The following is a 126,207-nucleotide window of genomic DNA, read 5'->3' on the forward strand; positions in this document are numbered from 1 at the left end:
GGAGCTCATCCGGGAGCGGATAAAAGGGACAGCCTCCCTCCAGTCGACGGCAAGAGTCGGGTGGAAGAGGACAGAGCTCGGAGAAGAGGAGTAGAGGCGGTCAGAAGGACTGAGCAAGGCATTGTTGTGTGGCCAGGACTTTAACGGGTGATTGGTGCTGCGGCACTGGGTTGTGCACTGTAAATATAAGAAAAATAAACACGTGTGGAGAAAGAACATGTCTGCCTGTCTGTGTCCGGGCTGTACCCCACAATATGTAGACATGTATGTGTATATATATATATATATATATATATATATATATATATATATATATATATATATATATATATATATATATATATATATATGCCAGCAACACTCATGACAATGACAAAACAATTACATTGTCAATCATGTTATGTTATTATTAAAATGTTTCCTTTTCTTTTTCATTACTTCTTTAACACACTACTTCTCCACTGTGCAGTGCGGGTATTTTGCTATATATACAGTATATGTATGTGTATATGTACAGTATATGTGAATATATGTATATATGTGGATTTATGTGTGTATATGTATATACAGTATGTAGATATGTATGTATGTGTATATGTATATATGTATATGTATTGTCACACACGTGCGCATGGGAGGCAGCTAAAGGGCTTGAGTGAAGGCAGTTCGGAGGCATGCCGGGGTGTGGCAGAGTGCACTGACTCTTTTCTCCCTTGCCTGTAGACCATCCCCGGGATTTCACCTGGATCTCCTGACATCACTTCGGGACTGAGCCAATGGAAGTCGGCCACACCAGCTCCAGTCCCTCTGATGTCACCTCCGGCTACGAACCAATGGTGGAAGACCACGTGCCAGATCCATATGACCTCACTTCCTGTCTCCCCCTTTAAAACCTGCCCCTTTTCCTTTGTTTCTCAGTCTTGTTTTGGACTCGGTTGTGCACTTCAGTGCTCTGTATTTTGAGAAAACGACTTTTGCAGCCAGGATACCACAATATACGGGTGGCTGCCCCAACTCTTTATCTGTCCATGTCTCGTTCTTGTGACAGTGGCGTAGTCGGCAGGATGGAGAAGTCCCAGAAGAGAAGGGGACAGGACCTGCAATATACCCAGGTGGGAGCGTACCGGGGCCGAGTCTTCAGGCGGGGAGGGTGCCCCGTGGTTCGGCGTGACCCGGTGCGGGCTCCGCTCCCGGCACTCATAACTAGGCCATCTGGAGAGGCCAGGGAGTGTGCGGGTGGGGCTCACAGAATTGGGCTGCCCTGGAGGGGGGAGGCAAAAGGGACTCAGTATGCTCTCTTGGGGGAGAGTGCCTGCCTCCCTGCGAAACCAAAGCCCCATTTACCACCTAGGGGTGCCCCAGACTGGCAGGTGAATAAAATAAAAATGGAGGTTGGACCCTGAGCGCCAACCAACAAACAAGCCTGGTCCTTATGGGCAATGGTAGGGCATTGGCTACGCCATTTGAAAACACGCCTACCAAATAATAGAGCAGGTAGCTTGCTATCTGCTCCTGGAAGCGCTTCCCGTGGCTTCACCCAGCCGGTTTGGGGCAAGCAGTTTAAGAACATGTCTGAGCTCATAGAGCTTATGGAGACGCAGAGGGCGGCCTCACACTCTGGGGGAGCAGAACCGCCCTCATGTCAAACTCAGCCGGGTATGCTCCAAGACCTAGCCCCTCCCTGTACAATCCGGAGCTCAGATGGCGTCCAGCGGTGCCGCGCGCAAAAAACCGGGGCAAGGAGGAATGCAGGTGGAGGGCGAGGAGGGGTTGGTGTGCTCTGGCTAATCCGCTGGCGGTCCCACATACTGGCGTGGTGATCGCCAACGGACACAAGACCACAGGTTTGTTCGACCCGCAGCAACATTTCCATTGTTGCCCGCCGCTTTGTGCAACCGCAACAGTGGCTAAATTTAAGACCGGTATAACCTGTGTCCACGGAGACATCCGCTGGTACAGGTCCGCCGCTGTGTCATCAGTTACGGAGGGTCAGTTCAGAACTCACCGTAGCGTCCTACCTGATCCTCCACACCCGGTGATACTAGGGCGGACTGGTCTAAAATCAAAAGCGGTGAGACACATACCACTCCGGGGTTAATTTGGGCCTCGTTATGGACGGAGATAACCCGTCTCAAGCTGCCTCCACGCCGTGTAATCAGCCGGCAGAGAGACGGCAGTCGCCTGACTGACGTGGCAACTCCGGCCGTCGCGGGCTAACACGCCATCCACCAACGCCGGCGGAGCGGAGGAAACCACGCCCATTGAGGTCGACGCTGACCCTCTCTCCGTGTTGCGGTTCCAATTTAAAGAAACGCCGGCTTCTTTTAGAAGGGAGCAATGGAATGATGACTCCCTGAAGTTTGTAAAAAATGCAGTGGTCCTTGTCAATGGCCAGCGCACTAATCAGTCGATGCCACAGGGCCCCTACTTTGTGCTAGATAATGACCTCCTTTACCGTGTAGCAATGCATGACGGGCAGGAGACGAGGCTGCTGCTAGTGCCGCGTACCTTCCGGCAGGTCTGGTCTGAGCTAGCACCTCCTAGGTGGCCACCTGGGCACCGAAAAAACTCTGGAGCGGATTAAGCTCCGCTTCTCCTGGCCAGGAATTAATGAGGAGGTTAGTCGCTTTTGCGCTTCCTGCCCGGAGTGTCAACTGCGACAAATTCCTAGGAGGGACCGTGCTCCTCTTGTTCCTATTCCACTGATTGACGTTCCCTTCCACAGAATCGGGGTCGACCTGGTGGGACCCCTGGAGCCCTCAGCCCGAGGACACAAGTACATTTTAGTCCTCGTGGATTACGCTACACGATACCCGAAGCTGTTCCGTTGCGCCAGCTACCTCTAAAGCCATCGCGACGGAATTACTAGGGTATTCGCGTGGGGATCCCCAAAGAAGTCTTGACAGACCAGGGGACCCCTTCACCTCGGAAACGTTCAAGGAGACTGCCAGATTACTGAAAATAAAGCATTTAAAGACCTCGTGTATCATCCTCAAACCGACGGATTAGTAGAGAGGTTTAATCAAACTCTCAAGCAAATGCTGCGTAAGGTGGTCAGCGAGGATGGAAGGAACTGGGATCAGCTCCTCCCCTCGTCCTTTTGCCTATCGGAAGTCCCACAAGCCTCCACGGGTTCTCCCCTTTGAACTACTGTACGGGCGACAACCTCGGGCATATTAGATATTTTGAAAGAAGGCTGGGAAGAAGAGGCTCTTCCCTCCACAAACATACTGGAGTATATCGCGCAGTTACGATAGATTTGGAAAGATTCGCCTGTCCTTAAAAGTCACATGGAGGAGGCTCAAGCAGCACAGGCCGGTACTACAACCGGCACGCCTCTTGGGAGTTCCGCCCGGAGATCGGGTCATGGTCCTAGTGCCTACCTCCCACTCTAAATTGCTTGCCCACTGGCAGGGCCCCTACGAAGTTAAGGAGAGGAAGGGACTGGTCGACTATTTGGTGAGTCAACCCAATCGCCGGCCAAAGGAGCGGTTTATCATGTGAACCTGCTGAAACCGTGGAAGGACAGGGACCCCGATCCCTCCTCCGCCAGCCCCGCCACTCTTCGCCACACACACGACCTTAACTTCGCACGGACTTAAGTCCCAGACAGCGGCAGGAGCTGGAAACAGTTATCCGGACCGTTCGGGAGGTAGTCAGTGAGAACCCGGAAGGACCTCTCTGATTGAGCACAACATCGTGACAGAGCCCGGGTTGTTGTCCGAGAACGCCCGTATCGCCTTCCCGAGGCAAAAAGGCTGAAGTGGAGCTTGAGATCAAGCGCATGCTGGAGCTAGGTGTGATTGAGGAAAGTTATAGTCCCTGGTCCAGCCCCATTGTGCTCGTCGGTAAGCCTGGCGGAAGTTGGAGGTTCTGCAATGACTTCCGTCGGCTTAATCAAGTCTCCCAATTTGATGCTTATCCAATGCCACGCGTGGGCGACCTCCTCGAGAGGCTTGGACAGGCTCAATACCTGACCACACTTGACATGACGAAGGGTACTGGCAGGTTCCTTTAACGGACTCCGAAGGTAAAACCGCGTTTAGTACCCCTAGCGGACACTGGCAGTATCGTGTCCTTCCATTTGGGTTACACGGGCTCCAGCAACCTTTCAGCGTCTGGTGGACAAAGTGCTTCGGCCTCATAACTCATACAGTGCTGCCTACCTGGATGACGTGGTCATCTATTCCAGCACATGGAAGGAACACCTACAGCATGTCCAAGCGGTATTACGGACACTTGGTGAGGCGGGCTCGGATTAATCCCAGGAAATGCTTCTTCGGATTAAGCGAGGCCAAATATTTAGGCTACCTGGTGGGTCGGGGTACCGTAAGGCCACAGTGCTCCAAAATTGATGCCATTCTGAAATGGCCCGTCCATGAACCAAGCGGCAGGTCCAAGCCTTTCGGTTAGCGGGTACTACCGCCGGTTTGTACCCGGTTTTGGAGAGAGCGGCGCCTTGACTGATTTAACAAAGAAGAGGGCCCGAACATTGTGGTATGGACTGAAAAACAGGCTGCATTTGGTGACTTAAAGCAGGCCCTTACGGCCCACACCTGTTTTGATGGCACCTAACTTTTCTTTGCCTTTCATCCTCCAGACGGACGCTTCGGACACAGGCCTGGGCGCCGTGCTGAGCCAAAGCGTCGATGGTGTGGAGCACCCCATCATGTTCCTGAGCGGAAACTGTTGGACCGGGAGACCAGGTATGCTGCGGTGGAGAGGGAGGCTCTGGCGATTAAATGGGCGATTACTCAGCTGAGGTACTACCTGTTGGGCTGGGAATTCACCCTTGTCACGGACCATGCACCTCTACAGTGGATGGCCCTCCACAAGGAGTCGAATCCGCGGGTCACCCGGTGGTTTCTTGACCTGCAGCCGTACAAGTTTTCGCTCGTTCATCGTCGGGGCACTCTCCACGCAAACGCTGATGCTCTTTCTCGGGTTCACGACCTCTCGGTTAGGGTCGCCCGACCCGCCGGGTCTGGGCTAAGGGGGGGGGCCTTGTCACACACGTGTGCATGGGAGGCAGCTAAAGGGCTTGAGTGAAGGCAGTTCGGAGGCATGCCGGGGTGTGGCAGAGTGCACTGACTCTTTTCTCCCTTGCCTGTAGACCATCCCGGGGATTTCACCTGGATCTCCTGACATCACTTCGGGACTGAGCCAATGGAAGTCGGCCACACCAGCTCCAGTCCCTCTGATGTCACCTCCGCTCTGAGCCAATGGTGGAAGACCACGTGCCAGATCCATATGACCTCACTTCCTGTCTCCCCTTTAAAACCTGCCCCTTTCCTTTGTTTCCTCAGTCTTGTTTTGGACTCGGTTGTATGCACTTCAGTGCTGATATTTTGAGAAAACGACTTTTGCAGCCAGGATACTACATTATACGAGTGGCTGCCCCAACTCTCTATCTGTCCATGTCTCGTTCTTGTGACAGTATATATATGTGAATGTATGTGTGTGTGTGTGTATATATATATATATGTGTATATATATATATATTATATATATATATATATATATATATATATATATATATATATATATATACAGCAACACTCATAACAGTGACAAAACAATCATGTTGCGTTATTTTCAAAATGTTTCCTTTTCTTTTTCATTACTTCTTTAACACACTATTTTTCCGCTGCTAAGCGCGGGTATTTTGCTAGTTATTTTATAAGTTGTAACTTTGTTTACATTTTTTGCTTTGTGATTATACTGCAGTTTGAAATTCAATGTATTTATTGAAATATGAGGGTTAGGAAATATTATTTTTTGAGTGCTTTGTATGTGTTAATTTTGAATTGTAATTTGTTTTCATGATATTTATTCATTTTTATCATTGTTATGGCCACATTTCGATATTTGTCAGTTCACACAAGATTTAATGGCGACAGACATATACTGTATACCCACTGTGTGAATGGTTGCCTCCATGTGATCAACGTTGATATGGCACACAACATCATTGTATGCAAGCAATTTAAGCTGGCAGCACAATATCCACAATGTCTTAACTTTTGGATACAATGAAAAACATTTTGCTACATGTACACATTTTTTTGGTTAGGGAGTTCCACTTCGCTATTCTGGCTACTGAAAATTATTCTTTCAATTGGTTTCAGTTCTTTGTTAATGATTTTGTTTTTAGGTTGCAGGGTTTGTTAGCTCTCTAGTATTCAAACTTTGCTAGTATAAGCAGATTATGAATTTTTCTTTCTCCGCAAATCTTATTTTCCACCTGCTAATGTTACTTTTTTTCAAGTTTCTGATTAATGCTACTGGACATGTCAGTTTGTTCAATGCATAAAACAAAGAAAAGAAAAAACGATATTAAATCCTGACTGGACAACCATTTTCACCTACACTAAGCTTCACACTCCTTTTGTGCTCGAGGTAGCTTATTCATTAAAAAACCAGAACACCTATATAATTTTTAGAATAATTAATATTATTTACACTGAATTAGTTTTTTTGTGTTTGTGCTTAGTTAAGAGTTATGTCTATCTACGGATAATCTAAATAATAAATATGTTTTCAAGTTTTCATGGTCTCTGAGAGGTTTTCTCTAGGTACTGCATTTTCCTCCCACATCTCAAAGGTGTCTGTATTAGGAAAATTGGAGGTTCCAAATTAGTTCAACAGGAGTAATGGTGTGTTCATGGAGTGTATCTGATGGTCCTGTGATGTACTGCCCACCATCCATGGTTGGCACTAGCCTTGGTGCTGAGAAAGGCACTGCCTCATTAAAACCTGTGTTGGATAAAAGGAGTTAGAGAACATTATGTCAAGTGTGGGGTGGGTATGTGCATAACTGTACTCTGTGATGGAGTGGTGCCCCAGCTAGGTTTAGTTGTATTATTATTATTATTATTATTATTATTATTATTATTATTATTATTATTATTAGTTCCTCTATTGTGCCTGTGCTTATAGGAAAACTCTCTGAGCCATAGGTGCTTGATGAAGCATGGATAAGGCATGTTCAGAAGGAAAAAATACATTAAATGAAATAACTTTTTTACAGCAGCTAAATACCTGAATCTTAATAACTCTTGGCTTTGGGGTCTTAGAGCTTTATTGAAAAAATGTGCTTTAAATTAAAATTGTCTGCTCTAATTACTTATTATCTTAAGTTTAATTATAATTAAACACTAATTATTTTGTTAATTTACTCTTGTACAGTTCCATCAGGGAGGAGGGTAATGTGGTCATTGCTTAACATTGGTGTGCATGGCTCTAATGATGTAAGTTCAGTCAACTGTATTAATGACTGAGTATACCAAATTAAGAAGTAAATTTTACATAATGCTATGTACTACCATATTTGCATCAGTATTTGGAAACAAAAACAACACAACAGAAATTAAACAAAAGCTACAATATGTCAGAAAAAACTGCAAACTGTGCAGGCACCTAAAGCAAACAGAGATATTTGGGTCAGGGCTAATGCTCTGGGGTACAAATCAGAGCCAAGCACATAAAGCATCCAAATCCAGCAGGCAAGGCATTTAAATAAAGTAAGAACATTAACAATTTTAGTAAATAACAATGGAAGACAGACCATCTGCACTTACATAAAACACTACAATCACTCAAGTGATCATAAAATGCACCCCAGTATCTGTGCCAATGATGTGCACATGATGACTCTTCTGGGGTTCTTGTAGCTAGTTTTTTTATTAAGATTTCATTATTCTTGGCTGCTCTCTCTAGATTACCAGGTGTTCTGTCTTGATACTGGCTGTATACACTTTGTGACATGCAAAGTATTTTCTCCAAGTTAATCATGCAATAAATGTTGGTCAAAGGCCACATGGCAAGAAGAATGAATGTTTAACTTGTTTTTGCATTTACACTCTTTATCTGGTTAATCTTAATTTGTGAAGACAGTATGCTGTCTCTGACACTATACAAAAAGATGCATTATATAGTATACTGTAGTATATTATAATATTAAGTCACAAACTTTGATAAAAGAAATTTGTGCAACTATTCCTATTATTCCTTCATTATATATGGTCAAAACTATACTATCTAATAATGATAAAGATATAATCAGTATTAATTAGATGTTACCAACTTATCTCAAATAGTGAACTCTTAGATCATTTAAGGCAATGTTTGAGCCTTTTAATTTATGGAGAAATATTTTGGACAAAATTAAATAAATATACAATTAAATAAAAACACTGTGAAATATGACAATACATAAAGACAGCAGAAATGTGCACATACATACACACACATGTCATGAAATATGTTTTTTGTTGCTTATATATTTACTTAATTTTGTCTGTAATATTCCTCCAAATTCAGAATGAAATATGGCCTGAATTTAAAACTGTCACTTTCACTCATCAAAGCTGAGAGGGCGGGCTCTAGCAAGTGTTGTTTTATGACTGGCAAATCATCCATAGAGTGGATGTACATGCTTTGCCTGACATGGGAATTCTGTGGCTCATGCGCATGCTCAGAGTTGTGACTATGCAAGTCGACTATGAGCCAGAAATACTGTGCGCAGCAGCTACTTTAATTCTATGAACTCCAAAATTCATTATTAGGGGCCTGAATCTGAAGTAACTGCTATAAATATGGAATTTGATAGCCAAAAGTTCAAGTCACAGATTAAAACACAACATTAACTCGAGCCTGCCCACTCAGGTTTGATGAGTGAAAGTAACAGTTTTAACTACAAGCTTTATTTTATGTTACGTTTGGAGGAATATTATTATTGAGAGAGAGAGAGGTCAAAAAGAGAGTGCAGGCAGGATGGAATGGGTGGAGAAGAGTGTCAGGAGTAATTTGTGACAGATGGGTATCAGCAAGAGTGAAAGGGAAGGTCTACAGGACGGTAGTAAGACCTGCTATATTATACAGTATGGGTTGGAGACGGTGGCACTGACCAGAAAACAGGAGACGGAGCTGGAGGTAACAGAGTTAAAGATGTTAAGATTTGCATTGGGTGTGACAAGGATGGATAGGATTAGAAATGAGTACATTAGAGGGTCAGCTCAAGTTGGATGGTTGGGAGACAAAGTCAGAGAGGCGAGATTGTGTTGGTTTGGACATGTGCAGAGGAGAGATGCTGGGTATATTGGGAAAAGGATGTTATAAATTGAGCTGCCAGGGAAGAGGAAAAAAGTAAGGCCTATTTGAAGGTTTATGGATGTGGTGAGAGAGGACATGGAGGTGATGGGTGTAACAGAACAAGATGCAGAGGACAGAAAGATATGGAAGAAGATGATCTGATGTGGCAACCCCTAATGGGAGCAGCCGAAAGATGAAGAAGAAGTTTGGAGGAATATTATGGACAGAATTAAATAAATAATTAAGCACCAAAAGCGTATGACACATTCATTTGCTTACACATTTTATCCTTTTTTTTAATTTTATATCATATTTCAAAATAATTTCAGTTATTTGTGTATTTAATTTTGTCTAAAATAATCCTCCATAAGGGAAAGGGTATTTATGTGGATTTGATTTTGAATAGGGGTAGGCAACATTGGTCCTGGACAGCCACAGTGGCTGCAGGTTTTTGCTCCAACCTTGTTTCTTAATGAGAAGTTAATTATTACTGATGAAGCACTTATTGCTCAAGTGTCATTTTAGTGGTCTTCCTTGTTAAGTTTCTCCACCCTTAATTTTTTATTTCTGTCTTAAACAGCTGCATTCACTGTTTTTAATGTTTCCTTAATTGAAATAAGATGCAAATGACAAAGGAGCCAGTAGTTCTTCATCTAACTTGTTTCCATTTACACCTTTGTGCATTCATCATGCACTATTTGGTTTAATAAAACACTTAAGAGAACATTGTGACAGACTGAAAATGATCCATTTTGGGCTTCAAATCATTTAAATAATATCATTGGAAAGGAAAAAATCTATGATATAAGAACCAAACATTTCAGTCTAACAAGCCATAAAATTAAATAAGGTCTGAGATTGGCAAGGACTGATTTCTAAGTGAGCAATTGGGTTGAAACAAAAACCTGCCATCATTGCGGCCCTCCAGAATCGATGCCTATCCCTGATTTAGAAAAATGTATCAGTAGTATTAGTAGTAGTAGTATTGACTGAATTCTTGTTTGTTCTGTGTCTAATTTGTTTAAATGTGATTCAGAAAAATCAAAGAAATGTTAAGTAATAGTTCACAATGGTACTTGAATGCTATATTTACCCATCTTTGTATTGATTTGCAAAGACAGTTGACTGTAATAAGTATATAATGGTGCCAATATTTAATAATGCACAATGCAATATACAACAATACACCTGTGGTCAGAATTATAACATTTGTATATGCACAAAAAAGGTTTGAAATTTTAGTATGGAATCTATGCACACAAACACTGGGATTTTTAAATGAAGTTGATCAGAAAATGTGCATATATTTACGGCAACTTTGATCCATCCATATGCAACATTTCAGAGACTCTGGGAAATGACGATACCCTTGATCAAGTAGAGAAATGGAGATAAACCAGCTAAATTACAACTCACATTTAATGATTCATATCATTAAGCTGTTATTATAATGTGTGTTGACAACACAAACATATTGCACCTCAAAAGTGATAATTATGATGTGCAGACTGCATTTTATTTCCTTTTTAAGAGGGCCAATGGTACATATTTTCACTGAATAACTTCTCATTAGTTTATATTGGCTACCTTTGTCACTGCCCATTTAACTGGCAGAGAGGTCAGGATTATCTCAGCAAAGATAATCACTACATCATGCCCACTGTACTAAAAGCCACTGAGTCTCCAGGAAGGCACTACATTCAGTCTCTTTTGGTGTGGATGTACACACATAAGACACAACATGTTTTCCCAACATAAAAAGGAAATCTTCAGCAGTGTTTGATTCTCCTAACATAACTGGAACACTTTACTGCACTCACATTACAATAAGGGCATCTAGTGGGAATGATGCTACTTTGTGATCTGTAAGTATTTATAATCCATTAATGAACAAGTCATCCAAGATGTCACTGGCAAATATTGTGTCTCAGTGGCCTGGATCATGATTTATTTATTTTGTGGCAAACAAGCATTAGTAGACGTGATGGTGCTATACATGGTGGCTGGCTTGTTGGTAAGGTAACTTTTTCATATAGCCTGCACTATTCATTGTTATCAGCAATCATGTCATTACATGTACAAGTTAATAGTGACTACTGCACACCCTCAGACGCTGGTGCCTTAAGCATTTCCCAGACTTCCAGAATGCAGTGGAAAGGGTTTACAGTGCCGCACATGATTCTGTGCTCTCAATTGTGCAGCACAGCCAGACCTTTTAAATGCAGATGGTGGTGGCTGGATGTATCATAGGGGAAGATGCTCTACCAGATAATGAATGCCTGCAGTATCATGATTGCATATTAATTAGATTAATTAGCATCAAGGCATGTTCATATTCACAAATTTACAAGATGACTGTGGTTTAAAGATGTACATTCTGTGGAAATGGGCATACACCATGCATTTTTCAGATTTTTGGTATACTCATTTTTTCAAAGTTGAATCCATGCAAAATTTCATAAAAGTGACCCCAGGTATCTGAATGATACATATGAAACAACTTATCTATTAGCTAGCCAAAAGCGTTTCACAAAGTCATTTTCTATATAACACTGATGCTCTTGTCATGCCACAAGGCCCTCTAAGCTAGTCTAAGTGAGTGCTTACATAGCATTGTGACTCGTAATAGCTGCAATACTCACACTAGATCTACTTGTGTCTTTTAATTCTTTCTATCACACAAGTACATTCAGTTAGTTGCTTTGTATTTTGACCCAATGTCTGGATATTTTTAGACTCTTGTCCTCTTTTATTTCTTTTGTGTTGTTTATTGCATATGAAAGATCTTGTCATCATTATATTTTTGCACTGCAAAGTACAATGTGCTTGAGCTACACAAAATAGTAGCTGATTGAAAAACAAAATAAGTCTTTGACTAAGAGTTTTCATTAATTTGTTTTAAAGAAAAACAACATTTCATTTTAATTATCAATAAAAAGCTGAATCCCAACACAAACATTTTAAGGGAATTCTTCTTTGAAGTACTTCTAATCAGTCTCTATTCTCTGCTTCCAGTCTAGAATCCAAAAGAGTTTTGAGGAGCAGAAAGGTTTGTGCTTGTTATGTTTCCCTGACCCCTAGAGTACAGCTTTATAATTACCGTACTGTATATGCCTATGCTTTGTATCCCACCATTGGCAAACCAAGTAAACGTTTAGAGGTATCTCAAGATTAATTTCAGACATCTGAAAATAATTTTCACATATCTCAAAATAAATTCCTTTATGTTTTAAGGCATCTGTGATATGTCAAATGCATTTTAATATACCTAAAACAAATTTTACATATCTAAAAATACATTTGTGTGCATTTCAGGATATCTCAAATGTAGATGAAGATGCTCCAAAAATGCAGTGGCCTGTCTGATTTTCAACTATCCAAGACAGGCATGTGTCACTCTCCCCATAGCACTGTTTACAGGGCAGTCAGTGGTTGATCTAATTTATAAGTTAATTTGCCTAAAATCATTCGCAAATACCTAAATATAAATGTACATGTAATTTGGAATTGATCTTGTATGCGTTTTTTAAAATCTAAAATTTGTTTTAAACTATTTCAAAATAACTTCCTCTAAAATTTCCAGTTCTTCTAATAAGACTTCCTTTTTAAGATATCTAGAAAAGCATTTGATATTATGATGTGTGAGTCAATCAATCAATCAATCAATCAATCAACATTTATTTATATAGCACATATTCATACAAAAAATGTAGCTCAAAGTGCTTTACAAAATGAATAGAAAAATAGAAGACACAATAAAAAATAAACATAAGTCAACATTAATTAACATAGAATAAGAGTAAGGTCCGATGGCCAGGGTGGACAGAAAAACAAAAAACTCCAAAGGCTGGAGAAAAAAATAAAATCTGTAGGGGTTCCAGACCAAGAGACCGCCCCTCTGGGCAATCTACCTAACATAAGTCAAACAGTCCTCTTTGTATTTAGGGTTTTCATGGAAGGACCTGATGATGATGGTCACGTAGACTTCTGGCTTTCAGTCCATCAATGTTGGTGCATCATGATGCTTTGAGTAGGTGGACAAAGAAACCGGAAAAAGAAACAGAAGAGAGAGTAGGGGTCAGTATGGATTTTGGAGCCACTGTGAATAGTTATTATGAAGAATTGAACATACAAAGTATCAGTATTAAGTTAAAGTGAAGTTATAAAAAGGCCATGTTAAAGTAATGTGTTTTCAGCAGTTTTTTAAAGTGCTCTACTGTATTTGCCTGGCGAATTCCTATTGGCAGGCTATTTCAGATTTTAGGTGTATAACAGCAGAAGGCTGCCTCACCACTTCTTTTAAGTTTAGCTTTTGGAATTATAAGGAGACACTCATTTGAGGATCTGAGGTTACAATTTGGAATATAACGTGTCAGGCATTCCGATATATAAGATGGAGCGAGATTATTTAAGGCTTTATAAACCATAAGCAGTATTTTAAAGTCAATCCTGAATGACACAGGCAACCAGTGTAGTGACATCAAAACTGGAGAAATGTGTTCGGATTTTCTTTTCCCAGTTAGGATTCTAGCAGCTGCATTCTGCACTCGTTGCAAATGATTTATGTCTTTTTTGGGTAGTCCTGAGAGGAGTGCGTTACAGTAATCTAGTCTACTGAAAACAAAAGTGTGAATTAATTTCTCTGCATCTTTCAATGATATAAGAGGTCTAACTTTAGCTATGTTTCTTAAGTGAAAAAATGCTGTCCTAGTGGTCTGATGAATATGCGATTTAAAATTCAGATTACATAACGGTTACCCCTAAATTTTTTACTTCCGTCTTAACTTTAAATCCTAGTGCATCAAGTTTATTTCTGATAACCTCACTGAATCCATTATTGCCAATTACTAAAATTTCAGTTTTCTCTTTATTTAGTTTGAGAAAATTACTATTCATCCATTCAGAAATACCAGTAAGACATTGTGTTAGTGTATCGAAAGAGTCAGAGTCATCAGGTGCTATTGATAAGTACAGCTGTGTGTCATCAGCATAGCTGTGGTAGCTCATGTTGTAACCTGAGATAATCTGACCTAACGGAAGCATGTAGATTGAGAATAACAGCGGACCCAGGATAGAGCCTTGTGGAACACCATATCGGATATCATGTGTCTTTGAGATTTGATTACCACAACTCACAAAGAATTTTCTACCTGCCAGGTAGGATTCAAACCAATTTAAGACACTGCCAGAGAGGCCCACCCATTGACTAAGGCGATTTCTAAGAATATTATGATCAATGGTGTCAAATGCAGCACTCAGATCTAAGAGGATGAGAACAGATAAATGGCCTCTGTCTGCATTTACCTGCAAGTCATTTACTACTTTAACAAGTGCAGTTTCTGTACTGTGATTTGTTCTGAAGCCTGACTGAAATGTATCAAGAATAGCATGTTTATTGAGGTGGTCATTTAACTGCATAATGACTGCCTTCTCTAGAATTTTACTTAAGAAGGGCAGGTTAGAGATGGGTCTAAAATTTTCAAAGGCAGAGGGGTCAAGATTATTTTTCTTGAGCAGGGGTTTAACTACAGCAGTCTTAAGACAGTCTGGAAAGACCCCGTATCTAATGACGAATTAATTATGTCCAGAATATTGTCAATTAGCACGCCTGATATTTCTTTGAAAAGCCTGGTTGGTATTGGGTCAAGGACGCAGGTGGAGGGTTTCAGTTGAGAGATTATACTATGTAATTCAGGTAAATCTATCCTGGTGAAAGCATTTAATTTGTTTATAATGGAGTACCGGGCTTTGGAGGTTCTGCAGTGTTGGGGAGATATACTATGTTATCTCTAATATCATTAATTTTTTGATCGAAAAATACAGCAATGTTCTCACAGGTTTCACTGGAAGTATTCTGGGGGCATTCCTTTGTGTTACCTGGGTTTAACAGACGATCAATTGTAGAAAATAAGACTCTGGAATTACTAGCATTGTTATTTATAATATTAGAGAAATAGCAGCGCCTCTCAAGACGGACTGTGTTATTGTATTCTGTTATTTTAGCCTTCAATATCACATAATGGATAGTTAGTTTAGTTTTCCTCCATTTACGCTCAGCTCTACGACATGTTCTTTTTAAATCAGACACTCTTTGGGTCTTCCATGGAATAACAATACTAGAGGATTTTTTAACTGTCTTTTCAGGTGCAACTATGTCAACAGCAGTTCTTACTTTAGAATTAAAGTTTTCCACTTTACTATTTACATTATCCTCGGTATTATAGTTGGCATTATAAACGGACTGATTGCTTAGAATAGTTGTAAGCTTTAAAGCTGCTGATGAGTCAAAGAAGCGTTTTTTAACAAAATGCTTTTCATGAGCGTTTTCTATCTTTATTTCTATATTAAATAGTAGAAGGAAATGGTCTGATAGACCAATATCAATGACCTGCTTTATATCAACTTTAAGTCCTTTAGTAATCACTAAGTCTAACGTATGACCTGCTTTATGTTTAGGCTGATTAACGAGCTGCCTCAAATCAAAAGAGTCCAGGAGGTTCATGAATTCCTTTACCTTTTGGTCACACTGATTGTCGACATGAAAGTTTAAGTTGCCGACTATTAAGAGTGCGTCATAGTTTGTAACTAAAATTGCACCTGTCTTGCACCCCAAAACACAAGGCTGAGTCTCAGTACTTTAGCAAAACCAGCTTTATTCAACTTGAAACAGGAACAGCAGGGTTATTTATTGCAGCGGGATCTACCACTTTCCTATACACAGACACAGCAAATGGGCATAGTCGGTTCAGGTCAATATATATGTTATTTTGACATATTTTGAATTGTATTTCAAATATCTGAAAATGGAGAGGAAGCTACTATTAAGTATATGGCAATGGATTTGAAATGTTTTAATGTTTTTCAGCTTCTTGTCTTTTTAAAGATATCTGGAAATAAAATATGAGATATCTTGAAATACATTTTTAGCGGTCTGAAATAGAGAAGAACCATATTTAAAGATATTGTGAAATGAATTTGAGACCTAAAAAAACATATTTTAGATGTCTCAAACATGAAATCTCAAATTAATTTTATAAAGACTACATTTTGAGTTATCTTAAAATAACATCCAGAAAATTTTAAGACATCTGAAAAGCACTTAATGATATCTTAAAATAGCTTTCTGTGCATTCTGAGATATCTTAATAATAACTTCGTATGCAATTCAAGGTATTTTAAATTCATTTTAAGATATCACATGACAAAAAAATTACATTTACCGTAAAATAAGTATAATTGTAAATTCATTTGTTTTATATCTCAAATAACATTTAACATCTGTTAAAAAATTTTAAAGAGTCATTTTAATATATCACAAAATATACCTGAGGTATCTCAAAAGGAACAGGAACTTATTTTTAAGATATCTTGAAATGCATTTGACATGTCTTAATGAATATTTCAAATATGTGAAAGTGACCAGGATGTGATTTTAAGGTATCTTGAAATACATTTAAGATATTCTGAATCAGATGTATTATCAGATATCTATAAATAACTTTAAGGTATCTAAAAATGCATTTCAGAATATCTTAGAATGTAGTTTGAGAAACAGTATCTTTAAATGTTAATTTGACTTTTCAGGTAAGCCAGTGAGTCAAATCTCTTAACAAGGCTCTGGAAGAGGATAGTTTTGATATCTTTCAAAAATGAATAATTATTTATTAATTTAGATATCTCTCATAAATGAATACTCCAACTTAGTATATGACAATATCTGAATTATAATAGTGTTTCTGATATATAATGAACTGTTTCAGCAGGCTGATTATGTTTCTTTTTCTCAAAATAGTTAATCATTCTGTCAAATAATTTTAACCTGCCATATACTCCATCCATTCAAAGCAAATTTGGGTGGAGCAGAGATTATTCAGCAGTACTGGGTGGAAAGCAGGAACTGACTCTTTATAATATCTGAGGAATCTATTATACCTAAGTGGAAACACATGAGAAGAATGCACAAATTCCACCCACACTATGTCTTGGCCAGGATTTGGACCAGATACTTAGCAACTTTGAGACAGCAGGGCTAACCACTCAGTGAGCATGCTAAATAACAGCTAACTGAATTAAAAGTTAACTAGGTCAAAGCCATAATAAAATGATGGGAATGACATTCACATTTAATGTAATAACAGAGTGGCACACTGATTTGCACTGCCGCCTAAAGTTCCAGGAGAATGGGTTCAACTCTGTGTCTGATCAACATCTGTGTGGAGTTTGCATGTTCTTCCTTATCTATGCTGATTTTCTCCAGCTACTCCAGTTTTCCTCCCACATTCCACACACATGAAAGTTAGCTTACCTCAAAGCAATATACTGGCCATGTACTAGTGATGGTGTGAGTGTGCATGAGTGTGCCCTGTGATGGACTGAAATACTGCACAGGGATGGATACTATGACCCTGAAGTGGATTAAGCACATGTATGGAGGGCAAAATATTATTTCTCACTATAATAATGTTAATTTATGAACTTATTCACTTTCTAAACCACCTTATTCTAATACAGGGTTGCAAGGTACTGTATAAGAAAGTTGCACATATAGTTTGTAACATGGTGTGATAGACATAATGGATAGATTGATATCCCGACTGGGATGGAGTATGGTTTGTTAGCCTGCCAGGAAGCTACTACAGCAGGATAATGAGGATGAATGCATACCCTGGCTGGGATGGTTCCTATTCCCTTTCCCAGTCTTGAAGAAAATATAATAGATGAGAGCGGGAGACTGCCTACCAAGAACAGTTCATCCCCAAGTATGATAGGTGGCAGTGTTTCTCTGGCATGCTCTCGATTTGGACACCCATAGGGTTTCAAAGGATTTCAAGTTCAACAGGGCAGCCCTGGGTGCTTGCAAGAGAAGACTCCCCAGTTTCATGGAGGTTCAGCGCTTCCTGCATGCAGTGTTGTAGCACCAGAAGTATTCTAAGGTCCAGCATAAAAGAAGCTGCTTCACCTCACTCAGGGAACTGGAGTTGGTGGACAAAGCTTGCCTGGAGGAAGGGAGAAAAGAATGGGAGAGAGTGACTAGTGTTTGCAAGACAACCTGTAAAGGTATTATTGCAAATAAAAGGTCATTTGAACCTGGGATTGGTGTCTGTACAGTTGTGTCTGAGGTCTGGAGCTCTGAGATGCTTCCAACAGGTCACAATGGAAATTCTAATCTACAGTAAACAACTGATATAATATAAAGGGCTGTTTTAAATGCTACAGTTAAATTAAAGCATTGCAGAATGCATTCATAAACAACTGATTTAAAGTGATTTTTGAAACATGTTTCTCCCTGGTTTCAAATGAACTGGGTGATCTGACTTGTATAAAACTGCACATACAGATCACAATTATCTACAGTAGGTATAATGGTTATATTTTAGTATTGAAATGTTGTTTTTCTGTAGAGGTACTGTGTGCATATTGAAGGGTTATAAGTTACACTCTTGCCCTCGGTGATGCACACAAACACCTTATACTGCTGAAAAGGCTTACATTTTTGGTAAACCTGTAAAGAATTAGGTCTAAGTAATATCTCACCCTGTGCAGCCTATAGGAGCAGGATTTGTGAAGTCACTGCAATTTAAGTGAACATGATAGGAAGGTGCAGTTTATACTATACAGTATGTACTAAATGCTAGCCACCAGTCTTGTTCACAAAATGTTACATTTCAAGAATAAAATCACAGTTTTGATGAAAGAAATATATTCAGAGCAATATAGCTCATCATTTCCTTCTGTATTCATCAAATGTTACAAAAAGTATCATCTCAGTGAGATTTAAAGGTCTCCATAGAACTACTTTCATCCAGGCTTATTTCTTTCATTGTGTTTACAGATCTCATTGGGAAAAAATACTCAGGATTTGTTGTGAAACTTATTTTTGATCATCTTCTACCTTTACAAAAACAGTATGGGATGGGTTCTATGCGAAATGCTAAGGCTTAATTTTACCCCAAGCATCCCATCTAGATTCAGACACCCACTGTATAATAAGGCTGAATATTCTGGTAAAATCTTGTACTTACATATTTAATGTTTAAATTAAATTTTACCTATGTTTATTTGTCCTTATCTTTCTGTTGGTCTTTCTTACATGAAATTTGACATTTTCTGAATTGTATAAACGTAAAACGCGTTAATTCAGTATTAACCTATGGACTCCAATTTTTGACCTCACCCAGATAATAAAAATTTCTTCGGTCTGCAGAAACATAATCCACCGCATCTACGCACGCCGCATTGTAACCCCTAAACGTTCTGATTTAGTTCCATACCGCCGACAATGCAATAGTCCCAAAAGTATATTTTCTTTACATATACACGATTTGGGTATCGTCGTATCTTTGGCATTAGCGTAAAACCAAGGTCTCCAGCTCACATCTTGCCGACACAATTGACCCAGCCGACTGATCTCAAAAAATCTATGCGACAAGCAGTTATCATCGGTATTGTATGCAGAGTCTGCGTCATCAGTGTGCATTTAGGACTGCAGAGTTTCAAGCACATATTTAATAGAGACAAAGTTTTTCCCTTAGTGGCCACCTTGAAGCCCTGTCGTCAAACTAACGCGGATCGACTTGCCAACAAAGCACACTTTTATCTGCAATGTTGCCACTGCACCGGGAAGTCTCCGAATTCACCAGTATCACATACCAATTTCAATGGTATATTCGTGAAAATGGCATGTCATTCGCAGGAAATTTTCCAGGTCCCTAAATAATATCGCCCATTGCCTACGAACATAAAAAAGTCGTCACTCTCAGCTGTGAAGTCGTTTTAATCCATGCCTCCGAACTAACATGAAAATACATAATTAATCGGATTGATGGTATTTCACAATCTGTTTAGCGTGGAATAAAAAACAAAAAAATCCTTAACAGTTCGCAAAACAACTCCTCAACGCTCGTAACAGACGTTGAGGTGTCTTGAAATCGAGTCGCACAGAATTTGACGTCAGCAGCTGTTGCGTAGCAGCCGGTTGTCAATGTGTTGACGCTGTCTGTTTCCAGGCGATGGATGTGGCTAAGCGTCTCGCGGGTGCATAGCTGAAGGACTAGAGAAAAGGAACGAGAGCTTAAGTTTTTTTTGTTTCTTTCTGCTAAACATCAAATGTACAATTTTAGGGCTTTTTTTTGCTAACCCAACTCGTATGAAAACCTGATAGCCGACATCCAAAATGGTGAGTAAATGAAAAATCCCAACCACACAAATCCGCAGGCCAAGCAGCCCCAGAGCAAGAGTTGCAATCCGTCTCACTCGGTCGCGACGAGAAGTGTACAGTTGACCTACCCAGGACCTTTAGCACCTACTGATAAGGAAATATTTGTGAAGCAACCACAGCAAAAATAATGATTGCAGCAGTGTTGGCACTGTTCAGTACAGTACCCAATCCTGCCTCAGTGCAAATAAAGTAGTACACACTACATCTTGGTATTTCAGAAATGTGAATCCTTTTGTTGACTGTTTATTGTAAACTGTAGCAAATGGATGAGATGGTTTCCAAATACATTACAATAGCTATAAAAAATCAGTTTTATAATTAAACCCTAGATGCTAATGACATTCTCTTTACTATTGCCCTGTAGCGCCGTTTTACTCATCTAAACTTCTTGATTAAATTGCGCATGTGCATCTACTGCCGGTATAGGTTAGAGTAGCTTATTTTTTGTTATTTTTCTTAATAAATGTGTGACTAGTTAAAGAAAACGGAGGTGTGTATGTTCACTGAATAAGTAGTCATCATTCAATTATTAATCTTTTTTATTGTTACAGGATAAAAACAGGGCAAATATTAAGAATCAGCCTTGGCTATGACATCCGTTCATTGCAGGGCATTCTCATAATTAATTTCAAACTGTTGATTGCTGCAGAGACGGTTTAATCAAAGTATATGATTATATACAAGAGGTAACCTAACCTTAAAACTCAAGTTAAAGTGATGGGCTATTACTGATGTTGGAGCTACCTAGTGTTTGGGTGAGATGGTTTTTAGTTTACTACTAGGTTGGCCTTTGGAAAAACACATTGTGGATTGCTTCAGATAGCCCATAAATTGGAACCTAATAAATAATAAAATTTGCAAGTGGCACATACTATTGACAGTTTTACCTGCATCGACTTGAGCACCTTCAATACGTTTGAAAGAAAATGTGATAATTTGGGGTCACGTGTTATTGCAGTGGTTAGCTATGATGCCTTAAGTGATGCCAGCTTCTTGGTTATGTTGGAGATTTAGGTAGTTTGGCTGGAGCTGGCAAGGCTAGGAATGGAGTCTTCACCAAGGCGAGTGTTCTACTTCCTTTGGATTATATTTTTCTGGTACTTGAATTATATCTGAATACTAGAGGTATTGGGTTATTTAGTGACTCTAAATTGGCCAGGTTTAAGAGAATATGATTATGTAAGTTAGTGTTCTCTATTATGGACTAGAGTTTCAAGCAGAGTTTCAAGTGCTTAGTAAGGTTCTTGACTTGTGCCCAATTCAGCTGGAATTCCTTTGGTCCTCTTGTGACCTGTTATTATTATTCAGGTACTGGAAGAATAGATTAACTACATTTTTATGAAAGTGTTGTATCTTTTCAATATTTTGAGGGTAGAATACAAACTGTATTATTTTAATATATATAAAAAAACTAGCCACTACATGTCAAAGACAGGTAATAAGAAATATTTTTAAAATATCCTTTTTCTTACCCTATGTATACTGTTGGTGCCTTTCCTTGGTATTCACGTGTATCTGAACATGTTTTTACCGACATTCCCTTTCTCAAGCATGTTCCCGTAAAGCCTGCTTCTCAGATTCTGTCATTATTTTCAAGTTGTCTTTCTTGCCTCCTGTCCAGTTTTACACTTTTTGTCTGTGATGGCGATTCTTTCATTGTGTGCCTTTACTTCTCTTTATGTATCTCACAGTTACAGTTCTTCTTTTGTCACATCACCAAAGTCAAACTGAGCAATCAGATTGCTCTGAGGGACTGAACACAGAGACTTTAGAGTTTTATCATATAGCACAGGGGTGGCAAACTCCAGGCCTGGAGTGCCGCAGTAGCTACAGGTTTTCATTCTAACCCTTTTCTTAATCAGTGACCAGTTTCCACTGCTAATTAACGTTTCCCCCATCACTTTAATAGCCCTGTTAGAAGAGTTCAGCCCACTGAATTGATCCCTTTCTTTATTAAATAACAGCCAAGCAGAAATGAGATGTGACACAAGCTAACGGACGACCAGCTAAACTGGGGCTTCAAACTCCAACCTAATTTCACTCCAATCACTTTCTTGGTGAGAAGCCAATTCTTGCTGTTAATTAAACCCGTTATTTAATTCCATGGCTTGTTGCTGCTCCCATTCTACAATAGTGCACATTTCAAAAACTGTTGTTTTTCTGTTCTTTCTAAAAGCACCATCAAAATGACCTGAGAAATCAACCTTAGATCATCGCCTCTCTTTAATTTCAGATATTGTATAGTGGACACAGGGGAGCTGGTCATGTGGTGGCTTGTTTTGTGTCTCATTATAGTTTGGCTGCTAATTAAAGAAAAAGAAACAACTATGGGGCCTGAGTCAAGTTAATTAAAAGAAGTAATCAGCAGCAAAAACTAGTCACTAATTAAGAAGATGGTAAGAATGAAAACCTGCAACCACTGCGGCACTCTAGGCCTGGAGTTCACCACCACTGATATAGCAGATAGCAAATAAACTATGTTCTATATTTTGTGGTTAATAGTTAGTTTAATCATCTTATTAAATAATCTAGTCATTCTTTAATTTGTAATATTACTCATTGAAAGTACAGATAATATATAAGGATAAGGAATATTTTATATACAAAAATATTTAAAAACCCATTTTCTGCACTTGGATGAATGTACAGTATGTATGTTTAATTTCAGAAATGGAACGAAAAAGTACAATATTATGTGATAAACTGGGGAATAGTTATCTGTTAATAACATAATATTCTGAAACATAAACAACTCGGAATGTATTTCTCTTTGATCTTAAAATGTGAGTTTGTGCCTTGACAAATATGTTATCAAAGGAATCACTATGGTCACTACTTCTTTATTTCAACAGTTTCTGAGGCATTTTTTTGAATATTCAAATTCAAGCTTTAAACAAATATCATGCCAGTTGCATAAGAGATGATGAGGTTAATGATGTATGTGATGTTTTGAGATTTATTGGATTGAGCTAAAATATGTGTAAAAACATTAAAAAATATTTATATTTATACCTGATTTTCAACAGATAAAGCCCAAACCAGTGCCAATACAAATGTATATAGGAAATAAAATGTAAAGAAACCATCATATCTTGAATAGAGAAAAAAAATTAACTAGGTTACATTTGTTATATGCAGTATACAACAGTTATGAACTTACCTGACACATTACTGTGCCAAACACAAGGCTGAACAATTAGAATAATGATGTGTAATGCCATTAATCTTGAAGGTTGGTGTAATTTTTTTTTCTCCTTTACAGGCAGAACTAGGAGTGAATGATCACCATCAAAATGAGCTCATCAACTACATGCGATTTGCTCGCTCAAATAGAGCTTTGAGACTAAAGACAATAGATTCTTGCTTTCAGGACCTGAAAAGCAGCAGGTGAATTTCTTTGTCTTTGTTGATGTGACGTTTATCTCATTTTCACATTACCAAAGAATTATGAACTACTGTACTTATTTAATGCACTAAAACTGGATCGGATATTTTACCAATTTTAATTTAAATTCAAGGTTGTTGCAGCAGTATTTTTGAATTCCAAGATACAGTATTTTCCTTTTTGTAGAAATTTAATACATGTATGTGTATACCTCTTGCATATGTCTAAACTGGTAAAATATTCATTGATAAATGATGGACCAAAGCAAAATACAGTAAAAGATATGTTTCTTGGGATTAGAATTATTTTATTGATCTTTCAGGATTTGTTTAATCACAACATTTTTGGTAAATGTATGGAGGTCAGATAAAATATTATTGAGTTTACAATGTGTTTATGATACAGACTTGGATAGTGTTAATGGCTTCTGCCTCTCATAAGTGCCATCTTTTTCAAGGAGCTACTTATGGCTATATTTCAGCAATGTATTTGGGTGTTTCACTGGTATACTGTGACTGGTAAAGCACCTTCATCCTTTGAACATTTTGAAAATTACCTTGTTCTGATTTTTCTACTGATTAATTTGTTCACTGTAGCTGCTGCATTTCTCTTAGCTTATCTGAGCTTTGGGCTTCTGAAATGATAGTTCAGGACCTCTGCACGAACACATCTTGATTAACCCTAATCCTCAGTTATAACAAGGTATTTATTTAATGTCGGCATTACTACTTTAAAGCTTCTGGTTATAATCTTTATGAAAATGCTTTTATTTTTGCTCTTCAATGACACCTTCCATCTGAACTAATAGCTAAAGGTAACACACAGATATAAAGAAGCAAATTTTATATATATACTAGCAGAATACCCACGCTTTGCAGCGGAGAAGTAGTGTGTTAAAGAAGTTATGAAAAAGAAAAGGAAAAATTTTAAAAATAATATAACATGATTGTTAATGTAATTGTTTTGTCATTGATATGAGTGTTGTTGTCATATCTATATATCTATATATATATATATATATATATATATATATATATATATATATATATATATACTGTATATCTTATAGGGCTGGGCGATTTTGCCTAAAAAATCTTCGATTTTTAAAGAAAAATTCGAGTTTCGATTCGATTTTCGATTTTTTTTTTCCAATGCACTTAAAAAATGGCTGCAGACATCAGATATAGTGTCAAAAGTGCAACTTTATTGCTAGGATTGTCCTCAAGAGTTAAAATGCGTAGAATCCCAAAACAAAAAGTAAATGAGGCTCTGTCATTCAACAATTTCAAGCTTTAACCCAGGTTTAAGCAAAAGTGCAACAGCTTCACAGTAGCTTAAATTTTCTGTTCAAGAAATCAGATAATTACAAATGTTGTAACATATAACATTACAATTAAAAAAAATAAACTCTTCTCAGTATAGTGTGAATATAAAAAATGAAACATGCCTGTGGCAGACATATAGCCTGCTCAAAGAATGAACAAATGTAAACTTTTATCTATAACAACAAAACACGTGCTTGTTAGATCTCTGAAACATTGTGCATGCTCATTCTAAACATTTTTTGCAAGAAAGATGAGCCTGTCCACAACCTCTGGCTTAAGGCAGGCCCGGTTGCAGGTAACTATTCCCCCACCCACACTAAATACCCTCTCAGAGGGGCACTAGTGGCTGGAATAGAAAGATATTTTTAGCCAGTAAACTTAGCCTTGGAAAGTTGGGCTGATGCAGCTTCCACCATTCAAGAGGATCTGTGTCTGGCTCTATGTCTGGAATAAGGAAATACGTTGCAAGCTCAGTCTCAATTTTTGTTTTCTCAGATTGTGGGTGTGGCGTGGTGGATGGTGCACTGTTTTTAAAGAAGGCACCCAGAGTCATTTTCTTTTTTGGTGGGGTGTTCTCTTGAACAGCTGAGGGACCAGCTTCCTCTGTGGTAGAGTTGCAGAGAACAGAGATCTCAGACACCGCTCTTTTTTTGACAACTTCCAGTTTGCTTGCATCAATGTAGGTTGTACGGAACCTCGGGTCTAAAAGTGTGGCCATGTCCAAAAGTTCCTCTTTCTCCAAATCACAGTATTTACTTTCGAGGTAACGCATGATGTTAGCTTTGATTGTTTTTGTTAGCTCCAAATCTTCCTCCTCTGGCAGGAGGAGACTTGTTTTAAACAAATGCAGCACTGGTTTGATGCATGACACACTGACATATGATTCCCCTGACAGTGCATCAGTGAAGTCCTGGAGAGGTTTTACTGCTTTGTTGGTGGCTTCTAATACTTCCAAATCTTGCCACGTGGGAACAAGATGACGCATTTTCTTGTCCGCACCCAGGACACGAGTTATTGCCTTCTCTTGCTCAAGAAAGCACTCAATCATCTTTTGACGAGACCCCCAACGTGTTGGGGATTCTGAGATCAAAAGATGCTGGGGAAGTCCAAGCTCAGCCTGCACCTCTGTCATGTCTCGCCTTTTTTTCCAGCTGGAGGAGAAGGCTGATACAGCTTTTTTGCAGACCCCTATGGCCCGATCGATCCTTGGATCCTTCACACCATTCTCTGTCATAAATGTGAAAAGATATTTAGTGTATTTTTTGTCACTCCAAGCTTAAACTATATATTTGATTATGTGAGTTTTCAAAATTGTTTTGTACTTTTATCACAATTTTAATAGCTGTAACACAGTTTAATACATAATGTATAATGAATGCAGATTAAGGAAAAGTCAGGTTTATTTATGTAACCCAGTCTATGTGTGTAAACCAGTTGAAATATATACCATGTTCTGGCTATTAAATTATAAGCAAACAGTACTTTACAATGTGCAAGTATGTGCACCTATTTATTCTTACACCAACTCTTACCTATAGCGTTGTGAGTCTGTGGCCAAAACACTGCAAGCTGGGCCAGTTGTTGTCCTTAAGGGCTTTTATGATGTTGGTGCCACTATCAGTTGTTATGCAGACGAGTCGTTCCTCCGAAAGTCCCCAGGAGCTGAAAGCGTCTTTTAAGCCATGGGCAATTATGTCACCAGTGTGGTTGTCGGGTAAATACGCTGTCTGAAGGCAGATGCTGCGCAGAGTCCAACTAGTGTTGATGTAGTGAACCGTCAGACTCAGATATGGCTGCATCGTCCGGCTGGACCACAGGTCCGTTGTGGCTGAGTAAAACTGCATCTCCTCCAGCTCACTGCGGATCTTTTCCTGAGTTGTATTGTACATGTGAGGCAGCGCTACTTCGGCGAAATACTTGCGACTGGGGACAACGTACCTCGCATCTAATACTTTCAGCATGTGATTAAAGCCTCGCTTTTCGACAGAATAACTTGGCAGCATGTCTGTGGCAATATAAAACGTGATCGCCTCTGTAATCGCTTTCCATCCGCTCCGTTCTTATCATAAGGTACACAGTTTGTAAAGCTCTCTGGAAGTGTAGTTTGCTTTTAGCAGGTGTGCTAGAGGAGCCGTTTTAAGCTCACGGAGTCGGCTGCACTTCTCCCATTCTTCGGGATGTTTATTCCTCAGGTGCTGGAAAAGATTTGTTGTACTGCTGCTTCCAGTAGCAACAGCCTTGAAACATATTTTGCAGCAAGGCTTCTTCTGTGTTTCGTCTGCTGCATCAAAACCAAACCAGTTCCAAATTACGGAATTACCTGTGCCTTTCTTTGGAAGTAGTTCTCTGCTACACGCTGCCATGTTGTTTTGACTGTGTTAGGCGGGGCGGGGGCTGGCTCATATCGCGCTATGGTAACCAACAAGGACGAAACGCGGAAAAGTCCGAAAAAACTATTGTGGCAAAAAACTTGAGTTTGCAAAATAAAAATCGCTTTAAACTACAAAATCGATAAATCGATGAAATCGATTTTTTGCCCAGCCCTACTATCTATCTATCTATCTATCTATCTATATATATATATATATATATATATATCTATCTATATCTATCTGTATATATGTATATCTATATATCTATATCTATATCTATATATATATATATATATATATATATATATATATAGCAAAATACCGTGCTTGGCGAGAAGTAGTGTGTTAAAGAAGTAATGAAAAAGAAAAGGAAACATTTTGAAAATAACGTTAACATGACTGTCAATGTAATTGTTTTGTCACTGTTATGAGTGTTGCTGGCATATATATATATACCTATATATATATATATATATATATATATATATATATATATATATATATATATATACGAACACACACACATATAAACATATATATACACATTATATATATATACACAGTGAAACCTTGGTTTGCGAGCATAATTCGTTCCGGAAACGTGCTCGCAATCCAAAGCACTCGTATATCAAAGCGAATTTCCCCATAAGAAATAATGGAAACTCAGATGATTCGTTCCACAACCCAAAACTATTCATATAAAATGATTAATACAAAATATAAAGTAAAATACATAATACAAATTAACCTGCACTTTACCTTTATAAAGAATCATGGCTGGTGTGAGTTTCTAAACTCATGTGGGATTCCACCCAACGGGACAACACGCGGAAGAGCGTCCCAAAGCAATCGCAGTCTCCCAGCACTGTAGCAGTTCGCCGTATAAGCGCATCCAAAAAGATCGCAGACATGCTATAAGCGCCTGTCATCAATGGGTCATACAGGGAACATTATAAAGATCCCGGTACAATAAATAACAGCGCTGTTGCTGTTTCAAGCTGAATAAAGCTGGTGTTAAAGTACTGAGACTCAGCTTTGTGTTTTGGGGAGCAAGATGGGGATTCGCATTTCACAGCGCACACACACACAGTCACAATGCTGTAGTAAACAGATGTTGACTAAATGAGTGAGGCACACAGACTCAGACGGAGAATAGGAGAGATTGCCAGAGAGAGAGAGAGAGAGGATTGAGACGCGCTGGGCGGGCGAGCGAGATAGATAAGAAGAGAGAGAGAGAGAGACGCGCTGAGCGAGCGAGATAAGGAGAGAGAGAAGAACCATCAGCTCAGTTGTGATCACATAACGCTCACCAGACAAAGTGTATCCATACTACTCGTATTGCAAGACATCGCTCGTTTATCAAGTCAAAATTGATTAAAAATTTTTGCTCGTCTTGCAAAACACTTGTAAACCAAGTTACTCGTAAACCGAGGTTCCACTGTGTGTGTGTGTATATATACATATACATAACATACATATATATATACACATATACAAATATAGACATATATATATACATATATACACATATATATATATACACACACACACAAGAAGTTATGAAAAAGAAAAGGGAATATTTTAAAAATAACGTAACATGATTGCCAATATACAGTAATTGTTTTGTGAGTGTTATTGAGTGTTGCTGTCATCAAGGATTTGATTATCATTATTTCTTTCAATCAGGTTTGTATTTGTAGGATGTGTTGTGTTCAAGTTACATTCCGTGTTTGTCAATCGTTGTAAAGATAACAGGTTTAATTCATCGATTCGTTTCTTACTGCATCAATAAACAGTTCGTCTTCTTCTTTATCTGAGACCTGACACACTGCATGCACAGGTTTTTTTTACACTGTCTTCCTTTAGCGGGACATTGACTTTTTTGCTTTGTTTCCGCAGTAGCTGCACTTATGAATATGCTTGTATGTATCAGACGTTTCATATTTTTTTGCTGCCTTCTCAATTGTGTAATTCGGTTTTTGTTCAGCACTCTTTGGAACTGTTGCTTTTTGTCTGTGCACTGCGTCAGTTCACGTGAGCCACTCGGTGTACATGCATCGAAGTTTCCCAGCTGTGCTAGTTCCATGTCGTGCTATGTCAACGGCCGTATTTAACGTTAGCTAAGACCCGGCACTTAAAAGTTTCTCTCGCAGTTTCGCTGAGTTTGTGCCAAACACCACCCTGACCATCTCATCTTCGTCTGCATAAGCACAGTCCTTCACCCGTGAATATTTAGCGGCAGTGTTTCTATTGGATTGCGCTGACGGACGCCCTTATATGGGCAGGCACTAAATTACAAACGCCAGCGGCAGCCTGTCTATGAACTTAATTTAAACTTTAGATTTACACCGTGCTTTGTTTCGCCACTCGCTGGGCGGCACGGTGGCGCAGTGGTAGCGCTGCTGCCTCGCAGTTAGGAGACCTGGGTTCGCTTCCCGGGTCCTCCATGTGTGGAGTTTGCATGTTCTCCCCGTGTCTGCGTGGGTTTCCTCCCACAGTCCAAAGAGATGCAGATTAGGTGGATTGGCGATTCTAAATTGGCCCTAGTATGTGTTTGTGTGTGTCCTGCGGTGGGTTGGCACCCTGCCTGGTATTGGTTCCTGCCTTGTGCCCTGTGTTCGCTGGGATTGGCTCCAGCAGACGCCCATGACCCTGTGTTCGGATTCAGAGGGTTGGAAGATGGATGGATGGATGTCCATCCCACCACCAAACTGCTCATGCTGAATGATGTTACAGGCAGCATAATGTTCTCCATGGCTTCTCCAGACCCTTTCACTTCTGTCACGTGCTCAGGGTGAACCTGCTCTCATCTGTAAAAAGCACAGGGCACCAGTGGTGCATCTGCCAATTCTGGTATGTGGTGCATCTGCCAATTCTGGTATTCTATGGCGAATGCCAATCGAGCTGCATGCTGCTGGGCAGTGAGCTCAGGGCCCATTAGAGGACATGGGGCCCTTGGGTCACCCTCATGAAGTCTTTCTGGTTGTTTGGTCAGAGACATTCACACCAGTGGCCTGATGGAGGTCATTTTGTAGGGCTCTGGCAGTGCTCATCCTGTTCCTATTTGCCCAAAGGAGCAGATACTGGTCCTGCTGATGGTTTATGGACCTTCTATGGCCCTCTCCAGCTCTCCTAGAGTAACTGCTTGTCTCCTAGAATCTCCTCCATGCCCTTGAGGCTGTGCAGGGAGACACAGCAAACCTTCTGGCAATGACACGTATTGATGTGCCATCCTGGAGAAGTTGGACTACCTGTGCAACCTCTGTAGGGTCCAGGTATCGCCTCATGCTACCAGTAGTGACACTGACTGTAGCCAAATGCAAAACTAGTGAAGAAACAGTCAGAAAAGATGAGGAGGGAAAAATGTCAGTGGCCTCCACCTGTTAAACCATTCCTGTTTTGGGGGTCATCTCATTGTTTCCCCTCTAGTGCATCTGTTGTTAATTTCATTAACACCACAGCAGCTGAAACTGATTAACAACCCCCTCTGCTACTTAACCGACCAGATTAATATCCCATAAGTTTCATTGACTTTATGCTATACTCTGATTAAAAAGTGTTCCTTTAATTCTTTTGAGCAGTATATATATATATTTATATTTACTTCATAAATACTTCTTATGTCCTACTGTGATGTAGGATAAATTCTTATCCTAGTCAGACTGTTAATACAATTCCTGGAAGTAATTTCGAACCCCTCAGTAAGTACTGGTCCTGGTCTTAATAACAACAACAACATTTATTTATATAGCACATTTTCATACAAAAAGTAGCTCAAAGTGCTTTACATAATGAAAAATAGAAAAATAAAAGACACAGTAAGAAAAATAAAATAAGTCAACTTTAATTAACATAGAATAAGAGTAAGGTCCGATGGCCAGGGTGAACAGAAAAAAATAAAATCTGTAGGGTTTCCAGACCATTAGACTGCTCAGTCCCCTCTGGGAATTCTACCTAACATAAATGAAACAGTCCTCTTTGGATTTAGGGTTCTCACGGAAGGACTTGATAATGATGGTCACGTAGACTTCTGGCTTTTGATCCATCCATCATTGTTGGAGCATCATGATGCTTTGAGTAGGTGGTGGTGTGGCAGGCCGCCACCACAAAGAAACCGGAAAAAGAAACAGAAGAGAGAGTAGGGGTCAGTACGGATTTTAGAGCCACCATGAATAGTTATTATGATGAATTGAACATACAGCGTATCAGGATTAAGTTAAAGTGAAGTTATGATAAGGCCATGTTAAAGTAATGTGTTTTCAACAGTGATTTAACGTGCTCTACTGTATCAGCCTGGTGAATTCCTATTGGCAGGCTATTCCAGATTTTAGGTGCATAGCAGCAGAAGGCCGCCTCACCACTTCTTTTAAGTTTTGTTCTTGGAATTCTAAGGAGATACTCATTTGAGGATCTGAGGTTACGATTTGGAATATAAGGTGTCAGACATTCCGATATATAAGATGGGGTGAGATTATTTAAGGCTTTATAAACCATAAGCATAATTTTAAAGTCAATTCTGAAAGACACAGGTAACCAGTGTAGTGACATCAAAACTGGAGAAATGTGCTGGGATTTTCTTTTCCTAGTTAGGATACTAGCAGCTGCATTCTGCACTCGTTGCAAACGATTAATGTCTTTTTTGGGTAGTCCTGAGAAGAGTGCGTTACAGTAATCTAGTTGACTGAAAACAAAATGCATTAACTAATTTCTCAGCATCTTTCAGTAATATAAGAGGTCTAACTTTAGCTATGTTTCTTAAGTGAAAAAATGCTGTCCTAGTGATCTGATTAATATGTAATTTAAAATTCAGATTTCAGTCAACAATTACCCCTAAGCTTTTTACCTCCGTCTTGACTTTTAATCCTAATGTATCCAGTTTATTTCTAACAGCCTCATTGTATCCATTATTGCCAATCACTAAGATTTCAGTTTTCTCTTTATTTAACTTGAGAAAGTTACTATTCATCCATTCTGAGATACTAGTCAGACATTCTGTTAGTGAATCAAGAGAATCGGAGTCATCTGGTGCTATTGATAAGTACAGCTGTGTGTCATCAGCATAGCTGTGGTAGCTCACGTTGTTCCCTGAGATAATCTGACTGAATGGAAGCATGTAGATTGAGAAGAGTGGCGGACCCAGGATAGAGCATTGTGGAACACCATATAGGATAGCATGTGTCTTTGAGTTGTAATTACCACAACTCACAAAGAATTTTCTCCCTGTCAGGTAGGATTCAAACCAATTTAAGACACTGCCAGAGAGGCCCACCCATTGACTAAGGCGATTTCTAAGAATATTATGATCAATGGTGTCAAATGCAGCAGTCAGATCTAAGAGGATGAGAACAGATAAATGGCCTCTGTCTGCATTTACTCGCAAATCATTTACTACTTTAACGAGTGCCGTTTTTGTGCTGTGATTTGTTCTAAAACCCGACTGAAATTTATCAAGAATAGCATGTTTATTGAGGTGGTCATTTAACTGCATAATGACTGCCTTCTCCAGAACTTTACTTAAGAAAGGCAGGTTAGAGATGGGTCTAAAATTTTCAAGAGCCGAGGGGTCATGATTATGTTTCTTAAGTAGGGGTTTAACTACAGCAGTCTTAAGACACTCTGGGAAGACTCCCATATCTAATGACGAATTTACTATGTCAAGAAATGATAGGACATGTGGCTACACATTTCACCTTGCATCAGAAAATGGAGAAACTCCACATGTGCTAGCATGTGCCACATTCTATTTCTCAAATCTGTTATGAACCATAAATCAATATATCAAAGTTAAAATTTATTTAGTGATTCTTTTGAATTATAGATGCTCTCTGGTTATTTGAGATGTGAAGAGGAGTCCATAGCACAAATATCAGACTTTCATTGCAGAATTTTACTAAGCATCTTTGTTTAATAAATGATACTTATATTTTGCCAACAGTACAGTTTTACTTTTATTTTTCGGTTATGTTAATAGTTTTCAAAGATTTCTAGAGACAAAAATGTTCATGTGATAACTGAAGTACTCTAAACAGTCTTAACGATATTCATATAGCCTGGCAGCATTTACACAGAGAGTCAGTTTTGCACTTAGAAAATTTCTTGAAAAACATTTTGATACTGAAATTTACTAAAAATGTATAATTTCATAGTAGTAGCAATTTTTTCAAACCAATGTGTACCAAATCGTCATTTTACCTAAAATTCTATATTGAGCAGAAAACAAAATCTGCTGACAAAGCAAAACTCATTTCTAAATGTATTCCTCATATGTTGCCAAAACTGAAACACTGTAATTTTTATTGAACCCTTCATCATTCATCTACATGACTTTGTTTTGCTACTTTCCTCCCTTTACACTGTTTCTAAATTAACATATATTTTTTATTGTGGGATTTAGCTTTTAGTTTACATGTGTTTGCAAATATATCAATCCTCTGTGCAATCATAAAACAAATAGTTTATAGTACTGTTCTCATAACTGGAGGGTCATAGTGTGTTCCATGGAGGCCGGGAACATGTATAGTTGGAAATATACAGACACTGTATTTTTGAGCCTGTTTCTAGGCCTCAGAAATATGATGTAAAGACTCCAGTACTAGGGCTTCACTGAGCTGGATTTCATTGTTTCTGGTCTGGTGCATTTATACTTATTTGCCATTTTCATTGTGAATGAAAATTTGAAATAGAAAATATAAATCAAATAAAAAGAAACGAAAAATATAGAGAAAAAATATTGCACACTGAGATGTCTGAGCCAATTAGAACTTCCTACTCTGAGACTCTTGAGAAACACAAGCACAACTCCTCTGAAGCACTTCTGGGTCAGGCACAGCCTTACAAATCCCCTGTAATTGTCTGCCCAGAATTCTCTCTGGTGGCCACAGATATGCCAGCCAGACTGCTCCCCCATCTTTAACAAAAGGACCAGACCACCCTGCAGGACCCTCGATAGCAAACTTCCTGCTGCCAGAAGTTACAGAGGTGGGGAATGTATGAGGTTTTATTGTGGATTCCCCACTCTCCTTCCATTACCCTTTTAGTCCTTGAATTATTCATAATTCTTTCCTGTTTCTCTGTCTGGCATTCTACTAGAGCAGGTTAAAATTGAAATGTGTTCCAGCACTGGTCCTGACCCAAATTATCTTTACTGTGTATATACTTTAACAGTATACACTATATGGGTCCAATATTTACATATATACACTTTTTAAGGGTTACTTTTCCTACTATAAGAGTTAATTTAGCACAGTTTTGCTGAGTGGTGATGAATATGAGCGTCTCTTGTAGTAAGTCCTACATGCTTAGTGACATGCCTCCTTTATCAGTGCCTTCATTGATGATTTAACAGCAGTTTCAGTTCTAATATAGAATAAGTATTAATATGATTTAAAAGATCAGAAATAAAAAGCCTTAAATGACCCGTTGGTGAAGAAATCAAGTTATCAAGAAAAATAAGCCCTTTGTGTTGAAGATATGTGCCCAAATGTTAACATACAGATTCTTGATAGGCTCAGCGACCAGAGCTAGAATTGACAGGTTTTAAAAAGGTTTCAATGAATTTGTGGAAGCTATATTTACTGCTAAAGGAGGTGTCAAAGTACTGACTGATAACACATACAGCATTTACCATTTTGTTTTTTCAATGTGCTAAACTTGACAAGCAAGAATTGTGCTTTACAATATATAAATTTACCCACCAAACTAATTTTTATAACACTGTTAAAATTAAATACAGGTTTTTTATAATCCAATATATACAGTTGTTTGAAAACTTGCCAAAACTGATAAAGTAAATTTATAGATTTGGTCTTCAACTGCAACATTGTTTACTTATCAATAAAATACTCTAAAAAGGAAATTAAGTAAAATTAAAAATGGTTAAAATTAAGATACAGTCCTGCCATCTGTTTGCAGAAAGGATTGAATAATAAACTGTAATGACAATCATTGATTTAATTTTGAAATAAAACATAGATTATTCTGCTTGCCACACGTGCTACTAGTCACTAATTCTGTTAAACCAGAAATACTGACTTTTGCACTTAAAGCTGTGTTGCAGCAAAGAAGCCTGTAGGGGGTGTCATCGTGTTTTGAATTCATATGTTCTGTGAGCAACAACTCAGCCTCTCTATCCTAGCCAAAATTTAATATGTGGTGAGGACCATTCAGTCTGCTTTTCAAAATTCCATATATTAATTTATATTTCTGCTCTGAATTACAAATTTTAGTTAATGTTCAATCTTTATTGTATACTATATTTAAAACATTCTCAGTAATATTTATTATGTAACTCTCTTAAATATTTTATAAATTAGTGTTTCTGTTGTTTTCCAGTAAAACATGTTTGAAGCTTGTATGCTGGCTTTTACTTATACATTTTCTCTACCCCTGCAGTGTGCCTATCGTTCTAGATAATAATCACTATGTTCCCCAACAGTATTAGTATGCAAGCTTTGTTCTGAGAAGTCTATAGCATGCTGTGCTTCTGTAGTGTGCAGTGAGTATTTGATAGCAAACTTTTGATTTGTTGCTGTGTTTCTGCACTCTTTAATTGAGAATTTCTCATTTCAGCTGAAAACGTTATGTAGCATGCTACATCTTCTTTCTGAGTAGGGGTTGCCTAACTGGAAAGGGACACCACATTGCCAAAGTAGGCCCATTTACAATATAGGGTTTTGTTTTTAGTTTACTGTACTTTCTTGCCTTTTTGTATTCTTCCCCAGTCATCCCTTACTTCTATGTATCCATCCATCCATCCATCTATTTTCCAACCCGCTGAATCCGAACACAGGGTCACAGGGGTCTGCTGGAGCCAGTCCCAGCCAACACAGGGCACAAGGCAGGAACCAATCCTGGGCAGGGTGCTAACCCAGCACAGGACACACACAAACACACCCACACACCAAGCACACACTAGGGCCAATTTAAAATTGCCAATCCACCTAACCGGCATGTCTTTGGACTGTGGGAGGAAATCGGAGCGCCCGGAGGAAACCCACGTAGACACAGGAAGAACATGCAAACTCCAGGCAGGGAGGACCCGGGAAGTGAACCCGGGTCTCCTAACTGCGAGGCAGCTGCTTAGCTCTCCTTTTTTAAATGTTTAAAGACTAGGGGGCTTTGCCCCCTGCTTGCTTCGCTCGCCTACCCCCTTCCCCTACCCCGGGGCGCACTATGCGCCTGCCACTTCACATCTCTTTCACTTGCGTTGTGAAGGGATGACTGAATGCACGCCAAGGAGATGCGGTTGGGTCATCTGCTGGCTTATTGCTGCTGCTGCTACCGAGCTGCGTCTTCTGCTTGTTGTTTTGCGCGTCGATCATTTAAAAGCCTGTACAGCAGCTGTCCTTTTGTCTCACTGCCTTGTCTCGCGGGATGTTAAAGTGTCTCTCGTGGGATGTCAAAGTGTCTTTCTGAATCAGCTGCTGGCTTGCTGCTTCTGCTGCCGCCGAGCTGCGTGTTCTGCTTATCGTGTTGCGCGCCAATCATTCAAAAGCCTGTAGCGCAGCTGTCCTTTTGTCTCACTGCCTTGTCTCGCGGGACGTCAAAGTGTCTTTCCAAGAAGATCATGTCTCAACCCAAGATTTATTATAATAGAGAGATATGCCTCTTTTTGTTTTTCCCCAACCTGTCATTTTCTGAAGTTATTTTCTTCTAGTTTCTTGAACTGTGGAGCATTTTGAAATTCAGTGTGTTTAATTGTTTATGTTCTTAAGTTATAATAACATCATTGTACTGAGTGTTTATGTCTAAAGAATGCTCCCTGTTGCTGTAACATCAATACATATGTATTGTGATTGTCATTTATTTAAGAGTAAAGGGCTACATTAATGTGTTGTTAAAATGTTGTGTAAAAATTAAACTGAAGACTTTGTGTAATAAAAACATAGTTTTGTTTGTTCCAAGAATTACAGATTCACAGTCAAGGTCTTCTGATTATGACTTTTTCCCCTAATATTACATTTTTCATGATCAGCTACACCCCATTTATAATATGAATACAATTCCAAACCTCTGACACCTGAACAAATAATTCAAGAAAACGTCCAGGTATACATAACTATTTGATAAGCAGCTAAGAGATGTCTCATGTTGTGGTGGTTAGACACATATGAGTATATTATTGGATTTAGCCTTCACTTTTTAAGTACACCTGGTTGGAGAGATTATGTGTCTGCCCTGCAAAAGAGTGGCACCCTATCTAGGAATGGTTCATATCTTGTGTCCAGTTCTTACTAGATAGTTCCAAACCCTCCGTGACCATGACTTGAATTACGTAGACTTGAAAATTAATGGTTGGATCTCCCCTTTGAAGCTGTAAGGCATAAACCAGAATGACATCAGAAAATAGTTCTGGGGGAAAAATGTAAGCAATTTGGATGCAGAAACAAAATATTGAAATTAATTTAGAATTCCTGTATGGCACATTAACTGAGCTTAGAAAAAATGTAGTATCTTGAAAAATAAATAATTCAATGTTATATTAACAATCGTCAATGATCAGGTCATCAAAAAACCCTACTGTAGTAGACAGAACAATAATTTAGAGTTCTGAAGAAAAACTCTAAACCAAATGTCAGTGAAGTCAACAACCTCCATATTACAAGGCTGATAGTGTCACAGACTGCTGTGCACAGCAGATTTTAATAACACACTGATAAAAGCTACACTTTAAGATGCAAACATATCAGCAACAAAAAATGAAAACAGTGCAGATATGTGCCAGAAGAGTTGTGGTAAACAGTATTATTTACAGATGAGCAAATGTAAAGCTACATCCTATTGTTGTAATATTGATAGTGTGGGGAAAGGAACAAAGAGCAGGCATCATGTTATGTCAGTAAGCCAGCACATTTTAAAAGGGTAACAAGGAGAATACACTGAAGACAGGTAAAGGGTCAGAACTGAGAGATCAAGAAAGTTAAGTGCCAAAACCAAAGCAAGAAGTGAAAAATCAGAGTCTTTTAAACCCATTGCTGCAGTTACCCCCTACAAAAAGCTGAAAAAAAGACAATCACAAATGAAACAAAATCCAAAATGTATAACACATCCAAAGTAGATGACCTTATATTGGGAAGTATGGTGGAAATTGTGTTATTGCTTAGCTATGCTTTGGAGTCTTAAGTCCTTGATTCATTTAAATTCATTAATGATTAAACTAATTTTTGTAGCATTAGAGTGACTTTAGAAGTGTATGAAAACATCTTGTCTTGTTATGTATAAAATTTATCCTCACTCATATTGAAATCTCTTTATTACACCAGACAATAATACAAAATCAAGAAATTAATTGGAAAGCCTGAAGGAGTCCGTTTATCAGTTGCTACCACATTTAAATTGCTGAAATGGAGGCTGAAGTCAGAAATACTTAAAAGCAAATTACTGGTCTGCATGGCCTCAAAAGGTTTCGATTAACATCTCAATAAAAAAAACAAATAAACAACGAGAAGATTACAGTGAAAAGACATATTGTCCCAATACTTATTCTTACCTGAAAAGGGTGAATAGGACACTATAGATATATTATTGTAAAACATTAAAGCATATACAGTATGTGCAGGAATACTCAGAGATAAAAGGCAGCACTGTGTATGTTTGTTTCATGGTCTCAAATCTGATTAGCTTTTGTCTACATCAGTTTTGATCATGAGTGGAATAAATGGGTGCCATATACTGTGGTTGAATAATGAAAATTGTGAAACATACATGAATGATAAAACTATTATAGTAACCTTTTCCCAGATTTCTCTCAGCTACCTCACCATATATGCAGCTGTTTTAGTTGAAAGAGAAGGGTAGTGTGAATAAGGGTATGTGAGCCCAAGTTTATTTCATGGATTTTCCCAAATAAGGGCTGCTATTTAAATAATAATGCAGAGTATATGTAAATTCTTCTTACATGCATTCACTTGAAATGTAGAATAAGAGTTTGTACTGGCAATCCTGACTTGAAATTCAAGTTCAACTGCCCTGACTTTTTTCAGCTGCAGCCTTTATTTTGAGGTAAGAATTAGTGGAGGTTATTTTATTTTACATGTGGACTGTTTATTTACTGCACTCTAGTTTTATAAAGCTGTTTAAAATAGTTCCTTTTTTTAAAATAAAAAAAGTCATTGCAAGTCTTTTTACACTTTTTTATTCCTTACAAATTAATTTATATTATACCTTGATTTTTATTGCTTTCAAAAGTTTCAAGTTTTTTTTTTCTGATAAAGGCCAAAGAAAACCTTCATCCATTTTCTGAACCTAATTTTCCACTTGGTAAGGACAAGATGTTGAAGCCTATCCCATTGAATCACAGATATGTAAGCAAGAATATTATTAGTATTTGGAAAAGCATACATTATTCGGGGTTTGTGTTTTAATCAAACACTTTTATTACTTTTTTTTATCTATTTACCATGTCTGCTGTCATACTTCCTCTATATATAGTATATTTTAATTTGATTTATGCTGAATGAAAATTGTTAACTGTTTTTTCCATAATTGTGCAAACATATCTTAGCTGAATGATATATATTAATATCAGGAAGGTTTATGACGTTTAGAAATAAATTAACACAGCAAATTATTTGTGTTTATAATTCTAAAAGCAAAAATGAAAAAATATAAGAAAAACAAAAATATTTCATTATTATATGGGAGGTGCAAAAAGCATGAATATCACAATTTAAAGTTGATCCTGTAGTATGAAACAGAAAGTTAAGTCATTTTTAATTTAATACAAATCAAGAAATTTCAGACAACAATTATGTCTCTGCCACATTTGACATTAGTAAATATTATAGTATTATTAACTATAAGAACCTACTAAATGCATATTTATTCTAAGAAATCAAGGGTTAACTGTTTTGTCATCATCCATTTTCCAAAACCACTTATCCTTAGCTGGGTTGCAGGGAAGCTAGAGCCTACCCTAGCAATCACCACGCACAAGGCAGAAAGGCAATCCCTGGACAGGGTGCCAGTTCTGCTGTATTGTTATCTGTTTGTTTTTTTTTTTCTTGCTAATTAGAATTTATAAAATAAAATAGTTGTGTACAAAAGAGATTTGTATGGAAAGATTTATCAGATGTCACATGCACTAAAAATGTGGAATATGTGTGACTCTTATGTAATTACATGTTACAACACCGTAGTACAGTGGATAGTCCTGCTGCATTGCAGATCCAGGGACCTGAATTTGAATGTATACATTTATAAACTCATTAGTATCTATTGGTATAGAAATATATAACTGCCAGTATGTTCTGTTAACAGGAAATGGTATATAGGCTCAAGCGATAATATCTGGTTCTCATGTGAAAGTACAAGTATCTAGTGCACACAAGATTATTTTTTATTGAAAAAGATAAATAAAAACTACTATGTTCCTTCTGTGGCTCCTTACAAAACACATAACTGTAGATAGCATTTTTTAAAAATACTTACAATATTATTTTTGTCTAAGGTAAATTCCCTTCAAACCAGCTTGCTGGTAAGTAAGGTGTTCAAGAGAAACAAGTTGTATTTTTGAAACTACATGTAAATCGTATTGAAATTCATAAACTACAATCGAGATTGACAGATTAATTTTATTCCATCTTGGGTTGTAGCTCTTCCTTAGCTTTTGAATTTGATTGCAAGTGATGGAGGGAAGGGATTGAAGAGCAGTGCAGGAGTTGATTAGAAGAGATATGCAGACCCACAAAATCACAATGTGAATTTTTAGTGTTTGTTTACTTACATCCTTTTTATCTGCATGTTATCTTGTAGTTTGGTTTTACTTAATTAAACAACTGTGATCTTGAAGTTACTGGAATACATTCTGACCCCTCTTCAACCCTGAGCTGGATTACGTATGTTCAGAAATACAGGAACTCATTAATTAAACAACAATTTCTGACAGTACATAGAATGAAACGCTACAGAAAATTTGATATCTTTTGAAAAATGAATCATCAAATTGTCATTAAAGTATGTGTAAAATGGAGTAAAAATAATCCATGAGAGCACATGAGTTTAAAAATGCAAGTTACAATCTGCTTTGGAGTGCTGTGATGTAAGGGGTTTAAATGTCTTATATTTGAAGTTACAAACAGTTCTAGTATTTATCCCTCTTCAGAAATATACTAAAAGTGCTCATTTAAAGATAAAAGTCATAAAATGAATATAAATATTAAATACTAATAGATGCTGTCAGGTATCTTTGTATCAAAATGCTTAAATTTATCTGTATATTTAGATTGATTTTTATTTTAAATGACAACCTATTTTGAAGTATTGATAACATTTTTTGTTAATTTATGTTACACTGGGCTGTAACTTATTCATTCTCTGGTCTTGGATGACTTCAGTGTGATCAATGGCACTGACACGGCTGGCCATGAGGATTGCATCAGTCCCCGTGGGTCTTACGATGGTGGTAAAAGTAAAGGTCAGGTACTGTAGATCGCTGGATCCTGGTTCCAGCACTATGAGACACATCGTTGGACTTGGTACTCCAATACTGGTGGTGCGGTGAAGGAGATTGATCACATCCTCTTGGGCAGACGCTGGAGGCTCCTATAGTACTGCAGGGTCTACAAAAGTGCCCAGTTGATGAATTCTGACCACAGACTTGTTGTAGCTTCTCTGCAGATCCAGTTTAGGTCTTGAAGGCAACCACCTATGAGGAGAATGAAGCTGGACTTGGCCAGACTCCAAGATCAGACTGTTTCTAATGAGTTTGCACATAGTTTATGTGAGGAACTTGCAGACTTGGGTGTGACTGCCGATCCTAAGTTAATGTGGAAGACCTTCCATTGCAAGACCCTGAAAGTTGCTTAGGGTTGTGTTGGTGTTGCTGGTATTCCCAGAAGTAGGTTTTTCATCTCTCAGGGCACCCATGATATTATCGAGAGGAGTCGCAGTGCATGGCTTAATGGTAACTCCGGTTTGTACTGGGAACTGAAAAGGATGGCTGCAGGGCTTCTGAAACTTTCTGGTATCCCCCCAAGTTGCTGAATATCATGGCCAGCCTGTAGACTGTTACTGTGAGTGCTGAGGAGAGTGGGGGCAGAACCTCTGCATTTTTCCCATTTGATTTTGGGGTTTGTCAGGGGTGTTTTCTTGCTCCTACCCTGTTCAGTGTTTGAATGGACTGATTGTTTGGCAGGGTCATGGGGTCCAGAGGCTGTGGGGCATCTGTTGATGAAGAAAGATTCACTGATCTTGACTTTGCTGACAATGCTGTGATCTTCTCAGAGTCAATGGAGGCTCTGGTTGGGGCTCTTGAGAGAGTGCTCGAGGAGTCTGAAGTTCAAGATCCAGATCTTTAATGATCTCTTGGGCATAGCCATCAGCAGTGTGTCTATTTGTGTAGAGAGTGTCGACCACGTCAAGAGGTTTACTTACCTTAGCAGTGACATTCACTCCTCTGGTGACTCTTCCTATGAAGTTAGTAGATGGATTGGGAGAGCAAGGGGGTCATGAGGCAACTGGAAAAGGGGTGTGTAGCGTTCACAAAATCTTTCCAAAAAGTCTTTAGAATCCTGATGCTTCCTGTTTTGTTGTGTGGTTGCAAGACATGGACCCTATCCAGTGACCTGAGATGAAGACTGAACTCCTGTACTGGTGCATGCTCACCAACTTGATCTGACCTGACTCATATTTTGCTTTTTCTTTTATATTTTAGACTGGTAGAAGACACCTTTACAGTTGATGAAGTTTCTGAGATGCTTGATGGCCTACAAGTTGTTGTCCATGGAGAGGTTGAGTCTGAACTAATCAACACAGCTCATACTAATGTACTACTTCTGCGCCAACTCTTCTCTCAGGCTGAGAAATTTTATTTAAAATTGCAGTCCGACATCTCTGAACTGGAAAACAGGTGTGGGAATTATAATGTATATGTAGAAAACAACAAAAACTGGGGAAAAAAACAGGCAATATGAAATAAGTAACAGTATCTGAGTACAATTTTCATCTGATACTTTCACCCATATTTATATTTTTCTACACTAATACAATAACTTCATCTAAACATAACCACAGAATTGTTGTAATCCTCTCAATAGTAGTATTGCATAATCAAAAATAAAGTAGAACTTGGGATATCCACAGGCATTTTGCAAAAAGGCAATATAAGAAAATGTGTAATAGTAAAAAAGTTCAATTTTATTTGGTGAAAATAATGTCGGAGTAATGGTAGGAAAAAGTTTTATAGGAATAAACCTGACTAAATTATTTAGATGCCATTCAGGCTTATCGTTAAATTGTATTTTAATGTTGTGACCGATTGATCCTCATGAACCCATACAGACAACAATATGCAAGTGTTAATGTGCTGCAATTTGAGATTGTTAATGATAATGAATTATGGCTTTGATCAGGGTTCTCCAAACTTCCAAACACAATGGGCACTTCAGCACTTTTCAGTGGGCTGTAGTAAAAAAAAAAAAAGATCAATGACTTTAGATATGAGTTTTATTGAAATCAGAAATTTTTATAAACTAATTACAGAGTATGTGAGATTAAATTATCATTCATTCAAATTCTCATATTTTCAACACAAATTATAATATAACCATTAATGTGAATGATGGAACTGTTTTTGCGTTTTTTAAAATCTTTTTAAAATGAGCTTCAAATTTTGGAACGCTAATTACAACTTCAAATGTTGTAAATTTGACCTGTATTTTGACTTGATATATTTAAGTTGTGAAAAAGTTTGTTCGCAAAAAGATACGTTGTCCCAAAAATGGAGATAAATTTACAAGCAAATTTCTTCAAATTTGGAAACAGCTCAGAGTTCAAAAATGTATAAAAATCGATCAAGTTTCCATCCTTGTATTTATGTTTAATATGTTCATTTGCCTGAAGTTCAATAATTTCCATTTGAATTTGACTTGGGACATCAGCAAGATCATAGTCAAATGGATTTTGAAGCAATCTAATTTCCCTAGCATTGGCATCTAAATCAGCAAATCACTTCTGAAAATGTTGTTTAAGATCTGAAATAACTAAATTTGTGAACGAGAAAGGAAATTCCACTTCACCCTTTTTATGCAATTTTGCACATTATGGCATATGAGCAAAGTTACAATCTTTCACATGGCCTTCCAGAAGTATCAACTTTTCTCTGAATGCCTTGATATGAGTTAATAAATCACAAATTAAGTTATTTTCACCCTGCAACTTTAAATTTAAATTGTTCATGTGGTTCACCAAATCTGCAAAAAATGCCAATTTCCAAAGCCACTCTGTATCTGATAAAAGTAGTTCATAATGGTTTTTCTCAGTAAGAAATATATCAATTTCATTCCTGAGATGAAAGAAATGTAAAAGAACCTTTCCACAGCTAAGCCATCAAACTGCAGCGTAATATGTCAAATCAGCATACTCGGAATCACATTCCTTGAGAAAAGACCAAAACTGGCGATGATTAAGTTTAATGAGAGCGAATGAAATTTACCATAGAAATAACAGGTTTTGATACACAGCTCATATCAATGTATTTTCCACAAAGTGATTGTTGGTGGATAACACAGTGAAGAAATATTGGTTTTGATATTCCTGCATTCTCACAAGCTTTTGTGATTTGTCCAACCAAATCTTTATACCAGACATGTTTTTTCCTCCATCAACTGTCACACACTGCAGACGATTCCAGTCCAAATTATATTCTATTAGTGTTTTTTGAATTTCTTTGAAGATATCCTCTCCTGTTGTAGTGCCATGCATGCTGTGAAGTGACGCTAATTCCTGTTTGACATTAAGTTCATTGTTGACGCCACGAAAAAATACTATGAGTTGCGAGGTATTACAAACATCAGTTAATTCAGCGGATATACTGACTAAAACATTGTGCTTTGCCTACAACTTGCTGGATAATGCTATTTCCCATATTTTCGACCGGACGAGCAATAGTATTTGGCACAAGACATCATTTTAAAAAGATCAAGTTTATCTAGGCATAACTCAGCCACTGCTTCCATCATACATTCTTTGATGATATTGCCATCGATGAATGGTTTTCCTCTTTTAGCCAAAACATAAGCAACTATGTAGCTTACCAATCATTTTCTGAGTTTGCTTTTGTAAATAAGTCTGGCTGAGAACTCAGACAAAGACATAATAATTCAAATTTATCTGAACGCTACTTTTCTTTAAATTGTGAAAACTTTGAAGCATGTTTTATTTCATAGTGGAGGCATGCGTATATTGTATTCTTTCAACACTGCAACATAGTCTTTACAAATGAGACATACGGCTTGATCCTTTGACTTCAATTGTATGAAGAAGTATTTTACACCCCATTCTTCATTAAACACACGATATTCATGAACAACTTTTCTTTTTCCCATCCATGTTAAAACTCTAAAAGAATAAATTTATAAATAATTTTGAAATTATAAAATCACAAGAACTCTGTACAAGCAAATATGTGAATAAGTGAATACGCACCTTTAAATATAAATTTATGCAATTACAAATTGAGTATTACACTGCACCAATGCAAGTGTTCTTATGGACAATTAACCGTAATGACTAGTAATGAATTTCCAAGTTCACTTTAAAGATTAGTCACAGCACCAGAGCTACCTGCACTGTCAATCATGGCCGAACAAATACGAAGAAATACCGCAAAGTATACAGTTTTACGATTCAGTATTAAATAAAGTTTTGAATAATAATAATATTAACATTATATGGAATATCAATATATTTCGAACACAATTTTAATTATTGCATTTGAAATCTATCAACACGCTGTGTTTTTTTTTATGGGAATATTAGTCCAATTGGCGCATTTCCGCACAATTCTTCTACGGGCTGGATAAAATCATATCGCGGACTAGATATAGCCCATGGCCCGTACTTTAAAGACTCCTGACATCGATCATTATCTTTAACTATTAGTTACGCACACCACACTATTATAAAAACATATCTTTAAATGTGTTAAACCAAACCATTTAAGAATAAAGATGGTAGTTTTGTAGTAATCAAATGATCAAATATTTATTATTTACAAGGATATATATATATATAATAACTAAAAACTATCTTTTTTTGTAATTGGTAAAATATATGTTTAAGACTTTAAGCATAAAGAGAAATATATGGAAAAAATTGCATAAATGTTTTATAATTTGTTTTTATGTTACTTATTTAGAAAAATATGTAATAATGCTCTTCCTTCTTATGTCATTTATAATATTTAAAGGAATCCTAGTTAATATTAACACGAGAGGTAAGGTAGGTAATGAATTACTATTTACAGGCCTTGGGCATTTATAAAAGGAAACTAACTATACTTGTGGCATCTTCCCCTTCTGTATTAGGCTCTAGGAGTGTTTAATTGGCACATTATTCTTCTCTGGTGATTTTATTGTAATTGCCCTGACTAGTGTTGTGTAGGTTTGGTCATTGTTTTTTCCTGTGATTAACTGTTTCTTCTACTTCAGGTTCCTTCACCCATGTTTTACTTGCAGGCTTCTTCTGCATATCTTGCAACCTCAGCCCCCAAGTCTTCTATTTTTAAAAAGCAGCTTACCAAGTTTTCATCCTATTCACAATAATACACTCTGTGCATTCCAAAAAGCAGTCCATTTGTGATAATTTAAACATTTTACTCTTTGAAGCATTGGTCAGTACAATGTAAATTCAGGTTTAGTTTTTATTTTATTCTCATGCCTTATGTAAGATTTAAATTGTCGGCGAAGTAAAAGATTTTCTGTTGGTTTATAGTTGGCCATAAAAACCCCAATGTCTCTCAATGGCACTATTCTTGTAATATAATTTGCAATCATTTTAAAATTAGTTTGGGTGAATTAATTGTGACCCATTTCTACATACAATACTTCTTTTTAATATGTTTTGTTGTGTGTTGATATTACAGATTTTCTGGAATGATCAGTTTTTTTCGGCCTTATGTAGATTTGTAAAAAGGTTGCACTAGGACTCTAGCAAAAAATGTCTAAAATATAATAACAATAGTATGTTCAATTAAAATTTTGTTAACTGATTTAAGAAAATTTTGTATTTATGTACAAAATGAGCATAACACCGTAGAATTAGTATTCAGAAACTTATTTGCACTGGATGACCATTAAAATGAATTTAGAGCTTTTCCACTGAAAGGTGATAAAAGCATAACAGCGTACTTTATTATCAATTCTGATGAGGAAAGAATGGTGTTTAGAAACAATTATAGTACAATCTTTGCAACTATCAAGGCTCAACAAGAAGGTGTCAGATATCTGGTGTTGTCCATACTGTAATTCAGTTTTGTGTAATTTCATGTATTCTTTATCCCATCAGCTATAAAACATTCAGTATCACTTCATGCTCACTTAAGTGATTTTAGAAAGTGATTTTTAGAAAAACGAAAATAGCCAATTTTGGGATATAGATACAACACCTTCGAAAGAAAAGTAGAGATGAGAAGTAGGAATAATAGTTGATGTGAGCGAGCCAACTAATTTTCTGTATACAGTGGTGACTTTTTGCTTATTGGTTTTAATTTCACTGTTCTCTGTACAGGTGACAGTACTGCTACTACTTCTATTGCATACTTCACATAGTGTGTGAGACAGAGCATGGTGTTGGCTATGAAAGATTTAACAAGTCTATAGTGATTTTTGATGGCTAGCACAATTCTATTGATTTATGTGTTTGTTTGTAATATAATACAGTTTTATAGGACTATGATATGGCATGCATGATACACATGTATTTTCATTGCATATTTCAACATTGTATTAAAAGCAGTAATGGCATATTTTCTGTTGCAATAACTTATCATCTTAATAAATAGTAAATGCCATGTTGAGGATCACCCATTTAATTAGCCAGTCTTAACGTCCCTCATCTTTAAAATAAGAGTTTTACATTTTAAAATAAAAATTCAGCATTCAAAAATAACAAAACATAAGCGTCCATGAAGTTCTACCTGTGGTATGGCACATATGTCTATCTAAATATTCTTTTAGGTTATCCAGGATATCATCCTGCACTTACTAAATTATCTTCTTTGGTGCCTTTTAAGGCTTGCCTGAAGTTAACATACCTGCTTTTTGTTGCCCTTTTGCTGCTTGACTTAGAACAATTCTAAATGCAAAATGTATTTGGATGGGTTTCAGTTTAATCAGATTTTGTTACTGTTTGATTCTTTATCTGTGTTTCATCACCCTTATTTCATCCCACATATGGTTGTGATCAGTTGCATGACCAGTTGTCTTTTGTTTCCTGGATGATGGGAAAAAAAGCATTGTAACCATACCAAGCTGTTTAGACAGTGATCTGAAAATAGTTCTCAAGACCATATTTACATAGTAGTGAAAAATTAACATTATATAATTGTGTATATTATTATTATTTCTGAAATTAAGTGAATTAATTTTTATGACATTTTAAAAAAATTAATTGAATGTATTAACCATTCAAATTACTATGTGCTTACTATATTACTAAGATGTTGGGCAATGTCTCTTTTGACAGTTTCTTCCTGCATGCAGGGAGATTACACCTGTGGCATAAAGTCCATGAAGTATTTTAAGATAGAGGCACCTTTTTGTGGTGCAGTGCATGTTGTGAAAAAGCATCCTTTTAACCACAGACGTTACTTTGGCATGCTAAAAATAACCCCTACAGTTTAGCCTATATACTCACGCAGTTTCAGTTTTAAAGCCAGCTGTGCAGATACTATTCCAAAAAAATATATCTTAAGTAAAATGTATATTGAATAGTTTCCTGAGCTATCAGAATTTAGTAATGTTTAGTTAATAGACTTGAAAGAAATAAGGCCAATGCTTTAAATGGATGGTAATTGACACAGATTCCTGTGTTTAAGAAAAGTGAGTCCAGTTCTCAGATAACTGCTCACCTTGTCTAGATATAGAGACATTGACTTAAGTAATTGATCCTTTTCAAAGAATATTACAGTCTAGTTTTGTTTCATCTGTGCATCAGTTTTTAAATCACTTCAGGGTTGCAGGAACCAGAGCCTGTCCATGTTGCAAAATTATTCATAGTCTTCAAACGGAGGAGGTAGACATTTCTGTGGTTGCTCTGAAGTATGTAATTTGGATGACATTAATTTCATATTTACTGGCCTTCATCAGTTTTCTAAAAGTTATTTTTCTGCCTTTGCTTCTTTAAAGTGAGAGCTGATTTTAAAAAAAAAATCACGTATTACAATACTTAAGATTGATCACGTATCTGTATCAGTGTAAAGGTCTGACACCTTCTGCCAATAACATTGCTTCATGGAGCTTTAATGTGTTTAAGAATGTATTGGGAATTTGGAGGAGATCAGTTCACAAGTATGGATTTGCATACTGGACAAATGCAAGAAGGGTAATTGGTGCTGATGAAGGGTTATTGGTGCTGAAGTTGGGTAATTGGTGCTGCCTTGGGTGGGGGCACCGACTAAATTTTGGAATGAATCATGACCTACAGTCTTTACTTGAGCAAATGGGGAATCTGAGCCAAATCTGGCAGAAACAGATTTAACAGTGTGGATATGCATACTGGACAAACACTCCCATAAACAAACATTCATCTTTATAGATTAGGTATAAATTATCAAATATCCTGTCTTTTGATTATTTATTATACTTTTGGTTGATTTGGCTGATATATTATATGGTAAAATTTGATCTTATTTTAGAACAACTTTGCATGCACTTAGTGAAGAGTGCCATACAAAAACAAGCTAAACTGAAAGCGTTGAAAAGCTTTTGGTTTTGATGGCATTGAAGCCCAGTATTTGGTTTACATTAGTTTCCCCTTTTTAATGTTTAAGCTTAGGTAACTCAAATACTGCAAACTATAATGCTAAAAAAGTAACAGGAGTAACAAACATACCAGCTTGTTAATTTTTGAGTAATGTGGGAGATTGATTTTCTGTTATAGAATAGTTGTTATTCTCACTGGCATATTGTAGCAACAGTCTTACTCTGGAGTAATATCTTAAGTGGACATGGCAACATTATTTCTAAGTAGATCTTGTAAGTAAAATGAAATCCTCATAAAATGAAAATGGAACCTCACAGAACAGTTAGGTTTTGTCCATTTTGTGGTATCATTTGTGGTCTGAATATTTTAAAAAAGCATTTTTTTTGGATTAGTATCTACAAACATGTCTCCTCATGTATGATAGCAGCTTTAAAATCTCTTATGAGTGTGGGCTTGTAGATACAAATGCATCAAGATTTATTAAATACCAATTTTTTTTTCAGGGCAGTCAAAGCTGTCATCTAGACAGATGATCAGATGTGCTCTAGGGCTTTCAGATTTTGGATAATGTTTCTAAAAGTATTTATGCTCTTGGACCAAGTCAGAATAGTTTGTGCAATCAACGATTTTAATAATCATCACATATTTGTTTTAAATATAGACATTCAAAATTAAATTTGTATTATTTTTATTGGTGTGAAATAATCAATTGTTTTTGATATATATGTACCTATTACTTAGATTCTGAATTAGCTTCCAGTTTGTGGGTATGATGCACAATCTAATGGTTTTCCATATGTGTTTTTTTATGGCCTTATTCCTACTGATGCCACGTTAGGGGCTGTAACCTTTAGACTGGTAAAGGTGGGTTTGGATAAACATTAACTTTTAATTTGATATTTTTTAAGGGAGCTACTAGAGCAAGTTGCAGAATTTGAAAAGGCTGAGTTTACATCGTCGAGCAAAAAGGTAAGTTAAAGGGCTACATTCACCCTTAAATAATAATAGCTAAATGCTCATGCAGCTATGGTGCTTATTAATTGATTTGTGCATCTGTTTTCTTGGATTTGCACAGATGTTGTATTGCATATTCATTGCTTGCAGTTATATTTACAGTACATTGTTACATTAGTGAAAATCTCTGAGGTATGTTCTTTATTATTATTGCAGTTTTATTAGTATAGAGTAATGTACGTGGTATATACACCCACTCACCCAAACTTGCTTATCCAGGCAGGATCATGGGGCAGCTAGCCTATTCCAGAAATTATCAGGCGCAAGGCAAGACCAACACCTGAACAGGGCACCAGGCCATCATAGGATGAACATATGCACACGCTCATGTGAACTAGGGCCAATATGTGTTGTTACATTTTTCCAGTAGTTTTCCACATTTCAAATCAAAATCTAAATTGTTAGTGTGTTAGACTTTGCAATGTCATGCTGTTTTCTATCTTGCTCTTAATGCTGACATTACAGGCGTGGCTATATGTAATGCTGTAAAGGAAAATTGACTGCAGTTCTTTGTTGTGTGAGGTATTAGGCAGGAGAGAACTTGTGTCTTTAGAGTTTTATTAGTATAAAAATTCTTACATTTTTTCCTACTGTTAAAAGAATAAAATGAAAAGTTTTTATATCTATAATATGATTAAACACTTTCACAAGAAGAAATGTCTGAATCTTTTTTTTGTGTATATTTGTTTTTAACTTCTCAAATTCTGGAATCAGTGTACAGTTTGCTCTCTTTAAACAGAAATACCCACACATAATGTAATTTTATTTTTGATATCTGACATTTTTTTTCCTCAAGGGACATCACGAACCAAACAGACCTAAGCTTGCACCACTAAATGAAGGTGGTGTGTCAGAACTGCTAAACAAGGTGAGACTTGCCTTTGAATTGACATTTGGTGTATATTTAGATATGTAGAAAATGGTTGACTGATAGTGTTACAAGATATTAAAGATTCCTGAAATGCTCTTAGGAGCAGTAGAAAGTGTCATAGAAAGCCTTAGTGTATACTTTAAAACCAATTACACTTATTTTGCAATTCACTTTCATTAAATTACAGTACTTACCAGTCTTGCAATAGTTGGGTCTTAAAAACTACCAAATACTATGATGCTTACCAATTAGTTGTGTTCTGTATTTGCCTTTTATTTGTAACAACAAATTAATTTTATCTGGCAGTGGTTATGAACAGCACAAATAAAATGTGATAAATGTATATTCTTTTGTTATTGTGAGCTAGTCTGAGACAAATTATTTCTATTGTGTTATTTCTTTATCCAGTTCTTTCACTTTCTGTAGAAAGTTTAAAGTAATTTATTCCTCTCTGTAATTCTGCTCTAGTTAAGTTTTAATAATTATTCTTTACATTTATACAGCTTTGTATTAGGGATGTAAATGTCATAAATTTCTTATCTAGATGATGACTATTATTGATACCTAATAGTTGAATCTTCATTTATAGTGTCTCAATATATATACCCTTAACAGGAATTGGCCACCCTGTAATTCTATGGATGCAATAACTCAAGGGCGGCACGGTGGCGCAGTGGTAGCGCTGCTGCCTCGCAGTTAGGAGACCCGGGTTCGCTTCCTGGGTCCTCCCTGCATGGAGTTTGCATGTTCTCCCCGTGTCTGCGTGGGTTTCCTCTGGGCGCTCCGGTTTCCTCCCACAATCCAAAGACTTGCAGGTTAGGTGGATTGGCGATTCTAAATTGGCCCTAGTGTGTGCTTGGTGTGTTTGTGTGTGTCTTGCGGTGGGTTGGCACCCTGCCCGGAATTGGTTCCTGCCTTGTGCCCTGTGTTGGCTGGGATTGTCTCCAGCAGACCCCCGTGACCCTATTCGGATTCAGCGGGTTGGAAAATGGATGGATGGATGGCAATAACTCAAAAACAAATCCTTCAATCGGAACAAAACTGGGAAGCTGTCATTAGTCATTATCACTATGAAATGAAATAGTGGAACCCTATTTATTTGGTAAAAATAATTCAACTAAATTTTGCTTTGCAGAGATAGTGGTTTTATGTTTATATATATATATATATATATATATATGGTGCAGTGATCCCTCGCTATATCGCGCTTCGACTTTCGCGGCTTCACTCCATTGCGGATTTTAAATGTAAGCATATCTAAATATATATCACGGATCTTTTGCTGGTTTGCGGATTTCTGCAGACAATGGGTCTTTTAATTTATGGTACCTGCTTCCCCAGTTTGTTTGCCCAGTTGATTTCATACAAGGGACGCTATTGGCAGATGGCTGAGAAGCTACCCAATCAGAGCACGTATTATGTATTAAATAAAACTCCTCAATGATATACGATATGCTTCCCGCTCTAACTCTAACAGCCCGTATTGATTTTTGATTGTTTGCTTTTCTCTGTCTCTCTCACTCTCTATGACATTCTCTGCTCCTGACAGAGGGGGTGTGAGCAGAGGGGCTGTTTGCTTACAAGATACGGACGCTCCTGTAAAAAATGCTGAAAAGACTACCTTTACATTGATCCCGTCATTGCGGCCGCTTTATCGCAGGTACTTCGTATACTTAAAAGCCCAACAGACCTATTGATTTTTGATTGTTTACATTTCTCTCTCTCTCTCTGACATTCTCTGCTCCTGACGGCACTCCTTTGAAGAGGAAGATATGTTTGCATTCTTTTAATTGTGAGAAAGAGCTGTCATCTTTGTCTTGTCATGGAGCACAGTTTAAACTTTTGACTAAAGGGTGTTATTTCATGTCTAGAGGGCTCTAATAATGTTAAAAATTTTATTTAGAAGGTCGTAAACAGGTTTTCTATGCTCTAACTGCGAAAATATTAGATTTATAAATAAAGAATACCACTTCGAGGAAATTCATTTATCTGTCTGGAGCGGATTAACCGTTATAAATGAGGGTTTACTGTATAACTTATAACATCATGGACAGCTCAATACCTCCCCGGGGACGCTTGGTGGCAGCCTCCCTGGCCAATGTTCATTTCCCACTCTCCCACGTGGCTCCATGGGACATGGAGTCCTCTACAGCCTGGTTGGGAGAGGGGGTGGCCGCTAGGGGGCGCTGCCATGACTCAAGAGCCTGGCTGGATGAATTTTTAGCCCCACTTGGAGGTGCAATTAGGACCAGGTGGTCAAGCACCTGGAACACTTCCGGGTGGGGTATAAAACGAGCCAGCCTCCACCACTGAGGGGCCAGAATCGGGAGGAAGTAGACGAGGTGGCCTAGGAGGAGTGGTGGTGCCAGAAAGGGTTGTTTAAAGTCTGTGTTTTGTGCTTGTGGGACTGTGTTGGGCCTGTGGGACACGGGGAAGACGTGCCCCATGGCTGAAGAGAAAAAATAAAAGCCTATTTGCTTTACACATGCCTCTGCATAAGTCTGTGCCGGGTTGGGCGCTATATAGCGCCTTTTACTATATATATATATATATATATATATATATATATATATATATAGTACATATCAAGTATTGATCTAGATGCTCTCTCTCTCTCTCTGTAAAGTTTGTTATTTGTATGTTACCTGTAAACTTGCTAGATCAGGGGTCGGCAACCTTTTGCTAACTGTGTGCCAACTTAAGGTTTCAAATTATTCAGAGTGCCAACATCACATATCATTTTATACAAGTCGAGGTCAATATTCTTATTTTACCATATATTTTATTTTTATATTTTAATTAATTAATATACTGCGGTGGGTTGGCACCCTGCCCAGGATTGGTTCCTGCCTTGTGCCCTGTGTTGGCTGGGATTGGCTCCAGCGGACCCCCGTGACCCTGTGTTCGGATTCAGCGGGTTAGAAAATGGATGGATGGATTAATTAATATATAGTGATATTCAATAATATATAAAGTTGTAAACAACATTAAAAGAAATAGAGTTTCTTGAAAGACTTTTAAAAAAACTTTTATTATTAATGGGAGCCTTGCCCTTGCATGGTCTTGGCCAGTTGCTCAATATCGACAACATACTTTGTCACTTTGAGTTTGACACAATTTTCTGAATGTTCAGGCGTTAAGCGACTACACTGTGGATTTAGCACTGCTTTCATGTGAGAGAAAATTTGCTCACTGGAATAGGTTGATCCAAAAGCTGAAAGAAGAGCAAAAGCGATTTTCTTCAAACAGATGTAATAATTCGGAAGGGATGTCCAACAGCTGAGAATAGCTGCAGACTTTTCTAGATTTTCATTTTCCAGAGACTTCCATAGTTCAACAAATTTTGATGTCCATAATTCTGAAGATCTGAAGTCAATCTGTTGCATTTTAAATTCATTAATATCCATCCAACTAAATAGTTCCAACTGGGTAGTTTCCAAATCAATTATATCAGGCTTAATGAGATATGAAAATAAGGATCCATGAATGTGGAAGTCTTTACTTCGTTTATCAAATTCTGCTTTGAGTGCTTCAATGTACTCTTGAAGCTCATCTACATTTACTTCAAATTGATTTGAGAGATTCTTCACATTCGGAAAGTACTTGAATGCTTTGATGTTGATATCATGGGTAAAAATGTCTAGTTTCATTGTAAATGCTTTCCAATAGCTGAAAAGATCAAGTACTGTTTGTCCCTGTCCTTGTAATTTCAGATTAAGTTCATTTAAATGTGTGCTTATGTCAGTCAGAAACATCAACTTTAACACCCAGTTTTCATCATTCAGTTCAGGAAAATGCTTCTTTTTTTCATTAAGAAACACCTCAATAGCTCCAAGACAACTGACAAATCTATTTAAAACTTTGCCTCGACTAAGCCAGCGAACATTGCTGTGTAGCAGAAGATCTCCATATTCACACTCAATTTCTTGTAAAAGAAACTTGAACTGCCTGTGAACCAGTGAAGAATGAGAAATTATAAAGTTGACTATTTCAGCAACAGTTGTCATCACAGAGACCAAATTCAGAGATGAGGTCTTTGCACATAGGCTCTCCTGGTGTATAATACAATGAAATTTCAAAAGTTTGCGGCCAACATGATTTTCAAGAAGTTTTACAAATCCTTTCTTCTTGCCAACCATTGCAGCAGCACCATCGGTTGTCACACAGAATAACTTGTTTAAGTCTATGTTATGTTTAGCAAAATAACTAATAAATGCAGTCAGAATGTCTTCTGCTTTGGTTGTGTCATGAAGTGGTAATAAGCAACACAACTCTTCATAAATGTGATTATTTTCAGGATATCTTGCAACCAAGGCTAAGCGAGACAAATCGTTTAAATCAGTGCTTTCGTCAAGCGCAACACTAAATACTTGAGATTGTTTTAATCCAGATATTTGTTTAGTTGTTACATTTTCAGCTAAATCAGTTATGCCTCTCAACTGATCTTGCAGAAATTGGTATTTCTCTAATACGAGTGAATATAATCTCCTTATTTGGTAAATCACCGAATAAAATTTCAGCACTGCTTAAAAAAGTTTCTTTGATGTATTCTCCGTCTGTAAACGGTTTCCCTTTCAAAGCAATACATTCAGCTATTTTATAACTACATTCAGTAGCTTTAATCTTCATTCCAACTGCTTTGCTCAAAATACTAGAAATAGCTTTTTTGATAGCTTCACTTTTCTCTGCTGAGGTTTTAAACTTAGACTGGTGTTTTGTTTGAAAGTGTCTTTGTACACTAGATGTGCGACACACAACACTTTCACAACAGAAAGTACACACAGCACAATCTTTTTGTCCAACAAATCCATATTCTTTTGTCCAATTTTCTTGAAATGGTCGATGATCAAGTTTCCTTTTCTTTGCAGCCTTATTTAACAAAAATGATCTTCTGGAAATATAAATAAATCAGCAAATATCAATGCCAATATTTACATATAAACCACTACTTATAAGCAACAAAAAACTTTACAAAGATATAAAATTTTTTTATGAATTGTTTAAGAGCACACTCAGCAAACATATCCGGTTCACATGCATATTTATTTGAATTACCGAGTCATTCAGATTTTCAGATATTAAATACATAAATACACACATAAATTTGTCTGTGTAAACACAGAATTATAGATCTACATACGTGCATATGAGAGGAAAACCGTCAGTAAACTGTCAGCTAACTAGTCATAATGACACTACAATGCCGATCGCTGTACACAGCTTGTTTAGAAGCGTGGGCCTTAATTATATTGACGTCTTTTCTAAGTAGATCTAGGAACTAATAAAAATATGACCATCTCAGTTTTTTTATACAATGGATATATTTAGATTAATCAATATGAACCATATATATTATTCAACTACCGGCATCCGGCCTTTGTAGAAAAGTCGTAACCAATGTTCATATTAGAAAACATTTATAAAATGCAAAAACCAATGTTGTTCTATAGTGGGTATCGTTAAAATATCACCTGAAAAATTATATCTGTGCTTGTATACAACGAAATCCAGATATACACACAACAGGTTTTAAAGCAAATGCACCACAATTTTTTATGTAATAGAATTTTGATCTCGCTAGTTGACGTTACTGTCGTTAGTTTCTGAGATTTCGCATATAGACTGTTCCCCTGACCTACTTAGACTGCTGTTACAACAAGTCTGGATAAGTCTGTGGCTGGTACCCTGCTACGCCCAAGTGCCGAAATGAGCGAGGAAACCCTGCTAATCGATTTATAATCAACTTTATACAGGAAACGTGAAGAGTCTGCGTGCCATTTGAAATTGCTTGGCGTGCCAAGTGTGGCACGCGTGCCATAGGTTGCCGACCCCTGTGCTAGAGTGTTCTAAGCCTGTACTCAGTGAATAGCACGAAACTGAAATTTGAGATACTGTCTAAACTGACAGGCTAGACATACACACAGACACACATATGGGGGCACCATTCTGAAAAAGGTTGAATCGTATTCATTGCAACCACAAACATGTAAAATCATTTCTAACTCCAAGTCCAGTGTGTGTGTGCATGTATGTATGTATATGTGTGTGTATATATATATATATATATATATATATATATATATATATATAACAACAACATTTATTTATATAGCACATTTTCATACAAACAGTAGCTCAAAGTGCTTTACTTATTAAAGAATAGAAAAATGAAAGACACAATTATAAAACAAAATAAATCAACATTAACATCGAATAAGAGTAAGGTTCAATGGCCAGGGGGGACAGAAAAAACAAAAAAAACTCCAGACGGCTGGAGAAAAAATAAAATCTGTAGGGATTCCAGACCATGAGACCGCCCAGTCCCCTCTGGGCATTCTACCTAATATAAATGAAACAGTCCTCTTTGGATTTAGGATTCTCACGGAAGGGCTTGACGATGATGATGGTCACGTAGACTTCTGCCTTTTAATCCGTTCATCATTGTTTGAGCATCATGATGCTTTGAGTAGGTGGTGGTGTGGCAGGCCGCCACCTCAAAGAAACCGGAAAAAGAAACAGAAGAGAGAGTAGGGGTCAGTACAAATTAGAGAGCCACCATGAATAGTTATTACGGTGAATTGAACATACAGAGTATCAGGATTAAGTTAAAGTGAAGTTATGATAAGGTACCAATTTTAGAGCCACCATGAATAGTTATTTTGAGGAGATTGAACATATAGAGTATCAGGATTAAGTTAAATTACGATTAAAATGAAGTTATAAAAAGGCCATGTTAAAGTAATATGTTTTCAGCAGTGTTTTAAACTGCTCTACTGTATCAGCCTGGCGAATTCCTATTGGCAGGCTATTCCACACTTTAGGTGCATAACAGCAGAAGGCCGCCTCACCACTTCTTTATATATATATAGATATATATATATCTATCTACTGTATAATAATAAAAGGCAAAGCACTCACTCACTAACTCACTCATCACTAATTCTCCAACTTCCCGTGTAAGTAGAAGGCTGAAATTTGGCAGGCTTATTCCTTACAGCTTACTTACAAAAGTTAAGCATGTTTCATTTTGAAATTCTACACGTAACGGTCGATAACGGTTGACAAAGTCCGCCATGTTGAATTTTCTTATTTATAGCTCCATCTTCAAGAAATTTGGTAGGTGGCTTCCCTGCGCTAACCGAAACTGATGTGCGTACTTATTTCGATGGTATGACGCCACTGTAGGCCGCCATATTGACCTTTCCAACGACACTAATTCTCCAACTTCCCGTGTAGGTAGAAGGCTGACCCCATTTTCACGAAATTTGGTAGGCGGCTTCCCTGCGCTAACCGAAACCAGTGTTCGTACTTATTTTGGTGGTATGATGCCACTGTCAGCCACCATATTGAACTTTCCAATGTCACTAATTCTCCAACTTCCCGTGTTGGTAGAAGGCTGAAATTTGGCAGGCTCATTCCTTACAGCTTACTTACAAAAGTTAAGCAGGTTTCATTTTGAAATTCCACACGTAACGGTCATAACAGTTGACAACATTCGCCATGTTGAACTTTCTTATTTATGGCCCCATCTTCACAAAATTTGGTAGGTGGTTTCCCTGCCCTAACCAAAACCGATGTACATACTTATTTCAGTGGTATGATGCCACTGTCGGCCATATTGAACTTTTCAACGGTCTTTGTTACTTATGGGCCCATCTTCAAGAAATTTGGTACGCAGGTTCCCAACGCTAACTAAATCCTACTTACGTACATATATACGTCCATAGCCTGCAGCTCGGTCACCGTGTGAGGCGGCATTGGGTCCCCCATCCTCACGCCTCCCACGTTGTTGGCTGCCTGCCTATATAAGGCAGTCCGTCGCTCCGGTCTCTACATTCCCTTCCTTGCTTCGCCACGGGATTCACGTCTCCCTGCTGATAACTGCAACCTTTTTATTATTCCACGGCTTCTCCGTGTTTTATTGTTCGTTTATTACGATTATAGTTATTGTGTAGGTATTTTAGACTTACTTTACATTGTTCAGGTACCCATTTCCTTTATCGTTCCAACCGTAATCCCATTAACATGTCTATCGAGGTGATCACCATCGATCAAAGAACTGTCACTTACCGAGTAGTTTCCATGCCCATAGTTTTCCATTCCCATTGTTACATATTGAACATTTTGTCTTATGTATTGAATGACTGGGACAGGTTCAAGGTGTGGACTGATGATGGTACAGGAGATAATTATACTACACAGGAGCACTATAAGAGTGAAATGCTTAAGCCCTTCACCTATGGTTCTGCATGTGAGTTGATGGCTGCCGCTGAATTGTTCGGTTGTCGCTTTCAAGTGTACCGAAATGGCCAAATATTTTACACCTTTGGACAACTGCCAATGCCTCTTAAACATCTTAGATTCACAGGTGACGATTTGAGTAGTGGACACTTTGATGTTTATGAATTTTTAAACTCTCAAAAGCTGGATGTGAAGTTATCGATGAAACCGGTTGTATGCTTACAATGCTTGACAGATGCCGAATGTCACTTCAACACAACAAGTCCTGCAAATACTAATGTAATTGAAACAAACCATGAAACTCAAACCGATTATGACAGCAGCAATCCAAGCTGTGAGATTTGAAACAAGATTACTGTTCACATGGCCAACTGTACGTTGCATGCTCAAGAGTAAGCTCATCGCACAGCTTGGTCATATTACAACCGGAGGGCCATACTGACAATGTGGTATACAAAGAGATCCTTAACAAGTAATTATTGGTATATTTTCCCTCAGCTTAAAAAGGTTTAATTTTCTTCTTAATACAAATTTTAAGGCAGTACTTCGCCGCTGTGAAGCGCGGGTATTTTGCTAGTAAATATATAATATATGTTTGAAATAGTTTTACTGTCAAATAATGCAAAGAGTACGCGACACGTGTTTCGCCCTAATTCTGGGCTCCTCAGGCGAACACACTCACTGCACCCCCTCTCGGGAATCGAACCTCGGACGTCAGCGCTAGAGGTTTGTTTATTTGACTGTATGTAGATTGGAGTAATTACATTCAAGGTATTCGTAGTCTGAATCACAATCTGATTGTATGGGTGGTTACCTACCAGGTATCGCTTGTGGATGGTCAGCAAGTCAGCTAACATCCACCACGGTGCCCTCTTTCAGTTGCGAGAAGCAGATCATAGAATGGTTGAAGTAGTTTTACTGTCAGATAATGCAAAGAGTACTTCCTGACCAACCACAAACGTTACCTGGCAGGTAACCACCCATACAATCAGATTGTGATTCAGACTACGAATGCCATGAAAAAAAATATATATATATATATATATATATATATATATATATATATATATATATATATATATACATACACACATATACAGTTTGGGAACCCTAAATTATCCCCTTAATTATCATTGGCTGAGCTTTTAATGCAGCAACTTCCTTTTAATATTTGACATGCCTTATGGAAACAGTAGTATTTCAGCAGTGACATTAAGTTTATTGGATTAACAGAAAATATGCAATATGCATCATAACAAAATTAGACAGGTGCATAAATTTGAGCACCTCAACAGAGATATTACATCAATACTTAGTTGAGCTTCCTTTTGCAAATATAACAGTCTCTAGACGCCTCCTATAGCCTTTGATGAGTGTCTGGATTCTGGATAAAGGTATTTTTGACATTTCTTCCATACAAAATCTCTCCAGTTCAGTTAAATTTGATGACGGCTGAGCATGGACAGCCTGCTTCAAATCATCCCATAGATTTTCAATGATATTCAAGTCAGGGGACTGTGATGGTCATTCCAGAACATTGTACTTCTCCCTCTGCATGCATGCCTTTGTAGATTTCGAACTGTGTTTTGGGTCATTGTCTTGTTGGAATATCCAACCCCTGCGTAACTTTAACTGTGTGACTGATGCTTGCACATTATCCTGAAGAATTTGTTGATATTAGGTTGAATTCATCTGACCCTCAACTTTAACAAGGGCCCCAGTCCATGAACTAGCCACACAGCCCCACAGCATGATGGAACCTCCACCAAATTTGACAGTAGGTAGCAGGTGTTTTTCTTGGAATGCAGTGTTCTTCCTCCACCATGCAAAGCGCTTTTTATTATGACCAAATAACTCAATTTTTGTCTCATAAGTCCAAAGCACTTTGTTCCAAATTTAATCTGGCTTGTCTAAATGAGTATTTGCATACAACACGCGACTCTGTTTGTAGCGTGAGTGCAGAAAGGGCTTCTTTCTCATCACCCTCCCATACAGATGTTCTTTGTGCAAATTGTGCTCAATTGTAGAATGATGTACAGACACACCATCTGCAGCAAGATGTTCTTGCAGGTCTTTGGAGGTGATCTGTGGGTTGTCTGTAACCATTCTCACAATCCTGCGCATATGCCGCTCCTGTATTTTTCTTGGCCTGCCAGACCTGGGTTTAACAACAACTGTGCCTATGGCCTTCCATTTCCTGATTACATTCCTTACAGTTGAAACTGACAGTTTAAACCTCTGAGATAGCTTTTTGTAGCCTTCCCCTAAACCATGATACTGAACAATCTTTGTTTTCAGATCTTTTGAGAGTTGCTTTGAGGATCCCATGCTGTCACTCTTCAGAGGAGAGTCAAAGGGAAGCACAACTTGCAATTGACCACCTTAAATATCTTCTCTCATGATTGGACACACCTGTCTATGAAGTTCAAGGCTTAATGAGCTAATTCAACCAATTTGGTGTTGCAAGTAATCAGCATTGAGCAGTTACATGCATTCAGATCAGCAAAATTACAAGGGTACCCAAATTTCTGCATAGCCAGTTTTTCACATTTGATATAATTTTATACAACTAAATACTGCTTCACTAAAAATCTTTGTTTCGGAAAACACCTCAGTACTCAGATGTTCCTAGGAAATGAAAGACATACCACTGTTATCTTTTTTGTTGAAAGTAGAGTAAATTATTATGCAGGCTGAATAGGGGTTCCCAAACTTTATCATATGACTGTATATACTATATATATATATATATATATATATATATATATATATATATATATATATATATATATATATATATATATATATATATATATATATATATATACATATACACACACACACACACACATACACATATACTTGTAAGTGTAAGCTTTGCCCCCTGTTCACTTCGCTCGCCAACCCCCGGGCCTGCGCTACGCACTAGCCTCTTTGCGGTTCTGCCACTCACGTATGAGGATGCGGGTATACAATTTAAACAGATTTTTATTTTTATGGGTATTGTTACATATGCATAGTAGAACTAATTATTTTACATTACAGCAAGTAATTAACCATATTTAAAAATAGTAAAACGTAATAATTTGAAAATAAATGATGTTTCATGTCTTGTTAGAGTTATGAGTAATACGATTTTGTTCTGTTTGGCTTTGAAATTAACACACAAATACTTTTTAAACTTACACAACTTCAGTAAAACAATGTTTTGAATTACATTTTCGTCAATATCGTTTTGAATTTTGATTCTGTGTTTGGACTTTCATCATGACAACGCAACGTATAACTGCCCATGATTTAATTTTCTTTCTTTCTCTCTATTAAATAAAATGACTTTTGCGAATGTTTGGCTCTGAGATTTGTTAATTGTCTTTGCAAAAGCTATTCTAACAGGAAAATGTTAACATTTTAAACGAATGGCATATCAAGATCTCCTTTGTTGTGTAATGTTATGCACGGAAGATTTACTACATTACATTTCTTGGATACACCCTTCTTTCTACAGTAATTTGTGCGGTAGAAAACCAGACGGTGTTAACGATTGTAGATATTCTTAAGGATATGTTTTCATGTTCTTCACGATCACCACCAACTGTTTCAGCATAGTATATTGATACGCATTTAACCAATTTGCCCTGTAAACTGATTGACATTTTTGCTATTAATTTGTTTGACATTGGTGCTAGAATTGCCCGTGTACTCATTTTTTCTGTTGATAACCCTTCGTGATGAAATTCTTCAATAAGATTTGGACATAATACGTCTTCTTTAATTGGGAACTTAAAGTGAGGAAAACGTTAAAATTTATAAGAGCTGAGAGAACAGGAACTGTGTCCGACAAAAGCATTCACACAAATTAGAGGTGAGAGTACTGTGTGCTTGGTTGAATATGGTTGAGAGGAGGGTGTGACTTGATAAAATCTTATGACCAAAGTCTAGCGGGACTTGAAAAATCTGTTCAAAAAAGTAATATATAATATATACAGTATATGAAAATAAATGTTTTTGCCTTCATCGTTTCCAACAAAAATATAAAAGTGTGGAAACTTTTTGAATGTCCCTCATATATCTCTATGTATATAAAATCCAACATCTGCCCTGTCTGTCTGTCTGTATGTCCGCTTTTCACGAGATAACTACGTAAAGGATTTAGATCGGGTTTTTTCTATAATTTGCTTGAACATTCCAGTTGATTTTGTGACTTCTGTCATCGCAATTAGTATCATAGGTCGCTTACAGGAGTGATTTATTTGCGCTAATCCCGAGACAGAGGCTGAGGGGAGGGGAAATCATGATGTCATGAGTGGGGAGCCAGGTGGACCCTCCTCACTCACGTGCCAGCCTTGGAGCATACCTTACCTCCAGCTAAGCCAGTGAACAAGAGAACTACTTAATGGATTTATATCTGTTTTTTTTTTCTATAATTTGCTTGAACATTCCGGGTGATTTTGTGACTTCTCTCATTGTGCTTTTTCATAGTTCTTTTATCATGCTAATCTGAAACAGAGGCTGTGGGCCGAGGGGATTGGGAAGCCTGGCATCAGGAGTGGGGAGCCAGATGTTCTACAGTATTAGCCTGGCAAATGTCTATTAGTAAAGTATTCCAGATATTTGGTGCATAACAGCAAAAGGCCGCCTTGTCACTTCTTTTAAGCTTGGCTTTGAAATTATAAGCAGACCACCATTAGAAGATCTGAGATTATGACTTGGAGTGTAGGAGGACAGGAATTCGAAAATATATTAAGTGGGAAGATTATTTTTAGCTTTACTGTATGCACCATTTGCAGTATTTTAAAGTTAGTTCTAAATGATACAGGTAACCAATATATTGAGGCTAAAACTGTTGAAATGAACTCATATTTTCTTTTTCTAGTTAAGATTTTTGCTGCTGCATTCTGCTGTAATTGCAAGTAATTGATGCCCTTCTTAGGTAGTTGTTGTTAGGAATGCATTGCAATAATCTAGCTGACTAAAAACAGAAGTGTGAATTAATTTTTCAGCATCTTGCAATAATATAACTTTTGCAATATCCTTTAACTGAAAGTATGCAGTCTTAATGTTGTTAATGTGCAATTTAAAGTTTAGGTCAGAGTCCATGATTATATCTACAGGTGCCGGTCATAAAATTAGAATATCATAAAAAAGTTGATTTATTTCAGTAATTCCATTCAAAAAGTGAAACATGTATATTAGATTCATTCATTACACACAGACTGATGTATTTCAAATGTTTATTTCTTTTAATTTTGATGATTATAACTGACAACTAATGAAAGTCCCAAATTCAGTATCTCGGAAAATTAGAATATCAATTAAGACCAATGCAAAAAAAGGAGTTTTAGAAATGTTGGCCAACTGAAAGGTATGAACATGAAAAGTATGAGCATGTACAGCACTCAATATTTAGTTGGGGCTCCTTTGGCCTGGATTACTGCAGCAATATGGCATGGCATGGAGTCGATCAGTCTGTGGCACTGCTCAGGTGTTATGAGAGCCCATGTTGCTCTGATAGTGGCCTTCAGCTCTTCTGAATTGTTGGATCTGGCGTATTGCATCTTCCTCTTCACAATACCCCATAGATTTTCTATGGGGCTAAGGTCAGGCAAGTTTGCTGGTCAATCAAGAACAGGGATACCATGGTCCTTAAACCAGGTACTGGTAGTTTTGGCACTTTGTCCAGGTGCCAGGTCCTGTTGGAAAATGAAATCAGCATCTCCATAAAGTTCGTCAGCAGCAGGAAGCATGAAGTGCTCTAAAACTTCCTGGTAGACGGCTGTGTTGACCTTGGACCTCAGAAAACACAATGGACCAACACCAGCAAATGACTTGGCACCCCAAACCATCACTGACTGTGGAAACTTTACACGGGACCTCAAGCAACGTTAATTCTGTGCCTCTCCTCTCTTCCTCCAGACTCTGGGACCTTGATTTCCAAAGGAAATGCAAAATTTACTTTCATCAGAGAACATAACTTTGGACCACTCAGCAGTAGTTTTGTCTTTAGCTCAGATGAGATGCTTCGGACGCTGTCTCTTGTTGAAGAGTGGCTTGACACAAGGAATGCGACAGCTGAAACCCATGTCTTGCAAACGTCTGTGCGTGGTGGTTCTTGAAGCACTGACTCCAGCTGCAGTCCACTCTTTGTGAATCTCCCCCACAGTTTTGAATGGGTTTTGTTTCACAATCCTCTCCAGGGTGCGGTTATCCCTGTTGCTTGTACACTTTTTTCTACCACATCTTGTCTTTCCCTTCACCTCTCTATTAATGTGCTTGGACACAGAGCTCTGTGAACAGCCAGCCTCTTTAGCAATGACCTTTTGTGTCTTGCCCTCCTTGTGCAAGGTGTCAATAGTTGTCTTTTGGACAACTGTCAAGTCAGCAGTCTTCCCCATGATTGTGTAGCCTACAGAACTAGACTGAGAGACCATTTAAAGGCTTTTGCAGGTGTTTTGAGTTAATTAGCTGATTAGAGTGTGGCACCAGGTGTCTTCAATATTGAACCTTCTCACAATATTCTAATTTTCCGAGATACTGAATTTGGGACTTTCATTAGTTATCAGTTATAATCAACAAAATTAAAAGAAATAAACATTTGAAATACATCAGTCTGTGTGTAATGAATGAATCTAATATCCAAGTTTCACTTTTTGAATGGAATTACTGAAATAAATCAACTTTGTCATGATATTCTAATTTTATGACCGGCACCTGTATATTCTTTACCTGAGCCTTGACTTCTAAACCTAAAGGATCAAACTTATTTCTAGTACCCTCCCCATTTCAGTTTTTGCCAATTACTATGATTTTTGTTTTTCCTTGTTTAGTTTCAAAACGTTACTACTCATTCATTCGGAAATACTAGTAAGACATTGAAATCAGAGAGCCAAGAGCATCAGCGTTATCAAGAGCTAGGTGTTATCTACATAGTTGTATTAGTTCAACTTTTGTTTTGACATAATCTGGCCTAATAGAAGTATGTAAATTGCAAAAAACTACAGACCCAGAACAGATCTTGTGGTACACCATATACAATATCATGGATCTCTGAAGTACAATCCCCACAACTAACAAAGAATTTTCTACCTGTTAAGTAAGACTTGAACCTATTTCAGACACTACTGGAGAGACACACCCATTGTCTAGGGCGATTTATAAGAACACTGTGGTCTATGGTGTCAAATGCTGTACTCAAGTCTAAGAGAACAAGAACAGATATATTGCCTCTCTCCCCATTAACCTGCAAATCATTTACTACTTTAATCAGTGTGGTTTCTGTACTATATTTTGTTCTAAAACCAGACCAATATTTATCAATAGTAGTATGTTTGTGCAAGTAATCATTTACAGTTGTGCTTGAAAGTTTGTGAACCCTTTAGAATTTTCTATATGTCTGCATAAATATGACCTAAAACATCATCAGACTTTCGCTCAAATCCTAAAAGTAGATAAAGAGAAACCAATTAAACAAAGGAGACATAAATATTATACTTGGTCATTTATTTATTAAGGAAAATGGTTGAATGTTATATATTTGTGAGTGGCAAAAGTATGTGAACCTTTGCTTTCAGTATCTGGTTTGACCCCCCCTTTGCAGCAATAACTGCAACTAAACGTTTCCGGTAACTTTTGATCATTCCTGCACACCAGCTTGGAGGAATTTTAGCCCATTCCTCCGTAAAGAACATCTTCAATTCTGGGATGTTGGTGGGTTTCCTCACATTAACTGCTCGCTTCAGGTCCTTCCACAACATTTCGATTGGATTAAGGTCAGGACTTTGACTTGGCCATTGCAAAACATTAACTTTATTTTTCTTTAACCATTCTTTGGTAGAATGACTTGTGTGCTTAGGGTTGTTGTCTTACTGCATGACCCACCTTCTCTTGAGATTCAGTTCATGGACAGCTGTCCTGACATTTTCCATTAGAATTCTCTGATATAATTCAGAATTCATTGTTCCATCAATGAAGGCAAGCCGCCCTGTCCCAAATGCAGCAAAACAGGCCCAAACCATGATAATACCACCACCATGTTTCACAGATAGGATAAGGTTCTTATGCTGGAATGCAGTGTTTTCCTTTCTCCAAACATAACGTTTTTCATTTAAACCAAAAAGTGCTATTTTGGTCTCATCTGTCCACAAAACATTCTTCCAATAGCCTTCTATTTTGTCCATGTGATCTTTAGCAAGCTGCAGACAAGCAGCAATGTTTTTTTGGAGAGCAGTGGCTTTCTCCTTGCAACCCTGCCATGCACACCATTGTTGTTCAGTGTTCTCCTGATGGTGGACTCATGAACATGAACATTAGCCAATGTGAGAGAGGCCTTCAGTTGCTTAGAAGTTACCCTGGGATCCTTTGTGACCTCGGCGACTATTATACGTCTTGCTCTTGGAGTGACCTTTGGTGGTTGACCACTCCTGGGGAGAGTAACAATGGTCTTGAATTTCCTCCATTTGAACACAATCTGTCTGACTGTGGATTGATGGAGTCCAAATCTTTAGAGATGGTTTTGTAACCTTTTCCAGCCTGATGAGCATCAACAACTCTTTTTCTGAGGTCCTCAGAAATCTCCTTTGTTCATGCCATGATACACTTCCACAAACATATGTTGTGAAGAGCAGACTTTGATAGATCCCTGTTCTTTAAATAACACACGGGGCCAACTCACACCTGATTGTCATGCCATTGATTGAAAACACTTGACTCTAATTTCACCTTCAAACTAACTGCTAATCCTAGAGGTTCACATACTTTTCACAAATATGTAATATTCGATCATTTTCCTCAATAAATAAATGACCAAGTATAATAGTTTTGTCTCATTTGTTTAACTGGTTTCTCTTTATCTACTTTTAGGACTTGAGTGAAAAATCTGATGATGTTTAGGTTATTTATGCAGAAATATAGAAAATTCTAAAGGTTTCACAAACTTTCAAGCACAACTGTAACTGCTTAAAAACTGTTTTTTCTAGAATTTTACTTAAGAAAGGCAAATTAGAAATTGGTCTAAAGTTGTCAAAGACAGAGGAGTCGAGATTGTTTTTTGAGCAGGGGTTTAACAACTGCAGTCTTTAGACAGTCAGGGGAGACCCCCATATGTAATGATGAGTTCATAATGTCTAAGACGCTGTCAATAAGAACATCGGAGACTTCTTTGAAAAAGCCTGTTGGTACTGGGTCAAGAACATAAGTGAAGGGTTTCAGCTGAGAAATTATTCTATGCAGTTCAAGTAGATCTGTTTCTTAGAAAAAATGTAAGTTGCTTAAAAGAGCGTATTGGAATGTGACAAGATTAACTTGGAGGGGGTCTTATTATTTATAATTTCATTTATTTTGTGTTTAAAAATATGGCAAAGGCCTTACATGTTTCACTGGTAGTTTTTAAGGAGCCATTCCATTGAGTTAGCTGGGTTTAAACAACAATCAATAGGTGAGAATAATGCTCTTGGATTTTCAGCATTATCATGTATAATTTTACGCTTGCCTCTCAAAGGGTTCTGCTTTGTTATATTTAGTTATTTGTGCCCTCAGTATTTCATAACGGACTGTTAGTTTAGTTTTTCTCAATTTATACTTGGCTTTCTAGCATATTCTATTTAGATCTGACACTCTTTGGGTATTTCAAGGTATTATAGTGCTGTAGGATTTTTTAACAATTTTTTCAAGGACCACTGTGTCAACTGCAACCCTTAACTTTAACATTTACGTTACTGGTTACATTACTAGCTGTATTAGGGCAAGAACTACATTTGGACTGGTTATTTAGAATATTAATAAATCTTGAGGCTGCAGATGAATCAAAATAATATTTTTAATAGTACATTTCTCATTAGTTGTAGTACACAGAATTTCTACATCAAATAATATGCAGAAATGATCAGATATGCCAATGCCCACGGCCTGCCTCACATCAGCTTTTAATCCTTTTGAAATGACTAAATCCAGCATGTGTCTTCCCTTATGTTTCGGCTGGCTGACATGCTGACTAAGATCAAAGTTGTGCAGTAAGTTCATAAATTCTCTTGCATTTGGGTCACACTTAGTATCTACTAGCAAAATACCTGCACTTCGCAGCGGAGAAGTAGTGTGCTAAATAAGTTATGAAAAAGAAAAGGAAACATTTTAAAAATAACGTAACATGATTGTCAATGTAATTGTTTTGTCACTGTTATGAGTGTTGCTGTAATCAAGGATTTGATTATCATTATTTCTTTCAATCAGGTTCGTATTTGGATAATGTGTTGTGTTCAAGTTACATTCCGTGTTTGTCAACTATTGTAAAGATAACAGATTTCATTCATCGAAGTGTTCACTACCTAAATCGCTACTTGTGAATCTAAGATGTTTAACAGGCATTCCGGGTATTAAGTTGTGAAATTTCCTGTGAGCATTTAGTGACAGCGTCTCTATGAACTTGTGGATTTGCCTGAGAGTATTTAGTGACAGCGTGTCTATTAACTTGTGTATTTTTCTGCGAGTATTTGGCGGCAGCGTCACAAAGTTGTTTTCATCTAGCTGCATCAGAAAATGTACCACGACGTCTGACACGCCTCCTTTGTACTGTTTTCTCACAGCTTGGATTGCTGCTGTCATAATCAATTTGAGTTTCATGGTTTGTTTCAATTACGTTACATTTGGCATCTGTCAAGTGTTGTAAGCATACAATTGGCTTCATCGATAACTTTGCATCCAGCTTTTGAGAGTTGAAACATTCATAAACATCAAAGGTTCGCATACCAGGAGAAGGTGGGAGCGGAGGATGCCATCATCTATATGCTACACCGATCCCTCTCCCACTTGGACAGAGGCAGTGGTGCTGTAAGATTTATGTTTTGGACTTCTTTAGCACCTTCAACACCATCCAACCTTTGCTCCTTAGGGACAAGCTGACTGAGATGGGAGTAGACTCACACCTGGTGGCATGGATCATGGACTATCTTACAGACAGACCTCAATATGTGCTTCTTTTTGAGAACTGCAGGTCTGACATTGTGGTCAGCAACACACTGTTGCTTTCTCCGGTCCTGTTCAGTCTATATACATCAGACTTCCAATACGACTCAGAGTCCTGCCACGTGCAAAAGTTCCCTGATGACACTACTATTGTTGGCTGCATCAGGAGTGGCCAGGAGAAGGAGTACAGGAAGCTAATCAAAGACTTTTGTTAAATGGTGCGACTCAAACCACTTACACCTTAACACCAGCAAGACCAAGGAGCTGGTGGTGGATTTTAGGAGGCCCAGGCCCCTCATGGACCCCATGATCATCAGAGGAGACTGTGTGCAGAGGGTGCAGACCTATAAATACCTGGGAGTGCAGGCTCTATTGTAGGAGTAAAGTTGGACAGTTCAACATCTGTAGCAGAGCAACAGGCATTAAGCAAACACCTGTCAATCATGAAGAATCCACTGCATCCACTGAACAGTGTCATCTCCAGGCAGAGGAGTAGCTTCAGTGACAGACTTTTGTCACTGTCTTGCTACACTGACAGACTTAGGAGATCATTCCTCCTCCACACTATGCGACTCTTCAGTTCTACTCGGGGGGGAGTAAATGCTAACATTACTCAAAGTTATTGTCTGCTTTTAAATGCATTTTTATTACTATTTAATTTAATATTGTTTTTTTGTATCAGTATACTGCTGCTGGATTATGTGAATTTCCCCTTGGGATTAATAAAGTATCTATCTATCTATCTATCTATCTATCTATCTATCTATCTATCTATCTATCTATCTATCTATCTATCTATCTATCTATCTATCTATCTATCTATCTATCTATCTATCTATCTATCTATCTATCTATCTATCTATCTATCTATCTATCTATCTATCTATCTATCTATCTATCTATCTATCTATCTATATGATATGGCTGTGCAATATGTAACACAGAGAATGTAAAAGGCAGGCGGCATCTCCGGGCATGGAAACCACTCGGTAAGTGACAGTTCTTTGATGGATGGTGATCACCTCGATAGACATCTCACTACCCAAATCACTACTCATAAATCATTCCCGGCATTAACTTGTGGATTTGCCTGCGAATATTAGCAGCAGCGTATCTATTAACTTGTGGATTTTTCTGCAAGTATTTAGCGACAGCGTTTCTATGAACTTGTGAATTTTTCTGCAAGTATTTGGCAGCAGCGTCACGAAGTTCTTTCCGTCTAGCTGCATCAGAAAATGTACCACAACGTCTGACACGCCTCCTTTTTACTGTTTTCTCACAGCTTGGATTGCTGCTGTCATAATCGGTTTGAGTTTCATGGTTTGTTTCAATTACGTTAGTATTTATAGGACCTGTGTTGAAGTGACATTCTGCATCTGTCAAGCGTTGTAAGCATACAACCGCCTTCATCAATAACTTTACATTGTAATAAACGAACAATAAAACAGCGGAGAAGCCGTGGATTAAATAAAAAAGCTGCAGTTATCAGCAGGGAGACGTGAATACCGTGGCAAAGCAAAGAAGGGAATGAAGAGACCGGAGCGACGGGTGGCCTTATATGGGCAGGCAGTCAAGGATGTGAGAGGTGTGGGGATGGGGGACACAATATAGGCAGGCAGCCAACTACGTGGGAGGTGTGGTGATGGGGGACGCAATGCCGCCTCACACGGTGACATTGCGTCAGGCTATGGACATATATATGTACGTAAGTAGGATTCAATTATGACCGTTACGCATAGAATTTCCAAAGGAAACCTGCTTAACTTTTGTAAGTAACCTGTAAGGAATGAGCCTGCCAAATTTCAGCCTTCTACCTACACGGGAAGTTGGAGAATTAGTAGTGAGTGAGTGAGTGAGTTAGTCAGTCAGTCAGTCAGTGAGGGCTTTGCCTTTTATTAGCATAGATATGAAAACTGAAATTACCTAAAATTAGGAATCTGTCATCATTAGTTATTATTATGCATGCTGAATTTGAGAATTCCTCAGTAAAACATACATTATACTTTAGATGTCTATAAACAGCCATTATGAGAGACTGCAGCACTCCATGAATAGCAACGGCATAATACTCAAAACATTCAAAAGTACCAAAACTGGCATCTTTACATTTTAAATGGCTTGAGTAAATACTCACTAAATTGCTGCCTTTTTACCCTAGTGAATCAAATGAACAAAATTGTAAGTCAAAGGTTCTGATTCAATTAACACTGCCACACCACCAGAGCTGAGCCACATTTTAATTAAATGTAAAAATGTCTGTTTTTCTAAACTAATAATAATGTTAAAAGTCTTGCCTGGTAATGCTCTAACGTTTAGTAAAGCAACATTTAAGGTTTCAGAAGAGCACAGCTGAATCAGAGTATTATAGCAGCTTGAAAGGATAATTAAGTTATTTATGCCCCTTTGTATGGATTTTTGTGATCTGTTATTATAGTTGGAATACAGTGCACATCTATAGGTGTAATAGTAATCCAGTTATTCACATTTATACTGCTTTGTCTGGCTTTTTTATTTATACTGTGGTCCGTTATTTTAGTGGTTATACAGTGTACATTTATAGGTGAATCCACTACAGAATTATCATATCCTAATATGCGATTATAGTGAACATTAGGACTTAAATAAAGGTCTAAGGGACTAAACGGGACAATCACATTCCTAAGCACAAAGCAAAGACAGCACAGGAGTGGCTTAGGGACAACTCTATGCATGTCCTTGAGTAGCCCAGCCACAGTCTGCACTTGAGCCCATTTAAACATCTCTGGAGAAACCTGAAAATAAGTGTCCACCAACGTCTCCAATCAGCATGTCCAGCCAGATTCAGTTGTGCTAAGCTTTTCGTGTCATACCCAAGAAGACTCCATGCTGTAATCCCTGCCAAAGGTGCTTTAACAACTTACAGAGTAAAGGGTCTGAATACTTGTCAATGTGAGTTTTCAGTTTTTTTTATTTTTAATACATTTGCAAAACTTTCTACAATCCTGCTTTCACTTTCTCATGCTGGGTTATTGAGTGTTGCTTGTCACCTTCATAAACCAATCTAACACCTCATGATAGTTGTGCTTAAAGTACAGTAGGTGGTTCTGAACTGCAAAGACCAAAAGGGTACTTGTTAGCCCTGTCCAACAGAGAACAAGCTTCTGATTATGATGAACTGTCTACAGCCAAAATGTCTTCTAAAAGATCCTTATTAAACATATAAAAGCACGTCTCATGTGTGATATGCACATTCCTTGTGTTAAAAATAAACATAACCTTTTTCAAGAGAAAAAATTTTCTGTAACATTGTCATTCATAGACATCAGTGGACTAGTGGTAAACGTGAATAATAAATTGTCACAGGTGCTGTTTTCTCCCTTTTGTTCATTTACGACGATAGTGTCAGAGTTTATGTAACTCTGAAAGAACTGGCAGCAGTTTTTGTGAAAATACAAATTGCAAAATATTTCATTGAAGTAAATGATGTGTTACACCCCCCATCAAATGAGACAGAAATGATTTCTGTTTTGAAAGTTGATAATGAAGAGCTTACAGTAGATGTAGAATAGTTCAACTATTCTAACAACACCAGTAGATGCATGACAAGGCTACACAACTAAATGAATAACTTAAATAAACGAATATTGCTGTATAATTATAAATGCAAACAAGTCCTGCCAGAAAAAACTTTTTAATATATTACTTACACCAAAATGTTTTTCTAAGCTCTACTTGCTTTCGTTTGGCTATATAATGATGCCATATTCAAAATAACAGAAACCTACCATACCAGAAAGGTGCATGTCTAAAATGAGTCAAGTAGCTGCAGTGGTCTACATGTATGTCTGTGTCTTCCTTTTCTGTCCCGGCACTCATTACAATGTACTCATTGATCATTAACCTTCAGTTACCCTGTGCTACTGAGCTCCCGACATAACAGCAGCAATTGTTGTTTTCTCTCAGTGCCAAGTCTTCTGTTCACATTTATTTGCTTTCTTCCTGAATCCCCTGTGGTTTAAAGTATACAGACAGGAGTATTTAAAGGTGGGTATTTTAGAAAGAAGCCCTGTTAGAAACCTTTGCAGCACTAGATTTCTCCCCTGTTCACTACAAATGTTGTCGTGTCTTGTCCCCAGACATGTGTTGTTCTTTGAGAATAACGTATGTCCCCATGAAACTGTAGAGAAGCAAGGAGTACAGACATCTGATTATTTAGCACCCACAAAAAATGACTTCTATCGCTATTTGTTGCTTCTTCTTCCCATAGAATATTCTGCTTTGAGTGGGGTGTAATCACTAATCATATAATTACTCCTTTGCCTTGTGTCCTAATGTATGTGTTGCCATGTATTTCCAGTATTAATGATAGATTCTTCACATGCATAAGAGAGAAAACGGTGAAGTGAATATTTGGTCAAAAAAGTTATGCATCTTTAATTCTTTCATGGTACTACCAGATTCTACCGCAATTTCATTTCTGGTCAACTCCTTCCATTACCTATGCTGGAAACATTGACCAGAACACAGTAACTGTCTCTTTCAGCATGTTTCATAATCAGAACGTTTGAATGTATCATATTTTAAGTCTGGAAGTGGATCCATATTATTCAGCCGACGCCTGTATCCAATGAGACTGACCAAAAGTAAATAAATAAATACCATTTCTGTCCCTAAACAGGACAGGGAAAAAAAATGATGGAAAGCAAAATTTTAAATTAAAATGTAAGAAGCTTAATACTACCCAAGATTTGTTGATAGAATAAGGTATGAGATGAGAATAAATAAATGAAATGTTCTATGGATGATAACAGATTATATAGAGCCTACAAGTGTTCTAAAATAAATACCTGTGATCTGTATTTTTTATATGAAGATTAAATAGAGAGTACAGCTGTGAGACACATTTTTTGACAATATTGGTATTTCTAGAGATTTTTAAAAACCCTTAACATTTGCCTGAAAATTCTTTTATTACAATTTTTTCCTTTTTACTTTTCACTTTGACAAGCATTTTGCTTTAAATCTTAGCTTTATAGGGATGCCTGGCTAGAAAATAATTTATTCTTGTCAGATTTTACTAAGCTTCAAGAATTGTGGCATGTTTTGCCATTGTTAAGGCTATTTTTCTCTTTTTCAAAAGTGACTGTCAGGATTTTTTACTTGCTTCCCTATTTACAGAGTACTGTGACTTACAGAGCAATTATCCATATCCAGATACTGAACTAGTGTACTCTAGGTACCTTTTTGTTTTTCAGTAATAACAGTCTGGATGCATTGTGTGGTCGGAGGCTGCTTAAACAATTAAATTACTTCATACAAAATTTTCCAGTTTATGCTGATTGTTCCTATTTTTTCAGGAAATTGCCAGATTGCAAGAAGAAAACAATAAACTGAAGACACGACTCAGGACAATAGAAACCCAGGTACAAACAGTTTACTGCAAAATTCAGTTATACATAGTTTCCTTTTGCCAAAATGTATACTTAGAGTAGGTAAAATTAATACATTTAATTTGGATATTTAGCAGGTGACAGATCATGTTGTTCATCTCCTATTTTGGATAAGTTCAATTCTGCAGTGCTGAGCATGACATATTGGAATATTTTATGGGTCTTCTTAAATGAGCGGTATCTATTTTGTCTGTGTGGTCTATCATGCTTTGTATGACATCAACTATAAATAACCAGTCATTTCACAGGAGGGCACAGTTGAATGACTGAGAGAAAGGGACCCTACCCATCAAACTATTGCAAATGTGTTGTGATACTTGACAGAAGTGTCTCTCATTATTGTTAATGTCATTTTAGGGCTTAAGCAGGACTCTTGCAATTCTTAAGGCTGTAAATGGTAGGAAAGGCAGCTGTTTGACATTTATAGAAATCAAAATCAATCATGGTTTTATAGAAAAGGGAGAAAGCTAGTAACAAGAAGAATAAAGAAAAGCCTTAATGACTTTATTACACTGAAAGAATTACAGTACTAAGAATAATAAAAAACTAAAAATAGGCTTAACAGTATGAAAAAAGGTGAAAGAAAATACTTATAGTAGCATTAAAAGAAGTCATAAATTTGATGATCATATACTAATAGCTAGTTCTATGGCATCTTGAATTGTCAAAATTTAAACAGAACTGAATTGACATTAAACAGAACTGAACTAAAATTGGAGAATAGACCCAAATCACAACTCCTCCCTTCCTTACCACTGATACATTTTATTATACGTGTTTTTTTTTCTCTAATCCACTTTGATACTCATCCAATCAAACTTTGGTTGATTGAAAATAAGACATGATAATTGAAGCCATAATTTTTAATCACTCTAAACACTGAATTGAACTAAGCAAGTACATTAAATAGATGGTTGCCTGAGTAGGTTAATCAAGCTGCATTGTAGATATTTGTCTTAAAGAGTCCCTTTAGGCCTTCAATATATGATGTTCATCTTAGAAATATGATTACAGCTACTAATCATAAAGTATTGCTTTTGAAAAAATGATCACCCACAATTACGTTCTTTTTACATCAAACGTGCAATACTCTGAATAAAGTCAGCTTTACAAGAAATATATTTAACAAATATATAGGTACAAAAGTGGTTTGGATTTTGCAGGGTTTTTTGTACAAGTAATCCTCCATAAAAACTTAATCATTCTTCAAGATAAATAGTATATACATTCTTTGAAGTATTGTTCAGTAACCAATAACATATTAAAAGTTTAAAAGTTATTAATTTGATATGTTTATTTTATGCCGTTACAGTGTTATATATTGTACATGGTCAAGCCTCACATAATGACGTATAGTGGCTTTTTATAAAACCCAGTGCATTTGACTTGTAATGGTAATATAGTGATCCTTAAAAAATAGTATTTAGGAAAACAATTCGGTCAAATTTCAAAATGATCCCAAGAAAAAGTATTTTATAAGTCGTTTAAATTCTTTTGGAGTCTGATATTCTAAAGATACCTAATTTTTAATATGGAAATTATAGACTGGGGGATGACTGAACACTAGACCCAGTGTACAACAAGAGCTTGGAATACTGCTGCAACAAGATGTAAATAAAATTGGTAATTGCAATGTATCACACGTGTACAGCCAACTTTATTTCATTTAATATTCGGCAATTCAGAGTCCCAAAAGGCCACCATGAAGTATATTTAGATTGTTTCACATTATACTCCTAAACTGAGAGGTTTATCTCTATACTAAAGGTATTTACAGATTAGTCTTAAACAGTTAAATAGGAAATCTTCAGTTAACTTCAGCTGAAGTATCTTACTTATTAGCATTTACTTTTGTCTTGCAAAGCCATTCTGTCAGCAACTCTATGTTGTTCATATACACATTTTGTTAATTCAGTATTAGCATTAATGGACTGATTAACAGAGATAATTCCCACAGTTAAGTAATTATAAATAAGTGCCTGGAAGGACTCCAAGTAATTACTAGTAATAGAAGGTAGTGATGCATGCAATAATACATCTAATGAAAAAGCTGTAATCATAATCAGAGAAAGCAAAGTTTAATCAGACATTAGACAGAGCAAGTCCTTTGTGGGTGGCCAGCTATTTGCTGGGCATACTGACTACTTCCGCACTTATTTTTATGATCAGCAGTTGTCCTAATGTGCACATCTTTAAGATATAAAAGGAAAGTAAAAGCAGCACATGAAAACCCACTGAGGTAATGTGTCTCTACACAAACAAGGACCAGGCCAGGTCTCTGGAACTGTGAAAGTTATTTCTAGGTGGAAAGCAGGTATGCCCAGAGTCCATCCAAAAATTGTATTTTTTTTATATGTTACTTAACCTATGTACTCTGCAGTGGTGGCCAAGAATTTTTTTTATCTTGTATTATCCTGCAGAATGAATGGAAAAAAGTTTTAATATGATACAAGCCAATAGTGACAAATGCTACGTAGCTTAAAACGATATAAAAAATGTACATGGGAAAAAAGAAAAAAAAACTCCTGTTAGTTGTGTCGCACATGCCTGTTATCTAGTTGTATGCACGCCATGTGCAAAATGTCTGTTTTTGCTAAAATATTGCTAAATATAGACTTCTGGAATTATCAGTGCACATCAGAAACAGGAAATTAAAGTTTTATGGAAGTATCTTTTTAAATTAAAGATAAAATTCTTGACCAAAAATGAGGTGGAGAGGTGGATCTTCAGTTCAATATAAACAATATTTTAACATTGTTTGCTATTACACAGCATTAGTCACTAGTGGCATCTACTATATCATAAACTTTTTTTCTTCTTTTCTACATGAAAACAAGAGATACATTTTTTTGTCACCTCTACAAAGTACAAGAGGTAGGTGATATAAAAAATTTAAATTTTTGGTTAGAGTATTCCTTTCAGAGTGAACAGGACCAGGGGAGAGAGAAGCAGAGGCTGAAATGAGCAAGCTCAAAATGCAGAGAATCAGTAACCAAAAACAAATAAACCGAAAAGATCAAGACTCACACACAAAGATTGAGCAATGTGAATTGACAAGATTGAATAGATAAGATGCAACACTAAGTTTTTTAATATTAAATCCAGAAACCATGACATCAAGTCATGACATCAATAGTGCACTGCCATCTTCCATACACAGGGGAACATGCTGTAACTCAAAATATCACATGCCTAACCACTGGCATATTAATACACAATAAAGTGGCTGTGGCCAAGCATATATTTTTAAAGTTAGCCTTCAGAAAACAGAACACCAAATGGATTCTTCAGAATATCGCTAAATGTAACAATAATCGTAAAACTGAAAAGAAAGGTACAAAAACCCAGGAAAAGCACAGCAGTATTACAAAAACTCTGAATTGTGATGGTGAGGTACCTTTGTTATTCACTATGTTTTATATGAGTGAATATCTTCTAAATTTGTTTTACAAAGTAATTTTTGAAAATGTATTAGTTTTAGTTCAGTAAACCAAACAAATTGCAATGCTTAGTAACTGTTGAAGAAAGTGTTCAGTGTTACATAAGTAAGTCACAGGAAACCCTTCTTGTCTTAAGGCCAGTACCTTAAGCAGCTCTAGATGCACTTCAAGAAAATCTGCCGCCTATAATAATTTACAGGTTTATTAAATAAAATATAAATCTTAGAGAAACATAGCAAGAAAATTCAAAAACATTTTTAAAATAAAATATTTCATTTGGTCCCAAGATTTTGAAATGGTATACTCTTCAGGTTGGTTTACATTTAAGTATGATTCTGTTTTCAGCTTTAATTTTGGGCTCAGAGACTCTTAGTTATACATCAGATATTGAAGCATGCTTATTCACCTTGCCTTTATAAAGAATGTTTTTTTTCCCAAAAGTAGTTGTATATTTTTTATTTTTATTTTTATTGTTCAGGTGACTGGTACATTGGATGAAAAGTGTAAACTCGAAAAGGCTCTCAAAGATTTACAGAAGACTCAAAGTGACCAGAAGGTATATTATTAATGACCTCTAATGTGCTAAAGGTGAAATAATTCAAAACAGTATTGATAACCTATATTATTTTCTCTTTATGTAATATATATTTTATATAATATTCAGTTATTTTAAGCTGATAGTTGAGGATTTTATTTGCACTATTTATATATAGGTTTTTCATAAGGGGGTGACCCAATATTTATTCTCATAATACAGCATGTATCTAGAATATAGTATGTTTTTCTCATTATTTTTATAACTGACAAGTAAAACTGCTGTGTTATTTTCTTTTTCAACCACACAGCTGGGTGAAACCAATAAGATGCAGTTTGCTTCAAAATTAAGTTCAAAGAAAAAATAACAGAGAAATCAACATGCAATTCCCCTTCCCCCTTTCCCCAAAGAAAGTATCTAAAAGTGGAAATAACCTGGGTTGTTCCAGCTGGGACTTGATCAAATTAGACAAATTGGTTTAAGCAAAAAAGAAGGTTCATATACAAAACGATGAAGAATTAGTAGACCGTTACTAATGTAGTGGTATGCTGTTAATTCAACTCTGTTTTTATTTTAAATTTATGCATACATATTTGATAGTTATTCTATATATGTTATGCAGTTCTGAAATTAACATGTAGAAAAGCACTATGATTTTTTTCTACAGCAATACAAAATAGTATAATTTATAGATTTAAGTTCTGTCCCAATACTACAGTTGATTAAACCAAAAAAGGAAAAAATAGACCTTTGAAGATCAGAGTTCTTTGTACAATTTGCAAATGTATACCAGGATAGACTCTCCCCTGTGATTGTGTACATTAAAAACTCTTACCTCCAATACTGAGAAATAAGTAACAATGAATTGACAGGCGTAGCAGTCCTTAATACACTTTTATATTTTGAGGCAGACAACGGCTCTGGATAGAATCCCATCATACAAACACTTAACTATTTTCATTTACACCAGGCCAATTGAGAGTTACTAAGCACGGTTAAGAGAAGAAACCAAACTCTACAGATTAAACTAATTTAAACATGTTGGTGACTTCTAAACTCCATACATGGGAATCTAACTAGTATCCCAAAATGGTGTGTGTGTGTTTATTTATTATGGACTCTTTCACCGTATGTTAGCTGCAATCTTATCTTGGACAGGATACTACTACAACCGGCTTAGCCACCTAAGCCAAGGAAAAGTCCTTTCACTCATTTAACTGGTCTTAGCTTACTTGTGTAAGGCAACTACAGTTTAAAGCATATATTTTGTATGCAACACTTCTTAATACTGCCTAGTAATGAGTGTGGTACTCAACAAGGTGATTTGAGTCTTGATCATTGACTTCCTGAATCATGAATTTATGTTAGAAAACCTCATCCCAATTCTGCCACACATCCCACAACTTGACGACTGTTATGTGGACAAAGGAGCAGAATCAAAGAAATCTCAACTTAAAAGAAAAAAAAGTTCTAGTTTGCAACAACAAAGCTGAATATGAAAAAATGTAATGTTCATCTGCTATCACTAGTCTAGTTTTGGTGATCAAGTACATGCTATACCTTCATCTTTCGGTTCCTAGCTGACAGTAGTGAGGACCATCATGGTCTCCTCCTTCTGTATCCCATCTGCTTCAATGTCAAAAGTTTGTACATTGAGAGATGCTTTCCACTGTTGTGACTGTTATTTGTGACTTTTCTGTTAGTCTGGTGATTCTTCTCTGACCTTTTTTTATTATTAACATATTTCCACCTAAAGCACTTCTTACTAGATATTTTTTGTTTATCATACAGAAATACACTCATTTTCCTTTCTGATATTTCAGCGAACAACAACTAAACCACTTGACCATGTCTGCACATTTACATATGCAGTGTACATGCAAAGGGCACCTTAAAGCCTAGGAGCATTCTTACTCAAAGGCACAAGCAGAAAAGGCTGCAATATACAGATGATCTTAAAGCAGAAACTAACATCCAGTGTTAGAAAGTCTTTTGGAGCAATTTCAAAAATGTAAAATTTTTGGTTTATAAACATGGCAGTAATATAAGAAAAGAGATGGTGAAAAGTATGTTTGTGTTTGCCTGCAACCTACTGTAAATCACAGTGGTGGCATTGTAATGCTTTGCTGGTACATTTTTAGCCAGTTGCATACGTTTTTATTAAAATCAATAAAATAATGACTTCTGAGAAACATTAGCAGATTTTAATTCATCATGCTGTTCCTTTGGGTAATAACGGTTCACATTTCAGTGCAACAATGATCCAGATACATTTTAAACGCAATTATGAACAGGTTGGAGTGAAAGTCTGCAGATGGATCACTAATTGTATTACATTAGACATCTCAGAGCCCTATGAAACTGACACTTGTAAAAGGAAGAGAACAAAAAACAGCAAAAGCCAAAATAAGAGTTATGGCAAATCCTTCCAGATACTTTAAAGAATTTCCCATAGGATTTCTTGATAAAATTAGGCCACAACTTGTTAACATTTTACATTCTAAGAGGTTTCACAAAATACTGATTTATTTTAGAAACACAACAATTGTGTTACTTTTCACTTAATCAGTGCTTATTTGTGTTTATTCTAATGTTATATATTTTCATGAGTAAATAAACATTTAGTGATTAGATGAATAACTTAGAGAATACTTTTCTTGGTAAGCCAAATACACTTGAAATATACAGGCAGATCTTGAGTTATCACAATTCTGCAGATATGAACAAGCATATAAAGCCTCAGTTTTTTTCAACTGAATTTTTAATTAATTCTTCTCTAATGACTTACATTTTTTTAAGTTACAAATGAAGCAAACTAGTTTTGATATAGATGAAAACATAGTATCCATTGCTAATTGTAAGGGCTAGTACAACACACTACTTTGTTACTATTTTTAATCATTTTTTGCTATCATGTGCACATTTTGCCAAATGTAACTGGCAACATGCATAGCCACGCAGTAAGCCCAGTCACAGGTGAGCAGCTCAGTCAGCAACTGGTGTAATTTGCAGTTTTCTAATTATGTATCCTAGCCAAGCCATCTCAGGTATAGCTGTTGGGAGAGGAATGTGACACTATTAGAGATTCCTCAGAGAACATGGCACATGTTGCTGAATATAACTGGCATTATGCACAGCTGCACAATAAGCTATGTCATAGGTAAACATCAAGTTAAACAGCCATTCATTTGGCTAAGGAGAGGTAGAACCTGTGGCTTGTAATTCCCATCATCCTCAGTACACCGTATAGTGTTCCTTCTCGGGGAGTACAGCTACCTTGTGTTACTCTTTCTGCTGAGGGATCAATTGCCAGTTAGTGGTGGATTTTTCATGCCATTGTTATGACTTTTCCAACTCTTTGAACTGTATCATTATCAAAAAGAGTAGAATGTTTTTTAAGCATGAGGTCAACATACTCTATATATCTGTGGGTCATTTTAGTTTAAATTATGCATTTTGTGATTTTAAAGTACAGTATTATTTTTTCACTATGATTTTTTTACTAAGATTCAAATGTTTCTCTACAATAATTTAATAAAGTATTATGCTTTTTTGCCAATATTTCCATTGACCGACATTTTCAGTATAAGTTCCTTCTTACATACAAAATCACGTTAAAACATCAATAGGAATTGACACTAGTTTGTAACCTAAGAGCTGTCTGTATTTCATTTTTAAAATTTCATGAACAAAATTTGAATAAAAATAGGTGTTCTTCAAATCCTAGGACAAGTAAGGTAAAATGCCTTTTTGCTTGTGTAATCCAGGCTGATATATTTTCAGTTTTGTCTAAGGCATACACCTATTTAAAAAAAAACAAAAATATCTTTGAGAGCACTTTTTTTCTTTCCTGAGGTTTGACCACATTTCCTCTTAGTAGCCTGACCATACATATCAGATCTCTGAGTCAGCCTGTCTTAAACAATTGGGGCACTTTTTTCTACCTAGAAATTTAACTGACCTTGGCAGTTTTTGATTTCTCTTTTCTTTTTAAAGTGACAGAGAACATTTAGTTAACTGTCTTTTTTTAAAAAAAAATGAATAGGCTTCCCAAAACTTTAATCATGGTTACTAATTGAATTTCTTTATTAGTGACCTGTTTTTGCTGCTAATTAATTTCTTTTGAATTCATTTTATTTGACTTGCTCTTGAAGACTCAGACCCCTCAATTGTTTCTTTTTCCTTAATTAGCAGCCAAACAATAATGAGATACAAAATGAGCCAAAACTCTGACCATCATACAATATCTGAAAATAAAGAAAGGTGAAGGTCTCGGGAATGCTGATCTGCTCTTAGAAAAGAGAAAATCCACAATTTCAGAAATGTCTGCTATTGCACAATGAGAGCAGCAACAAGCTATGGAATTAAAGAATGGGTTTAATTAACAACAAGACTCAGCGCCTCAATAAGCAACTGGTTGAAGTGAAATCGGTTGGAGTTTGAGGCCCTGACTTAGTTGGTCTTCTGTTGGCTCACTCACTTAACATTTCATTTCTGTTTGGTTGCCATTTAAGGAAAGAAATGAAGCAATTCAGAGGAACGATGAAGAAATTCAGGGAAACATTTCTTAAAAACCAAGTCAATTAAAATTAATTCAAAAGAAGTTAATTAGCAGCAAAAACACATCACTAATTAAGATAAGGGTTAGAATGAAAACCTGCAACCACTGTGGCCCTCCAGGACTGGAGTTGGGCACCCCTGCAGTGTAAGACCACCAACAGACTTAGTCTTTAAAAGTCTTTCAGAGTGTAGTAATATTTGCGTTGAGGTCTGAGGCAGCTTCAGTGTGGTACAGAGGTTAGTGTAGCTGCATCACAGCTAAATTTACCTGGATTTAATTCATGACACTGTTACTGTTCTAATATGATATGATGAGAACAGGATGATGCTTTTGAGTGAGTAAAAGTAATTGGTAAGTTTTTTGTTGATAGGCATTTTTTCAAACCCACTGTATACTGATGCAGTATGAATTTTTAGGCTTTGATGCTATTAGAAACTTGAAATTCTTAGCAGTTTTTACCTTTGAATGAATCAAGTTTAAATTACCTTTGTAACAATGCCTAATACTTCTATTAGTGAAATCTTTTAATTCAGAGTTCTACTGCACTCTCTCACACTAATACCACCAAGGATTTTATGTTACATGTTCAACAGTAAACCGCTCATGTGAACTAATATTATTATCCACTAGTAAAACTATACAAATACTGTATATAGAAAATACTTAGTTTGTTAAATAGTATTTCTGATATATCCCATTTAATATACACGCCCCCTCTCCAAAATAAAAAGTTCTTGGTATAATGTTATTAGATTAGCACAGGCACAGTTAAACTTAAGTGTTTTTTTCACATATTCCTTTATTTTTACATTTTTATTTTAAAACTTTTGCCTGGAGGCAGCCATTTTTTCACCCTCTTCTGAACAATTTCTGCCCCGCACTGCTACTTTTGAGGTTTAGCCTTTCTTGTAAACCTGCCTCTACTTGATGTGAATAAAAGAATCTCATGATTATTATTGTTGTGATTTGCCAGTAATTTGTTCAGGTTTTTGGAAACATTAAATCGCGGCACTGTTAAAAAAGGCAAAAACATTACAAAACCGTTTTGGTTCTCATTTAATTTGTGAATACAGTATACGCATCAAACATGTATATACTGATTGTAAATTTTGTTTACACCCTCATTCTATTATAAGCATAACTGTAGGGTACAGCTAGATTCTAAGACATGTCTTGAATTTTCATTGACACTTTTCAAACGCTTGACACATTGCCGTTTTAGAAATTTAGTCACATTTTCTTGTAGTACCTGAATGTTCTAATGTATGTGTCGGCACTACTAGTTGAGGATTCTCATAATGTAGGTTCTGATTTTTCACAGCATCCATAATAAACCATTACACTGGACAGAAACATTTGATTAAATAGTAAAACTACAAAAACATTTTTTTGGAAATGTGCATGCATGGATTGTGAAGCCTGAATGCCATAAGCTGTGTAATTGCTGATTTAGATTTGTTTCATTTAAAAGTTGAAATTGTCCTGTATAATTTGCTTTCACTGACATCAGATGACATACTTTTAATTGAGAAAATGGAACAGGCAGAATGTCAAGTAAACTGTTTACTTTAAAAAATACAATTATTTATTTTTATGTTACTTCTTAATATTTTATATTTAATTTCTTAATACACAACTAATGCCTTGTATTTCTATGTTAAATTTTGTGAACCAAAAAAAAATCAGTTGACTGTAAGTGTATCAAATAACCTGGCAGGCCTGCTGCTGTTGAGCCAGGGATGCAAGCAGGAAGCTACCCTCTATTTAAAATCTTACTTTAAACGATCAGTTTCAATTTAAAAAAATAGGTAAAATGTGTCTAAAAGCACAGAACTGAACCTATGAAAATGACTCGGCAGTATCTTCATAATCAATGGGAGCATTTCTGATGTCACTGCAAATTCAGGATAAAAAGTATAGAGACATATTTCAGTACACACATTCCTCTCAGACAAAGAATTGGTCTATGCTTCTACAGTAGTTTCATATGTGCACACTCTAAACAAAATGTGATATGATTTGACATTTTAATGAAACAAACAAGCCCTGAATTGACTTCCTAGACCAATGATAGGCTAAGATATGCAAGCGTATGTATGAGGTGCTTTTAAATTGCAGACTCATCAGGTAAAATTATCATGTGTATAGCCTTGCCTTGTTCTCTGATTAGCCAGCATGTATTAGAGATCAGAAAATGGATGTAAATTACTACAGAGTAAATGGATCATCATTCGTTCGCTCAAAGAGACTGATCAGGTGCGCAATGTTCTTGAAATAGCATGCCCAAAGGTATTCACCACTGAAAAAGAAGTGCTATTTGATAGTCATGATGATGCCCACAATTTGTCCAAACTAGACAGACTGAAATCAAATGAATGCTTCCACTATATATATATATATATATATATATATATATATATATATATATATATATATATATATATATATATATATATTTATTCCCTTAATGCCTTTCTGGCTTTCTAATTACAATATGAGAACATTCTGTTGTCACACAGGGATATGGTTGAACATTAAGAACAACCCATTAACGTATTAGCTTATAGAGGTTAAATAGGATCTTCAAATATTTATGTGAAAGCTGCATTCTATTTAAATTATGCAAAAACTAACATAAATTTAACATTAACTTAAGAGTTGTCTTGTACACATTCTTCGTTTTTTTTATGTCACAGATTAAATGAGAATTACAATGTTTACTCTGAGCATTGTGCCTTAATTAATATAATTCTGAGTTTATATTTGAAGTTGTATGTTCTGTCTACATTTAGTTATTTTTGAAAAGAACTGAGTAACAGTGTTGGAGATAATGAGACAATCAGAAGTGTTATGTAAAAATTAAGATGCATTAATCTTGCTTAGTTCGTAATTGCCTCTTTAACAGTTTCCTTCACTTGTAAGGCTTTTTAATGATATAGTAACACAAACCATTATGGGAAATAGATTACAGGTTAGAAAGACAAAATATAGGCACATGGAAAGGGGATGTTAATTGTTTACTAAGAAGCAAACCCACAATAAACCTCTAGAGGTTTACATTTGTAGCTGCAAATTTTTTTTTGAGGGCTAATAGGCTGATATTGGAGCATGGATGAAAGTAACAGAGTAATAATGGTATTTTGAGAATGTATGTGATTTTTGCTTAAATATAAACTTAATAATATAATATCCATCCATTATCTAACCCGCTATATTCTAACTACAGGGTCACGGGAGCCAATCCCATCAAACACAGGGTGCAAGGCAGGAAACAAACACCAGGCAGGGTGCCAGCTCACTGCAGGGCACACACACACACACATCCACACACTAGGGACAATTTAGGATCGCCATTGCACCTAACCTGCAAGTCTTTGGACTGTGGGAGGAAACCGGAGTACTCGGTGGAAACCCACGCAGACACAGGGTGAACATGCAAACTTCACGCAGGGAGGACCTGGGAAGCGAACCCGGGTCTCCTAACTGCAAGGCAGCAGCGCTACCACTGTACCACTGTGCCACCCTACTTAAATTCATTAGAATTAAAAAGAATTATGCTGAAAATATCATCTAGGTTTCTAAGGCATTATTAAGAATGCAGCTACAAGACTTAGCTCAAGTTTTTGACTAGTTTGTTTGACTGCTCATATTAATTTATGTAATAGCAAAATCTGGTACGTGTGTACTAATCCTAAATATGCTCCACAAGCACAAAAAATAATGAAAGCAAATTCACAAAACAGATGCAACCTAAGAGAATACCATGAATACCAAAAACATGCTCATTGCTGTGATTTTTCCCATCATTTTCAATCTGGATACCTGAAAATCTGTCAGTCTGTGATGACAAGGATAGAAAAGAGTGCAAAATTGAAACTGTTGCTTTGAGTGCAGTTATCGCATCCAGACTTATACGTAGAAACCTCTAGACATGAGAGCAGAGCCAGGACTGGTGAAAGCAAGTTGTGTGGTTTTTTTTTGTTTTTTGGGTTGGGGGTGGGTGCGGTTGGAGTTAATGGTGTCAGTCTATTACTTCAAACAGTGCCTGCTTACAAGACTCTATTAGAGAAAAATATGTTCTTGGGACGTGCCATTTGTATCAGAAAACACATAGTAATTGCAGTGTATTGGTTGACAACAGGGACCCCAAATTCTCACCTTGCTTTCTTTCCATTGCTCTCCTGCATTGGTACTGTGGTGTATCTTGATTTTCAACACAGAGGCATGATGGGAGTTGCACAGACATTATTACAACTAGTAAAATAGTGTTAATTTCCAGACACTTCTGACTCACACATTCAAGCCCAGGTCACATTCAAGTTGCATATGTCTATATCAAATTTAATACCACATACAAAGGTGATCCAAATCAGTTTTGAAAAGTTCAGATTCTATTTATTGTTTCTTTTCTTTTCTTTTTTTTTTTTTTTTGCTTCCTGGATCACTTATGGGTATGTATTGCATATGGTACGTGATAACGTAATGTTTGTTATGACTTGATTAATGTAATTCTATTATTAATAGTATATAAAATATGATTATGCTTGAACTTATACTACAGAGCTGCCTGGGTATTAGATGTAAAGGCTTTTCAAATCAAATACCATTAATACATATGAATGGCACAAATTGAATGCCATAATAAATACGAATATTTACAATTAATTTTACTAAAATATACATTAAATGTCTACACACCCTTTGAAATTTCCACTTTTGTAACTGTACAGGTTGAAATCAAGACTAATATTATCATCATTTTTACATTTAGTAGCCAACAATTACCTGTAACTGACAATATTTCAGTGAAAAAGTAATCGATTTTTTATGTTTATTTGATGTCAGCTTTTTCATCATCTAAAGTTAAAATTTCAGTGAGTGTGTGTAGATATCTGATATCCTGTGTATCTCCACTAAGCGTTTTGCATAATAGTAAAAGGAAAAATGAAAAGATGACAGAATGGCTTGTTACATTTATTATTTTTGTCCTATTGTAGTAAAAGACGAGACAATGATTTCTTTACGTGAGACATTTTACTGTATGTTTCAGTATAATCCATTATATCACTTGTGGAAGTCCAACCCCGGACACAGACAGGCACACATTTATTTACAATATAAAGTCCACAGCACACAGTGCCCTTGCACCAGTCACCCACTTCCTCAAGTCTTCACCGCCTCTACTCCTCTCCGCTGAGCTCTGTCTTCTTCCTCCCAACTGCAGCTCCTGAATTAAGGGAGGCGGCCCCTTTTAAATCCACCCGGACTTGCGCCAGGTGCCTCCTTACAAGCTTCATGCAGCACTTCTGGTGTGGCGGAAGTGCTGACGTCCAGGTGTCCGGGCGCCCCCTGGTGGTGACCAAGGGCCCCTATAGGGCTGAGCTTCAATGCTCCGTTCCTGTGGCCCCCCATACAAACCAGGGCGGCTGCCCTCTCATGGTTCGGAGGAGGCGCAGTCCCTCACCCAGTCCTTCCTTGCGTCCCGGCTGGGTACCGCCCCCAGCCGTTCGCCACACACTTTGTGGTAATTAACACTAGAATTACCAGAGCCTACGAAAAAACTCGTAATTCCGTCCCACCTTAAACTGCTTCTTAAATCCCTTCACACCTCTCCGCCAGCGCCCTTTGTCTTCTAAATGTGCTGATAAAGAAGAAGCAGCCGGCTATTCCATCCCCCCACCAATTTAGAACGTGCACGAACTTCTCTTAGCTCATGCCTTGATTGAGTATCTGGGAGTGAAGTGGAGTTTTAGAGTGAAATAATAGATCGTTGTTTGGAACACACGCATTTCATGTCTGTTCCGTTTCTACAGTAATCTGTGTCAACACATTGTTAAAACAGAAACTTTTTTTATATTCTAGTAGTAGATGACAAAATGTAGGCATAAACTATATAATGTATGAAGCCTGAAGTCCAAATAGCAAAGAAACATTTTCACAAGAATAACACAATTGCACTTTTATTCAAACATATAACTGCAGAAAGAAAAAGCCGCCTTAACATGCGACATTGACACCAGTTTACTATAACTGACTCCGTGGTTCAATAGATACAGCCCCGCTTGGAATCAAGGGTCACGGGTTCGATCCTCGCCCTCCCTTTTGAGAAGTAAACTGTTCTTAGTCTTACTGTTTTAGAATAAAACATACATTTGATTTCAGTCTGTAACAGCCGGTGCAATTTATGATCTTTGTAAAGGTTAGCTTTTTTTTTATTCACTTTTCACTCTCTCAGTCGCGTTCAGAATCAATCCATACAACCCCATCTGACACGGCTGTTTTCACTAAAGACGCTATAGCTCTGCAGTGTACCACGATGCATACTAACGCCCCCCCCGGTTCTGACACACAACGCTGGCGAAGCTGCCTTCTTCGTATCTCACCGTCACTTGCTTTTCTTTTTATTCAGTTTTATTGAGTGTTCCTGCCAGTCCCGCATGTTGCTGTATGCTTTTTCTTTTGCATCCCAGGACATGCAGAAGAAAGAATGGTAAAGACCAACTTCGGCGCTATATGCAATCATCAGACACTCCCCATCTGCCCGTGTCGTTCAAACACAGGAACATATATTGGTGTAAAAGTATAACAAAAGTGCACTTTTATTCAAGTGCACTTTTTCCATCGCCTTTTCCTGTAAGAAGCAGTGTACACACTTCTCTCTATGCTGTGGTTTCTATTACACACCTGAAAGAAAGAGACAATACATATGAACATATCCAGCATACAGCAACATGCGGGGACTGGCAGGAACACTCAATAAAACTGAATAAAAAGAAAATCAAGTGACGGTGAGATACGAAGAAGACAGCTTCGCCAGCGTCTGTGTGTCAGAACCGGTGGGGCGTTAGTATGCATCGTGGTACAACAGAGCTATAGCGCGTCTGTATTCTGTTTCTTTTGTACTCCAGGGCACGAGAGGAGAGAATAGTAAAGAGCAGTAAGTTCGGCGCTATATGCAATCATCAGACACTCCCATCTGCCCGTTGTTTTGTTATACTTTTCAATACTTTTATACTGCTCAAACGGGCATGCTCAAAAAATACACGTGTAATGCCACGAAAAGTGCACGCAGACACTTCATTTCGCAAACAAAACAAGTGCACTTTTATTCAAAACTACCTGTATAACCGAAGAAAAAAGAAAGCAAGATACAGTAGGCGATTGATACGACATCTTGCATGGTGCAATGCTAAGAAGTGAAGATTTTCATTCCGTGCTATATAAAATCATCACATTCAAATATTAACAGTTCCCACACACCCAAGGACCGTCCTTCCTACATTTACGACACGTGTACTTGTTGCCGTGTACACACCTCTCTGTGCTATGGTTTCTATTACACTGAATGAGCACCTGACACTGTACTTTCTTCCCTGGGGGAAGGTCCCGATCAGAGAATTTCCAGTTCCTGCATAAATTCACACCCGATCTGACGCTGTTCGTTTTCAAATAATATTGCATTAGTGCGATTATATTTTCACATATATTGTCTTTCTTTCAGGTGTGTAATAGAAACCACAGCATAGAGAGAAGTGTGTACACTGCTTCTTACAGGAAAAGGCGATGGAAAAAGTGCACTTGAATAAAAGTGCACTTTTGTTATACTTTTACACCAATATATGTTCCTGTGTTTGAGCGACACGGGCAGATGGGGAGTGTCTGATGATTGCATATAGCGCGAAGTTACTGGTCTTTACCATTCTTTCTTCTGCATGTCCTGGGTGCAAAAGAAAAGCATACAGCAACATGCGGGACTGGCAGGAACACTCAATAAAACTGAATAAAAAGAAAAGCAAGTGACGGTGAGATACGAAGAAGGCAGCTTCGCCAGCGTTTGTGTGTCAGAACCGGGGGCGTTAGTATGCATCGTGGTACACTGCAGAGCTATAGCGCGTCTTTAGTGAAAACAGCCGTGTCAGATGGGGTTGTATGGATTGATTCTGAACGCGACTGAGAGAGTGAAAAGTGAATAAAAAAAAAGCTAACCTTTACAAAGATCATAAATTGCACCGGCTGTTACAGACTGAAATCAAATGTATGTTTTTCTTCTAAAACAGTAAGACTAAGAACAGTTTACTTCTCAAAAGGGAGGGGCGCAGGATCGAACCCGTGACCCTTGATTCCCAAGCGGGGGCTGTATCTATTGAACCACGGAGTCAGTTATAGTAAACTGGTGTCAATGTCGCATGTTAAGGCGGCTTTTTCTTTCTGCAGTTATATGTTTGAATAAAAGTGCAATTGTGTTATTCTTGTGAAAATGTTTCTTTGCTATTTGGACTTCAGGCTTCATACATTATATAGTTTATGCATACATTTTGTCATCTACTACTAGAATATAAAAAAAGTTTCTGTTTTAACAATGTGTTGACACAGATTACTGTAGAAACGGAACAGACATGAAATGCGTGTGTTCCAAACAACGATCTATTATTTCACTCTAAAACTCCACTTTACTCCCAGATACTCAATCAAGGCATGAGCTGAGAGAAGTTCGTGCACGTTCTAAATTGGTGGGGGGATGGAATAGCCGGCTGCTCCTAGCTTCTTTTTATCAGCACATTTAGAGAACAAAGGACGCTGGCGGAGAGGTGTGAAGGGATTTAAGAAGCAGTTTAAGGTGGGACGGAATTACGAGTTTTTTCGTAGGCTCTGGTAATTCTAGTGTTAAATTAGTCTTAGTTTAAATAAGAGAAAAGTACAAAATTCTACATAACAAGTTTATTGTTACTGGTTAAAATGGTATTCTTTTTTTCTAGGGTAATCTGAAATCAAAGGAAATTGCAACTTTGGAAAATACTGTTGAAGAACTAAAGTGTGATTTCCAGAAGACTTTAGATAATACTACTGCCACCCAAAAGAATCTCGAAGTCAACTTAGCAGCAACAAAACAAGATCTGCTCAAGGTTCAGGAGCAACTTACCATCGCAGAAAAGGTAACTGTACTAGTGGGCACTTTTTCTTTTGTCATAAGGTAGGTGGGGCTGAATACAATCACGGCTGAATTACTTACAAACTTAACAAGATACATTGTATGTCTTTTTTACATAATTTGTGATAATTTTGAAGTTGTCTTTCACAAACTCTCTCCCTCTCATCGTTTGGATCCATTGTTCCAAATACACTGACATACTTTTGATCATATGATGAGTGAACAGTTTTGATGATTACTGTTTACATGTGGATAAAGGAGTATTGAACTCAGTTCAGGTTGTGATGACATGAGTTAAGTGTTTTGTTAGTGTTTGCTGCATGAGCACAGGGTACAACCAGTGATGCATGAGGACATTTGTTAATAGAGCTTAGATAAATGTTTTTCACAATTTGGCAAGAGTGGGGAAAAAAAAATTGAATTCTGTTTATATTGTTGGAAAACGTTTTTGATGTACTGAGAGCTTATAATCCCAATTAAGGGCTGCAGGGAACATTTTATTTGGTGTAAATGTTTTACTTTATTTGGGGGAACTTATAATATTCATGAATTGGTATGAGGATATTGTTTTTCAATTTTTACTGTATTACATTACCTGAAATTTGTAAAACAATTTAATGTAATTAGAGTGGAAATTAATTGAAGACAACAGTAATGTAGATGTAAGTTACACATCTCTCTATATATAAAAAAAAAAAAATCCTGGAATGTAAAAGCCAGGCGACGAGACGTGATCTTCTCGGAAGTTCTCGAAAGACATTTTAAAGACCCGCAAGACAACAAAGACGGGCCACGGAGCGTCTCGCGGGGATCGTAAACATGAGACTTGGTTCCAAGAGATTGTCCCAGGGCAGTCTTGCGGGGACGTGGAACATAAGAATCTTGCAAGACACACCCCTCTTATCAATTTAGAGCTCGGACAGCCAACAAAACCTTCAGTCATGTAAAGTCACACTCTCAGCAAAGAAGAAAGAGCAGTGCGAAGAAAAGAGATACATATGCAGAGAAAGGTACAGAATATGAAAGCAGTTACAGTCGAACGTATTTTAGCGTTCCAGCCAAGCTGAAGCCTTTTTTGTTTTAAGTGACTGTTAGGTCTGTTCGAGAGAGGGCAGAGTACACCACGGCAGACTGATAGCTGGGTGTTGATTGATGCAGTAAAGGGGAGGAGAGACCCGTGGGAGGAAAGGTTGTAGAGGGTGTTAGAAAGTTGTGTTTGGGGTTACGCAGTCGGCGATTGTTAAAGTAGAACTTTTGTGACACTTTATTACGTCAGTCGCTACAGTATCAAAAAAAAAAGATAACACAGATCGCACTGACGCATACAAATAGAAGTTAGTTTAAGTCAGAGAATTTCAAAAACGGGGTTTAACTCACATGAATTTATTAGTTACTTTGCAAAAAAAATATTAACTGCTGATGATGTGGATCATTTTGTCTGTACTGAAATTCCAAACAGAGAAACTTATCCTAAACTATGGTACAAAGTCATTAAACACAAGTCTCACAGACCTCATTTAAAAGATTCAGCATATTGGGACATCACAGATTCCAAATATTGTTTTTACAGAAGTTCTGAAATAAAAGTGAAACTAATGAAATAGCAACGGGAGAGCAGAGTACACAACGGCAGATTGATAGCTGGGAGCAAATTCATGCGGTAAGGGGGAGGCGAGACCTGTGGGAGGAAGGGTTGGAGAGGATGCTAGAAAGTTGTGTTTGGGATTATGCAGTCGGCGATTGTTAAAGTAGAACTTTTGTGATACTTTATTGCGTCAGTCGCTACAGTATCAAAAAAAAAAAAAGATAGCACAGATCGCATTGACGCAGACAAAAAGAAATTAGTTTAAGTTAGAGAATTCCAAAAATGGGGTTTAACTTACATGCATTTATTGGTTACTTTTCAAAAACAATTATTAACTGCTGATGATGTGGATCGTTTTGTCTGTGCTGAAATTCCAAACACAGAAACCTTTCCTACATTATGGTACAAAAGTCATTAAACACAAGTCTCACAGACCTCATTTAAAAGATTCAGCATATTGGGACACAAATGATTCCAAATATTGTTTTTACAGTAGTTCTGAAATGAAAGTGAAACTAATGAAATAGCAACAATTCAAAGAAAAAAAAAAAAAAAATAATAATCTTACAAGTGTGTGTATCCGGAAAACCAAACACGGGGGTTGGCGAGCGAAGCGAGCAGGGGGTGAAGCCCCCTAGTTATAAAAAAAGTTAATTTATACCTGCAAATTGTTACAAATGGTTTCTGTTTTATACATTCATTGTGTAAAAGTGTCATGTTGTTTTTTTTCTATTTTTAGGAGCTAGAGAAAAAATTTCAGCAAACAGCTGCATACCGTAATATGAAAGAAATGTTGACCAAAAAAAATGAACAAATAAAAGACATAAGAAAGAGATTGTTAAAGTAAGTACTTTTAATTTTGCAGTGGTAGTGGTTGAGATGAGCTTGAAGGAATTAATACAATGTGCTCTTTGTTCAGGCTAGTATGATCCACCGCTGTAACATCCTTAAGATTCTATAACTCAATATGAATCAAACTATTATATTCTTTTTTTAACAAAGAATTATTTGACACGCTTTTTAGTTTGTTAGACATTTTTCAAGTTAACCATGTCAATTTATATATTTTACTTTTAACTTGTATCATCTCTGGAATTATTTTAATATGTTTTGAGGCAAAAACAGTGGTAGTACAATTTGCTTATCTATTTAACTAGGCACATTCTTTGATTTTCTCTACTTTTTTAACTTCAATCAACAAACATTTCCTGGATAATTAAACTTTTTTGTGAAAATTGTACTCTGACAAGAAAAATAATTGCATTCAGAAGTAGTCCTTGTAGTGGCATGCCAAGTACAAAGTGATTCTGAAACCAGAACAATGCAAAGATTTCTTGGTCTTGAATGAAGTTCTGTAAAGGGGGAATTAATTGACTATACAAACAGCTAGATGCATATAGTAAGAGTGGAGTCACCCTGGTGCCGTGTGGTATCTTATAACACATTCAGCAAAGCATCACTTTTCCAGGGTTCATGTAAGATGTGTGGTAGATTGTAGTTGGCATGGCAGAATGACCCATGTCTTACTTCTGCAAAGAGTACTTACTTTATTTAAGTATGTCATGGAGATGGCCCTTTTATGTATGTTGGCTATGTGCTAATGGAAAAAGGCACCTGGAAAGTGTGACAGACAGATCTGATTATTTTTTCATTGTCAAACTGACTCAGAAAAGCAGTAGATATACTGGACTCTCTTAAATAATGCAGTGTCACCAGTTGTGCTATTCGATGAACATGTCTCTATCTTCCATTTCAGTGTGCATTAACCGCAGGTAGAAGTGAGACTCATTGCTGAAACTACTGCTTCATGGTTTTTCATTGGTCCACAGAGATGATTAACTCCACCATTACCATCATTCTGTTGTATCTGTATAGATAATATATGCTGTGATTTTGAGTATGCAGGATATGCAGATATGCATACCTGACCATGCTGATCCCCTATGCGAGCTGCCATGCACAATGGGCCCACAATATTTTTGTGAGAGTGTACTTCACGACACGTCTATCATACAGTCCCATTAATGTTTAAATACAACTTTGTGCAACAGTGTAATTATTAAATCTCAAAGTTAAAAGAATTTTTCACAATCTGTGGAGGTGACAGACCTAAACTTGAAATATTTCTACACATTTAAAACATAATTGTTATTTATTTATTAATATAACTGACTGAAATTATATATACTGAAATGTGCCAAGGTATGGGAACCCTGTTAGTTAGTATGTGGAACTTTGTCCTTTATCAGAAATAGCAACTTCCAGGTACCTTTCTTAGCCAGATAGGAGTCTTCCAATTCTTGCTTTAGGAATTTCTGTCCTAGCTCAGAAATATTTTCTTTCTTGCATTCATTGTCATGATAGATTTTCAACAATACTGAAGTCTGGGGATTCTGTAGATCATTTGAAAGGCCTTAATGTGTTCTCTAGGTATTGATAGTGGATTTGGGGAATGTTTTGGATTCTTTAGTTTTTTACAGGCTTTGGTGTTTATCTTTTGTGATTTGTTGATATTTATTTAAATCTATTCCTTCATCCACCTACACATTTCTTGTGTAAATGGCACAATGCAATTCCAAAAGCATAGCAGATCCACCTAAATTCATCACTATTGGTAGTCTGAGATCCCCAATAATACAGACCAACCAGTCTGTGACTCTCCCCTACTAAATCAAAGTCTTAAGTTGTGTGGTTCTGTGTGTATGTGAGAGTTGACAACCAATGAGCGCTCACCTGAAAATATGATGCATATGTTGCAGAGATAAGGAACTTGGGTGTTTTGAACATTACAAACAGAAGAGAGACTTGTTTTTCTGATATATCAAGTTTCACGTACCATGATAAAATGGAAAAAATGAAAAAAAAAATGTCTGAGGTTGTGGCTCAACTTGTGGTACTTTGGCACTGGCACTGCCAGGGAGCATGCTCTTGACTGTTAGAAAAAGAGGTGAGCTTACGATGTTTTGGAACTGTGAAACTGTGCTGGAAAGTCATCATGGAGTCATCTAATTTGTCATTCCCTGTGATCTCTAGTCATACATTCTGACATCATCAGATGATGAGATCAGCGAGAGCAGTTCTCAAGTTTGAAATCTGCTCCATCTAGAAATCGTGTAGTGTAGTGCTGGCTTTAGAGAAGGCTGTTGATAGAGCAGGTTAAGGGGGCTAGTCTAATTATTCACTATTTTTTATCTTTTTTATGTTCAGTTTAGCAAATCAAGAGTGGTCATGCGTGGAAATGTCCCAAAATATGTCAACTTTTCACTTCTGTTTACTTGAGGTTATTCAGCAAAACAAAATGCAATTCACCCAAAAATACTAAAACTCTTACTTGCGGTTATAGTTTTATACTGGCAACCATACAGATTTCTGCTGTTATTCAACATATAAAACAGTGAATGACATTTGTACCTTTTGTTTTTCGGTATCAGGAAACACTAATATGTCATTGTGTAAAGTTACTTTTATCATCTTATTTTAACTGCAATATAGTTGTGGGGGAAAAATGTATTCATCATTATCAGCATTTTCAGTACAACAAAGATGAAATTTAAGCCTTTTATTAATTATATGTTTATTATTATTTTTTTGTAGGTATGAACCTGATGAATAAATTTATAAAACTGAATACATCTTTACCAGAAAATATACTAATATCTACTCACTCTTTTGTGTACCAATACTGCCTAGGAGAGAAGATGGTGGTGGGATTCATTTGCATGTTAACAACATGCTCTTTCTTTATGTTTAGTTACTGGTATTGCAGTCAAACTCACATGAACATTTAAAAACTATATAAAGTAGAAACATAAAGTACAGAGCAAGTTGATTTGCCTCGTTCCAGTATATGTGCTTTTAAGGGACAGAAAAAACTAATTCACTTGACTCTGAAAATGTTTCTCCACTTTCAGCAAAACAGTATTTTTGAGGATGATAAAAGTAGTGTCCATGACTCTGAACTTAATTATGTGAGTTCACAAGTGGGCTAATGGATGCATAAATTTAGTGCAGTTGCATTTTTCTATTTTCTGCTAATGTTTTCAAAATAAACATTGCAGCAGTATGAATGCATCCATTTAAGGGGAACCAATAAAAAATAATTCCAAGTAACAGTGTGTAGCCATATTCTGACCTTTATACTCTTGAGTAATATGATTTGCATCTGAAATACTGTTGAAAATTAGTCAATATTTTAAAGCTTTGAATCCTCGTTGTCAGTTTTTAATGTACAGTATGTATTACTGATGATATAGAACATTCAGTGAAAAATAATTAAGACACAGATCTTATTATTACTATTTTTATTTTATTGGTCATAAACAGACACAGAATAATACATCTTTTTTTTTACTGATCATGTGTTTACAAATTGTGTGTAGTTTAAGGATAAAAAGAAAAAAAAATCTAATTTCTTATGATTGTGTCATTTTTCTGAGAATAAACTGTAGAACTCTGATATAAAAATTATCTTTTGTATTTAATTCAGAAATATTTTCTGTGCTTTAGTAGCACTTGAAAGGTATCAAGGAATGTTACTTTGAATATTAATAAATACTTTTGATGGTAATACTTACAAAAATAAAGAATTTCAAAGTAGAATGTTTCTATTCATTATTAGAAATATTAACTGGTTTTCAGGTAAATTCTCACAAAAACACCCCAGGAAAAGAGAGCGAGGCTGTTATTTTTGGCATGAGTATTGATTTTGCCACAGATATGTACGCTGCACGGTGGCCATAAATGATCCTTAGCATTGCGCTTTGTGGAGATTGGTGCCCCTGACAGGGTGGCCACATGGCACATTAGTCAAAGGCGTGGGGCCATGCTTGTAACATAGATATTGGCACCTGCTCCTGGTTTTAAGTAACCTGTTCAAGTTGATCAGACTGAGCTCAAAACAGCTGTGTAGAACTACCATGTAGGCTCACCACCCAAGGCAAAAAGTAAGTATTGGGTGCAGCACCAGTGAGGTGACAGGAAGAAGTAGGACAGATCCAGGCATACTATACCTTGACATTGGAAATTGATTCTTGGGATGTGGAATGTAACTCCACTGTTGAGGAATTTGTCAGGTTTAAAGGATACTGGCTAGATACAGTTAGACTCACCTCTATATATGGCGTTGGCACTGGAATCAGACTTCTCATTTAAGAGTGGGTATTACTCTACTCACACGTTCCCCCTCTGGCTGTTGAGATACTAGCAAACCTTCAGCTTGGTGATGTAAAGATTGTTTCTAGTAAACAATGAGACTCTCCTACAAGGTGGAAAACTTTGACAATTTCTTTGTGTATGCACCAAACACCTATTCAGCCTTTAAAGAAAAGATCAAATAGCATGTCTGGAAGAGGTGTACTGGCAAATAGTTGTGGCAGACGACTGGTGACTTTGCCTCATCCGGATGCCTGGAGAAGGGATGGACCGTGAGAGGGGCAATATCTTCCCCGGGGTGTAGGAGTGCAGCCCCCCGGATGATCCCTGCGCCCTGGATGGCAGCAGTTCCGCCACACCAAGAAGTGCTGCTGGAAGAGGAACCAAATGCACCTGGGGAACATCCAGGTGCAACATAAAAGGGGCCGCCTCACTCCATTTGGAGAGCTGGAGTCGGGTGGAATAGGACGGAGCTTGTGTGTGGAGGAGTGGAGGCGGCAGAGGAAAAGAGAGTAGAAAAAAGACTGAGCCGTGTGAGTTTATTGTAGCTGTGTTGTGCTGTTTAAAAGAAGAATAAACGGGTGTTTTGGACATCTGCCTGTCTCAGTGTCTGTCTGATGGTGGTGACCATGGGCCCCTACAGGGTCGAGCTTTCCAACTCTTTAACTGTGGCCCCCAGGGCAGTCGCCCCCTCGAGGTCTGGAAGAGGCACAAGCCCTCCTCCGGTCTTCTCGGGCATGCCAGCTGGGTACAACCCCCATCCGGGTACCACACATAGGAACATCTGATTACTGGGGTGTTTTCCGAAGAAAGATTGTTAGTGAAGCAGTATTTAGTTGTATGAAATTAAATCAAATGTGAAAAACTGGCTGTGCAAAAATTTGGGTCCTCTTGTAATTTTGCTGATCTGAATGTATGTAACTGCTTAATACTGATTACCTGCAACACCAAATTGGATACTGATTACCTGCAACACCAAATTGGTTGGATTAGCTTGTTAAGCCTTGAACTTCATAGACATGTGTGTCTAATCATGAGAGTGACAGCACAGAATCCTCAAAGCAACTCTCAAAAGATCTGAAAACAAAGATTGTTCAGTATCATGGTTTAGTTGAAGGCTACAAAAAGCTATCTCAGAGGTTTAAACTGTCAGTTTCAACTGTAAGGAATGTAATCAGGAAATGGAAGGCCACAGGCACAGTTGCTGTTAAACTCAGGTCTGGCAGGCCAAGAAAAATACAGGAGCGGCATATGCGCAGGATTGTGAGAATGGTTACAGACAACCCACAGATCACCTCCAAAGACCTGTACGAACATCTTGCTGACGATGGTGTATCTGTACATCGTTCTACAATTCAGCGCAATTTGCACAAAGAACATCTGCATGGGAGGGTGATGAGAAAGAAGCCCTTTCTGCACTCACGCCACAGAGTCGCTTGTTGTATGCAAATGCTCATTTAGACAAGCCAGATTAATTTTGGAACAAAGTGCTTTGGACTCATGAGACAAAAATTGAGTTATTTGTTCATAACAAAAAGCGCTTTGCATGGTGGAAGAAGAACACCGCATTCCAAGAAAAACACCTCCTACCTACTGTCAAAGTTGGTGGAGGTTCCATCATGCTGTGGGGCTATGTGGCTAGTTCAGGGACTGGAGCCCTTGTTAAATTCGAGGGTTGGATGAATTCAACCCAATATCAACACATTCTTCAGGATAATGTTCAAGCATCAGTCACAAAGTTGAAGTTATGCAGGGGTTGAATATTCCAACAAGACAATGACCCAAACACAGTTCGAAATCTACAAAGGCATTCATGCAGAGGGAGAATTACAATGTTCTGGAATGGCCATCACAGTCCCCTGACTTAAATATCATTGAAAATCTATGGGATGTTTTAAAGCAGGCTGTCCATGCTCGGCAGCCATCAAATTTAACTGAACTGGAGAGATTTTGTACGGAAGAATGGTCAAAAATACTTGCATCCAGAATCCAGACACTCATCAAACGCTATAGGAGGCGTCAAGAGGCTGATATATTTGCAAAAAGAGGCTCAACTAAGTATTGATGTAATATACCTGTTGTGGTCCCCAAATTTATGTACCTGTCTAATTTTGTTATGATGCATATTGCATATTTTCTGTTAATCCAATAAATTTAATGTCACTGCTAAATTACTACTGTTTCCATAAGGCATGTCATATATTAAAAGGAAGTTGCTACTTTGAAAGCTCAGCCAATGATAAACAAAAATCCAAAGAATTAAGAGTGGTTCCCAAACTTTTTCATATGACTTTATGCTGGAATTCTATAAGGAAGCAGGCTTACAGGAAGAGAGGTGCATATATATGTTATTTTAATTTTCAAAATGATTTTGGTAGAGGATTACCAGAGAAGCACTTGAACAGAAAATGTCACCATACGTAGATAATATGGCACTGTATACATCAGTCCCACAGTCCTTGGTACCAGTAGTCCTTAATGCACTAGCAGAATTTCAAAATATATCTGGACTCAGACTGAAATTAGTAAAAGTGTGCGTTTCCCAGTGAACTCTCTGGCATACAAGATTAGACCAGACAACTTCCAATTTACTTTAGCAGATTGGTTTAAATAACTCGGGGTAAACATCACAAATAAATATAAAAGATCTTTTTCAACAAAATGTCATCACACATTTGCAGGGTGAATCAATACTGTCAAGGTGAACAATCCTACCCAAGCCTGATTTTTATTTCAAATCATCCCTACATACATTAACAAATCATTGTTCAATAAATTAGACTCAAGTATAACATTTATTTGGAATTCGAAACACCCACTTATCCAAAGGGTGACTGTACAACCACCTAAAACAGAAGGGGGCATAGCACTACCTAACTTTCAATTTTATTACTGGGCAGCCAAATATACATGCTATACAGACCTGGAAATTGACAGAAATTGATGTCTATACAGAAGCCTCATCTGCAATAGAAATAAAATCTTGCTGTACCTCTTTTTATGCCCTGCTTTGTGCCCCAGTAAATACAAGTTATCTATACTCATCAATATACCAATAGTCCAATTGTTCATCACTCAATCAGAATATGGAACTGATGCAGGAAGCACTTCAAGGCATAGAAGCTTTTATTTGTTGCACCTTTACTTGACTATCACCTTTTTCTGCCCTCTCAACTCAACACAGTATTTCATGTTAGAAAACGTCCTGGATTAAAACATTTAGAGAACTGTATATAGGTAATGTCTTTGCAGCTTATGAACAATTATGCTTAAAATGTAACTTTTCGTTGTGGAACGAGCCCCGGACACAGACAGGTAGACATGTTTTAAACACCACCACACGTTTATTTACAGTTCTATTTACAGTTATACGTGCACACACACCCCCAGATACTCCCCCAAAGTCCAGGCCTCTCACACTCTGCCTCACTCTTCAGGCCGCCTCCACTCCTCTCCTTCAAGCTCTGTCCTCCTCTCACGACTCCAGCCCTGAATGAAAGGAGGCGGCCCCTTTTATAATCTCCAGGTGCTCCAGGTGATTCCTGGCAATCTTCAACCGACACTCCCCAGTGTGGCGGAAGTGCCGGCTGCATCCCCGGAAGCACTCCGGGTGTCCCTGCTCCTCTTTCCCCCCAGCACTTCCGGGTGTGGCGGAAGTGCTGAGGTCCAGGGCCCCCATGGTGGTGACCATGGGCCCTTACAGGGTTGAGCTTCAAACCTCTATTCCCGTGGTCCCCATAATAACCAAGGTGGTGGCCCCCACGTGGTCTGAGGTGGGCACACGCCCTCTTCTGGTCCTCCAAGGTGTCCCGGCTGGGTCGACCCCGCCAGCCATCTGCCACACTGTCAACACAATTTTTCCACTACTTTCAAATCAGAAACTTTGATAAAAGGAACCTGCCCAATTTTCCACACCTCCAACCTATTTCTATATACTAATCAGTCCTGAAGACTGATTATATTAAAACATATTAAAGTCCCTTCCTTTCAAAGATCCCAGGGTACAATGGGGAAAGGATCTTTTACTTAACACTGCAGAAAAGGAGTGGAAGCCATCCATGCATAGAATACACTCTAGCTCCTTATGCACAAAGCATTCAATTACTCAACTTAAAATATTTCATTGAGCACAATTATTATTTAAAAAATGCCCAAAAAGTATCCAGGCCAAGATTTAACATGTGAATGTTGCCATCTATCTCCAGCCTCACTTGGCCACATGTTTTGGGCCTCCACTAAATTAACATCATTCTGTACAAAAATCTTGGAATGCCTGACAGCCTTGGTGTCACAATCACTCCTAACCCATTAAAAACTGTGTTTGGTGTACTCCCAGATGGACTTATAGTGGAGAAGGACAAATTGATTGCAATTATGTACACCACACTACTCGCATGTAGGCTTATCATACTCAACTGGCAGAATCCCAGGCCATCTGTTATAAGTCACTGGGTGTCTGATGTTATATACTATTTTAAACTGGAAAAAATCTAATTCTCACTTAGAAGATCTGTTCAAAACTTTTTTAAAATATAACAAGATCTAATTAATAAAGTTTTTGAATAAGCCTATATATCGGCAAAAGGATATTCTCCCTTCTTTGCTGCCTTTTAAGATTTGCTCTTGTTGTTGGTTCTCCTCTCTTTCTCTTGGGTGGGGGTTGAATTCTGGTTTGCTAAGTTTGACTTGATTGTATGTAATGTTATTTACTTTAAATAAAATCAATAAATATAAACAAATGCTTTTGATAAGGTGCCTTATGAAAGGTTGTGATAAAACTAAAAAAATGGAAATTCAAGGTGTGGTGTGCATGTGGCAACAAAATGTGCTCAAACACAGGAAGCAAATGGTTATGGTGAGAGGACCTGTATCAGAATCAGATGATGTTAAAAATGGTGTCCCTTGGGGATCAGTGCTGGGGGCTGCTGATCTTTCTAATATACATAGATGATCTGGACAAGAATATAATTAACTAACTGGTTATGTTTGCATATTATAGCATACTAGGCATAAGTACAGACAATGTAGAAATATCTAAATTGTTACAGGGGGATTAGGACAAGATACAGTCCTGGGTAGATTTGTGGCAGATGAAATGCAAAGTAAGTATATGTAAGGTGTTATACATAGGAAGCAGAAAATAATACATATAGTATACTGTAGTATTGAGGGGGTCGAAAACCTGAAAGTTCACTTTATGAGAAGGACCTCAGAGTCAAACTGGAGCCATCACTACATACGTCAAGACAACATAGAGAAGGGATCAAGAAGTCTAATAGTATGTTCAGTTAGACTATATTACAGTACCTCAAGGGATTTTTTTTTGTTGTTGTTCTTTATTTAGCATTATACAATTTCTTGTATCAGGAATTTGTTAGTTTTCGCATACCCCTTGGGGTCAGAGCACAGGGTCAGCCATTGTACAGCGCCCCTGGAGCAATTACAGGTTAAGAATTTGTTTTGAATTGGCTACATCCCCCCAAGACCATGTTGAGTGTTGTCAGGTAAAAACAAAAAATTAATCAAAGCTGGACCTTTGAGGAGTGGACAAATGTTTACTCAGATGAATCCATGTTCCTTTTACATTATGCTAATGGAAGGATTTGAATTTTGGACAAGCAATAGGAGCCAATTGCATGTGTTTTCATCCATATAAGCAGGGGATTGTCAGTGTGGTGGTGTAGGGAATGTTTCCTGGCCCAGATGCTCATTGAAGAACATCTGATGGTATCATGCTGGTCAAATTTCTCCCTTCATTGCTACAATTTTTTCATACTCAGATGGACACTTTCAGCATGATAATGAATCCGGTTACAAGGCACTGAATGGTTCTGGGAACATGATGGAGAATTTACAATACTTCTGGAACATCACATCCAGATTTTGTGGAATCCATGCCCAGACAACTTTATGGTGTTCTAAAGGCCAAGAAAGGTAAAACATATTACTAGAAAGGTGCACCTGCTAAACTGACAATTCATTGTATAATCTCTCTACCCCACCGTTTTTTTTTTTCTTTTTTTTTACATTTTTTAATGCTTACATTTAAACTGCATTCTCAGTGTTGCTCTTTTTGCAAAGGACTACCGCCAGGACCACCATCTGTCACAATCCTTATTTCTACAGATGTTAAAAACTTAGAGCATTGTTTCCTATTTGAGGTAAATTACTAAATTAAAAAAAAATTGGCTGCATTATAGTGCATTCAAATAACTTAAACATATTCGAATGGACAACCTGGTGAACAGGAGCATTGCAGGTTGATAACAGGAAAACCCCAGGATGAAAAAGGAAAGGCAGATAGTGTCAGAAGGAACTTAAAGTAATTTGTTCTGCTGGAATATAAAGAAAGGCACTGCCAGGGATGTGCCCTCTAGGAGATGTAGGTGCTATGGAAGGCTGACGTGTATTGACACCAGCACCATGTGAACGCTTAGCTAGGAACAAGTAATGTTCTTTATGGAATGGCAGCATGTGTTCTCAACTCACACATTAAACAAGTTGTCCTTTTAAAGCTGTGAAATTAGGGGACCTGCCAGAGGCCATTAGTTTTTTTTTTTTTTTTATCAAACTGTTCAAAACTGGGGGCAATGGAAATGTGTGTTATGGTGGCCTCAAAGGGTACTGAAGAGAATGGGTTCTTCAAAGGCTAATGATATTAATTGACCCTGAGAGTGGAAATTACATTGGGAAGAGATCTGTAGCCACCTCACTGCTCAACAGCATATTGAGTGAGGAGTTACAAATTGAGAGAGCCTAGCCATTAAGTGAGAAGAAGATGAAGATAAAGACAGACCAGATGACAGGCAGACAGAGAGATATGGAGAATGGTGAGAAGGGGAGTGCTTTGAAGCTTAATTGTTTTGGCTATGTGGGAGAGCCTCTCCCACCTTGAAGAAAGGGAATTAAACCGTGAAGGTTGGCCCAGAGGCGTGAGAACTTTTTTTAGTTTTCTTTTGTTAATACTTTGTTTCGTCACTTTTGTGTACTTTTGAACTAATGGCCAAGAAAACTATAGAAGTTGCCCTGATTTTTTCTTTTTATTTTTTGAATTATTACTATTGTTAAATTTTTGTTTTTTACACTATCATTATGCATGGTGCATCGTTTACAGCAACAACCCTGTTTCTAGTGATGTGGTTATGAACTAGGATGCCATTGCCCCTGTAAAAGATGGTGGTTTCATGATTAGTTACTGTGATGAAAGGTCTGTAGCAAAGTGCTGTTTTTAAATAAATAATTGTGTCCTGGGAAGTGCGGGCTCTGATTGGGTGTGGGTGTGTGCAAGCGCACTTCACTCTGGTGTTGATTAGGGTGCTTGGCTGATCACGCATGCACGTGCAAATGCGAGGGGATCAGTCAGTTGCCTTAGTCACACCTCGGAGTAGGCAAAGCACCATACTTGCACCTAATCAAGCAGGATAAAAAGCAGCTGGCAAGACAAAGGGCAGAAACAAGAAAAAGAAGCCCCGAAAGAAGAATGGTGAAAGAGCAAGGAGGAGGGTAAAGAGGTAGTAACAGATGGCAGGATCGGGAGAACAGCGGGTGCAATGAAGAGTGGAGGTAGAAAGTCGGGAAAGTGAGCCCCAGAAGAGCAGCGTATGGCCAATGCTCAAGTGGGGACTGTGGGTTGGTACTGATCAGTAGCCTGGGAACAGGAGCAACCAACCACTCCAGGGGGACTCTGGTATAAGGCTGAGGAGTGGCAGAAGGAGGCGAGGGAGTAAGGCTTGTGTTTTATCTTGGGAGAGTAATATATATATTGCTCTACTTTCCCCTATTGTATTATTAATATGTAGCCTTAGAATGCCTAATCTCACAGACTTACCACTGTATATAAGGTATTATTGTATATAACTTATCCCCACCTTCCCCTCTATATCTATAATCTCAGGCAATTAGATGTAGTAAAAAGACAAGCAGGAGTTAAGTCACACATAAAATAATGTATTACTGATAATATTCATAAATAATAACAAAATGCAAAGTACATTTGAATATTGGCAACCATAGAACCTGATTAAATGGTGATGTGTAGTTCAGGTGGCACACAGACTTGTAGTTACTTAAAATGTCTCTAGTTAAGGCATCGTTGGTGCTCAGCTTTTAGCCACATGTCTGTTCAATATGGCTGCTGAGCTGTGCTCCTCATTGTGTTGTATTTATCATCACAGGTTAGCAAGAGAGATGCTTCTTCATCATATGTTGGTTAGAGAGAGAGAATGTGGTTGAGCAAGCAAATTTATAGTTTTTCTGTCCAACTCCCTACAGCGAATAGGATATCATGGTACTTGAAGGCCTCTGAGACAAGCCAATTCCAAACAGCCATACCTCAGACCAATGGGTGAAATAGAACATCTTATCTCCTGCTCCCCCAAGACCATATGTTAAGCTAACCTGGCTTTGTATGGGGAATGAGACAAAGACTTTAGCAGAGAAATACTAATCAAACTGGTTTAAGACACATCCCCCAAATCCTGTCGTAAAATTACAAAGAGACAGTCGTAAAAGGGGGGCAAACACGAATACCTCTCACCACTTGGTTTGCCTAAATTATAAATAAAGACATACAAAACATTTATCAAGTTATATGCAAAATCTCACATCACAACAGCTTGGTGCAGCGCCTCGCCGATGTTGAAGGACTGGCAACGAGGACTTGAGTCCTGTTAAAGGGTTGACTTTGCAAGTTGGCAGATGTTTCTTTTTGTTGAGGTGAGCTGAGGGGATATTATTTTAAAGAGAAGCACTGTAGCTCACTATAGTTTTAATGGATGGATTCTGCTTATGGATTTTAACCTTGCTTTAATTAAATATTTATTTGATGACTTTTAACCTCATGTTTGCTTATTTTAATGGATAATTTATTTAATGGTTAGACCATTGCACTTTTTGAACCTTTTTTTCTGCTTTTTAATAAAAGCACATGCATATATTTCCACCAACCCCTTGCTGAATATGTGTGACTTCATTTGCTGGCTCATCTTGGTACATAACTATTGACAGTTCTGGGCTGGAGGCTCTCCCAAGAGCGACAAGGGAGCGTGGATGCAACCTGGACCATCACAGTTACATAATTATTTCAGCATAGGTTCTTCAGAAGTACTTTCTTTACAATTTTGTGGTTGTTTAAACCCATTCTGTTGGTGGTTTATTTTAAACCTGGTTTTTGTTAATGTTTAATATTTAGTTGTGTTGTGTTGTGCTGCCACAATTTTTTTTGTAATGGAAGTTGCTGTTTTGTGCAGTTTTGTTTGAATATAAAGTTTGACCCTCACTTACTATCTGAGTTTGCAGATTCCTTAAAATAATTCTCGATGAGCATTCATGTGTTTATATGTTACTCAGACCATTCTTTTTGGCTTTTTGACTTTGAGTTAGGTTTTGTTTTGGGCTTAGTAAGTTTTTTTTTTTTTATGAAAATTTTTTGTATGGAGAAACGACAATCATCATTCATAGAAAATGAAATTGTAACAACAGTAGGCAATGATAATCCCCCCCACCCCACCCCATTTGATGCCCATCAAAAAATGCCTTATAAGTTTGTATTTATAGGATTAAAATTTACTGATGCCTCTGTAGACCAATGAGAGTTGCCAGACAGACACAGTGAGCCCCAGAGGAAAGAGAGGAGTAAGAAAAGGCGAAGCCAACCACAAGCACATACTTCCTTCAAAACCATATAAACAGTGTGGCCCAGGAGGACCAGAGGAGGGCTTGTGCCTCCTCCAGACCGCGAGGGGGCGTCCGTCCTGGTTATGTTGGGGGCCACAGGTAGAGGGCTTGGAAGCCCAGCCCTGTAGGGGCCCGTGGCCACCGCCAGGCGGCGCCCAGGTGCCTGAGGAACTCTGGAGCGCAGCACTTCCGCCACACCAGGAAGTGCTGGGGGGAAGACGACAGGGGACACCTGGACGGCTTCTGGGTGCGCAGCTGGCACTTCCGCCACACTGGGGTGTAGCTGGAGCCCATCCGGGTTCCTATAAGAGGGGCCGCCTCCCTCCAGTCATTGGTGGATGTTGGGCGGTAGTAGACAGAGCTGGAGAGAGGACTGGAGGCGGCCAGGAGAACGGCACAAGGACTGTGAGGCCTGGACTTTTGGGGGAACGGTGCAGAAGGCACTGGGTGGTGCACTAAAAATATTATGGTAAATATTGTAAATAAAAGTGTGTTGGGTGAACTTACGATGTCCGTCTGTCTGTGTCCAGGCCAGCGTTCACAACAGTTATAAAAAGGATACTATTGCTTTAAAACTCTACATACAAACTATCAAATGAGTACACCATCCTAATAATGAACTACACACAGATGGGATGAATGCAAAACATTGAGTTCCATGTTGCATTTTCAATGTGCAATGCATGGCAGTCTTCTGTAAATGGTTCAAAAAATATTTAGGTATTTCTTCAGAATTATATATGCATGTAGTTAATAAAACAGACAAAGGAAAAACCAAGTTTATTTTTCCAAAAACAAATACATTTAACCCTTGTTTCAGCAGGAAAATACTGTATTGAATGCTTTTAGGCAAAAAAATAGAAGGTAATACAGAAAAAGAAAGGAAAGAACTACAAAGGGATACAATTAGGTAGTATCCTGTCTCCTGTTTGGGTCTGGCCACAACACCTCATCTACATCACAAGAAATGTTCTCCTGGCAAGACAGCGGAGAAAGTATCTTCTGGAGTGATGTATCCACTTCCTGCATGCCCCCATATCTATATCTCCACAGGCCTCTTCCATTGCCTGGAGAAGTGGCACATATCTATATGGCTGGTGATCTTACACCTTCCACCTCCATTATGAGAATTCTTCAATTGGGTTTAAAAATGGAGACTATGGTGGGAGATACAGCATAGACATTTGTGGCTGGTTGATGAACCAATTTTGGACCTTGTAATCCGGTGGAAACTCACATTATCCCAGATGATGACAACCCTGGACTGCGTTGGTCCCCTCTGATGGTCATCAGGCATCAGAATGTTGTGTAGGATGTCAAGGAATGTTATGATGTAGTTGGTACTGTGTGGGCCAAGAATGGCATGGTGATGTAAGACCTCATTTTTTTCCTGTAGCAGCACAAATTACAATAATACCCCTTCACTGTCCTGAAACATTGATAATGACACATTGCTCTATGACATTTCTTACCCTGTGCTTTGTTCTGTTCAAGTTGAAGTCAACCTCGTCAACACAGATGTACTTGTGATGCACTCTTGCAGCATCTAGCTACATGATTCTCTGAAACAGACAAGGCAAGAGCATTGCAGAACACTCCAAACAGATGTGGAGCAGTCAATACTGTAGGGCAGGGGTGCCCAATGCATCGATCGCGATCAACCGGTAGATTGCAAAAGTAGTGCAGGTAGAGATCACGTTGCATTAAAAAATTTTTTTTTTTTAAATGTTAGTCTATCATATATCCTCCCTATGGCATTTGCCACTTGATTGACATACAGGGCGGCCAATCTGAGATCTCTTCTTTTCTAACACATTGGTCATTCTGTACGCCCGATCAAACGCGCGAGCTACTGCAAAACTCCGGCTGTGATCTAGTTAGCCTTTCAATTTATATCGACTAAAGAAGGGATTTAAAAAAAAAAATGTTTGGGGAGGGTATGGGCTGGATGTGGAATTGGAAAAGGATTTTTTTCTCATAATGTCACAATCGAAGTGCGTTGTCTGATCTATCAATCTATTCCATATCTATTCTGCTATTCCAAAGAAGGAAATTGTGGAAAGGCACTTTCGAACTGTTCATAAAAACTATGAAACGGACGTCTTTCCAAAAAGCGATCTGAGAAAGAGAAAGGAGAGGGAACTAAAATCGCAGTTAATCGGACAGCCGTCATTTTTCACTCGGCTGAATTCAAAAGCTCCTTGACTGCATTATTCGGCTCTACTTATTTATGTGAGTCAGCCTTTTCCCACGTGATGATTTTTAAATCCAAATATTGTAGTGACCATAAATGTATTGAATTGTTATATATTGTGCCATAAGGGTTATACAGTTATGCAAGGTACAACAACATACATTTTATGTATAAAGTATACTCAGTGTATATATATATATATATATATATATATATAATTTTTAATGTTGGTAGATCATTTCAACCTGGTCATTTTAGATGTACCTCGCAAGCCGAAAAGTGTGGGCACCCCTGCTGTAGGGTGTAACAATGTGCTTTTACTGTATACAGTAAGTATAACAACAATGACAAAGTTCATAGCGCAGTTCTTTTACTCTGCCAGAGTTCCTCTCAAATGGCACTCTGTACAGCTGCTTCATTCTGATTTGATGCCTTTGAAAGAGACGGGACAATATTGACAAACAAACCCATCTGATATTACTGAAGGTGGTGGTGACTGAAAGGATAAGATTTTGAAATTCTCTTAGTTGAATGCTGTTAATTGCCAAGACCCTATTCACAATATGCTCTTCCTGCTGTGTGGTAAAGAGACAGTTTCTTCCACCATCAACTGGCCATCTTTGAGTTCTGCATAACCACAATGTGATTGGTTAGGATGTAAGATGTTTTGCAGCACAAAATGAAATGTTGTACGTTTACTGTAACTTTTAAACCTCAAAAATGATGAATATGATGTACAGACTGTATTTTAATTCCCTTTTAAAAGAGCCAATGCTACATATTTGCACTGAAAAACTATTTTGGATTTGAATTAATTTATATCAGCTTCCTGTTGGAAATTTTCAGTTTGCAGCATTATTCTCTTCTCCCAATAAAGCTGAAGCACTTACTGTACTCATATTGCAATGAGGGCACCTGGCGAGAATGAAGCTGCTTTTGATAGCCATGAGCAGTGACATTACATTAATGCACAAGTCATCCAAAATGTGGCTGACAAACAGGCTATTTTAAGTATATTTGACAGATGTAATGGTGCTGTGCATGGGGGCTGGCTTGTTGGTAATCTACCTGGCTCAAACCTCAGTGTCTCATATGACCTGAACTAGTTTTTGTAACTGCAATCCCATCATTGCATGTGCCAGGTGATAGTGGGTACTCTCTCAGACGCTGGCGCCTTACACCTTTCCTGGACCCCCCAGAACACAGAGCAGAGGTGCTATAATGCCACACATGATCTTACGCTCACAGGTGCAGAGCACAGCTAGATACTCTTGAATTGTAGGTGGTGGGGTCTCAATGTGACAGCCAATGGAGTTCTGCACTATTGTGAATGCATATATATGAGGTTGATTTGCAGGCTCCATGTATGGATGTTTCAGAGCAGCATTCTCACATACACATATTTACAAGGTGATTGTGATTTATAAAAGGTAAATTGTGTAAAAATGTGTGTACGCCTAAGTTTTATATATCTGATCTCCTTCTGGTGTATGCATTTTCCTGCTTTTTTGAGGTGGGCGTATTTACATGCTCAAATCCACGCAGCGACCCCTGGTCTGTGTATCATGCCAATCACTATTTAGGTTTAATGACTGCCAGGTCAAATCACATTACATCACATTAATGGCTTGATGATATGAATTATTATGTGTGTGAGTTGTCATTTAGCTGGTTTGACTGCATGACCCATGAAAGAATGTCAGTCCATCATAGGGCCCAGTTTGGAATTACCAGTTAATGTATTTTGCAGTTTTGTGGTGATGTGGCTGTAAAGTGTTTATAATGCATTTTAATTTGAAAGCAGTACTGTTTGTTTTTAACTCATTACTGAGTGTTAATTAAGCATTGTGCATTAAATTTCCTGTTGTGCATTATAAGATTATAAAGCATTTGGTGATCACTTTGTTTCATTATTAATGGTGGAAATTTCATAAACCTGCTCAAAGAACAGCCTTTCTTGTTGAGTACATTTTTCTTGCTGCCGTGCACAAACCTGTTAGTTCTGACTTGTTCGGTGCTTTTGCTGATGCTTCTTGTTTGTATTCTTTTCACCTCGAGGACTCATCCTGTTACAACCTGGACTGTTTATTTTCTGCCAGCTGGCTGTTATTGTACTTTTAACTATCTTAGGACCAGCTGTCAGCTTTCTGCCCTGAAAGACAAACAGAAGCCTTAAATTTAGGCATGATACAGAATTCACAACCAAGTCAATAATCTGGGGTCAAAGCATGCAGAATCATGTCTATTAAATTTCTTTTTCAGGAGGAATGAATTTTTGCTTAGGTACATACCAATGTCAATGGTGTGCCAGCAGATGTGCCCACTCTTCACAAACCTTGTGTTTTAAAGCCATTCATGGCCATCGGCCACCTTACACGTGAGCCTGTGCTTTCTTAGATCTTTTTCTTTCACAAAGACCTATATAATGCGTGCTTTGCTCTCCTCCATTTCTGTAGCGTTTTTCTGATTAATATCATGTCATTTTAAAAATGTCAATCAGTCAGTCATTTTCCAACCAGCTATATCCTAACACAGGGTCACAGGGGTCTGCTGGAGCCAATCCCAGCCAGCACAGGGCTCAAGGCAGGAACAAACCCCAGGAAGGGCACCAGCCCACTGCAGGGCACACACACCCACACACAGCCAGCACACACTAGGGACAACTTAGGATCGCCAATGCACCTAAACCTGCATGTCTGTGGACTGTGGGAGGAAACCGGAGCACCTGGAGGAAACCCAAGCAGACACGGGGAGAACACGCAAACTCCACACAGGGAGGACCCGGGAAGCGAACCCAGGTCTCCTTACTGTGAGGCAGCAGTGCTACCACTGCGCCACCATTTTAAAAATATTGTTAGCTGAATTGAACTTCCATTTTTCCATAAAATACCCTGCGTTTGTGACAGGATAACCCACACAGGGCATGCCACATTCATGTCTTTGGCGGGTTTTCCGCTGAGAAGATGAGAGCCGAGGTGAAGCTAATTTCAAATGCAATTGGGATGACACTACAAAGAAGTGGAAGCAAAGATGAAGCAATGGGAAAAGCACTCAGAATTATGAAGTTTCTTTTTAAGCTGTTGTTACTTTGAAACACATCATTTATTGAGGGGATTGAGGTTAAGAATGCTGGATAAGAATGTATTTCATACATCACCTATCCATTATCTAACCCGCTATATCCTAACTACAAGGTCGCGGGGGTCTTCTGGAGCCAATCCCAGCCAGCACAGGGTGCAAGGCAGGAAACAAACCCCGGGCAGAGCGCCACCTCACTGCAGTTCATACATCATATGTCACAATAATAACTTCCACAATAATCTTGGAGAAATAAGGTAGACAGGATTGTTGTGCTGAATGGTTTGCTGTTGTCAAAATTATTGTAATGTTCTAGTAAGAAAGGCACTAAAAAAGATTGTAGAAAATAACTTGCCTGTTTCTTAACTTTGCTGTGGAGGGATGCCCTGTGGTTGTTTGTTTAAAAGTCCTTTTTATGTTTTTATAGGGAATCTGTACATACATGGGGAATTGGTGACACACATTAAGCACAGTTTGGCATATTGGTTATTAGTGCTGTCTAACAAATCCGATGGTCTGGGTTCAAACTCTCTGTCTGGTTGCTGCCTACGCTCTTACAAATACTGGTTCTTGACTGGCACTTTCTGGTTCTTTATTGGGTTGTGTGGTTCCTCGTAGAATCTTTGCTTGACCAAGAATCATTTCATTCTGAGATAGTTGATTCTTTGTGCTTTGAAAAACTTCCTAATATGTAGATAAAACTGAATTTTGTAATGTATGCTAGGCTAGCTAACAGAACACTAACAGAAAAGAAAACCAGGATTTTGCCTGTGGTATTGTATGCAGCAAGAGGTCTTTTAAAATGAGGACCTATTGATATTTCACAAATCTGTTACCATCTGTTCAGTTATTTACTGTATGATCTAAATAAATCAAGGTTCTCTATGGAAACTTATGAACGGGTCATTTGGGAATTAGAAATATTCTGGCACCTTCATTTTGAAAAGAGTATGTGGATTGTAGTTCCTCTCTTGCTTCGTGGATCTTTCTCTGGATATTTCAGTTTTGTCCTGAGATTCAAAAAATATGAACTTTAGTTCAATTGGCAGCTCTAAATTCACCCGATGTAGGTTTGTGTGTGAGTGTGCCTCATGTTGGACTAGCAGGAGGTTTGTTAATACAGCACCTATAAAAATTATTCACTCCCTAGGAGGATTTCACATGTTACTGTTATACAATCTTGAATCATATCAGAATTAATTTGACTTTTTTGACAATGATCAACAGAAAAAAAAAGACTCTTTAATGTCAAAGTGAAAATATCTTTGCAAACTGATATAAATTTATTACAAATGGAAAACACAAAATAATTGATCACATACTGTACAGGTACATATTCATGACACACCTAAATCATTACTGGTGCAACCAACTGGTTTTAGTTCAATGGAAATAACCTGTCTGTGGACAATAGGTTCCAGTTAATTGTAGCATAAATGCAACTTATCTGGAAGGTCCAACTTGTGGCGAGTCACTTGATGAATCAGTACTGTGGCTTAACCTAAACAATGAAGACATGAGAACATTCCAAGCAACTAAGTGAAGAGGTGGCTGAAAAGAACAATTCAGGGCATGGAGACAAGAAAATCTCAAAGTTACTGAATATCCCTTGAGTCCAGTTAAATTAATCATTAAGAAGTGGAAAGAGTACTGCACAGCTGTAAAGTCTGGCTAGAGCAGGCCATCCACAAAAATGGAGTCATCATGCAAGAAGAAGACTAATGTGGAAGTTAACTAAGAGACCTATGAGAACTGTGAAGGAATTACAAGCTACCATGGCTGAAGTTGGAGAGACTGTGCTTACAAGAATTGTTGCTGCTCGGGTTCTTCAGCAGTTGGGAGCTTTATGGGAGCCCATTGGATTGAAAAATCAAAATGAGATCTCCTTAATATCTTTTTGGTTTCTCCTAGACTAGGGGTGTCCAAACTACGGCCCACGGTCCATTTTTAATTGGCCCGCAGCAAATTCTAAAAATATAATGAAATATGGCCCACACACTAAACTTGTTCTTAACTGTATTGTACTTGTTAGGTTTAACGCAAGGCGGAGCTATTGTCTTGATCAAGGCAGCGTCTTCACAAACAAGCACAACCAAAGAACAATTTTGCTACGGGTGACCAAAAATGGCAGAACCAAAGAAACACACAATCGCAAGTGGGTGCAGAAAATTTCAGACACGATGGGAAAATTAATATTTCTTCCTAGAAGTCAAGAGCAAGTGAGTCTAATGATTTGCAATGAAACTATTTCAGTGATAAAATGTGTCAACACTATGAAACCAAACATCCGACCTACACGTCCTACACTGGTGCTGAGCGAGAACAGAAAGTTAAGCAAATGGCAGCTAGTCTGCTAGCTCAACAACAGTATTTTTTCCATGCTAACAAAACACAAGAAAATGCCACATTAGCCAGTTACAAGGTAGCACAACTCACTGCCCGTCACGGGAAACCTTTCTCAGATGGTAACTTCATAAAATAGAGCCTCACTAAAGTTGCAGGAATAATGTGCCTGGAGAAAATGCAAGAATTCAACAAAGTTTGCTTGTCCAGAAACGCAGTTGTGTGGCGAATTGAACATTTGTCAGCTAACTTAAAACATTAAGTGTCAGATAAAGCAAGTGCTTTTGATTTTTACTCGATTGCATGTAATGAGGGCACTTTGTAATACAGTACAATAAATGAAAACCTATTAATGGAGAGCTGTGATGCTGTTTTTTTCTTTAAGCATATTCAATTATGAAGCATAATTTACCTATATTTGATTGATTTTGCCAGCTTAATAGACAGGAGGTGAGGCAATATCTCTCACCTCTAGTGGGTGGTCCAGCCCTTAGTACATTTCTCTGTATGTGACACCCAGTGAAAATGGTTTGGACAACCCTGTCCTAGACAACAATGAGATGAGAAGAACAATAAATAGAGGCATGATCTTTATTTCATGCTTCTCAGTTTTTCCTCCTGAGAAATAAAAATACCCTGGTAGTCTAACAAGTGCCTTCTCTTAAGTTTCAGTGTAAATCTCAGCAAAGTCACACAATGGACTCACATTTTTTTTTTTACAATTTGAAAGTATTTGCATTGCATGCTTATTAATATATGGTGAAATGTAGGGACAGTTTTGGTAGTAAAACAATTAACTGTGATTGCAAAACTGTAGTCCTTGCTTCTGAATAATACTATTAGTTGCTCTAATTTATATTGTTGTGCTCCAATTACATCCTAATCATTCTAGAAGAAAAGGGTGGTGTAGTGGTTAAGACTTTGGACCTCAGACCTTCAGATTATGGGGTTCAAATCCCTCTACTGACACTGTAAGACCATGAGAAAGTCACTGTATCTCCCTGTGCTTCAGTTGGACATGCAAATCAAATGGAATCAACCATATCTTAAAAGTTGTAAGTCACCTTTAATCCATTAATAAGTACACAATATGAAGTATTGATAGAGATTAAAACAAGACCAGAGAGGATCCCAAAAAATATACCATGCTTTTCAAACTCAGTTTTGACTCCTTTGACCTTAGTTCTATCTCATGTCTCCTTTTCGTCTAAAGCTATTTCTTCTAAGGAATTTTAAGAGAAACATTTGTGACAAAGTTGATTCTTAAATGAAAAATAATTGAGAACCTCTTTTAAGTCACATGAGCCATCACAAATTAACCTTTGAGAAATTTAATTTTCCTATGGGAGAGTGAGAAAGAGAAAGCCACTGTTAAAATAAAAATAAAACAATTCCAGAACATTGTACTTCTCCCTCTGCATGAATGCCTTTGTAGATTTTGAACTGTGTTTTGGGTCATTGTCTTGTTGGAATATCCAGCCCCTGTGTAACTTCAACTTTGTGACTGATGCTTGCACATTATCCTGATGAATGTGTTGATATTGGGTTGAATTCATCCGACCTGCGACTTTAACAAGGGCCCCGGTCCCTGAACTAGCCACACAGCCCAACAGCATGATGGAACCTCCACCAAATTTGACAGTCGTTAGCAGGTGTTTTTCTTGGAATGCGATGTTCTTCTTCCACCATGCAAAGCGCTTTTTGTTATGACCAAATAACTCAATTTTTGTCTCATCAGTCCAAAGCACTTTGTTCCAAAATTAATCTGGCTCTACTAAATGAGCATTTGCATACAACAAGCGACTCTGTTTGTGGCGTGAGTGCAGAAAGGGCTTCTTTCTCATCACCCTGCCATGCAGATGTTCTTTGTGTAAATTGTGCTTAATTGTAGAACGATGTACAGACGCACCATCGTCAGCAAGATGTTCGTACAGGTCTTTGGAGGTGATCTGTGGGTTGTCTGTAACCATTCTCACAATCCTGCGCATATGCCGCTCCTGTATTTTTCTTGGCCTGTCAGACCTGAGTTTAACAGCAACTGTGCCTGTGGCCTTCCATTTCCTGATTACATTCCTTACAGTCGAAACTGACAGTTTAAACCTCTGAGATAGCTTTTTGTAGCCTTCCCCTAAACCATGATACTGAACAATCTTTGTTTTCAGATCTTTTGAGAGTTGCTTTGAGGATCCCATGCTGTCACTCTTCAGAGGAGAGTCAAAGGGAAGCACAACTTGCAATTGACCACCTTAAATATCTTCTCTCATGATTGGACACACCTGTCTATGAAGTTCAAAGCTTATTGAGCTAATCCAACCAATTTGGTGTTGCAAGTAATCAGCATTGAGCAGTTACATGCATTCAGATCAGCAAAATTACAAAAGGGCCCAAATTTTTGCACAGCCAGTTTTTCACATTTGATTTAATTTTATACAACTAAATACTGCTTCACTAAAAATCTTTGTTTCGGAAAACACCTCAGTACTCAGATGTTCCTAGGAAATGAAAGACATATCACTGTTATCTTTTTTGTTGAAAGTAAAGTAAATTATTATGCAGGCTGAGAGGGGTTCCCAAACTTTTCATATGGCTGTAAATGACCTCAATCAGTCCTCATGGTATTCAGGGTTCTCATGGAAGAACTTGATGAAGACGGTCATGTGGACTCCTGGCCTTTAATCCATCAATGTAGGGACATCACGGTGCTTTGATTAGGTCTTGGTGGTGCAGATCACCACCACAGAAAACCTGAAAAAGAACAGAAGAGAAAGTAGGGGTTAGTACAGATTTTAGAGCCACCATGAATAATAATGATAATTAATTGAATATATAGAGCATCAGGATTAAATTAAAATGAAGCTATGAGAAAGCCATGTTAAAGTAATAGATTTTTAGCAGTTTTTTTTAAAGTGCTTCACCGCATTAGCCTAGTGAATTTCTATCAGTAAGCTATTCCAGATTTTAGGTACATAACAACAGTAGGCTGCCTCTCCACTTCTTTAAGTTTAGCTCTTGGAATTATAAGCAGACATGGAGCGAGATTATTTAAGGCTTTGTAAACCATAAGCAGGATTTTAAAGTCAATTCTAAATGACACAGCTAACCAGTGTAGTGACATCAAAACTGGAGAGATGTGCTCGGATTTTCTTTTCCTAGTAAAGATTCTAGCAGCTGCATTCTGCATGACTTGCAATCGATTTATGTCTTTTTTGGGTAGTCCTGAGAGGAGTGTGTTACATTAATATAGTCGGCTAAAAACAAAAGCGTGAACTAATTTCTCAGCATCTTGCAATGTTATAAGACGTCTAACTTTTGCTATGTTTCTTAAGTGAAAAAATGCTGTCCTAGTAATCTGATTAATATGTGATTAAGATAAAAGAAATCTACTGTAGTCTGAGTGGTTTGGGCGCTGCTGATGGTGCAACCAGAACAGGCCAGACCTTGAATATGGTTTAGAATGAAGCACAAAATCATGTTAGAAAGATCAGTGTACTAAACCCATTTGATAGACTGAAGAAGGAAAAAGACACAACAGGGTTCATTGAGTGACAGTGGTGCACTGTCTTCTGCCATGGTTTTCTATAAAATGACATGACTTCCTACTAGTTAGTTGTATTTAAAGTTCAGAGACCAAAGCGTCAAGTCAGTAGGCATTTTCCAGGTTGGTCTCTTCTGTGTTGAAGGGGGAAAATAAACATGGCAATGTCACACCCAAATCCCTCCTCTGTGCAAACAGCAAATTGGCCCCCGACAGAGGTGAACTAAACCCACACAGTTGTGATGTCTGACCATTTGTCCAGGATTTCTTTGTACTTTGGTTATAAACAGAAAATCCCAATCACTGCACCTGCCTGTCTGCTTTAAAGAGCAGGTTCTAACACAATGTAAGAACTCATCTCCAGGCTGCGGGTTCAAATCCTGCCTCTGCCTCAGTATGTGACCCTGAGCAAGTCCCTTTAAAAAAAGCAAAAGAAATAAAAAAATCTGTAAACAATGGTAACATATCCTGATCTTGTAAGTCACTGGCATTAGCCAAATCGAAAACAAAAAAAAAAGTATTCAAAATTGTATTTATTTTTTTAGCTATGAATACAGTATAAAAGGTAAATTGAGTGTTACTGAATACTTAAAGCCTCTCCTCAGGGCGCTGGTTTTGCAAGCTGGTATACGTTTTACATTCCTTGAAGTGCCGTACATGTGCCACTCTCCTTAAATGATGTTAGCTTTGAAGCCTGAGGGCCTAAAATGTGATATGTAGCCTCTAGCCTGCTGGGAACTTTCAAACAAGATACATTCTTCTTTTGGGCTTAGACTTTCACCTTTGCTTCTTGTCAAGTTTTCATTTTAATGAAAAAATAAATGTGTAACCTACAAATTTCTCAATGAGAATTTGCGACATGAATACGTTTTTGGAGGCATAGGTAAAATATTGGAGTTTTTAGAGTGTACTTGTCTACTAGTAAAAGATCAGCTTAAAGTGAGAGTGATGACCCTGATCCAAATCTTTTTCCTGTGTTCAGGTTTAAGGTACTTAAATTAAAAGTAGAATTTTCAAATTATAATTAAAATACAACATAAATCTGCTACCTCACACTGAATGTGCAATGCATTATTTGAAACTGATGCTTACCCAAAGTACACTGAATGAAACTGTGCTGCCAGCAGCACTCAGATGTTACAAAGAACACATTAAAATATTAAAAGTAAAGAAAATCATCCATAGCATCAAAGGTGTGAAAGATTATTTGTGCCAAAATTAAATGCAATTGGGTATCTTATTGTAGATTTCAGATTTATCCTACAGCAAGGATACTTAGGATAGTCTTGGTTGTGATAATATCACATGCAGCATGGAAACTGGAATGGCAATGATAATTACAACATGGCGGTGTCACATGGAAACAACATAAAAAGCAAACAAAATAACAGTAATAAGCTGAAATAATATTAATAAAAAGACATACAAAAATAAACCCCAAAACTAGTTGATTCATCACAGTGTCTAGTCCATGTCACATGACTAACAACTGATGCACAATATGGCATCACCCACGGGAAAAGAGAAAGAAAAAGAAAAATGACAAAGTCACAAAAACACCCTTAAAAATCTCCCATTTGCATCCAAATATTTTACTGTTCATGGTGAGGGTGGCACGGTGGCACACTGATAGCTGGTTTTCATCCCAGTTCTTCCCTTGTCTGTGTGGCTTTCCTCCGAGTGCTCCAGTTTCTTCTGACTATCTAAAGACGTGTGGGTTGGGTGATCTGACAATGTGACTGGTTCATGAGTCCAGGGTTTGTTCCTGTCTTGCGCCCTTCAGCCTCCCCTCGCTACCCTTGTCTTGGTTAAGTGGCATAACTTCATGCTGAACACTTATAGGTGTATAGGGGAGCAAGTTAGACAACAAGATGCTGTTTCCTTTGTCACTGGAGTGTCTCTGTCAGAACAGAAAATGTATCTGTTTAAAACCTAAGAAGCAATTAAAGATGGGGAAGCTTAACAAGCCAGTTAACTGAAATGTGTAATGATTCTCCTCACGTAAAGAGGAAAATCAAAGGAGACTTAAATATACAGTTATAAAGTTATATTTTTATCCTTTTGTGTGTTTTTCCATCTGTGCGTTCTCTTTTTTTTCTTTCCTGATTAGATCCAGTTTCTCCAGTTCTTCCTCTTCTCTCAAGGCAGTCATAGACACCATTGTATGAAATCTTCGATTTTTTGTCAATCTGTCTGATAGAATACCCTTTATTCCTTTATTGTTTTGGCTGAACTTTATGAATGCCAGTACCTTGCAACACAAGTGAACGTAATAACATCTTTCAGTAGTCTAATAACCTATTAGCATGTAAACATTAATAATTATGGATAAGCTAAGGGAGTTTACTATTAGGACACGGATTATGAGGGGAAATGCTGCGGAAAATCGGGTCTTGCAGCCATATCTATACTAATCAAAGGCAAAGCCCTCACTGACTCACTCATCACTAATTCTCCAACTTCCCGTGTAGGTAGAAGGCTGAAATTTGGCAGGCTCATTCCTTACTGGTTACTTACAAAAGTTAAGCAGGTTTCATTTTGAAATTCTATGCGTAACGGTCATAACTAAATCCTACTTGCGTACATATATACGTCCTTAGTCTGCAGCTTGGTCGCCGTGTGAGGAGGCGTTGCGTCCCCTATTACCACGCCTCCCACGTAATTGAGTGCCTGCCCATATAAGGCTGTCCGTCAGCAGCAATCCAAGCTGTTAGAAAACAGTAAAAAGGAGGCGTGTCAGACATCGTGCTACATTTTCTGATGCAGCTAGACGAAAACAACTTTCTGACGCTGCCACCAAATACTCGCAGAAAAATGCACAAGTTAATAGACACGCTGCCGCTAAATATTTGCAGGCAAATCCACAAGTTGAAACCGGGAATGCCTGTTAAACATCTTAGATTCACGAGTAGCGATTTGGGTGGTGAGATGTCTATCGAAGTGATCACCATCGATCAAAGAACTGTCACTTACCGAGTGGTTTCCATGCCCAGAGATGCCGACTGCCTTTTCCATTCTCTTTGTTACATATTGCATGGCCATATCAGGCTCACTCTTGATATCCGGAGGAACATTGTGTCTTATGTATTGAATGACTGGGACAGGTTCAAAGTGTGGACTGATGACGGTACAGGAGATAATTTTACTACACAGGAGCACTATAAATGCTTAAGCCCTTCACCTATGGTTCTGCATGTGAGTTGATGGCTGCCGCTGAATTGTTCGGTTGTCGCTTTCAAGTGTACCGAAATGGCCAAATATTTTACACCTTTGGACAACCGCCAATGCCTCTTAAGCATCTTAGATTCACAGGTGACGATTTGAGTAGTGGACACTTTGATGTTTATGAATGCTCATAGACACACTGCCAGTAAATATTCGTAGGTAAATCCATAAGCTAATACCAGGAATGCCTGTTAAACATCTTAGATTCACGAGTAGCGATTTGGGTAGTGAACACTTCGATGAATGAAAACTGTTATCTTTACAAAGGTTGACAAACATGGAATGTAGCTTGAACACAACACATCCTCCAAATGCAAACCTGATTGAAAGAAATAATGATAATCAAATCCTTGATGACAGCAACACTCATAACAGTCACAAAACAATTACATTGACAATCATGTTACGTTATTTTCAAAATGTTTCCTTTTCTTTTTCATAACTTCTTTAACACACTACTTCCTCGCTGCAAAGCGTGGGTATTTTGCTAGTGTGAATAATAAGTTAAAAATCACTCATTTCACACAGTGATAGCTTTATACACATTAGTAATGCCTTGGCTGTATTTAAAAATCAATTTAATGGTATCTTGATAATGAAAGGTATCAATTACTATAAAAAACATCAAAATTTCAGGGTGACCCCAAACTTTTGAACATACTGTAAACTCAGTAGTAAATGAGAAGGGCACATTAATCCCTGATGCGTCTGCTGTCTGGCATGCAGGGATGAACTGGGATCAAGGATTAGTTTTGGAATTGTATTCAAACTAGCCCTCGCCAATGGGCTGGACACCAACTGTCTTAGCCCCCATGCTGTGCATGGACAGATAACATTACTCTGCGATTTCTAAGTGAAGTGGGACAGTATACACACACCGGCCTCACCAGCACTGCTTCTCTCTCTAGCTGTGCTTTGATGCTCCAAAATATGAACAAAGTTTGAATTTAGTTCAAGCTAAACTCCACTTCATTGCTTGTTAATACTGTTAACTCCACTGTTGTAAAATAAAGTAAGAAACACTTTAGAGTACCAGCTACTAAACTGAAGGAAGTCAAATCAAAGAAAAATCTTTTGATTATGAAGTCACCTTGTTTAACAGCAGACCTTAAAGGAAAAGTTTGGTATTTTCCAAATTGAAGTTATTTCCTCACTGACGCGATATTTATGCATTTGCCATGCTGAAATTGAGTTATAAAACTAAGTATTTACTATAAATTAAAAATATATTTACAATGGAGGTCATAAGGAATGAGATACTGGAAAATAAAAGATTAAAAGCTGACTGAATACTTTCTAAACAATACTGATCTGTGTCCTGCAAACACAGACACATTGTAAAATAGGTATACTT

General features: G+C 37.6%; 1 protein-coding gene across 2 annotated transcripts; it reads left to right on the forward strand.

Moving 5' to 3' along the window:
- Nucleotides 1–20,060: 20,060 nt before the first annotated feature.
- lztfl1 (leucine zipper transcription factor-like 1) lies at nucleotides 20,061–100,232 on the forward strand. 2 transcript variants are annotated; one of them, XM_039753469.1, is made up of 10 exons: nucleotides 20,061–20,269; nucleotides 23,574–23,698; nucleotides 43,046–43,240; nucleotides 51,003–51,063; nucleotides 51,905–51,976; nucleotides 76,510–76,575; nucleotides 80,521–80,598; nucleotides 93,913–94,071; nucleotides 96,392–96,495; nucleotides 99,247–100,232. In XM_039753469.1, exons 1-10 carry the CDS (start codon nucleotides 20,267–20,269, stop codon nucleotides 99,263–99,265), a joined length of 882 nt encoding a protein of 293 aa, XP_039609403.1. In that variant the 5' UTR covers nucleotides 20,061–20,266; the 3' UTR covers nucleotides 99,266–100,232. The 2 variants fall into 2 exon arrangements, with proteins under 2 accessions (XP_039609403.1, XP_039609402.1); XM_039753468.1 differs by having other exon boundaries at nucleotides 93,895–94,071; nucleotides 99,247–100,231.
- Nucleotides 100,233–126,207: the final 25,975 nt, after the last annotated feature.

Source organism: Polypterus senegalus, chromosome 5, assembly GCF_016835505.1.
Source record: "Polypterus senegalus isolate Bchr_013 chromosome 5, ASM1683550v1, whole genome shotgun sequence".
In the NCBI taxonomy this organism is placed as follows: domain Eukaryota; kingdom Metazoa; phylum Chordata; class Cladistia; order Polypteriformes; family Polypteridae; genus Polypterus; species Polypterus senegalus.

What these genes read in the sequence shown, in the direction of transcription:
- lztfl1 (XM_039753468.1), top strand. An exon ending in ATCTCTGAACTGGAAAACAG is followed by an intron (nt 43,241 to 51,002) that starts GTGTGGGAATTA and finishes ATATTTTTTAAG; the next exon opens with GGAGCTACTAGAGCAAGTTG. An exon ending in TGTCAGAACTGCTAAACAAG is followed by an intron (nt 51,977 to 76,509) that starts GTGAGACTTGCC and finishes CTATTTTTTCAG; the next exon opens with GAAATTGCCAGATTGCAAGA.